Genomic DNA, 109,812 nt, shown 5'->3' on the forward strand with positions numbered 1-109,812 from the left:
CAAATATAATTACAAACTGTACTGACATTATTGCAAATAATTTTCATTAGTAACATATACAAACAACTAAAATAAGTACTAATAAAAACCATGTCAATAGTCGACCCTATTGCCGATCAACAAAATAGACATTATATATATACGCACCCCCACGCACACATTTATAATATCAGTATATTGTTTTATTTAAGTATAAATAGGTGATGGTGGTGGTTGTTGTAAGGGATGCTTTATAATTAATAATGGTAAACTTTAAATACTGAAAGGTAATGCTATAATACCTAGGAGATAAGTATATTACTTAGGTTATCCTTATTTCATAAATTTTGTCAATTGTAAGATGATGTGAACTACGAAATGACTTTAAAAAATAATAATAATAATAATTTTGCAAATCATGTGGCTTGCCAACTTTCTTAATTAGAAAGCTTGCAAACCTACAAAAGGCTTCCGCATGGTAGCCTTTTTTGTACCTTTTTTTTTTATTAGTTATTTTATTATTATTATTATTTTGTTATTATATTTATAATAATATAATATGAAAGTGGAATCACTTTTGAAAACGAGAGAATATTATAGGAATGTAAAGAAAATAGTGAAAAAAATTGTAAATTTAATTATGCGAAAGTAAAACCAATTTTTAAAAGTAAGAGAGTATTACATGAATAAAGATATATAACCTGTGTATCATGGTGCGCATTAATATAATCCAAACATTTCAAAATAAAAGAATTTTTATCCAAATAATTTTGTAAAAGGGATATTGAATATAATTGATTCCACTTTGAAACATTTAGATTTAATTAGCAAAAGTAATTACAAACTTGGCCTAGAAACATAAGACTTCCACATAACTGCTCCAACAAGAAAGAGATTAAGGTTGAGTTTTTTTTTTTTTTGGCACAAGTGTCAAATAGGCCCATCTACTACTGTGAAATGCTCAATTCCCACCACGAACTAAATTAAGTGTCAAATAGGTCCATCTACTAATTAAATTTGTTCAATTAACTTTTTTTACAGGTTACCAACAGGTTATCTATTTATTAATTATTAAAAATAAATAAATAAAATAAAATAATTAAAATTAAAAAAAAAAAAAAAAAAAAGATAATAGCCACCGGCTGTCCTCGCTGACAGCCGGTGGCTATTTTTTTTTTTTAAATTAATTATTTTATTTATTTATTTATTTATTTAATAATTAATAAATAGGTAACCTGTTGGTAACCTATAAAAAAAGTTAATTGAACAAATTTAGCGGGTAAATGGGCCTATTTGACACTTAATTTAGTTCGTGGTGGGAATTGAGCACTTCGCAGTAGTAGATGGGCCTATTTGACACTTGTGCCTTTTTTTTTTTCCTTCCAAAAAATAAGCTCCCACACCAAATTTCAGAGGTCTAAATGTCAGTACCCTACTGCAAAATGGAGGAACAGTACAAGTGTACACAGTGAATGATCTGATCTGATGTGATAATTTGTATGTAACTTAAATGCAGAGCCTTAAAAAGAAAAAGAAAAAAAAAAAGATATAACTCAAAAACTCTTTTAAAAACACAGAATTATGAAAGGGGAAGATGGTCATTTTACTTTTGTTTTGCCCCCCACCCCCTTTCCCTTCTTCACTCTTGTTTCTTCTCCAGGCATCAAAGCAAGGATATAGCGTCTACCCAATATTCCTTCCATCCAGACAGACGCAGAACCCCAGGGCTTGATCCCGAGTGCATCATTGACTCCCAATTTCACGTCTTTCTCAGTGAAGCATCGGGGACCATAACTGGACGAAACACATGACTCTCTGTGATGATTGCCAATTGAAAAAGGCTGTTGGTAAAAGTGCCCTGATAAGATGGAAATTATGCCACAACTTAGCAACAATTAGTGGATGGCAACACAACACAAAAGCTTCGAAACATGGGGACTCAACTTAGAGGACACCACAGTATAGTATCCATAAATGTCTGCCCTGTTCTAGAGGGATAAGCTCACTCACAACAGAGTTGATAGTGTTTCAAGTCCCCCCAGGCGGAAAATTATTGTGGACCATGGTTCCACACAATGCTGTGTGGACTATAACAAAAACTATATTTTTAATATACTAAAAGAACATTATTCGTGTACTAAATGTACATTATACAAAATAATGTACTTTCAGTACTCAAATAATGTACTTTCCCTGAATACAATGTGCATTTTTAATATACTAAAAGTACATTATTTGTGTACTAAATGTACATTATTTCATAGTATGGTCCACATAATAATGATTGGTAAAAGTATGATAGCACAAAAGCAGAAAATACTAACTGATGATGATTGGGCTTTACAGATACCTCAGGTTCAATAGAACATTAGAAATGATTATCCCTGGATAGATACTAAATATAGAACAAATTATGATTGTCCATTTCTGAATCAAAATTTTAAAACAAGGAAAAATAGACGAATCCAGAATTCATCATTTTATGATCCAATCATCCAACACAAATTACTAACAAGTTATTTCTTATCATTGATTTTAAAAAGGTTGGTTCGATCATTACCTGTACTTTATGCACTCTGCTGGACTTGCCGATGTAATTGCACAATCCAATCCATATAGCCATTGGAACCACCCGTTTGGTCCTCAACTAGATGCGAGAGTAGGAAAAAGCCTTCTCTGGGTGGTTCGCCTTGCCTCACGAGGTGACATAATTGATAATACGATTGGTCACTTTGATGATACTTCCTAAGCAAGCCCATTAACTTTCTCGACATTTCATTGTCTTGCTCACGAATGCAAACCTGTTCATCAGGGATTTAGAAGAATAGCCAAACCAGAGAATATTTAACAAAGTACAAAACATAACCAAACATGAAAACATAGCGGGGAATTCTACCTTTGAGAAGTCTGCAGTGAAGTCATCGCCCATTAAAGTCTTGATGATATCAGGTGAAAGCATTCGGCCAAACCATATAACAAACCGGAAGCCATCATCGTAGATATAGAGGCCCCTGTCTTCCAAACTACCTATGGTAAGTGGCAGCCTTCTCAACATGTTCCCGGACTCGTCAGCAGAAGGAGATGTCTGAAAATCATTATTGGAATATGATTAAGAATATCAGAAATAGAGTTACCACATAAAGTTATTCTAATTTGATAGGTTTGAATTTAATAGATGAATATGCAAGGATTGGATATAATTGTAATTTTAGAGAATTTGGGGATATTTGGCTCCATTAGGTATAAAATTTTACAAAAGAAAAATACTTACTTTCAGAAGATACTCATCTATACGAGTCAAGTCAGGATACAAAAGTTTCAACAACTTTGCAACGGGCAATGCCATCATAGTAAATCCAGCAGCACAGCGTTCATCGAGTTGAACGTCAGAATATCCACCTCGTAGAGGTGTTGACTTGGATAAAGCCAGCGCATACAAAGGCAATAATTTCAGTGATTCTGGATATATCATCCTCCCCGCCAAGCGATGCTGAACAGCATACAGATTTCGATATTCTCTGAGGGCTTTAACAATTCTGAGTTGAATTGAACTTCTAGCTTCTTCCAATTTAGAGGAAAGAGTTTTCTCAGTTGCTGCACATAAAAATATCATTTTAAGAATATAAGAACAAACGGTAGCCTATATTTGAATGTTAATAATAAACAAAGGCAAACAAGGATAGTGATTTCTGTACCTAGCCTACTGAACAAAGAAATGATAGCGCCAGTATCAGCAAGGCGAAACATTTCTCCTAATTCTGCAACAACAGGTGCGGCTGCTGTGTGTACCCTAATGCGCCTTTCTCCAGAAGATGATGTGAATCTTTGTATTGTTAAGGAATTCTTAATTTTAGGGAAAAATAGTACCCAATTTTAGGGGAAAATAGTAACTTTATATGTAAGGAAGGATACAGCAGAGCAACTTGGAAATATACGGTCTGGGTAGTTAGCAGAGTTTCTTCAAGTGATAACTGCATTGCATAAGCCTTATCACAATCAACAGCTGGAAGTGCTAGTAGATCAGTGGATCGCAGCATAAAGTTCCCATGATAAGTGGTGAAACGAACACCTTGAAGAACAGAAAAAAAAAAAAAAAAAAAATCGAAATTAGTTTCAGATCAAACGTGCTCACCTACAACTTTACCCCTTATGTAGTTTACTTTTGAGAAGCTGTTCAGTATTGGATCTTGCCAACACAGTCCCAACAGTTTTCATTACTGAGAAATTGAAAAATAATGATAATGATAACGATAACAACAATAAACTGACCTTTTCCACATCGTATTCGCATCACAGCCTCCCAGGCAGTCTCTCTTGTCAGATCTCTTGCCAACTCATGACTCAATTTATCTTTATGAACGGAAGCATGGAAACTTGGATAGTGATATACCTGACCACCAGTATACTTCGCCAGCGTCCCTACACAATTACAAGATATTATCTTATGAATATAACTGCCTAACAAGATATCTAAAAACTAATAAGTGCGAATGAAAGTTATACCCTTCATTTGTGTCTGTTGTTTCCGTTACTCTTTTTATATACATTATGCTATAAGAGTTGTACTATACAATATTTTGGTCAAAAATACCCCTACCGTTATCTTTTCCAACTATTGTTGCCATGCACATGCATCCACCATATATTTTCTTATCTTCTTCAATGGTACTAATATATAGACATTATATATTGGAGTACTATATAAGTTATTTCCTAAAATATAAATATCAAATTTACAAAAATGGTTTACATTATTATTATTATTATTATTACTAAGTTATAGGAGTAGGCTTGGTCTCCTGTTCCTATAAATATAGGATCTCTATGCAGTTCACTAGATAGAGAGCCAATCTATTGTAATCTATTAGTATTAATACAACCACATAATGTCTCTTTCTTGGGTTTGTCATATATTTTGTTTTTGCCTAACTGGCAGGTGGTGGTTATTTGCCTCTCAGTAGGCTTTTCAATCCCTCAATTTCATCATAAATAAATAAAAATTAAAAATTAGATCCCCAATAAATAAATGTGCGTGTGTGTATAGGAAGGTAGATTATTACCTAAAGTTGCTATATCCATATACTTGTCACTAAAGGTATACACATTGACAGCAATTTGATACTTGGTGAAATCAGCAGCCATCTGTTTATAAAAAGGATCTTCTGGTATTCTCAGCATATGTTCTTTATCAGTTCCATACAGGCGAGGATCATCTCCACGCAGCTTCAAGCGGCCAATGCCCAGTGATGGCAGTGTGTTCTGAAAGATCAATAATTTACCGCCAAGTTGACTCTGTTTGTAGGAACACGATGTTTAGTATTTAGTCCATTGAAGGAAAGTCAACAATCTAAAGAAATTTCCTCATAACTATAAGCAACAAAATCGGTGTAGAGACTTGTAGAAAGAAGTTTACACACCATAACCATGTATGCAGCTTTAAGAGCAGGACCAAAAGCCGATTCCACATTCATAGTCTCCTGAAACATTGAAGGCAAGCTATCTAGAAATGCATCTATGACAGCTCTAGATTCTGACAAGTTGACAAGAAGGTCATCTGGCAATGGAGCAAAAATGTCTTCAAGATCTGATACAACCATCATTTGTGGCTGTGTCAAAGATGACTGGCAGCAAGGAGGCAAAACTGATTAGGTAGCGGAACACTGAGAATTTTGAAACATGTCAAAGAATTAGGCATTGCAACAATCGCTTACCTTCATATTATAAAAATGTATGGTAGTGTCAAAAGTTATGAACCCAATCTGTGTTCTGGGATATCCAGGCAAATTATCCAAACAACTCTTGATAGTTTTTGCTATAACCTGTAACATATTCACAGTTCAAGTATATCATGCAACATTTATTTCACAGCAGGTATCAATTTAAAGTAAATTTTAAAACACAAACACTCACCTCAAGCATTCCACTTTTTACAGCAGATATTGATACATCAATGAGAAAAAAATACAATGGTGGCATTGGAGGTCGGACCATGTACTCAGCTGGAGCAATAAACTCCACACTACCCTTAATAAGCTCAGGCCGCTGGTCCAAATCAACCCTTCTGCCACTGGCATCTAAATGGGCAAAATAATCACCAGTAACTGCACAAATATTTTGATTTTATCAGCCTTGGAAAGGTATAAACAAACAAAAAAGTTCTGTTTCAGCTGTGCAATTTGCTAGAGCCTTGCATATACAGTTTAACAGATTACCTATTACATGGATTTATTCAATTAATGGAAAGGGGAGAGAAGGGTCTACTTCCAATCATAGAACATTAAACACTATTATGGGATTCTTTTTTTCTACTAATATATCAAATATACTTCATACCAATAGAATTTAACTCAGGAAACAATTTCTTACTTATGTTAAGAAGATACTTCAAAAGGCTTACGAAACTCAGATTAACCGCAATTATAAACAACACGAGAACTTTTATGCAACGTTTTAAAAAGGAACAAAACGCTACATCTTTAAGCTGAATTTAGCATTTCAAATACCTTCTATAACCAAACATAAAATGATTGTACTAAATGAAGATCACTATGATTTAGTTGATTAACTATTTGACTGTAGCAAGGGAGTGGCGGACACATCAGTTATTTGGTGGTAGTTAGAACAATCAGAACGAGTGCAGTTTTATTTTCAACCATGTGGAAAGAAGGAAAAAAAGAAAATATTAAGGATGACTAAAAAGATATAACAATAAGAAGCCTATCCCTTCAAAGGAGAAATCAACAACTAGCAAACAAATAAACAATTCTATCATTAACTTTTCAAGATTCATGTATAAAAAGCAATATTCCACATAATTGATATATAGAAATGTGTACTCATGGAGAAATATTTACCATCATTAAGCAATTGGCATATGTTGCATCTCCATTTCCTTCCACTATCTGTAAATGTCACATATGGGTTTATATAAGTTCGACACCTTCTGCATCGTATAATGCCAGTTGTAGCAAAATTGACTACAGGAACTTCTTCCTGGTTGAGGTCAAGGAACATTTTGCATTAGTTGTAGATGAGCAATACACAAGGAAACTAATATTAACAATAGAAAAAAAAAAAAATTAAAATTGAAAGCATCAGAATATATACAAACCCCATCAGGAGCCTCAGCAAGAGGGCACACAACTGCTCCAAGGGATAAATGCCATCTTGAAGCTAGAGACTGAGAATTTGGTATGCCACTGGTTGTCAGCCGTAGATACCTAGAACTGCAGTTCATGGGGAACATTTCAGACAAGGGGCTTTGCTGCTCATTGCCTTCAAGTGGCCTTGGTAAAGCATTAGAATCAATTCCTGTGTCATATGATCCTGGAACAGACCCAATAGAAAGTGATTTGAAGTCCTCTGCTAATCCGTGCATTTGTGGTATAGGAGGGGCAGAACCAGGATGTTGCATTTTTGAGGGTGGTACATATCCTCCTTGTTGAGAAAGAAAGGGGCTAGGTGTTGCTGAGATATAGCCTCCTTGTTGAGAAGAAAAGACATTAGATTGTGCAGTTGGAGGTTGTGTAATTGCACTAGGTTGCTGGCTGGGATACCCTGGAAAACCTGGCTGCAAGGCCGGTCTGGCAAGAGGATAAGATGAGACTGTCTGAGGTGAAGATTGCTGTAAGGTAGTAATGGGAGCAGCAAATCGTGGATCCATAGGTGACTGAGGAACAGCGACACTTGGCTGCAAAGTGCCCATGCTCTGTGGGGAGGATACCTTAGGGACTGGAGGTGATGAAATAGGGGCTGAAACAGGTCTAACTGATGGTGAGAAAGATGGCGGTCCAGCAAATGAAGAATGCGGAGGTGGCACCTGGGCAGTTGAAGAAAATTGCGGACTTGGAAAACGTTGGAAAGAGCCTGGACCTGATGTACCATGTGATGCAGACATTGGAGGTGGTGAAATCCCCGGCGCCATAGGTCTGAAACCCGAAGCCTCATATCCAACCACAGGCCCAGATGAATAGGAAGGTGGCATTGACTGGGAGGAAGCGGGAGGAGGAGGCTGAAAAGCAGATGATTGGAAAGGTGTTGCACCCCGTGGAGGCGGAGCAGAAAAAGGTGTGGAAGCAGGTCTTAAAGGCAAATTCAATTGATTAGGATTTTCAGTCCCCATGGTTTAATGACAATGCTCCTGCCAATTTTATCAACCAAAAGAACAATTTTAGCACACCAATGACATTGAAAGCATGAAAAGTAACAGCAAATTAAGCTTCAATCCCTATCTAGTTGTACTCAACAACAATCTAACACCTGCTAAAATTTCAAATTGCAAACTCAACTCAAAGACTCCAGTTTAGCATTAAATCCCAAGCAAATAACCAAACATTCATCAGAAAACAAAATTCACATCAATGAAAGTTTAATTTCAATTCTTAAAAGCCACTCACTAACAGTATAACAGTTCAATTATTTGAACAGAGATCACATATTTGCAACAAGATATAAACAATAAGCCACAACATCTTAACAGATCGAATTAATACAAATAAACTCCAGATTGCAATTCAGGCTACAAGAATGCAAAGAAGAAGAAAAAAAGTTGAATTTCAGAGAGAAACCTGGGAAAGTATGAAATTGGGTTGGTGGCGGTGTTTTGGGTAGTGGAGAATTAGAGTTGAAAGAGGTGGAGATCGGCGGTAGTTGATGTTTGAAGTGCGATTTATATGGCAGTCAAATTGCAGCGCCGAAATTGATAGAGGAATTACGCATCAGGAAAGAGATCTAGAGAGGAGGGAGGAGCATAGGAAATAGGAATACGATGAGAGAAGAGGTGGGCACAGACAGGCACGTAAATTTCTCCTCAAATTTGCCTCCGCATCGCATGTTACGAGTCTCGTGTGACGGCATGCACACAACCACACCCCTTTTCCTGCGAGACTGCTGTCCTGTTTGGGTCAGAACTTAATTTCCTTTTTGGATTTCCAATTTTAGTTCCATTTGGTTTGAAAGAGTTCCATTTTATTTCTATGCGCTTTGCACAAATAGAATAATGTCCAATAATTATTTTTAAATAAGTATTTTAAAGTATATCAATGCAATATTATATCGGAGATGTTCATGCATAGGTAAATAAATTAAATGTTGAATTTGTTTATTTAAATCGGTAATTTAAAGTATATAAATGCAAGATAATATATGAGAGATTGATTATATTGTCACTAAAATAAATATTTACATCTTTGTAATAACGTTAGTCTAAATACTTAATATAGTCTAAATAAATACTAATTTTGATTTAAATTTCTCTAATTCTACTTTTGGTTTAAATACTATTTTTGGTTTAAACGATAGTCTTTATCTTCAGTACATGTCATCTTTTTTCTTTTTTTTTTTCTTTTTTATTGGCAGTGTGTCAAGTGCAATTAAGTTACTGGTGGTATAGCATAGATAGATTCGTTGTGCAATGAGATTATAGTGTAGGAAGTTTTAGATTTGTCTTGTTGTGTATATGATGGGATCTTAGTTGTACTATTAACTCTTTTATCTTACAAACATCTAATGGTATTTGGTAGTTGTAGTTTTTTCCCTATATTTTTCATGCATTGTGAGATGTATGCCATAGGTTATCATGTGAAAATACTGAACAAAATATTAATATTTATTATATTTGTATAAAATACTTGGTAAATAAATATATGTATAATATATTTTGTATTATACCTTTGATATTTAATTACAAGATAATGTAAAAAAAGAATACACTGGACAATATAGTAATATAATAAATTAATAAATTTGAAGGTAATAAATCTTTGAATTATAGAAAATAAAGATAATATAAATAATGAAATTATATCTCTTTTAAAATTTTTTATAATGAATAATTTTTTAAATAAAGGCATTATCCTTTCAAAGAAATAAAAATAAAGGTATTATAGATATCTAATTCTAAATTAATTAAATGCATATGTATTATTTTTTGTTGTAGATACTAATTTATTTAATTTAATAAGAGTAATAAATTGGCGTACATACTTTTCATCAACAATAATGAAATCATTGATTTAAAAAAAAAAAAATTTACACCGAGACAAATTATTTTGAGAGTTTGTCAATGACAATTGTTACAATTATTGTCAATAGAGGATGATATTAAATAATTCAAAATATATAGTTACAATAGATATCTATGCCATATATAAAAACAAAATTCTAAACTTTTAATTTCCCGTCCAATTCCAAAAATTTCTATTCTTATATTGTAAAATAATGCAATACAAATCCTAATAAAATATATTGGTTTCTACTTTCCTATTCGTATTATAATTCTATGTTAAAATTCGTATTATAATATTATAAAATAACTAGTATTTGCATCTGTGCGATGCACGGAATAGATTTGTTGTAATATATTAAAAATATATGAATCGATATATAATTATTTAAATTAGAACATCAAATATTATATAATGCAATTAAAGATATGATTTGAATCGTTTATATATTTTGATGTTATCATTGCTTGAATTTGTGCAAATAATTGCTCAAATTAATAGCTAATGTCTAGATGTACGCATGCGGTCCTATAATTTTGAAGATTTTATTTATCATTATTTAGTATTTTCATAAATTAGGCAAATGTGTTCGTTCTCTAACAACTCAGTTATAGAAATGAATTCCTATCCTTATTCATTTGTATGGAAGATATATTTTTTTTTGTCTAGATATATAGCAATTTTTTCATTTAAAAATAAATAAATATCACCGATTATATTTACACATTAATGAAACCTCTTTGTAGACGACATTGATAGTGACAACACAATCTTGTTCATCTTCGTCTAGAGCTAACATCTTCTCCATCAGGACGGGTTACTTGGATGAAAATATATAATGGTAGAATATCGCTCAATTAGTTATCCTTTTATATTTTCAGTCAATTCGTAATATCATATTCATTTTCAGCCAATTATTATTTTTTTTTATTTTCAGTCAATTAGTCAATTAGAATATCAAATATAGTGATATTTTTACCTAACTTTCGTTCCATTTTTAATTGATGATGTAGATATTATTATTGAAATATTTTCGTTCCATTTTTAATTTACCTTTACTATTGTTTAAAATATGCATTTACTATTGATAATGTAGAATATTATTATTAGAATATTTTCCTCCAATTTTTAATTTTCATTCCATTTTTAATTAAAATGCAATGATCTGACCATTTTTTAGTCAATTATAGATCATTTTTTATTTGCAGTCAATTATTAATATTCATTTCCTTTTATATTTTCAGTCAATTAGTAATATTAGATTCATTTTCAGTCAATTATTCTTTTTTATTTCCAATCAATTAGTCAATTAGAATATAGATGCAGTGATATATTTTTACCTAATTTTCGTTTCATTTTAATTTGATGATGTAGAATATTATTAATGTAATATTTTCGTTCCATTTTTAATTTATCTTTACTATTTTTTAAAATATGTCTTTACTATTTGATGATGTAAAATATTTCCTTTCCATTTTTAATTTTCCTTTACTTCTAACCAAAAAAAAAAAAAAAAAAAAAAAGAAGAGACTTTGTATTTCTCAATACTTGCCTAACCTCTTTTGGGTGGGATAATTGGCTTAGAGATTTAAGGCTGCTCCATTCCCAAATCCAAGGATCGAACCCTTGACCTTTAGTTATAAGGATGGATGAGTCACTTACACTCAACCACACCCTCCTGGTTACTTGCCTACATTAATGGGCAAGCAATTATGTTTGTAAGAGGAACAACTTATATAGAGGAGCTCAAGAGCTCATCTTTCCAAACATTTTCAATGTGAGATCAAAATGATCCCACATCATTTACAAAGCGAGCTCGTGACTCCCTTTGATCTTTTTCTTATTTTTTTTTTAAATTTTAAGTTTATTTTGTATATCGTTTTGTTTTGTTTATTATTATTATTGACAAATTCACTATTTTAACAATTTATCTTTAATCAAAACACTAAAAATATATTATTTAATAACTAAGTAATTTGCTCCAAGCTGCTAAAAAGTATAATAATATTCTTCTTCCCATATATATATATATATATATATATATATATATATATATATATATATATATATATATATATATATATATATATATATATATATATATATATATTAAATATTATTAATTGTATATAATATCTATTTTTAATTGATAGATGATATTGCAGAAATGCCCCTAAATTTTGGGGAGAAAATTTGGTTAGGATGATTTTACTTTTAATTATATATAGATAGATTGATTCTATTTCATTTTTTAAGCAAAATCTTCCTTAAAGATTAATAGTAAAATAAAGCTAACTTATTAATTAATCGATTCTATTACATTTTTTTTACGCAAAATTTTTCTTAAATATTAATAGTAAAATAAGGCTAAATTATTAATAACAAATTCTATTCTATTTTCTATGCAAAATCTTTCCTAAAAGATTAATAGTAAATATCTTAATGATTCTTTTTCTTATATTGCTTATTGATTCTTTTCCATTTTTCAGAGTGTAGAAAAAATTCACATGGCTAACATTTCCTTCCATTCAATTCCATTTTTCCATATTATTATTAATTTCCTTCCCAATATTATTCTATATTGTTTTGGCGTACGGCTTTCTTCCATTCATTTCCATTTTTTCATATTATTATTAATTGTTTAGGCTGGAACTTGTAAAGGAGGATATTGTTTTTATTAATTAATATAGAATTAGATTACCAATTAAAATACATTCAAAAAAAAAAAAGATTACCAATTAAAATTAAAGTTTTTATTATAATTGAACAATAATATTACCAATTATTATTTGAAGATTTTGTAAAATAATAAGTAAAATTGTATTACGGATAGGAAAATATATGTACTTTAATTTTAATTTTAATTATTAATAATTAATTCTATTTTATTTTTTTAACAAAATCTTCCTTAAAGATTAATAGTAAAATAAAGATAAATTATTAATAATTGATTCTATTACATTTTCTTACGCAGAATTTTTTTTAAAGATTAATATAGTAAAATAAAGCTAAATTATTAATAACTGAGTCTATTACATTTTTTAGGCAGATTTTTTTTTTAAAGATTAATAGTAAAATAAGGCTAAATTATTAATAATCAATTTTATTCTATTTTTTTACGCAAAATCTTTCGTAAAAGATTAATAGTAAAATATCTTAATGATTATTTTCCTTATACTGCTTATTGATTCTTTTCCATTTTACAGAGTGTAGAAAATATTCACATGGCTAATATTTTCTTCCATTATTTTTCATATTTCCATATTATTATTAATTTTCTTCCCAATATTATTATTAATTGTTTAGGCGTACGGCTTCCTTCCATTATTTTTCATTTTTTCATATTATTATTATTTGTTTATGCGAGAACTTGTAAAGGAGGATTTGTTTTTATTAATTAATATTGAATAAAAATCAAAACTTCAGAAGTCCGATTACTTCAATAATCAACGCAAAGAACTAAGAAGAATATAATAATAGTCAATTGGTGTATTAAAGACGATTCCTGCTATATCTTGTCATGTATATTACAACAGAAACTTAACCACTACTCATTCTCCAATCACCCGTGAGTCACACATTTTATTGTGTGACACTTTAAATTCTTGACCACAATATCGCAAAAAAATGAAGAGAGAGATTAGAGGAGTCAGCACTCAGCATCCCTTTAAACGGGCAGGAGTAGGCACCACTCAAAGCGAGATTCACATGAGGCTGTCTTTCATAAATGATAATGAAACTTCAATAAAAGCAAAAAATCAATATATGAAATGGACTTGGAGTAACCGTAGAAATATTCAGAATAAATCATAATCTAGGCATATGATATGAATAGCTTTTCGTTGAAAAAAGTATTAAATTTGGACAATACAACCATGAAAAACATATTGTATCTAATCCAATCAAACTACTTGGATGTTAAACCTACCGTTAATTTCAAAATGCTGCTAAACTGAATGATCAAGTCTGAAGACCTAGTGGGAAAAAAGGGATGCAATATAAAATGAAGACTTATAATTTTTGTAGTCATCAACTCACTGTATTTATAGGTGAAAAATATGAGAATTATAAATTTGTAAAAATTTTCAAAAAGAAAGTGTATTTATTTATTTAAGGTATTACCCTAATCAATTCATTATATTGATATTCCTAATCAATTCATTATATTAATATTCCTAATTAATCTTATTCCTAATTAATTCATAATATTGATATTACTAAATTTCCATTTTTCATTTGCTTACCAAATAAGCTTTATTAAGTATTTGACCAATAAAATATAAAAGATATTTAATTAATTTGACTACAAAAGTTTGGGCGGAAAAATGGAATAGGAGGATTTTACTTTTATATATATATATATATATATATATATATATATATATATATATATATATATATATATATATATATATAATATAAATGTAATATAATTCCTAATAGAATATATCTTTTTCTACTCTGTATTATAATTCTGTTAATCTGTACTATCTATCTATCTATACTATATATATAAATAAAATCCTAAACTTTTAATTTCCCGCCCAATTCCTAAAATTTCCATTCTAATCTATATCTATATCTATATCTATATCTATATCTATATATATATAAAAGTAAAATCCTCCTAACAAATTTTCCCCCCAAAACTTTTGTAGTAAAACTTATTTGGTAAGTAAATGTCAAATGGAAATTAAATTAAATAAATAATAATAATAATAATAATTTTATTACCTTAAATAAATAAATTATTATACTTTCCTTTTGAATTAGTATTTTCTACTTATAAATACAATGGCTTCTTCAATCAAAGAATCTCAGACTCATCTCTCTGCTTTCTTTTTGTATGAATTTTTTATATTTTTCTAACTATATTCTCACGTACTTCAATATGTTTTGCAGTTTATATCGTCTGGTATGAGTTTGAAGATATTTAAGGAAGCTCTGCTTCAACAAAAGGAAATTGAGGAGGAAAAGCATTTGTAACAGAACCATATTGCTTTAGTTTTTATGGAAGATTGTAGAGATGCGATCGAGGATGATAAAGACGATAATTTTGATGATTTTGTAAGATTTTCTGAAACTTAGAGTTAGTATGTTAATTTCGAGATTTGTACATGCCATTCAAGTTTCTATGTTTTTTTTAACAAGCATAGTTCATTTTACAGCATTTTTATAATATATATATATATATATATATATATATATATATATATCCGTAGTATAATATAATATAATATAATAATAATAATAATGTTATTAACTTAAATAAATAAATAAATTATTATTCTTTCCTTTTAAATTAGTATTTTCTACCTATAAATATAAATTAGTATTTTCTACCTTAAATAAATAAATTATTTTACCTAATTTATATTATATTCTTTAAGCTACAATTTTGACATGATATCTTCGTAGCCCATTTTATTATATTGAGCCTTGGTACACAAGTCCAAATCAAATATATGTATGTACACGCATAACAATAATCCTAATCTATAAATTTTTCCCTCAAAACTTAGAGGCATTTATGTAATATCATCCATTATTTATATATAGATATTATTATATGTCATTATATTCAAATCAAATTATAGTAATTTTATATTCATCTCCATTTATATTAGATATATTTATGTAATATCATCCATTATTTATATATAGATATTATTATATGTCATTATATTCAAATCAAATTATAGTAATTTTATATTCATCTCCATTTATATTAGATATATTCCTATTTCCGTGTATTATAAGACTTCAATATATTAGGCATAATCAGACTAAAATCAAATCCAATTATAGTAATTTTATATTCATCTCCATTTACATCCTAATAGTATTCCACTATTCCTATTTTCGTGTATTATAGGACTTCAATATATTAGGCATAACTAGACATGCCTAATAACTAGACATGTTTTTAAGAATCATATATATATATATATATATATATATATATATATATATATATATATATATATATACTGTATTTTTTTTCCTGAATAATTTTAGGCTTAATTTGTTGATGTATCAGTAACATTGTTCAATCTCTGTGAATAAGGATTATTCCTTTGTTGTGTAGTACCATACAGAATTTACTATACAATCATGTAAATGAAAATTAAAAGTTTCATATTTAGTTCTTATTAATATACATGCAATTGCATATATTGAAAAAGTAGTATATAAATTTAATAAAGTATATTTTATTGGTAGTTTTATTTTTTAAAAAATGCAATATTTCACAACTATTTCAGGTAAGCACTTTAGCAAGTTGTTTGTATATTATATTTATTAATTACTTTATTTTTTTTTATTTTGTGAATATATTTCATGCATGAAAATTGAATTGTAGATGTATCATATCCAATTCTTTATCATAATATTCATTTTATTTTATTGTGATGAAGATTGTATTTATGAGTTTAGACATGGGATGGATTAACAACTATCATATTCTTTTTAATTTAATTGTGATGAAGATTATACAGATGAGTCATGAGTTTAAACATTGGACAAATTAACATGGATGTTAGTAAAGGATGTGGCAACACCTAACTTGCACAACTAATATATAGATTAATTAGTCTGGGTGTAATCAGAATTACTGATAAATGAGAATACAAATTTTCTTTTGTTGTTTACTAAAATGTTTGTAATAATTTGTTATTTTAAAACAGTGTATTAAAAGTTTATTATTTTAGTTAATTACCCATTTTAAATATCAAATCTTATTTAATTGATAGTATGTTTTTGGAAATCAATAAAATAATAGTATTTTTTTTTTCAATTGTAATATCGCAATGTTTCCTATATAGTTATTACACAACAAAACTTTAAAATGAATAAAGGTTACATATCGTATTTACACATGAAACTTATTTACAATAATAGTTGTTAGTATCATAAAATCACTTCAACATAGAAATATTAGAAAAAATTGAATTTAATAATTAACTAATTAATATGTATTTAAAAGAATCATTGACTAAGAATAAAAATGGCATGAAAAGTAGATCAATTTGAAAAAGAAATGATAATTAATACTTGATTAAAAATGACACAGAATATATTACTGGAAATAAAAATATATATAAATATGTTATTAATAATTAACTAATTAATATGTATTAAAAAATCATTGGTTGAGAATAAAAATGACATGCAATTAGACCAATTGAAAAAGAAAACGATAATTAATATTTGATTAAAAATGGCATAAAATATATAAATTCTAAATATATATCGACAATTATATTAATAATTATAGTATAAATTAATTGATATATACCAAGACTATGTGGTCTAATGATATCCGGGTTGGACTTTTATTTGAAAGGTTGTAAGTTTGAGCCTTAATGGAGGTGTTATTGGTTCTTTGTGTTTTAGTAAATTGAGAAAGTATAAAATAATTGACTGAGATTAAAAATGACACTAAATATACAAGTTATGATATATTTTTAAAAAAAGATCTCCAAATTAACAATGTCGAAAATAAAACGGATTAACAATAGTATATGTAAATTGGAAATAATAATTAATAATTTACTGGAAATAAAAAAATTATATTAATAATTATCTAATTAATATGTATTAAAAAAGAATTATTGATTGGTAATAAAAATGACATGAAAATTAGGCCAATTGGAAAAGGAAATGATAATTAATACTTAATTAAAATGGATTACAATATATTACTGGAAATAAAGAAATATGTTATTAATAAATAACTAATTAATATGCAATAAAAAAGAATCATTGATTGAAAATAAAAATGGAATCATTGTCAAAAGGCTCTTATTTAATGAAACTTATCTTAGTGGTTTGTTATTTTAGTTTTTTTTTTTAAAATTGTTTTAATTTATTAGGGGGTTTGGGAAAGATTAACCCAAAATGTATATGCATTGTTTTAGTTTTTAAGAGGTTGAAGCAAATTGCTAAGTTATTAAATAATATTTTTGGTGTTTTGATTAAATATAAAATATTAAACATGCGAATTTGTTAAAATTTTATCGAATTTGCCAAATAATCAAATTACAACCACACGACAACAACAACAACAACAATAATAATAATCCAAACAAAACTATATACAAAATAAAATTAAAATTAACAAAAAATAAATAAATAAAATAAGACAAAGGGGAGTCACATGCTCCCTTTGTAAATGATATGAGATTATTTTGATCTTACATTGAAAATGTTTGAAAAGATGTGCTCTTGAGCTCCTCTATATAAGAGGTACAAACATAATTGTTTGTCAATCAATGTTGCAAGTATTGAGAAGTCAAAAGGTTCTTATTTAAGAAACCTTAGCTTTGTCTTCTTATTTTAGTTTTTATTCATTATTTATTACTGTATTTATTATTTATTATTTATTTATTATTAGTGGGTGTTAGGTAAAATTAACACAAAATGTATGTGTTGTTTTAGTTTTTAGCAGTTTAGAGCAAATTATTGAGTTATTAAATAACATTTTTGGTGTTTTGCTTAAAGATAAATTGTTAAAATGGCGAATTTGTTAAAATTTTGGTGAATTTGTCAATCTCAATTTTTTTTTAAATCGTCAATAATCAAATAATAATAATAATAATAATAATAATAATAATAATAATAATAATAATAATAATAATAATAATAATCATCATCATCATCCAAACAAAACAATATACAAACTAAAATTAAAATTAGAAAAAAATAAGAAGAATGATGTGGGATACTTTTAATCTCACATTGAAAATGTTTGGAAAGAGGAGCTCTTGAAAATGTTTGCAAACATAATTGCTTGCCCGTTACTGTGGGCAAGTAGTGATAAGTCCAAAGTTTTTTTTTTAAAAAATTTTTTTAGAAGTAAAGAAAAATTAAAAATGGAAAGGAAATATTTCAGTAATAATATTTTACATCATCAAGTAGTAAAGACATATTTTAAAAAATAGTAAATGTAAATTAAAAATCATCAAATTAAAATGTAACGGAAATTAGGTAAAAATATCACTACATCTATATTCTAATTGACTGAAAATAAAAAAAAAATAATTGACTGAAAATGAATCTAATATTACTAATTGACTGAAAATATAAAATGAAATGAATATTAATAATTGACTGCAAATAAAAAATGATCCATAATTGACTAAAAAAAAGACAAATAAATGGTCAGATCATTGCATTTTAATTAAAAATGGAATGAAAATTAAAAATTTGAGGAAAAAATATTTCAATAATAATATTCTACATTATCAATAGTAAATGCATATTTTAAACAATAGTAAAGGTAAATTAAAAATAGAACGGAAATATTTCAATAATAATATCTACATCATCAATTAAAAATGGAACGAAAATTAGGTAAAAATATCACTGCATTTGATATTCTAATTGACTAATTGACTGAAAATAAAAAAAAAATTTGCTGAAAATGAATCTGATATCACTAATTGACTGAAAATATAAAAGGATAACTAATTGAGTAATATTCTACCATTATATATTTTAACCCAAATAACCCGTCCCGATGAATTGAAGGTGTTAGCTCTAGACGAAGATGAACCAGATTGCGTTGTCACTCCCAATGTCGTCTACAAAGAGGTTTCAATAATGTGTAAATATAATCGAGGATATTAAGTTTTTTTTTTTTAAATAAAAAAATTGTTATATATCTTGACAAAAAAATATATCTTCCATACAAATGAATAAGGATACCAATTCATTTCTATAACTGAGTTGTTAGAGAACGAGCACATTTGCCTAATTTATGAAAATACTAAATAATGATAAATAAAATCTTCAAAGTTATAGCACCATATGTGTACATCTAGACATTAGCTATTAATTTGAGTAATTATTTACACAAATTCAAACAATAATAACATCAAAATATATAAACGATGCAAACCATATCTTTAATTGCACTATATAATATTGGATGTTCTAATTTAAATAATTATACATCGATTCATGTATTCTTACTATATTACAACAAATTCATTCCGTGCATCGCACGGGTGCAAATACTAGTATTGTAAAATAATGCAATACAATTCCTAATAAAATAGTCTAATACAATTCCTAATAAAATATATTGAGTTAATACTCAAAATCGTCCTCGACTATAGTAGTTTTTCTCAATTTCGTCCTAAACGACTTTGGTGACCTAATATCGTCCCAGACTTTTGTGTTTCGCTCAATTTAGTCCTAGACTTTTGTGTTTTTACTCAATTTAGTCCCTCATTTGTTATTCTGTCCATTTGGTGTTAAATAAATAGACAATTCAGTAATTTTAATATTGACATCTCTTTACTCATAGACATGTGAACTGCGAAATCCCTTTATTTTTACGAATTACTCCCAGAATTACTCCTAAAACTGCGAATATAAAATTTGATTTGCAGGTCCGGGAGTAATTCTGGATGTAATTCGTACAAGAAAGAGGAATTTTGCACTTCACAAGTTGAAAGTAAAGAGAGATCAATATTGACATTACTGAATTGTCCTTTAATTTAACACCAATTTGACGGAATAACAAATGGAGGACTAAATTGAGCGAAACACAAAAGTTTGGGACGATATTAGGTCACCAAAGTCGTTTAGGATGAAATTGAGAAAAACCACTATAGTCGAGGACGATTTTGGGTATACTTTCCTATTCATATTATAATTCTATGTTAAAATTTGTATTCTAATATTATAAAATAATGTAATATAATTCCTAATAGAATTTATCTTTTCCTACTTTTCTATTCGTATTATAATTCTGTTAATCTATACTATATATAAAAAACAAAATTCTAAACTTTTAATTTCCTGCTCAATTCTTAAAATTTATATTATAATATTGTAAAATAATGCAATACAATTCCTAATAAAATAGTCTAATACAATTCCTAATAAAATATATTTGTTTCTACTTTCCTATTCGTATTATAATTATATGTTAATCTATACTTCTATACTATATCTATATAAACAAAATCTTAAACTTTTAATTTCCCGCCCAATTCGTAGAATTTCTATTCTAATATTGTAAAATAATGCAATACAATTTCTAATAAAATAGTCTAATACAATTTCTAATAAAATATATTTGTTTCTACTTTCCTATTCGTATTATAATTCTATGTTCATCTATACTTCTATACTATATATAAAAACAAAATCTTAAACTTTTAATTTCTCGTCCAATTTCTAAAATCTATACTTCTATACTATATATAAAAACAAAATCCTAAATTTTTAATTTCCCGCCCAATTCCTAAAATTTCTATTCTAATATTGTAACATAATGCAATACAATTCCAAATAAAATAGTCTAATACAATGCCTACTAAAATATATTGGTTTCTACTTACTATATCTATATAAACAAAATCTTAAACTTTTAATTTCCCGCCCAATTCGTAGAATTTCTATTCTAATATTGTAAAATAATGCAATACAATTTCTAATAAAATAGTCTAATACAATTTCTAATAAAATATATTTGTTTCTACTTTCCTATTCGTATTATAATTCTATGTTAATCTATACTTCTATACTATATATAAAAACAAAATCTTAAACTTTTAATTTCCCGTCCAATTTCTAAAATCTATACTTCTATACTATATATAAAAACAAAATCCTAAATTTTTAATTTCCCGCCCAATTCCTAAAATTTCTATTCTAATATTGTAACATAATGCAATACAATTCCAAATAAAATAGTCTAATACAATGCCTAATAAAATATATTGGTTTCTACTTTCCTATTCGTATTATAATTCTATGTTAAAAATAAAATCCTAAACTTTTAATTTCCCGCCCAATTCCTAAAATTTTTATTCTAATATTGTAAAATAATGCAATATAATTCCTAATAAAATAGTCTAATACAATTTCTAATAATATTCTAGCATCTTATTATAAAAACTCTAACAATAAAGCAAAAAAAAAAAAAAAAAAAAAAAAAAAAAAGAACAAATTAATAACACAGATAAATCCCAAGTTGCATAGGGTTAAGGCAGAACTATTAGTTTATCAAAGTATAACCTCCAACTATTAGGCACAAATACACAATAAATAAAACATGCAAAAAATAAGGTTAATCTATACATTTAAAGAAAGAAAAGATTAATATAGATACCTGCATTGTTAGTATCTTATGAATCATGAAGTAGTAATCGAATGATAAATTACTCCAGTAATTTTATACAAAAAGAATTTCAAATTACAATTTAATAATTCATTGTGAATTTTTTTTGGGCTTTTCCAATTTCAAGAGAAGATTAAAATCACATATAATTGCCTTATAAAACAAAACACCGTGTTTTAACAAAATATTGCAGTTGTACTACCATCTCAAATAATAGTACTATGAAGAAGCAATCAGTACTACATGTACGAGTGTCGACATGAATACTGCAGAAGGTCGAACATATTTAAGTTGTGACTCTTTGTGTAAGGCAGAATTAGATGGTGAAAATCTATCAGAAGTTCACAGTCCTGAATTCGTAAATAGTTTGAGATTGTCTGAACTTCCTAATCATTCATTGACATTAAAGGTTGGTGCACCTATTATGTTATTAGAGAATATAGACCACTCTATTGGTCTTTGTAACGATACGTGCTTCTTTGTCACAAGATTGTCCGATCACATTGTCGAAGCAAGAATAATTAATGGGACTAATGAAGAAACCAAAGTTCTTATCCCCCGAATGTCTCTCACTCCTTCTGATACAAGATTGTCCTTCAAGTTCCAGCGTAAACAATACCCCTTGATGATTGCATATGCCATGACTATCAACAAAAGTCAAGGACAACCAGTAACTCACGTTGGGTTATTGCTGAAAAATCGGTCTTTAATTACTGTTAATTGTACATAGCTTTTTCTTGAGTCACCCATCATGATGGCCTGAATGTGTTAGCTCTAGACAAAGATGGACAAGATTCTGCTGCTACTACCAATATCATCTACAAAGATGCTTTCAATATTGTGTAATTTCAACCAGTGATATTATGTTTTCTTTTTATGCGAAGATGACAAAATTGATATATATCTACACAGAAAATATATCTTCCATACAAATAAATTAGGATAGCAAATGATTTCTATAATTGAGTTGCTAGCCAACGAGCAAATTTGCCTAATTAATACAAATCCTAAACACTGATATATAAATTCTTTAAGTTTCAGCACCGGATTCGTACATATACACATTAGCTATTAATTGGGTAATTATTTGTTCAAATTCAAGCAATGATAATATCATAAAATACAATCAATCGAACTCAATTCTTCAATTGTATTATATAATATTCAATGTAATAATTTATATAATTGTATATCGATCCAAATATTCTTAAAATATTATAACAAATCCATTCCGTGTATCGCACGGGTGAAAATACTAGTTGTTATAATGATATAGTAAAAATTAACTTACAAATTTCTTTTGAAGTTTTCATACATTGATAAAATTCTGATGTGTAGATCGACTTGTTCAATTGGAGCCAGGATGTCAACATTGTCAATTTTTTAGAAAATGGTCTTACCATTTTAGAGTCCAGGTGTAATTGTATTTATGATCAACAACTTTGTACTTAGGTAGCGCATGTCTGACAATGATGTAAGAACAATTTTGTCTCATAAAAAAATAATAGTATAATATTTGTAAAGTAACGTACAATTGTACCATTATAAAAATCTATACTATATATAATAACAAAATCTTGAAATTTTAACTTCCCGCCCAATTCCTAAAAAATCTCTCTTCCTAATCAAATATATTAATTTCTACTTTCCCATTCGTACAATAATTTTGTGCTAAAATTGTATTCTAATCTATATCTATATATATATAAAAGTAAAATCCTCCAAACCAATTTTTCCCCCCAAAACTTAGGGTCATTCATGTAAATTCATATATATTCTGTTTATGAAAATAATAATTATAGATATAAAAATTTATATATATAGTCATTTATATATACGTGTGATATTATATATATTAGATGTATATATTGATAGTAAATTTATATATATAGTCATTTATATGTACGTGTGATATTATATATATATTAGATGTATATATTGATAGTAATAATATATAAATTAGGTAGTAAAAGAATAATTAAATAATTAAGTATAGTAAATATTCTGTGTGATATATATATATATATATATATATATATATATATATATATAGACATTATATACAATTAATATTTAATTTAATCTATATATACTAACAATAATAATTTTATTACCTTATTACTTACTTTACTTTCTATATTTTTAAAATAAATTATTTTAGACTTTCCTTTCGAATTACTATTTTCACCTATAAATACAAATTTTTAGACTTTGGCATTCATTCATCTTCCCCACACTACTGGTTCTTCATGATTTTCAATATATTCCTACATTTTCTTCAATCCTAGCAACACTCATTCACTTAATCTCTACTACAGGTAATTGTTTCTACTCTCCAAATTCTTTTGTTTAAATCTAAGTTTGTTGAGATTGATGATGATGATCAATGAATAATATGCTTTGCTTATTATTATTATTGGATTTATTTGATTCACATGCAGGTTTCTTATCAAGGTGGTTAGGATGCTATTAAGGTTGATAGAAAGTTTGCATTCGAGGGTAAGATTTTATATTCACCAAAATTATTATTTTCCCCGAGTACTGTATGTATTGATATTATATGTGATATTATATGATATATGTTATTCATGTGAACACAAGTACATTTATCAATAAATGGTAATATTGTGAGTGGTGATTCTCGAAATATCGAGAATGAGTTTCGATTTGTAGAACTCGTGCGTTATGTAAATACTTGGCTTGAAATTTTTGGTGTTGTATACATAGTAGTATTGTGAAATTGTATTAATACTGGATTATTGACTATAATTATATTTTGGACAAATCATGTGGAGAAAATTGTATTTCTTTTTGAAAAATGTATTTGGAGAAAATTATATATTCTGGAGAAAATTGTATTTTTGTGGAGAAAGTATTTATTTGTGGAGAAATAATGAAAATTTGAGAAAATAATATATTGTGTGGTGTCCAAGTAAGAGCGAGTACTGTTTGCTTGGACTATTTATTACTCATTGGGCTTGGAATCACATGAGAGTGTATCACATAAGTTATGATTCAGTTTCTAAATTGTTTGAGTGGTAGTAGGTATGAAAACCTAACTACTTGGATCATATATTATCCACTAGCTTGGAATCTTCTAGGGTGTGCACATAGGTTTTAGTCCAGTTTCAAAGTGGATTTCAAAAAGTTTGGTTACTTCTCCATAAATAACTATCTATTCTCCATTCAATAAAATATATAACTCCACATGTATTTTGGAAAAGTATGAAATTATATGAGTTTTGAAAATATAAAAAATTCAAACTATTGTTTTACAGGGTGAAGTGAGACTTACTTAGCTTATACTAATTTTTGTCTACATTCTGTTTTTGTGTAAAATTATTTATACAGGTGAACATGGATAGGAATTCGGGATGAACAAGTTGAGAAGGAATAAAGTTTAATTATTTGTTATTTTGAGGAAAATATTGTTGTATAGTAATTTCACTTTTAAGTACTAAGTTGATTTTGAGATATTATTTGATGTTGTAAATTTAGCATAATTACCATAAATAATGTTCAATAATTGACAAATTCTATTACGCAATAAAAATTAGCATTATAAAATCTTTTGTACTATGGATACATTATTTTGGTTTAATAATATTATATCTTATTTATAAAAAATCAAAGTAATACTTTTACTACTATTGAATATTGATTGACTAAAAATAATCTTAATTATTATTATGGCAATTAATAGGTATTTAGCTTTAAAAAGTCTTCAAATATATGAATTATACAACCATAGAATCAATTAGTAGGATAATTATATTAGGTAATCTAATTAATAATTTACTTTTTAAATTATATCCCATTTTCAATAATGAATATAAGATTTCTTCAGTGGAAATATTTATGGCAATTTTATTAAATTATAATTAATAAAATATGAAATATAATTAAGAAAATGAAATTATAAAATTAACAAAACATGAATATTTATAATTTTAAAAAAATATACATACATACATACACTTTTTTTTTTAGATAAAAATACATACATACACTTATGCACTATACTAATAATAATACAAAATTTAAATGTTACTTTTTTAAAAAAATTCTAAATGTAATTTTTAATTATAAATGGATGAGTGCATATAATAGTGTTTATTTCAGTGTGTTTTAGAGAATAAGGTTACATGCTTTATATACACAAAGAATAGCTAAATGATATAAAACTAACATAGAAATGAAAATAATGCTAACCGCTCAATAAAATCTATCAATATAAATTATAATTAATGAAATTATATTATATAATTTTCCTATATACATATTAATAAATATTATGTGTATATACAATGTGTTATACAATCATATAAGGAAATGCGTCTGATTAGAGTTTAAGTTTACTCATACAAAATTTAAAATTTAAATTTTTTTATTAATTTCTAAGTATATATAATTTTGTTAGTTATTATTCATATTTTTAGAATTAAAATATATATGAAATATAATTATGTGAATTTTTTCTATAAATTTATCTAAATATGTAATGATTAGAGATTCTATTAACCATACAAAATTTAAATTTTGTATGTTATGAAAATAGATACTTGACCAAATATGTAAAAGTCCAACTATATTATTATATTGTACAGTTTAACATCTTTTTATTTTTGTCTATTTTCAATTTTAAATTCTTAATAACAAAAATTGCCACAATATTTGTATATACAATGTATTATACAATCATATAAGGATATACGTTCGATTAGAGTTTATATTTATTCATACAAAATATAGAATTTATATTTTTATTGATTTCTAAGTACGATTCTCTTAGTTATTTGTATTTTTAGCATTATAATATATATGAAATACAATTTGGAATAAATCAACTTAATTATATGAATTTTTGCTATAAATTTATTTAAATATGTACATGATTAAAGATTATATTAACCATATAAAAGTTTTACTTTTGTAGGTTATGAAAATAGATACTTGACCAAATATATAAAAGTTCAACTATATTATTATATTGTACATTTTAACATCTTTTTATTTTTTCTATTTTAATTTTAAATTCATAATAACAAAAAAATTTAATGGGTAAAACACTATATTTTTAAAAAATACAATTGGATAAATGTCATAAATTGGTACAAAATCATTTCTGTTTATAATAATTAAAGAAAAAAATAAATAATTCAAATATGTGAACCAATGATTTCAAAATGAAATTAATATACAATTACAAATAAATATAGCATGATTAGATTTACTTTAATTAGTTTTAATTTTTTTTAATGAAATGACTTTTCTTTATCAGTTTTTGATGGGAGACTAAGGGAGTGTTCGTGTTGCTGGAAAATATTTTAAAAATAAAAATACTTACTAATAATAAATAATTTTAAAATATTTTTTTAACCCCTAATAACATGTGTAAATCTTATATTTTTTTAAAAAAATACAAATTGATAAATATCATAAATTAATTAGTACAATACCATTTCTGTTTATAATAATTAAAGAAAAAATAAATAACTCAAATATGTGAAGCAATGATTTCAAAATGAAATTAATCCATCTATACTATTAGTTTAATAATAGTAAATAATAATTTACACCAATCTATATCTATACTATTAATAAAAGTAAAATCTTTCATTAAAATGTCTCTTACTCCTTTTGATACGAGATTGTCCTTCAAGTTCTAGCATAAACAATTCCTGTTGATGCTCGCATATACCATGATTGTCAACAAAAGTCAGGGCCAAACACTAACTCACGTTGGGTTATTACTTAAAAAACCAGTCTTTAATCACGATCAATTGTACGTGACTTTTTTCCGAGTCACCCATCTTGGTGGCCTGAAGGTTTTAACTCTACACAAGGATGGATAAAATTCTGTTACTACTACCAATGTCATCTACAAAGAGATTTTCATTAATGTGTAATTCAAGCCAGTGATATTATAAGGAAATAATAATTTACATCAATCTATATCTATACTATAATTTCAGTGTAATTTTATAAGGAAATAATAATTTATTAATTATTATTTACACCACTCTATATCTATACTATTAATAAAAGTAAAATCTTCCACAAATAATGTTTAATAATTGACAAATTCTATTAGGCAATAAAAATTACTATTATAAAATCTTTTGTACTATGGACACATATTTTTAATTATTTCGGTTTAATAATATTATATCTTATTTATAAAAATTCAAAGTAATACTTTTTGTACTATTGAATATTGATTGACTAAAAATTATCTTAATTATTATTAAGGCAATTAATAGGTATTTAGCTTTAACAAGTCTTCAAATATATGAATTATACATACTAGCATTGAATCAATTAGTAGGACAATTATATTAGGTAATCTAATTAATAATTTACTTTTTAAATTATATCTCATTTTCAATAATGAATATTTTCTTAAAGCATATACGCAGACTATACTTACCAATATAGAATTAAAAATGTGCGTGTTTGTGTGTGTGTGTGTGTGTGTGTGTGTATATATATATATATATATATATATATATATATATATATATATATATATATATATATACACACACACACACTTAATGTATAATATGTATTCAAAATAATTTTAAAATATTATTTAACCCCTAAACATGAAAAAATTTTATATTTTAAAAAAAGATACAATTTGATAAATATCATAAATTAATTATTGCAATATCATTTATGTTTACAATGAGAATAATTTTAAAAAAATTCAAATATGTGAATCAAGATTTCAAAATAAAATTAATATACATTACAAATAAATATAGCATGATTAGATTTAATTTAATTAGTTTTAATTTCTTTAATAAAATCATTTTTCTTTATCAGTTTTTTATGGGAGATTAATGGCGTGTTTGGGTTGCTGAAAAATATTTTTAAAATAAAAATAATTTAAAATTTTTTCAACCCATAAACATGTGAAAATTTTATATTTTAAAAAAGATATAATTTGATAAATATTATAAATTAATTATTGCAATATCATTTATGTTTACCATGCGAATAATTAATGAAAAAATAAATAATTCAAATATACTATTAATAAAAGTAAAATCTTCATTTTCAACATTCCCGCCTAAATTAATATGAATATTAATTAAATAGTAAAAAATTAATAAAGCTTAATTGGTGACAATAATATTTCTAATTGAGTAATTGACTAATTAACTACAATGAAAAAAGAAATTGTCATGATCATTGCATTTTTATTTTTTTTTTAAAAAGGAACAAAAATTAAAAATTAGACGGAAATATTTCAATAATATTATACATCATCAATAGGAAATGCATATTTTAAAGTTTAAACAATATAAAGGTAAATTAAAAATATAACGGAAATATTTCAATAAAAATATTATACATCATTTTAAAATGGAACGGAAATTAGGTAAAAATATCACTGCATCTAATAGTCTAATTGACTAATTGACTAAAAAAAAGAATAATTGGCTGAAAATGAATCTGGTATTACTAATTGACTGAAAATATAAAAAGGATCACTAATTGACTGATATTCTACCATTATATATTTTCACCCGAGTCACCCATCATGATGGACTGAAGGTGTTAGCTCTAGACGAAGATGGACAAGATTGTGTTGCTATTACCAATGTTGTCTATAAAGATGTTTCAATAATGTGTAAATACAATCGATGATATTCTGTTTTTTTAATGGCAAATTGCTATATATCTAGACAAAAAATATATTTTTCATACAAATGAATTAGGATATCAATTCATTTTTATAACTGAGTTGCTAAAGAATGAGCACATTTGCCTAATTTATAAAAATACTGAACAATGATAAATAAAATCTCCAAAGCTACAACACCGCGTGCGTACATCTACACATTAACTATTAATTTGAGCAATTATTTGCTCAAATTCAAACAATGATAACATCAAACACAAAGGATCCAAACCATACCTTCAAGTGCACTATATAATATTTGATGTTATAATTTAAATAATTATATATCGATCCAAATATTCTTAATATATTACAACAAATTCATTCCCTGCATCGCACGGGTGAAAATACAAATAATAGTAATAATCCAAACAAAACTAAATACAAAATAAAATTAAAATTAACCAAAAAAAAAAAAAAAGGAGAAGAAGAAGAAGACAAAGGGGAGCCACGAGCTCCCTTTGTAAATGATGTGAGATCATTTTAATCCCACATTGAAAATGTTTGAAAAGAGGAGCTCTTGAGCTCTTCTATATAAGAGGTACAAACATAATTGTTTGTCCATCAATGTTGCAAGTATTGAGAAGTCAAAATGTTCATATTTAAGAAATCTTAGCGCTTTTTTTTTTCTTTTTAGTTTTTCATTATTTATTTATTTATTTATTTATTATTTATTTATTATTAGTGGGGTTTGGGAAAGATTAACTCAAAATATATGTGTTGTTTTAGTTTTTAGCAGTTTGGAGCGAGCAAATTACTGAGTTACTAAATAATATTTTGGTATTTTGATTAAAAATAAATTGTTAAAATAGCGAATTTGTTAAAATTTTGACGAAATTGTCAATAATAATAATAATAATAATAATAATAATAATAATAATAATAATAATAATAATAATAATAATAATAATAATAGTAATAATCCAAACAAAACGATATATAAAATAAAATTAAAATATATAAAAAAAATAAATAAATAAATAAAGACAAGGGAGCCCATGGCTCCCTTTGTAAATGATGTGCGATCATTTTGATCTCCAGCTCCTCTTACCAACAAGTACTGAGAAGTTCAAAGTTTTTTTTTTTGTTTTTTTTTTGTTGTTGTTTTGTTTGTTGAGAAGGAAATATTCAATAATAATATTTTTACATCATCAAATAGTAAATGTATATTTTAAAAAATAGTAAAGGTAAATTAAAAATGGAACGAAAATATTTCATTAATAATATTCTACATCATCAAATTAAAATGGAACAAAAATTAAGTAAAAACATCACTGCATCTATATTATAATTGACTAATTGATTGAAAATAAAAAAGAATAATTGATTGAAAATGAATCTAATATTACTAATTGACTGAAAATATAAAAGGAAATGAATATTAATAATTGATTGCAAATAACAAATGATTCATAATTGACTAAAATAAAAAAAGAAATGGTCAGATCATTGCATTTTAATTAAAAATTAAAGAAAAATATTTTAATAATAATATTCTACATTATCAATAGTAAATGCATATTTTAAACAATAGTAAAGGTAAATTAAAAATGAAATAGAAATATTTCAATAATAATATCAACATCATCAAATAAAAATGGAACGAAAATTAGGTAAAAATATCATTGCATTTGATATTCTAATTGACTAATTGACTGAAAATATTAAAAAAATAATTGACTAAAAATGAATATGATATTACTAATTAACTGAAAATATAAAAGGATAACTAATTAAGTGATATTCTACCATTATATATTTTCACCCAGGTAACCCGTCTTGATAGATTGAAAGTGTTAGCTCTAGATGAAGATGAACAAGATTGTGTTGTCACTCCCAATGTCGTCTACAAAGAGGTTTCAATAATGTGTAAATATAATCGGTGATATTAAGTTTTTTTTTTAAATGAAAAAAATGCTATATATCTTGACAAAAAAAAATATATCTTCCATACAAGTGAATAATGATAGCAATTCATTTCTATAACTGAGTTGTTAGATAACGAGCACATTTGCCTAATTTATGAAAATACTAAACAATGATAAATAAAATCTTCAAAATATAGCACCGCATGCGTACATCTAAATATAGCTATCAATTTGAGCAATTATTTGCACAAATTCAATCAATGATAACATCAAAATATATAAACGATCCAAATCATATCTTTAATTGTACTATATTATATTTGATATTCTAATTTAAATAATTATATATTGATTCATATATTATTAATATATTACAACAAATCCATTCCGTGCATCGCACGGGTGCAAATACTAGTATTATAAAATAGTGTAATACAATTCCTATTGTAATCAATCAATCCATCTATACTATATATAATAACAAAACCCTGAAATTTTAACTTCTCGCCCAATTCCTAAAAAATTTTTTTTTCCTAATAAAATATATTGATTTATACTTTCCCATTCGTACAATAATTCTGCGCTAAAATTCTATTCTAATATTATAAAATAGTGTAATACAATTACTATTGTAATCAATCAATCTATATTATATATAATAACAAAATCTTGAAATTTTAACTTCCCGCCCAATTCCTAAAAAATCTCTCCTCCTAATCAAATATATTCTATACTATATATAATAACAAAATCTTGAAATTTTAACTTCCCGCCCAATTCCTAAAAAATCTCTCTTCCTAATCAAATATATTCTATACTATATATAATAACAAAATCTTGAAATTTTAACTTCCCGCCCAATTCTTAAAAAATCTCTCTTCCTAATCAAATATATTGATTTCTACTTTCCCATTCCTACAATAATTCTGCGCTAAAATTATATTCTAATATTATAAAATAGTGTAATACAATTCCTATTGTAATCAATCAATCTATACTATATATAATAACAAAATCCTGAAATTTTAACTTCCCGCCCAATTCCTAAAAAATCTCTCTTCCTAATAAAATATATTGATTTATACTTTCCCATTCGTACAATAATTCTGCAAACTATTCATATTCTAATCTATATCTATACTATATATCAGTGTTGCAAAAATCGCGTTACTGGCCGCGGCGATAAAGGCCAGAATCAGCCTCTTCCGCGGCCACCTCTCCGGGTGAACCGGCGATTAATTTTTTTTTTTTTTTAAGTTGTAATGTGTAAAAACTTCGGCACGACATAAATTTTGACTCAGTTGTCCGTTTTAGACAAATGATTTTTTGAAATCCCATATTTTTTCGAGATCTATCCATCGCAAACTGCCGTAGGCGGTTTGGCCCACCAATTTCTAAAAAAAAAAATGCTTTATTAAATAGTTTCTAAGAAAAAACTATGAGAACATTATAGTTTATTAATGAATTTTTAAAATTTTTTATTAAAAAATTGTCTCGTGCATTATTTAATAATCTTTCTTTATAATTGGTCAAATTATTTAATTATGGTAAATTAGAGAATAATTAATGATGGTAATAGAAATCCTAGAAGAATATAGAATTGAAGAATATGTAATTATTGTTATATTATTATTGTGACTCACGGAATACAATACAGGAATATTTAATTATGGTTATATTATTATTGTGCCTCACAGCCATTATATACTAACAGAACTTGAGAGAAAGTAATAATAATAATATAAGTGGTAATAATAATATCTAAAAGTAATTAAGTGTTAATAATAATAGTAAGAATATTAACTTAAGAATTATAACATAGAATAAATCGTAATAATTAATAACTATAGTCTAGGATTAAATTTGAAATAGTCAGGAAAGATAAGCGACCTCTGGTAAAATTAACTCTTAAATAATTATATATCAATTTAAATATTTTTAATATATTACAACAATTCCATTCTGTGCATCGCACGGGTGAAAATACTAGTACATATAAAAAATATTAATACCATAACAACCTAAACCACTTCAATAATACACAAATAGAATTGAAATATTAAGTTTTGGTCTGATCTGAATAATCAAAAGAAGATTAATTAAACGAAAAAAAAAAAAATAAAAACTTAACCTTTTTTTTTTTTTACATGCATAAAAATCAAATGATTTTGAAAGTTCTTGATTTATAATTTTTAATGCTTAACTTTGAATGTTTATGTATTTAGTTGGACTAATTATTTGACCAAATTTTATGTTAAATTTTATATTATATATATTTTTAATACATTTTAACATATTCGTAGTATATGTTTAACAATTATTTCAACTCTAATTGTGATGGGGTTCGAACCTAAGACATTTCTTATATAAATTAATGGGTAAGTTAAAAATAATAAATAGTTAACGGAATATTTCGTTACTAATATTTATACTAACGGAATTTAGGTTATTTAAAGAAAGAAAATAATATAATAGAAGGTAATTAGGTAAATAAGGAAAATCATTAAAGAAATACTAAAATCAAACTAATATGAACCATTCATTTTAAGAAACAATAGTACTGACATTTTTTTTTACAGTTAAGGACCTTATTAAATTGACTCTTATTAGAATTGTAGATGTAGATTGTAGATGTAGATGTAGATTTGATACGATTCAGATTTCATTTAGGGTTGAGAACACGAATGGTCTCTAGTTTTCTTATGCACGTAATTATAATTATTTATTTATTTTAATTAATCATTTAAATTTCAAATTCTAAACAACAATTCAACAATATATATTTCAAAATTTTCAATCTAAATGACTGGTCTTTTCACTATATTCCTAATCGGTGAATAAGTTCGCTCATGCTTTGGTAAGGGCCGCTCGTTCTCAAACTGGTCCTCTAAATTGGTTTTCTTTTATCCCTTCTTGTATTGAACATTAGTTCTTTTACGCGCTTTGTGCGAATGAAATAATGTCCGCCCAATGATTATTTTTAAATAAGTATTTCAAAGTATATTAATACAATATTATATCGGAGATGTTCATGCATAGGTAAATAAATATTGAATTTGTTTATTTAAATCGGCATGCAATAATACTTTGAAATACTTATTTAAAAATATTACTCTTATAGAAATTAATGAGTAAATTAAAAATAGTAAATAGTTAACGGAATATTTCATTACTAAAGTTTATACTAACGAAATTTAGCTTATTTAAGGGAAGAAAATAATATAATAGATGGTAAATAAGGAAAATCATTAAAAAATACTAAAATCAAAATAATATGAACCATTCATTTTAAGAAACAATAATACCCACATTTTTTTTTGTTCCAGTTAAGGGCCTAACATTATTGACTCTTATTAGAATTTGTAGAGTAGATGTAGATAGATTTGTTTTAATTGATATTTGGTTTTTGGTTTTCAAAAAAAAAAAATGGATGGTCTACTAATTTGGCAGAATATGTATAACCCCCTTAACTGATGTTGTTTTCTTTCGGGTTTCCCCCTTCTAGTAAATTAAAAAATAAAATAAAAATTCCAAACCAACCCAACCTCTTCACATGCGTCTAGCATCCAACAACAACACTCGGTAACTCGCAAAGAAAATTTGAGAATAAATACAAATTGTGAAAATTTGGATTGAGGAATTGGGGATTTAGTGTATATATTTCAATAAAAAAATTTGTAAATATAAAAATAAGAAAAATTATAATTTATGTCCCTCCATAATATATCAATTATCAATGTTACCCCTGAATTATAAGTGGTATAAATATTGCCCCTCAATTTTCAAAACGGTATATATATTGCCTCCCGTACGATCATTTTGAAAATTGAGAGGCAACATTAAAGACATAAATTATAATTTTTCATATATAAATAAATCAATTTTTTGATTTTGTTTAATTTTTAACTGAATTGAACCAAAATCATTCGATTTATAATGATTGAAACCCCAACCACCTACTTAAAGATAACATTCTCTACTACTCAACCAAACCATCTCTTTGGTTTGAAATGGGATAATATTCATATGAATGTTGACAAAAACATTCAACAAAAGCTATTTTCAAGTTTTAACAAGTGTTACCCTGGGTAATCGAACGTGCATCCTCCAATGTTGATTAAGCTTTATAAGCGTGTGACAAACCAAAATTATTTACGGAGTATTTAACTTGATTAATTAATTTAAATGAAATATATTGTGTGATTCTATTATGAAAAGTATTCGATGGAATAATTACGGAGCGGAATAATACGGTGCGGGTCAAGTAAACTCGTGACAAAACAACCCATGTGGTGAACCGGGGTCGACCTCCTTGGGCTCGGCCACCCCAGGGGTCGGCCACCTAGTGGCAGGCTACTTGGCCGAGCTCCGTGCTCGGTCAAGGTTCGGGGTCCTCGCGTTGTCCGAGTCGTCCGGCGCTCGTTGCGGTCCAAAGCGGTTGAAGGACCCTAGTCAATCTCTCCGGATTGTGGGGCGACATAGGGTATAAAACCCTCCTTTGTACCTAACCTCCAGTTTTTTTTTTTTTTTTTTTTTTCTTTTTACTGTAAAGCATGTGTATGTATATCGTGTTATGCGTTTCTGTACATCATGTTATGCAATTTTGTACATTTTGTACGTGAAATTTATTAGTAGTTGTATAACACAAAACATAGTGTCTTATTTTACGAATTTATGTCTTGTATTGTGAAATTATGTGCCTATAAGACATAAATCAAATATGAGAAATAAGTAAAATAGAAAACATGTGTATCTATATCGCATTATCGTGTTATACGTTTCTGTACATCATGTTATGCAATTCTGTACATGAAATTGATTAGTAGTTGTATAACACAAAATATATTGTGTATCTTATTTTACGAATTTATGTCTTGTATTATGAAATTATGTGCCTATAGGACATAAATTATTTACATAACTCAAATATGAGAATAAGTAAAATAGAAAACATGTGTATGTATCTTGTAGTAAAATAGAAAACATGTGTATGTATATCATGTTATGTGTTTCTGTACACCATGTTATGCAATTCTGTACATTAAGCGTAATGATTCTGTACATGAAATTGATTAATAGTTGTATAACACAAAACATAGTGTGTGTCTTATTTTACGAATTTATGTCTTGTATTATGAAATTATGTGCCTATAGGACATAAATTATTTACATAAATCAGATTTGAAAATAAGTAAAATAGAAAACATGTGTATGTATCTCTGCGTTTCTGAACATCATGTTATGCAATTCTGTACATTAGGCATAAGGATTATGTACCTAAAATAAATTAAAATTTGTGTTGAAACATGAGAAACGAGAAGTTACAGAGTCTGTTAAAGCTTAAATATAAAACAACGTCGTTTTGATCCAAGGTCCACAATGCTATGTGGACCTTGGTCCACGATATAAATTGCCAAGATTTTTTCCTTGGGCGGGAAAACTTTTTTCTTTTTTATTTTCCAAAAGTTGTGGTTTTTTATAGGCATGGCCAGGACGCCAGGGCAACTGCACAGGGCCCCCAATTTTTAAAAAAATGAATACGGTTCAAATTGGTCACTGAACGTAACCTGAAAATGCAATTAGACCAATGAACGAAAAAAAAATGCAATTAGGCCACTGAACACTTCAAATGTATGCAATTTCACCTGATAGCATGTTACCATCAATTTTAGCAGGTTACCTACTTACATGGCAGCTGAGTTGACATTTTTAAATAATTTTAAATAAATTTAAATAATAAGTTTTTTTTAAAAAAAAAATTAAAAAAAAAAAAGACCGGCCACCCCGTCGTTTTATTTTTAATTCTTTTTAAATTATTATTAAAATTTATTAAAAATTATTTAAAATGCCAACTCAGCTGCCACATAAGGAGGTAACCTGCTAAAATTGATGGAAACCTGCTTTCCGGTGAAATTGCATACATTTGGAGTGTTCAGTGGCCTAATTGCACTTTTTTTTTTTTTTTTTCGTTCAGCGGCCTAATTGCATTTTTAGGTTACGTTCAATGCCAATTTAAACCTTATTCCTTTAAAAAAATATTATAGATATAATCTATTATTTTTTATACTTGATAATTTTATTTTATTTTTGAATTCATAAATTGGTCTTAATTGTAATTGAAAATAAAATTTTATAATGAATTTACACCGAAATTTTGTATTTAAATATGAACAAAAATGACACTTTTAAATTAACTGTTGAATTGTATTCTTACTTTGTTAAATTTTTATGCATTATATTTGGACAAAAGATTTTAATTACATTTTTATTTATGTTATAGAATACAATATATAACTTGGAGCCCAAATGGATTTGAACTCTATTACCTCAGTTATAGAGATTTTCTAGATCTTCTGGACTTCTATCTTCATTTCAGATGTTTTTGAGATTATGTTGTTTACTTTTATAAATAAAAATCTTGTCATTATAGTGAAATTTAAATATCTCTCTATTTATTGTCTTTGTCTTTGTAATTTACTTTATTATATTTTTTTTTTTTGGAAGCTACTGGCTCTATTATATTGTAGTATCTGTTCATATACTTTCTCAACCTACTGAAACACAAAGAATCAATAACGCCTACATTGAGGCTCGAATTCATAATCTTCCAAATGGAAGTCCAACCCGGGTACCATTAGACTATATAGTCCTGATTACTTTATTATATTTAGATTATATCTCTAACAAAAATAATAAAAATTTAAATTAAACTATTAGACAGGACCTATATTTTGAGTGGAACAACATGAGTAAAGGATTATGTCTACCTTTCTTTTACCTATATACAACGTGCAAGCTAAGTATTAATTGATTCACCAATCCATTATCAGCGGGTCGCACAGCAATTAATACTCATAATACTATTAGCTGACATTATGTCGATAGTATTAATTGATTCACCAATACATTTTTGAGCGGGTTGCGCAGCAATTAATACTCCTAGTACTATTAGCTGCCACTACATCGACAGATCGTGTACCATGTCATAGAGGTTGCATTAGGGCAACTCTAAAAGGGGATTGTTTAGAGATTTTCAAACAGTAAAATCCGAGTGAAGGAAGTCTTAACAAATGTGGAGAAAAGACTTTAGAGAGGTTCTTTCTTCTGCAAAAATGGAAGTTTTGTCAGAAAAAAAAAAAAAAAAAAAGGTAGATGCGTGTCTCACCTCGGACGAATTTCAATTGAGAGTGGCCGCCAGCTGGCGGCCACTCTCAATTGAAATTCATTGTATTAATTTTTTTTTAACTCATTTTATTTTATTTTTTCTTTTGCTTGTAGCTGGCCGTTGGCCAGTTGCTTTTCTTTTATTTTTGTTTATTTATTTATTATTTTTTTTAATGTTTTTTCATGTTAAATTTTATTATTAAATTATAATTTAAAAAAATTTGTAAACACTTATAATTTTACATTTATTTTAATTCTAATATGTATAATTTAAATATGATAAAAATAATGATTTTTATAATAATAATAATAAATAAATAATTAATTAAAATATAATAGTATAAAATGGTGGGTCCACAAAAAGTTGTGAAAAAATTTAGAACTAATGGGAAGAAGAGATTTTATGATTGATTGAGATAATGGATGATGAGGTGGATGTTGGGGCCCACAAAAATCTGGGAAAAAATCCTCAACTATTGAGGATGCCCTTATGAATCTTAGTTCAAAATAACATTATTTTATTGAACAAATTTTAGTTTTGGTCTTGTGACTATTAGGGTGTTGATAATTTGAGTACGTGACTTTCAAAACTCTCAATTTAGTCCTTTAATTATGTAATTGTTAACAAATTTGGTCCTGACGGCTAAATTGCCGGCCAATTTTGGCCGGAAAAATGTAATTGGGTTCAATTTTTTTTTTTTGACAAGGATAAAACGGTCATTGCAAGGAAAAATAAAAGGGCTACACCGTCGCCATCTTTGCCCGCGACTTAGGTATACAATATAATTAATCACTCCGATCTATTGAAGTTAAAATCCCTGCCTACCTACTTTAATTAAGCTTGCTTGATTTGATTTTGCGAATTGAATTGAATTGAAAATGATATAAGTGGTGCAGGTAGATTGTCGAGGTTTGCAGAGGAGATAGCCCGAGAAGAAAAGGCGCAGGTTTTCACGATCCGAATCGACTCCTTGGACTCGCAGAGCATACGGGAAGCATTCGAAGACGTTCTGTCCTTGGGATTCGTGAAAGTTCTGGTGTATAATGTGTACCACCAGCTCTCCTGGCTCGCCACCAACTTCACCGATATTCGAATCCAAAGCTTCGAGAAATCCCTCGCCGTCTCCTCCGTCGGCGGCTTCCTCTGTGCTCAACAGGTTACGTTAACTTTTATTTTAAACTTCCATGCATAACAACAAATTAATGATAATATTAATAAATGTTTGTTGCATGGGCCGAGAATTGAATTGGGATTCCAGGTGGTGTCATGCATGGTGGAAAGTGGGAGACGGACGATTCTCAGAATGCTATGACCAGAGACCCCGGAGGAATTTTCTCCCTTTTTATTTTCCCTTGCAATAATGACCATTTTACCCTCACCAAAAAAAAAATCAAACCCAATTATATTTTCCGGCCAAAATTAACCGGCAATTTGGCCGGCAGGACCAAATTTGTTAATAATTTCATAGTTAAAGGACTAAATTGAGAAATTTGAAAGTCACGTACTCAAATTATCAACACCCTAATAGTCACAGGACCAAAACTGCAATTTCTTCTTATTTTATTTTAAATGTATTATATTTAATAGCATTGTATTATTTCATAAATAATTAAATAAATAAATAAATATATATATATATATATATATATATATATATATATATATATATATATATATATATATATATATATATATATATATATATATATATATATATATAGGCACGCTCTAATGAGAACAAGCGTCCAGGAGAAAAATAAGAACCATTTACAGTTATCCACGTGTCTAAATCAACGAATAAGATGTAATTTAAAAAAAATGGTGCGGTGACATTTGCATAATAAGAATAAGACGATGACGTTTCACCACAGTAATAAGTCGAAGCGATGCGGTTTGGATCTCGATCGGAGGTTACTGCTGCTGATTCTCTTCCCAATCTCCCTCTTCCTCATCGCTTCGCTCTCTCCGTTCCCCTACGCCGCCGTGATCAGCCCCCTATGCTCGATCCTCGGCGGCTTCGCCTCGCTGCTAGTTGCTAATGCGCCGGCAAGGAGGTCGGCGGAGTTGAACCGCTCCAGGATCGCCGTTTGCTTGGTACGCGGGGCTCGGGGGTTCGAGCTCACTGGCCCCTCCATTATCTAAATGATTCTCAGAGTGTATCCAAATTCTGACCTCTTCCTATAGAGTCCTTTGGATTCTAATGTGTACAAGCTCTCCAAGGGAAGGCAACCAGTTCTGGTTGCCTTTCGTCGTATATTAAGTCGTCGCCGGTTCCTGGATTTAAAATGACATGTAATCACAGGTCATTTACCAATTCATGGGCTTCATGGACTCAATTTGATATATTTGAGCGTTTAATTGCACATTTTTAAAGTTTAGGTGCCTAATTGACGTTTGGTGTAAATTTTATGGGCCTATCTGACCCTTTTATTAAAACATATACTATGAATATATTAGAGTGTATTAAAAAATACAATATAAAATTTAACATGAGCTTTTGTCAATTAATTACAATCACGCATTGACATTGATGAAACGGTACACCTAATTTACCGTATATATTCAACACAGTTGAGGAATTATGCCTATTATCATTGTCTTTTTGAGGATGAGGATTTAGTTATGTTTTTGAAGGTGCTTTGCGTCAAGACGATAAATTTGCAGTGAAGCACACCACGGGATTAGATCAAATCAATAATTCATTTCTAACAGGAGTAGCGACAAGAGGAAGCATTGATCATGCTAATTAATATGTTTTGTGTTGCAAAAAATATGCTTGGTACTCTACAGTGAGGAGGCTTTCCTCTAAAACTGTTATTGCACTAGTTAATCCAACATTGCTGCCATAGGTCATAGTTATGCATTCTTGAAATATTTACTTCTATAAAAAATTTGATAAGCTTGTATTGATATACGTCAGGATACCAAATGATACTTTGATAAATTCTAAAACACTAATTTAAAAGTACATAGTCAGCATTATATTATTTTGGACAAATATACCCACCATTATAACTTCCGTTATCTTTTTCACTATTATTACCATGCACATGCGTTCACAATATATTTTATAATCTTCTTCTTCTTCTTCTTCTTCAATAATAATAATAATAATAATAATAATAATAATAATAATAATAATAATAATAATATATACACATTATATATTGGAATTATATGTTAGTTATTTTCTAAAATATAATTATCAAATTTATAAAAATATTTATTATTATTATTTAGAATAATATAAATATCTAAAATTTAAATAAATTTAAAATTTTAATATAAAGTACTAATATTAGACACTTATTTCTTCTGTGTATCGCGCATAAAAAAAAAATACTATTTTAGCTTTCAATATAGATAGAACATTCGGAATGCATAAACTTACGTGTTCATCATTGATTTCAAGCATTTTGATTGCAAATAAACTCAATAATGACCAATCTTTAAAAAAAAAAAAAATCTTATGACAATCCATATATAGATCAATGTCATATGCATTTCGTTGATTTGATTAACCAAAAAAAACAACGATTAAAATAGAAAGGAAGATGAAGGAATGCCTGTAACTCAAAAAAGAAAAGGAGTAGAGAGAGATATGGGGAAAATGAATAAAGGATCAAGAAATTGAAAATGAATAAAACAAAAGAACAAAGAAGATGTAAAGAAGAAGGTAAACGTATAGTACTCCGTGAAGATTGTACATTTGATTTGACAATACATAACATCTACAACACACTAATTAAATTTGGAGTATCTATGGAGAAATTTTAAAGGACAAAATGGAAAAAACAAAAATGTAATGATGTTTATTTTTAGAAAGTGGACAATATTTTAAGACGAACTAAAAAAGAAAAATAAGACAGATAAAATGAGACGGAGGGAATACTCCTTATATTCATTCTCTTTCAATTCCAATCATTGTATTCATACTTAACAAATAATGTAATTTAAAATTTCATTTTATTATTTTCTCGCAGAATTATAATTATTTTCTTTCCTAATTCTTTCCTCTCAACAAAATGCACAAGATATTTGAAAGTACATACAGCGCGCATTATTACAAGCGCTCATATACGTGAAACGAGTATAGTAGTTTAATCTTCAGGTTAATAGAATAGCAGCACGTAGTTATTATCTTATCCTTTAGACTTTTACACACCCAACTATCCGTTCATTCATCCGTCCCCATGCCGTCTTTAATTTGATCAGTATCTGCCATCTTCTTCTTCTTCTTCTTTGAGAGAGAGAGAGAGAGAGAGAGAGAGAGAGAGAGAGGGAGGGAGAATAGAAAAGATCAGAAGAGAAGAAACAGAAAAATAAGCAGCTGATGACTTTGAAAGCATCTGCTTTATTTTCTTGTATAATCTGTGAGTCCCACGTTTTTTTAAAAAATAAATTAGGATATACCCATATGTTGATTATGTTTCCCATGAAATTATTTTATTTTGTTTTGTTTTGTTTTCCTTTTTAGTTTTTAGCCTAAATTTGGTTGTTTAAAGGTGTATGATTGTAATTAGTCTGAATTGAATGTGAAATGATAGGTGGTTATTATCATGTTGTTGAAAAGGTGTGGTTATTAGTAGTTGTGTTGTTGAAAGCACCTTTAATCCCATCAATAATGCAGACTCATGATTACAAGTCAAACCATCATTATTATCCTTTAATTTTCTTGGTTTTTGCTTTGGTGTTTCTTCTTCATTAATTGACAGAGAGGAAGCAGAAGGGTGTTGTAGTTGCTGAAATGGAGTCTGATATGATGAGTGAGAAGCTATTGGAAAACTCAGAAGAAGAGGAAGTGAAGTTAGGGGAGAAGATATGGTGTGAGATGAAGAAGATGTCGGTTGTGGCTCTTCCTGCAATATTTAATAGGTTCTCAACATTTGGGATTAGTGTCATCAGCCAGGCATTCATTGGCCACATTGACCCTATAGATCTTGCTGCCTATGCTTTAGTACAAACCGTGCTGTTAAGGTTCTGCAATGGAGTTCTGGTAAGTTGTGTTTCACACTCCTTCTAAAGCTTTTAAGAAGTATTTGGATCAAACATTTGTCATTACGCCAAAAGATATATCTCTCAGTGAAGGCGCAATTTTATTTCTTCCTTATATACTGTCACAATAGTAGACTTGCCCTTCACCGGCGGTCTCTGCCCAACAATTCCCTTCCCTCCATCACTTGCCAAGTCGAACCTGTAACCTCGCACTGATATCACTTGTTAGATCAAATGCTTATCACTACACCAAAAGTTATAGCAGAAGTCTAACTTTACTTCTCGCCACCAAGTTTTTGAGAGGCAGGTGCTGGACTTGGTCTTGGCCTTTGCCCAACAATTTCCCTAATCAACAATGGATGGACTTGGCCCTTCACCGGTTTCTGTCTAACAATTTCCCTAGTCACCAATCGTTGGACTTAGTCTTTCACCAGTCTCTGTCGAACAATTCCCCTAGTCATCAATTGGTGTACTTAGCCTTTCACCGGTCTCTGGCCAATAATTCTCCTAGTCATCATTGGATTTGACCTTTTTCTGATCTCCGCCCAACAATCCCCTCCCAGTAGATCTTAAGTCCTTGATCCTAACAAGAAGAATTTAAGTTGAATTGTATGTGCAGTTGGGCATGGCAAGTGGACTGGAGACTCTACTGGGGCAAGCTTTTGGTGCAAGACAGTATCACATGATGGGCATATACCTTCAGAGAGCATGGATTATCTTGACTGCAACCACTACATTACTGTTACCTCTGTTCTTCTTCACTCCTCCAATATTTAAAGCATTGGGTCAGGAAGAAGAAATTGCGCGGGTTGCAGGGATCATTTCTAAATGGTTGATACCCGTGGTGTATGGCTTCGTTGTATCGTTTACCTGCCAAATGTACCTACAAGCGCAGAGCAAGAACATTATTATCGCGTATTTGGCCGCAGCTACACTGGCCATTCATGTATTCCTGTCCTGGCTCTTGACAATGAAGTTGGAGTTTGGACTTGCTGGAGCCATGATTTCTACTATATTGGCTTTCTGGATTCCTAATTTTGGTCAGCTTTTATTTGTTATGTGTGGAGGATGTAAAGAAACATGGACAGGTTTTTCATTCATGGCCTTCAAGGATCTCTTGCCAGTAATCAAGCTTTCCTTTTCAGCTGGTGCCATGGTCTGGTGAGCCTATATATATATATTGGCAATTACATGAAAGTTATTTGAACTGATCTTTACAGTCATGAAAATAATTGTTTGATTTGTGTGGCAGTCTTGAACTGTGGTACAATTCCATACTGATTCTTCTGACAGGAAACTTAGAAAATGCTGAGGTTCAAATTGATGCTCTTTCTATATGGTTAGTTGTTTGGTTTTGTTTAGTATTTGAATTGTGTGTTTATGAGCTTCACTTCTCCACTCAACCAAGTGTTCTTTTGCTGCAGCCTCAACATCAGTGGCTGGGAAATGATGATATCTCTTGGTTTCATGGCTGGAGCATGGTAATGCATATATATATATATATATATATATATATATATATATATATATATATATATCAGCTGGGGTTTCCTGAGTATAGCCGGTACCACTCGTGGCGGTTTAGTGCTAAACTTTTAATTTAACAACCCGTGCTTCTTCAAAACTTTTTCCTCAAAAATAAGAAAACATTTTCGTGGAAAAAATTTTCCATTACCAAACAGAGGCCTTAAATTTAAGTAAAACTTTTTCCATCCAACCAAATATTGCTCTTAGTTTAAGTAAGGGCAAAGTTAGGATCATGGTTGATTAAAATTTTGAAAGTTGAAGGACCATGATTAACATGAAAGTTTAAGGAGTAGTTTAGTGGCTAAATTTGAAAGTTGAAAGATTGACAGTTAAAATTGAAAGTTTATTACTAAACATAGTGGTGATACTATACTCAAGGACTTCAGTTGGTATTAACCCGCATAAATTAAAGTCTTTTGATTTGCTAGCTTGGCTTGTCTTGCTTTCACACTCTTGATATTGTTATGCATTGTATTTGGGGTTCTAGTGTTCGGGTTTCAAACGAGCTGGGAAAGGGGAGTGCAAAGGACGCGAGGTTCTCCATCAACGTGGTTGTGCTGACATCCTTTGCAATCGGAGTTGTGCTATTCTTGTTTTTCCTGTTCCTGCGTGGGAACCTGGCTTATCTCTTCACAGACAGTCAAGATGTGGTCGAGGCAGTTGATCAACTGTCACCTCTATTGGCATTTTCTATACTTCTGAACAGTGTTCAACCAGTTCTTTCTGGTAAGCTAAGCTCTGCTAAAATCAAATGAATATATAGCAGAGTTCCATTTCCTCGTACCAATGGTTTGTGGTTGGGTTTTGGTTAATTGCTACTAACTACAATAATACAGGTGTTGCTATTGGGGCTGGTTGGCAGAGTACAGTGGCATATGTTAACCTGGGATGCTATTACTTAATAGGAATCCCAGTTGGTGTCGTTCTTGGTTATGTCATCAAACTGCAGGTTACGGTGAGTATAAATCAGATTATTGACTTGGTAATCACAAGATTTTAATGTTCATTCCTAGTGAAATGAAGTGGTTTTTTGATCTTCTTAATTTGAGCCGATCAGTTATATGCAATCTATGCTGGTTTTTTATTGTACTTTGCTGGCTAGGGCCACAAAACGAGATTTAACCCCTCAGTCTGAAGCGTGATGAATATAATTGTGGCGCAGGGTGTGTGGATAGGAATGCTGTTTGGTACGTTTGTACAAACCATTGTTTTGCTTGTAATCACTTTCAGAACCGATTGGGACAAACAGGTAATTGCCATCACTTCCCCCTTCATTTGAGCGGAACCAAAACTTGATTGAACTTGAATTTTAATTTTTTAATCAAATGGAGTTTTGAGTTTGACTATTTGTGCTTATTAGTTGGTCTATTATAAGTTTATAACTAACCTTACTCACAGACATAATCTCATTCATATGTCACATCTGTTGCTATTCGCCTATAACAGGTTGCAGATGCTCAAAAGCGTGTCCGAAATTGGGTGGTAGAACCTGAACCTGGAGATGCAAATTAAACGCCTAGGATAGGTATAGAATGCTTAATATGTATCCAAGACTATCTGCATTTACATTAACATGTTACGTTATTGTATGGTTTTTGTTGAGTTTACACCCATAGAACAGGGTCTAAAATAACATTCATATTATGTGTCTATAGTTAATGGATTATGTCTGTAAATAAATTGAAGACACATATATAATATGTTAACTACAGAATGAATTTTGTATATGTAAATGAGGGTCGGTTTGAAAAAAGGAAATAACTTCTGGAAAATGATTCATTTTCCAGAAAATATTTTCTTTTTTTTTCCGTGTTTGACTGCACATCAGAAAATTGTCTTTGTGTATTTGGTTTATTTTTCAGAAAATAACTTGAATTGTATAATTAAATATTTTAATTATTTTTTTAATTAAAATTTAATCTCATTGCAAATTTATACATTGTCATAAAATGCTGAAAATTCTCCAATAATGCCTCAATTTCTTCTCTTTGTCGCCTTCCTCCTCTTTCTCGTCGCCTCCGCCACTGCCCATGGTGGCCACGATGACCATGATTTCGACCCCGGCGAATTCGAAAAGCCTGACTTGAGATCTCGGCCGTTGATTATGGTCAAGATATGGTGCCTGATTATCGTCTTCTTGGTTCTGGAAACGCAGTTCGGCGGCGGCGTGTTTCTGGGGACCGCTCTGGTTTCTATCGGTGCCTGATTATTGTCTTTGCCCACTGATTTTCAGCCCGACAACTTGGAAGGTGTGAGAAAAGAGGCGTGAGGAGAGGATAGAGAGAATATGCCTGAGGTGAGGGTAGAAAACTTGGAAAATGACTTCCCCAAAAAAAGGGAAGTCATTTACCGAAAAAGAGCAGCTATTTTACATTGACTACAACTTATTTTCCTTTGACTTATATTTCCCCCCACCCCACCCTAGCCAAACACTGGAAATCCGAAAAATGAAAGATACACACACACACACCACCACCACCACCAACACCATCACCAACACCACCAACACCATCATCACTACCACCACCACCACCACCACACTACTACAGAATACATTACAACGTCTCCATTTTAACCTCGATTTTTTATAAACCGATGTTAAAATTTTTTTATAAATTTTTTTTTTATTTTTTAAAAAATACATATAACGCCGGTTGTCTCAAATGACCGACGTTATATGTATTTTAATAAAAAAAAAAGAAATTAAAATCCTATACGACGTTGGCTAACAAAAGAGCCGACGTCGTATAGGAATTTATTTATTTTATTTAAATAAGTTACGACGTCGGTTATAGGTAAAATCGACGTCGTAACATCAATAAAAAAAATTCTTAAAAAAATATATTCGATATACAACGTCGGTTAAGAGTATAGTCGACGTCGTATTTTTTTAAATAACCGGCTAAAACCCTCGCAAAGACCAAAATCGTCTAACAACAAACGTACCTTGTTTCTTCACCATACACACCAATACACCAGCCGTCGCCCATTGTTGTCGTCATCACCGTTAACCCCTCGACTTCGACGTCGCCACCGCCATCGCCCCTTCGTCGTCGAACGCTAGCTGCTGTCGCCTCGTCGTCGTCAAACGCCAGCCACTGCAAGAGACGTCGCGTCTCCACCAAGCGTCGCCGGACGTCGCCTCGCCGCCACAACCCGCCGCACGTCGACGCCTCGCCGCTGCTGCTCGCTGGACGTCGCCGTAAGGTAAGGTTTATTTATTTATTTTTAAATTGTTTTTATATATATTTTGAATTATATTTTATATATTTTGAATTTTATAAATTATTATTGAGTATATTTAGAAATTTTAGGAATAGTTGTGTATATATTTTTAATTTTATGAGTTATTGGGTAAATTATGTATTGTTGTGTGTATATTTGGAATTTTATAAAATATTGTTTATATATTTTCAACTTTTAACAATTGTGTATATATATTTCAAAATTTTTGGAGTTATTGAGTAAATTATGAATTGTTGTGTGTATATTTGGAATTTTATGAAATATTGTTTATATATTTTTAATTTTTAGAAATTGTTATCTATAAATGTTGAATTTTAGAATTAATGTGTATGTTATGAAATTATTGTGTTTATATATTTCGAATTTTTTAGAATTATAATATATATTTCAAATTTTATGAATAATTGTGTATCTATTTTGATATTTTGAATTCTATAAATTATTGTGTGGATATTTCAAATTTTAGGAATTGTTATATATATATATATATATATATATATATATATATATATATATATATATATATATATATATATATATATATATATATGTTGTGTTTTAATAATTATTATATATGTTTATATTTCAAATTTTAGTAGTTATTGTAGTAGTTATTATTATAGAAATTTGTTAAAATAGTTTTAACAAAAGTTTAATTAGGGTTATTATTATTTTAGATTGGCTTGTGATGGATAAAAGTTGGATGAAAGCTAATCGACTTAGTACGGAATGCGAAGATGGAGTTAGAAAATTTTTAGACTTTGCAAAGAATAAACTTCCGAATAGTAATAAGAGGTTCGTGTCCTTGTAAGAAATGTTGTAATCAGAAAAGATTATGTGAAGATGACATATATGACGATATAATCGTTAATTGGATTAATCCATATTATACACAATGGATTTACATATATTATTAAACTAGTGATACCAAGTATTTACATATATTTTATGTCTTATATTAATAGGTGTATGGCTGCAACAAGCATGTTGAATGGAAAGAAACAAAATTGTTCACCAAAATGGACTACATGTTCGGTAAGTACTTCATTCACTTTGTAAAACATGCAAACTTATTGTTTTTATTAATTTTTATTTTATTTTATTGTAATTCAAATGTAGTGTGCTATACAAAAAGGAACTACCGAATGTGGTTATTATGTGATGAAATTCATGTTGGAAATTGTTTCCAACAACCTATGCAAAGGAATGGATAAGGCAAGTAATTTAATAATATATCTTTCTTCTTCAAATTTTTAAAAATACTTGCTTATTTATTATTTTTATTTCTTTTGAAATTTGTAGACTTTGAAAAGACAAGGAAGATGGCCCTACAACAAACAAGAGATTTATGAAGTTAGAGACAAATGGTCTAAGTTTATTATTGATGAATGAGTTAATAAAATGCTTCTTAGTTGATACTTTACGTTTAAAATTAGTTTATGTTTATTGACTTGATGTTTAGTAGTTTTGATGAATTGTGTTATTTATATTAGTTTCATGTTTAGTAGCTTGAATTAGTTTAACGAATTGTGTTCTTTATATTAGTTTCATGTTTAGTAGCTTGAATTAGTTTAATGAATTGTGTTATATATATTAATTTCAAATTAGTTGATGTTGAATGTTAAATTGCTGCACAGGTTCTGAAAATTGATGTGGATTATTGAAACTGTAAAACTGTACAGATTTTGGTAGAAATCATAAAATAATTTTAGTATTAAAAAAATAACTATATGACATCGGGTTTCAGTGAAACACCGACGTCGTAGTAATTAAAAATTGTAATAATTAATATACGACGTCGGATATTTAGTAAATATTCGACGTTGTATTATTTAAAAAAAAGTATTTAACTTAAGACGTCGGTTATTTGTATAAACCGACGTCCTTAAGTGAATTATTTTTTTTTAAAAAAAATATATACGATTTCGGCCTTATCTAAAAGGCCGACGTCATATATTAATTATTTAAAAAAAAAAAAAAACAATACGACGTCGGGTGTATACAAATAGCCGACGTCATAAGTTAATTTTTTAATTTTTAAAAAATATACGACGTCGGTTGTTTAACTGACGTCGTATTATTTATGTACTACGTCTTGAAGAAGGACGATGTTAAATGGGTCAAAAAACTGACGTTAAAGCTCTTTTCTGTAGCAGTGCCACTACCACTACCACCAGTTTCACCACAACCGGCCACCACTATCAGTCTACCACCATTATGGTTCGCTGAAAAATATTTTTCGTGAATTTGATGAAAATTGACTTTTCCTTTGTTTGGTTCATGGAAAACATTTTCCTCAAGAATGAGGAAAACATTTTCCATCCCCCCCCCCCCCCCCCCACCTCCCCTGGTACAAGTAGGACAATTATGCGCTCACTAACTTTTATTAATTACCATTATTATTGTGTAGGGGTATAATTATCTAAATACTCATTATTCCTTACAATTTCAAACTCAACCAAACAATGGAATCAATATTCCCAATAATTTATTTTTCACCAACCAAACAATTTAAATGATATTTCTGATAATTTCTTTTCCATGGAATTTCAATTCCATTTTCCCCTCAAATATTTTCTGCGAACCAAACGGGCTGTTAATGTGGTGGGAGCTGAAGGTCTTCCAAGTTGATAAGACTAGGTTGGTGACTATTTACTCTTCTTCTTATTATTATATAAGGGCATTTTAGTCATTGTTCATTCATTCCCTTTCAATTCCCAATCATTATATTCATGTTTACCAAACAATGTAATTTAAATTCTCATTTTATTCTTTCTCTCTAATTCCCACCTCCCAACCAAACGCCATGTTAGGATATTTGAAAGTACATACAACGTCGATTATAAGCGTTCATATATATATATATATATATATATATATATATATATATATATACCTATATATATATATATGTATATATATATATATGTATACATATATATATACCTATATATATATATATATGTATGTATATATATATATATATACATATATACATATATATATATATATATATATATATATATATATATATATATATATATATATATATATATATATATATAAGAGTACGTGCTCATATGTGGTCATGTCATTAGGTGTGGCAGTGTGGTCGTATCTGTGTCGTTGAATCAGTTTAATTTAACGGCAGTGGCTAGTTCTGAGGATTTTCTCGCGTTTTGGTAAGTGAGGCTGTTATGGTAATTACAGGGGCCATTTATAGCGGCCGGGTTCCAGAATACACCAACTGTGTTGACAACATGCACCAATAGTGTAATAAAGCACACCACAGTGAAACACACCAATAGTGTATTTCCGAACACTGTATGATGTATTTATTCATATCTAATGACGCATTTTTTGTGATGTGTACCTAATTTGTGTATGTTTTTTGTTGTGCATTTCATAACATGGATGTTGTATATTTATATAACAATTGGTGCGGCCGCACTGACCACACAGGAAGGCGTTGCCGCACCTGAACTTGGCACCAATGAGAATCCGCAAATACACCAAAGTAAGGCTAATAATACACCAATTACACAAATAAATCACACAACAATGTGATTTCCCTTATTCCGGTGCCCTATGACAAGTTTATCATTGCAGTTTGCTGGGTAGGAGAATGTGCGCGAAAATACTGGAAGAATCTTGATTAATGTGATTCATTGGATCTATCTAATCTAATGGCCTGTAATTGACCATATGACCACACCTAACATTTGGTCAAAAATGTCATTTAGAATTTGTATTTAAAAACTTTAAATAATTAATTAAACTTTCATTTTGAAAAATCTTTCAAATTATGTTTATCACATTTTACACCTATAAATACAATGGAAACAAATTATATATTGTAATCTTGATTTTCTCTATCTACGGATGCTCATGTAATTTGGTAAAACAAATGAAGAGGCTGCAATCTACGGATTGTAGAGTCTGCAATCTTGATCTTCTCCATCTACGGATGCTCATGTAATTCGGTAAAACAAATGAAAAGCCTGCAATCTACAGATTGCAGAGTCTGCAATCTTGATCTTCTCCATCTACGGATGCTCATGTAAATCAGTAAAACAGCCCGTGAAAGCCCAACGGCAAATCTCGCAAAATCGCAAAACATAAAAAACAAAGACCCCGTACACCATAATAGGCAAGAAACGAATTTTATGTTGATGTTTTTCAAATATCTATGTTTTTTTGTATGTATGTAATGATCAATGCACAACCCGTATACTTTAGAACTCATTTCAAATTTCCGGTGATTACTATACTTGAATAAATCCTTTGTTATTCATTCCAATTCTTCGTTTTATCATTCCAATTCATTCTTTTATTAAAAATGGTGGATTAGAAGCTAAACATGGGTCATTGTATCATTTCATATATCATTGATGGCTGATTCCAATTATTACTAATCTATGTCATTAATTGCACAATACTGTAGGTTTAGTTGAAGTCTTTCGATGCACAATTATTAGTTAAAAATGGTGATTACTATGCTTGAATAAATGAAATAATAGTCTTAAATTTTGTAGCCTCGATTTAACATCTAAATTTATTATGGTAATTAGACATAGGGAATCACTTCTTACGGCGATTATATATATATATATATATATATTTTACTTCAAATAATAGCAATTACCCGTGCACTTTCTTTAAATTACTTTTGAATAAAATCTTAAAAATTATGGCAATTAAGGAATTATTACTTTCCGTAATATAAATTTTATCTAATTAGTTAAGGAAATTGATAATACACATATTACGTCCATAATTAACGGAGGCTAAAAAAATTATGATAATTATTTCTTTTTTTTTGAAAGTTACTGGTTCTATTACATTGTAGTATCTGTTCATATACTTTCTCAACCTACTGAAACACAAAGAACCAATAACGCCTCCACTGAGGCTCGAACTCATAATCTTCCAAATGGAAGTCCAACCCGGGTACCATTAGACCACATAGTCCTGGTTATGATAATTATTTCAATTCACAGATTATTACGCTAATTCATATATTATTACGTCCATACAATTATACAAATTATTTCAATTCACAGATTATTACGCTAATTCATATATTATTACGTCCATACAATTATACAAATTATTCCACTTCACATATTATTACACATATAAAATTATGCTAATGGTTACTTTTGAATAAAATCTTAATAATTATGGTATTTAAGAAATTAATACACACACTATAGTTTTATTAAACTATTTTTTATACTTGCTGTAATATAGATTTTATCTAATCAATTAAGAAAATTAATGGTACACATATTACGAACATAATTAAAGGAAATTAAACATCCACATATTATGTCTAAAATTAAACACACACATATTATTAATTCCTTAATTACCATAATTATTCATATTACATGGACCTCATAATTAGCATACTATTAATTAAGAAAAAAAATTAAGGAAATTAATTGTACACATATTATACGAACATAATTAAAGGAAATTAAACGTCCACATATTACGTCCATATTACCAACATGTATTTAACACTTTAATCTCTTCACACATGTATTTAACACTTTAATCTTTTTTGAAGAGATTAAAGTGTTAAATACATGTTGGTAATATGGACGTAATATGTGTATGTTTAACACTTTAATCTTACTGTGGTAATTAAACATAGAGATTTCCTTGATTTGATTATACTATATTATTGTTACTTAAAATAATATCAATTAGACATGCTCTTCCTTCTATTTTGTGTTTAGACTTTTTCTAATATAATTTTGAATTAATCAATTTCAACACTAATATATGAATCTTATAATTTCAAAAAAATATACACTTTCAAATATTTTTAAAAAAAAAATCCCACGTTTCTTTTTGTTTTTTTGTTTTTTGTTTTTTTGTTTTTTGTTTTTGTTTTTTTTTTTTAATAAAATTAGGATATACCCAGATGCTGATTATGCATGTTTCCCATGAAATTATTTTATTTTGTTTTTCATTATTTGGTTGTTTAAAGGTGTATGATTGTAATTAGTCTGAATTGAATGTGAAATGATATGTGGTTATCATGAATGTTGTTAAAAAGGTGTGCTTATTAGCAGTTGTGTTGTTCATTAATTGACAGAGAGGAAGCAGAAGGGTGTTGTAGTTGCTGAAATGGAGTCTGATATGATGAGTGAGAAGCTATTGGAAAACTCAGAAGAAGAGGAAGTGAAGTTAGGGGAGAAGATATGGTGTGAGATGAAGAAAATGTCGGTTGTGGCTCTTCCTGCAATCTTTAATAGATTCTCCACATTTGGGATTAGTGTCATCAGCCAGGCATTCATTGGTCACATAGACCCTATAGATCTTGCTGCCTTTGCTTTAGTACAAACCGTGCTGGTAAGGTTCTGCAATGGAGTACTGGTAAGTTGTGTTTCACACTTCTTCTAAAGCTTTTAAGAAGTATTAGGATCAAGTACTTACCATTACGTTAAAAATTATACTTCACAGCGAAGGCGTAATTTTATTTCTTCCTTATATACTGTCACAATAGTAGACTTGACCCTTCACCGGCGTTCTCTCTGATATACTATTAGATCAAGCGCTTATCATTACGCTAAAAGCTATACCTCCCTCCCTCCCATCACTTGCCAACTCGAACCTGTGACCTCGCTCTAATATCACCTGTTAGATCTAGTGCTTACCACCAACACCAAATGTTATAGCAGAGGCATAACTTTATTTATCGCCACCATATTTTTGAGAGGCAGGTGTTGGACTTGATCTTGGCCTCCACCCAACAATTTTCCTAATTACCAATAGATGGACTTGACCCTTCACTGGTCTCCGCCCAACAATTCCCTTAGTCACCAATTACTGGACGTACTTAGCCTTTTACAGTTCTCTGCCCAACAATTCCCTAGTCACCAATTGATGGACTTAGCCTTTCACCGGTGTCAGCCCAACGATTTTCCTAGTCACCATTGGATTTGACCTTTTTTTCTGATTTCTGCCCAACAGATCCTAACAAGAAGAATTGTTGGGCTGAGACCGGTGAAGGGTCATTCTAACAAGAAGAATTTAAGTTGAATTGTATGTGCAGTTGGGCATGTCAAGTGGACTGGAGACTCTACTGGGGCAAGCTTTTGGTGCAAGACAGTATCACATGATGGGCATATACCTTCAGAGAGCATGGATTATCTTGACTGCAACCACTACATTACTGTTACCTCTGTTCTTCTTCACTCCTCCAATATTTAAAGCATTGGGTCAGGAAGAAGACATTGCGCGGGTTGCAGGGATTATTGCTAAATGGTTGATAGCCGTGGCGTATGGCTTCGTTGTATCGTTTACCTGCCAAATGTACCTACAAGCGCAGAGCAAGAACCTTATTATTGTGTATTTGTCCGCAGCTACACTGGCCATTCATATATTCCTGTCCTGGCTCTTGACAATGAAGTTGAAGTTTGGACTTGCTGGAGCCATGATTTCAACTATATTGGCTTTCTGGATTCCTAATTTTGGTCAGCTTTTATTTGTTATGTGTGGAGGGTGTAAAGAAACATGGTCAGGTTTTTCATTCTTGGCCTTCAAGGATCTCTTGCCAGTAATCAAGCTTTCCTTTTCAGCTGGTGCCATGATCTGGTGAGCCTATATATAGTATGTATATATTGGCAATTACATGAAAATTATTATCTTTACAGTCATGAAAATAATTGTTTGATTTGTGTGGCAGTCTTGAACTGTGGTACAATTCCATACTGATTCTTCTGACAGGAAACTTAGAAAATGCTGAGGTTCAAATTGATGCTCTCTCTATATGGTTAGTTGTTTGGTTTTGTTTAGGATTTGAATTGTGTTTTTATGAGCTTCACTTCTCCACTCAACAAGTGTTCTTTTGCTACAGCCTCAACATCAGTGGCTGGGAAATGATGATATCTCTTGGTTTCATGGCAGCAGCATGGTAATGCATATATATATATATATATATATATATATATATATATATATATATATAGTCTCTCGTGTATAGTGGATACTGCCACATTTAGTGCTAAACTTTCACTTAGTTTAACAAGTAAGTGCAAAGTTAAGACCGGGGTTGATTAAAATTTTTAAAGTTGAAGGACCTTGATTAATTTGAAAGTTTAAGGCGTAATTTAGTAGTTAAATTTGAAAGTTGAGACTACGAATAGTTAAATTGAAAATTTATGACTAAACTATACTCGAGGACCTCAGCTGGAATTAACTTGCATATGTAAATTCTTTTGATTTGCTAGCTTGGATTGTCTTGCTTACACACTCATTATATTGTTATGCATTGTATTTGGGGTTTTTAGTGTTCGGGTTGCAAACGAGCTGGGAAAGGGGAGTGCAAAGGAAGCGAGGTTTTCCATCAATGTGGTCGTGCTGACATCCTTTGCCATCGGAGTTGTGCTATTCTTGTTTTTCCTGTTCCTGCGTGGGAACCTGGCTTATCTCTTCACAGACAGTCACGATGTTGTCGAGGCAGTTGATCAACTGTCACTTCTATTGGCATTTACTATACTTCTAAACAGTGTTCAACCAGTTCTTTCTGGTAAGCTAAGCTCTGCTCTGCTAAAATCAAATCAATATATAGCAAAGTTCCATTTCCTCGTACCAATGGTTTGTGGTTGGGTTTTAGTTAATTGCTACTAACTACAATAATACAGGTGTTGCTATTGGGGCTGGTTGGCAGAGTACAGTGGCATATGTTAACCTGGGATGCTATTACTTAATAGGAATCCCAGTTGGTGTCGTTCTTGGTTATGTCTTCAAACTGCAGGTTAAGGTGAGTATAAACAATCATATCATTCAGTCAGATTATTGACTTGTGCCCGCACGGGTTTAGTTCAATGGTTCAGTAGGTAGTATTTGGGAGAATAGATCAAGGTTCAAACCTCGGCGGTGACAGTGTAGGAATTATGTCCAAAATGGGCAAATCCTTTGTGGGCACCGGTATTTGGCTCTATCTGCTAAGTCGTTGAGTTATTGTGATTTACATCCTCCCAAATGCTCAGTCGGGTAGGGCTGTGAGGGGCTCTTGGTTTGGGAATTTAACCTTTCGGGAGAAGAAGATTATTGACTTAGTAATGACAAGGTTTTAATGCTACCTCTAGTGAAAGTGGCTTTTTGACATTCTTGATTTGAGCGGATCAGTTATATGCAACACATGCTAGTTTATTTTATTGTACTTTGCTAATGCCTCAGTCTGAAGCGTGTTGAATATAATTGTGGTGCAGGGTGTCTGGATAGGAATGCTGTTTGGTACGTTTGTACAGACCATCGTTTTGCTTGTAATCACTTTCAAAACTGACTGGGACAAACAGGTAATTGCCATCACTTCCCCCTTCATTTGAGCGGAACCAAACTTGATTGAACTTTAATTTAAATTTTTTAATCAAATTGAGTTTTGAGTTTGACTATTAGTTCGTTTATTATAACCAGACATAATCTCATCCATATGTCACCTCTGTTGCTACAGGTTGCAGATGCTCAAAAGCGTGTCCGAAATTGGGCGGTAGAACCTGAACCTGGAGATGCAAATTAGAAGGAAAATATTATATGTGCTCTCATTCTATACTCTCAAGTTTTACTCTCACATTTAAAATTTTGATGTAAACATTTATACAGTGGCGCACATGAAGAAAATAACCTATCAACGTCCGTCATATCAGAGTATAAGATTTGAGAGTATATGTAGTGGAACTCGGTATAGAATGCTTAATATGTATCCCAGACTATTTGCATTTACATTAACATGTTATGTTTTTTTTTTTTATTTGGAAAGTACATTAACATGTTATGTTATTGTATGGTTTTTGTTGAGTTTACCCCCCCCCCCCCACCCCCCCAAAGCACTGCCAGGGGCTAATTATATCCAACTAGGGTTCACCTTTCCTAAAATGACATTAATATTATGTGTCTGTAGTTAATGAATTATATATCCGTAAATAAATTGAAAACACATATATAATATGTTAACCCCACCCCCCCCCCCTCCCCCCCACACACATAATAGATATCAAATGCGAAGGAGATGTTTTGGTAAAACATACGGTTTAATGATAGCCCTTGATCTTGTCAAAATCAATCGCTCAAAATGAACACTGATTAAAAAAAAAAGAGCGTATTTTTGAAAGCTTATGGTGTGCATTTTCAAAGCTTAAGGTGCGTCAGTTCTACACGAGAACTTAAAGTGCGTTGTTGTTGAAACTTAAGGTGCATAATTCTAAAGCTTAAGGCCATGTGCGTATTTTCACAACTTAAGGTTCGTTATTTTAACATTTAAGAAGCGTCAGTTACACTTAAGGTAAGGTGCGTTATTTTAACATTTAAGAAGCGTCAGTTATACTTAAGGTGAATAAATTTTACACTTAAGGTGCGTCATTTTAACACTTATAGTGCGTCATTTTACCACTTAAGGTTCACCATTTTTTAACACTGAAGGATCGTTCCCTTGACGTTTGGTTAAGGATGGATGAGTCCCTTCCACTCAATCACACCCCCAAGTTTCTTCACGAGATTTGGAGGGCTAGAAACTATGCTGTTTGGCAATTGTTATACAATGGACCCTGATCCACATAGTGTTGTGTGAACCATGGTTGTCAAATGAAGTTGTAGTAGAATTAAACTGATTTTTTAGTATTGTTATAATGAAACTAGTGTGTGTGGAAAATGAAACTAAAAAATAGAGCTCATTCAAAAACGTATATTGTCAAATGAAATTGTAGTATAATTAAAATGATACTTTAGTGTTGTTATAATGAAACTAGTGTGTATGAAAAATGAAACTAAAATCTAGAGTTATATAATACGAATAACATATATTGTTAAATGAATATGGAGTTTAATTAAAATAATACTTTAACATTACTATAATGAAACTAGTGTAGTGGAAAATGAAATTGAAAATGGAGCAATATTGACAAATTATTGACTTGGTGCCTGCACGGGCTTAGCTTAATGGTTCTAGGCAGTATTTGGGAGAACAGACCAAGGTTCAAACTTCGGCGGTGGCAATGTGGGGATTATGCCCAAAGTGGGTAGATCCTTTATTCGCACCGGTATTGGCTCTATTCGCTGAGTCACTGCGATTTACATCCTTCCAATTGCTCTTACGGGTCGGAATGTGAGGGACACTTGGGTTGGGAATTCAACCTTTGGGAGAAGAAGATTATTGACTTGGTAATCACAAGGTTTTAATGCTACCCCTAGTGGAAGTGGCTTTTTGACCTTCTTGATTTGAGCCGATAGGCATGAAGTGTCACAATATCACTTTCGACATCGAAGGAGAATCAGATGCATGCTACTACTGTCACAGGCTGGGTCACGTAAAAGCATACTGTTATAAGAGGCAAAATGATCTTCAATATAGGCAAAACTGCAGAGCTTGGGAATACCAGAATAAACATGTTAACAAGAAAGTATGGGTAAGAAAGGAACAAACACAAGCTGTCGCGATACCTCAGAAACAAGCCAAGAACAAAGTGTTTGGTATTTTGACAGCGGATGTTCAATACATATGACAGGAAATTCACATTATCTTGAGAACATCCAGTACAAAAATGAAGGGCATGTCACTTTTGAAGATGGAGGAAAAGGACAGATTATCGCAAGCGGTACCTTTAATGTCCATGGACTGCCCAGATTACCAAGAGTCTTTTTGGTACAAGGACTCAAAACAAACCTTATCAGTATAAGTCAACTGTGTGATGATGAACTCAAAGTAGAATTTTCCAAAGAGAATTGTAAAGTCTACAACCAAAAACATGAATGTGTTATGATGGGAAAAAGATCATCTGATTAAAGCTACACATTGGATGGCGATCTAACCTGTCATTAATCTACCATCAATCAAACACCACTGTGACATCAACTAAGGGGGAGAAAGACAGAGATCAAGGTTTTTGTCAAAAATTTGACAAAGGGGGAGAATGTTGACTCAAAGTATTTTGTCAAAGTTATGTGCAAAAAGAATTCCAGTTCTATAAAGGAATACCATATTTATTGAAGAATAATAGTTCTAAAGGGAATTGTTATTGAAGTTTTTCTAGTTGTAGTTTGATTAGGAATAGCTTTGTTATTCATGAATCTGTTAGGAGTAGCTACTATAAATAGGGGTTGTCCTTTATTGTAGAATTCAAGCATTCAACATTAATCTTGTGAGGTACGAGAGGCTATATATATATATATATATATATATATATATATATATATATATATATATATATATATATATATATATAATCGCACTCAGGTGCGAATGTTTCGCCCAGGCGCGAAATAGGAATGGATTTTATCCGTCCACGTGTCCAGATCTAATGGATGAGAAACACTGATTTTTTTAAAAAAGCGCGATGACATTTTTGTAAATAATTAAACATCGAAGTGCAAGTAAAATGTATGACAAGTGCATGTAAAATGTATTATAGGTGCAAGTAAAAATTTACACTAAGAATCAATACTAAGTGCACCTATAGTTATAAGTAGTTGCACCTATAATTCTAAGTAGTTGCACACATAGTTATAAGTAGTTACACCTAGGTGCATGAATGTTTGCGGGTGGTTTTCCGGAGTATTACTACCCGCTGAACTCAGATCAATGAATGTTAACAAGGCAAAATTACATGCACTTATAGGTGAAAGTTGGTGCACCTATAGTTATAAGTAGTTGCACCTATAGTTATAAATAGTTGCACTTATAGTTATAAATAGTTGCACCTATAGTTATAAGCACACCCAAGTGCATGAATGTTTGCGGGAAGTGAATGCTAACAAGGCGAAATTACATGCACTTATAGGTGAAAGTAGGTGTACTTGTAAGTGATTTTACTTGCACTTCGATGTTCAATTATTTACGAAAATGCCACCGCGTTTTTTTTTAAGTTATTAGATCTGGACACGTGTCGCGCACTGATTCGTTCGCATATTCCTTCCTGGGCACTTATTCGCACCTGAGTGCATCCCTATATATATATAAATATATATATATATATATATATATATATATATATATATATATATATATATATATATATATATATATATATATATATATATAATTGCACTCTGGTGCAAATATGCGAATGCCTGATATTCATCAACGAGTCAAGATCTAATGGATGAGAAACACTGATTTAAAAAAAAAATAAAATGCGGTGGCATTTTCGTAAATAATTGAACATCGAAGTGCAAGTAACATGTAAAATGTATTATAGGTGCAAGTAAAATTTACACTGGGCATCAATACTAAGTACACCTATAGTTATAAGTAGTTGCACATAGGTGCATGAATGTTTGCGGGTGGTTTCACGAGTACTACTACCCACAAGAACAAAAACGATGCCAAACAGAACGAACTCACATCAATGAATGTTAACAAGGCAAAATTACATGCACTTGCAGGCGAAAGTATGTGCACTTGTAGGTGAAAGTAGGTGCACCCGATCAACGAATGCATGCAAAAACTACATGCACTTGCAGGCGAAAGTAGGTGCACCCGATCAATGAATGCTGACACGTGGCGCGCGCTGATTGGTTCGCATTTCTCTCCTGAGCACCTATTTGCACCTGAACGCGACCATATATATATATATATATATATATATATATATATATATATATATATATATATATATATATATATATATATATATATATATATATATATATATATATATAACACACGAGTATTTTATATGCGTGATGCGCAAAAAATATATGCCCAATATTAAAATTAAATATTAAAATCTTAGTTATCTTAATTTTTTAAAAATAATTGTGTGTGTGTATATAGTATATACTAGTAATTGTCCCGTGCGATGCACGAACTATTATTAATTTAAAAAATTTACCAATTAAATTTTTGACATCCTCTGAATTAGCAAAGAAAGTAATGGTTGTGGAAACAGAAAAATGCACTTGAGTTCTTGAGCTCAGAATTTGTTCGATTAAAAATGTAAGTATAACTATACAATGTAATATTTAATATTTTTAAAAGTTTAATTATTCTATTATTATGTTGATTTTAAAGTTTATTGTTACTTGTATTATTATTTGAATTTGAATTTTGTTTTTTTTGAAAGGAATTTGAATTTGAAATAACTACTTTAATTATATAACTAACGTATTTAAATAAAGCTTGTAAATAAAATAACAGGCGATATTTGTCGAAAATCTTTACAAAAAACTTATTCATTTGAAAAAGATTATTTATGTAAGAACTATATTTATTTTATATCTAATTTCTCCTCTTTATATATGTGGAGTCAAATTAATTATAATTGAGACCATGTTTAAATGAATATGTACACAAATTATATTAAATATAAAACTTTACCAATAAATTTGAACACAATAAACTTTTTTCCATACTTCATTATGTTTTAATATACATAGAGATAGAGATAGAGATAAAGATAGAGCTATAATAATAAAATATAATTTATAAAATACAAATACACATAATAACTTCAAAAAAGTATTTATAAATACATCTACCCACACAATTAATGCATTCATACTTGCTAATCTTGTTTCTATCAAAATGCATTCACACTTTGGAGGGATAAATTACTAAATGTAACTATGGTAACATTTTAATTAAAACCTAAATGAATTCAAACTTACCATTGAAGGATGTAAGAAAAAATATTGTGTATGCATGTACATGGTAAAAATAATGTGGAAAAATAACAGAAGTTATAACGGCAGGGATATTTTTGTCCAAAAAATTACGTAGTACAACTTTTATAGCATAAGGTACAAAAAAACATTAACAGAAAAAGGGGCATAAACCAGGGGTATAACCTGGATTGAAACTTATTATGTTTTTCGATAATAACAGAAGTGTCTAGACAAGTTTTCCCGTCCAAACTCAGGGTCATTTTAGTAATATTAAATATTTGGACAAAAATGTCATTTAAAATTAGTATTTAAAAAGTTTAAATAATTAATTAAACTTTTTCCTTTTGAAAATCTTCCAAATTATGTTTATCACATTTTACACCTATAAATACAATGGAAACAAATTGTATATTGCAATCTTGATCTTCTCCATATGCTCATGTAATTCGGTAAAACAAATGAAAAGGCTGCAATCGACGGATGCTCATCTAGTCATCTACAGATTGTAGAGTTTACAATCTTGATCTTCTCCATCTCTGGATGCTCATGTAATTCGGTAAAACAAATGAAGAGTCTGCAATCTACAGATGCTCATCTACATATTGCAGAGTCTACAATCTTGATCTTCTCCATTTATGGATGCTCATGTAATTCGGTAAAACAGCCCGTGAAAGCCCAACGACAAACCTCGCAAAATTGCAAAGCATAAAAAGCAAAGATCCCGTACTCGTAATAGGCAGGAAACGAATTTTATGTTGATGTTTTTCAAATATCTATGTTTCTGTGTATGTATGTAATGATCAATGCACAACCCTTAGTACTTTAGAACTCATTTCAAATTTCCTGGTAATTACTATGCTTTAATAAATCCTCAGTTATTCATTCCAATTCTTCGTTTTATCATTCCAATTCTTTCTTTTATTAAAAATTGTGCATCGGAAGCTAAACATGGTCATTGTATCATTTCATATATCATTGATTGTTGATTCCAATTATTACTAATCTTTGTCATTAATTGCACAATACTTTAGGTTTAGTTGAAGTCTTTCGATGCACAGTTATTAGTTAAAAATGGTGATACTATACTTGAATAAAAGAAATAATAATATTAAATTTTGTAGTCTCGATTTAAAATCTATTCGATTAAGATAATAATAACAACAACAATAATAATAATAATAATAATAATATAATACTCCATAATAATAATAATAATAATAATAATAATAATAATAATAATAATAATAATAATCCAAAACTCTTAATATAATTTCCCTAATAATAATAATAATAATAATAATAATAATAATAATAATAATAATAATAATAAGAGAAAAGGGTCAAATAGGTCCCTAAATTTTACCCCAAAGGTCAATTAGCCCCCTAAACTTTACAAAAATGCAATTAAACATAGAGAAATCGTTTCTTACGATGATTTTATATATTTTTTACTTCAAATAATATCAATTACCCGTGCACTTTCGTTGACTACTTTTGAATAAAATCTTAATAATTATGACAATTAAGGAATTACTACTTTTCGTAATATAAATTTATCTAATCAGTTAAGGAAATTAATAATACACATATTACGTCCATAATTAAAGGAGATTAAAAAAATTATGATAATTATTTCAATTCACATATTATTATGCTAATTAACATATTATTACGCTCATACGATTATACAAATTATTCCAATTCATAGATTATTACAAATATAAAATTATGCTAATGGTTACTTTTGAATAAGATCTTAATAATTATGGTAATTTAGAAATTAATACACACATTATAGTTTTATTAAACTATTTTTATACTTGCCGTAATATAAATTTATCTAATCAATTAAGGAAATTAATGGTACACATATTACAAACATAATTAAAGAAAATTAAACATCCATATATTACGTCCATAATTAAACAAAATTAAACGAGTTAATACCCAAAATCGTCCTCGACTATAGTGGTTTTTCTCAATTTCGTCCTAAACGACTTTGGTGACCTAATATCATCCCAGACTTTTGTGTTTCGCTCAATTTAGTCCTCCATTTGTTATTCCGTCAAATTAGTGTTAAATAAAGGGACAATTCAGTAATGTCAATATTGATCTCTCTTTACTTTCAACTTGTGAAGTGCGAAATTCCTCTTTCTTGTACGAATTACACCCAGAATTACTCCCGGACCTGCAAATCAAATTTTATATTCGCAGTTTTAGGAGTAATTCTGGGAGTAATTCGTAAAAAAAAAAGGGATTTCGCAGTTCACATGTCTATGAGTAAAGAGATGCCAATATTAAAATTACTGAATTGTCTATTTATTTAACACCAAATGGATAGAATAACAAATGAGGGACTAAATTGAGCAAAAACACAAAAGTCTGGGACTAAATTGAGCGAAACACAAAAGTCTGGGACGATATTAGGTCACCAAAGTCGTTTAGGACGAAATTGAGAAAAATCACTATAGTCGAGGACGATTTTGGGTATTAACTCAAAATTAAACATAGACATAAATGACACTTTTCCCCCTGGGTTATATACTTATAGCACTTTTTCCCCCTCAATTATTTAGGTAAGCACATTAGTCCCCTCAATTATTCTAAAAGTTGTGGTTTTTCCCTTTAATATATTAAATTGACATTTCTACCCTTAAAATAAACATTTTATTTATTTTTCTTCTCCAACAAATTATTGCGTATACGTAGGGATGACCACGGTTCGATTCGAATTGAACCAGACACTATAGCAATCGAATTAAAAGTTTCTGGTTATGATTCAGATCGAGAACTCAATATTTGGATATCAGTTTATTAAAATTATGAATCGAAAAAACAAGATCCTGAACTGTGAACTAGCGATTCTGGATCCGGTTCGCGATTTTGAACCGTCTTTATTTTAAATTTTTATTTTTTATTTTAAAATAGTCTACATTCAACAATAAATGTATTTTATTTTGTTTAGTTCGGAACATGAACCGGCCGTCCCCGGTTCGCAATTTTAATAAACTCTAAATATTGGGTTTCGATTCTAAATTGTAATTAGAATATTTCGGTAATTGGTTGCTATAGTGTCTGTTTGGTTTGAACCAAATTGTGGTAATAATTTGTTAGAGAAGAAAAAATAAATGAAATATTTATTTTAAAGGTAAATATGTCTATTTAACATTTCAGGGGGAAAAACAACCACTTGAATAATTCAGGGAGAAAAAATAATATAAGTATATAACTCAAGGGGAAAAAGTGCCATTTTTCCATTATTTTATTAAGAATAATATATACTCCTTAATTACCATATTTATTCATATTACATGGACGTCATAATTAGCATAATATTAATTACGAAAAAAATTAAGGAAATTAATGGTACACATATTACGAACATAATTAAAGAAAATTAAACGTCCACATATTTCGTCCATAATTAAACAAAATTAAACATACACATAGTATTTTCTAAGAATAATATATACTCCTTAATTACCAAAAGTATTCATATTACATGGACATCATAATTAGCATAATGTTAATTAAGAAAAAAATTAAGAAAATTAATGGTATACATATTACAAACATAATTAAAGGAAATGTTCACATATTATGTTAAACGAAATTAAACACGCATATATTATTTTATTAAAAATAATATATACTCATTAATTACCATAATTATTCATATTACATGGACGTCATAATTAGCATAATATTAATTAAGAATAATATATACTCTATAATTATCATATAGTAATCATAATATAACGACCTCGTTTTTAATGAAATTACTGATAAATTTTCCTGCCTATATAGGAAATTAAACATACGCATATTACGGTGGACAGTTAAAGAAAAATAAACGTACGCATATTACGTCCATAATTAAAGGAAATTAAACATACATATATTACGTTTCTATTACCAACATGTATATATTTAACACTTAAATCTTACTATAGTAATTAAACATAGAGATTTTCCTTAATTTGATTATAGTATATTTTTGTTACTTAAAATAATATGAATAGACATGTTCTTCCTTCTATTTTTAGTTTAAACTTTTTCTAATATAATTTTTAAGTAATCAATTTCAACACTAATATGCTTTTTTTTTTTTTTTGAAAGGAGCCTGTGCGGCATTTATTCAAAATATGCTGAAATAGAGTGGGGCGGATCGAAGTCCGCATACATACTAGTCAGCTGATTAATCGCAGTAGACGCTAATATATGGGCTAAATAATTGTCTAATCTAGGAACATAATGAATTAAGCAGTAATCAAAAGACGATAAACTAGTTCTGCAACTATCAATGACATAGCCTAAATAAGATCGAGATGAGTGCGTCGTAGATGAAAGATATTGTTGGAGCACCAAACAATCTGTGTAGAGGTCGATAGATTTTACTTCTCGATTCCTGAGCCATGACAAAACTTCCTTGCAGGCAAAAGCCTCCGCCATTAAGGGCAAAAAACAGTGTATGATAGGAGCGGTCATAGCCGATACATAATCTCCCTGTGAATCCAAAATAATAGCCCCCATCACTGCCTTGTTCGTTCGTGGATCGTACGCCGCATCGAAATAACATTGATCCTTCCTGTTCTGCATAGTATGGTGTGACACAATCGGTGATGGCAATTGCGTAATATACAAATCTTATAATTTTAAATAAGTGTACACTTTCAAATATTAGAATTTTTTTATAATTTTATTATTACTTTTATTATTTAAATAAAAAAAATTATCCATACATTACAAGAATACGAATAATTTACTAGTATACGTGAAACGAGTAGTTCAATCTACAGGTTACTAGTATCCGTTCAATCATCCGTCCCTATGCCGTGTTTGATCAGTATATGTCATCATCATCATCTTCTTCTTCTTCTACTTCCTTACTCCTCTTTCTCCATATATGAGCCTGCGAACATTACAAAAAGCACCGTGAAGCTCATACATGCAACACAAAGACTCGGCAAATTATGCTCTGCATCCGTATGCAAAAACGACGTCATTTTATTAAAAACGCGCGTTTCCCCTTAAAAAAAAAAATCAGGTTCGATTCCCAACAACAACATATGAATTAAAATTCCAGAATCGATGAACTATAATTCCAGAATCGATGAACTATAATTCTAGAATCTATGAACTAAAATTCCAGAATCTAATCTATGAACTAAAAATTTCAGAATGAATGAACTAAAATTCCAGAATCGATGAACTAAAATTTCAGAATCGATGAACTACAATTCCAGAATCGATGAACTATAATTCCATAATCAATGAACTAAAATTCCATAATCTATGAACTAAAATTCCAGAATGAATAAACAACATAATGCTATTGCTGGGAATCGAACCTGATTTTTTTTTTTAAGGGGAAACACACGTTTTTAATAAACGACGTCATTTTTGTATCCATAGTGCATACGGATGCACAACATAACTATCCCAAAGACTCATAGAGAGAAGAGGCTAACAGAAAAATAAGCAGTGCCAGTATGGCCAGGGCCTGCACATAGGGCCCTAAATTTTGGGGGCCCCAAATGACCAAATGTATGTATGTAACATACGCAGTGAGCATAGCTTTAGTGCCCCCAAATTTTGGGGGCACTTTTATTAAAAAAAAAAAATTATTGTATTATTTGTATATTTATGTTTTATATATTAGTGTTGTCTGACTTATGTATAAAGAAATCTAAGACGGTCTAAAATTTTAAAAAGCTTACATTCCTAATTTCAAAGGACTTGATTTACATATAGAATTATAGTCTTATAACTTATAGAAATTGAGGCGAGCCAATTTAACTATTGTAAAATTATTATATATAAAGAGTAAAAAATTACTCTTATTCCTATTATAATGCATACACGCAAGATTTGTATTCACAACGCAGGAATTCGGTCTTAGTAATCATTAATTTGAAGTGCATTGTTTTTGCATTTGGCATTCTCAATGTTTTTATTCTTCAAGATAAAAGGATGAAAGTATGTAAGTTAAATATATTTCAATTCTTTAATTTTATTCATAATTTTAGAAATAATAATTCAATAATAACCCTAGCTAGGAATTTTTTTGATACGTGAATAACAATCTAATTTCTTGTATTTTGATGCTACAATTGCAAAATCAAATAGTCTTGGCTATTTCCATTATTGTTGTTTATGCATAAAGACGTTTTTTAAAGTTGAAGTTGTTGAAATCTTATGATCAAATATATGGTAAGAAGCTTCAAAAAAAAATAACAAAAAAAAATATATGGTAAGAAGCCCAGCACCTTGTGCTCAGATGGCATGTAGTGATGGGAGATCATGAGATCGAGCCTCAATGGAGGCATTGTTGACTATGTGTGATTCATTAGGTTGAAAAAGTATGTTTGAACAGATACTACAATGCAATAGAGTCAAGACAATGGATTGGTGAATGATTTTACATCTAAATATGCCCGAAGAAGAAGAATGTCACTTTTCAAGTGAAAATTTGAATGATAAATTATTTTTTTCAAGTAATTTGAATGATAAATTTTTTATAGACTATTATATATTTTAGTACAATATAATATATCTTTTATATATTCACTCTTCCAAAAGGCTGAACCCCAACCCTAAGGGGCCCATGTTAAATTTTCGGACAGGACCCCAATTTTCATAGGAATGGCACTGAAAGCAGTTGATGACTTTGAAAGCATCTGCTTTATTTTCTTGTATAATCTGTGAGTCCCACGTTTCTTTTTGTTTTTTGTAGAGGAAGTGAAGTTAGGGGAGCCGATAGGCTGGTTTATTTTATTGTACTTTGCTGACTAGGGCTACAAAGCGAGACTTAACGCCTCTATGTGAAGTGTGATGAATATAATTGTGGTGCAGGGTGTTTGGATAGGAATGCTGTTTGGTACGTTTGTACAGACCATCGTTTTGCTTGTAATCACTTTCAAAACTGACTGGGACAAACAAGTAATTGCCATCACTTTCCCCTTCATTTGAGCGGAACTAAACTTGATTAAACTTTAATTTTAATTTTTTAATTAATCAAATTGAGTTTGACTATTAGTTCGTCTATTATAATCATTAATCAGACATAAATCTCATCCATATGTCACCTCTGTTGCTACAGGTTGCAGATGCTCAAAAGCGTGTCCGAAATTGGGCGGTAGAACATGAACCTGGAGATGCAAATTAGAAGGAAAATATTATGTGCTCTCATTCATTCTCTACTCTCAATTTTTACTTTCAGATTTAAAATTTTGATGTAAATATATATTTATACAGTGACGCACATGAAGAAAATAACCTATCAGCGTCGGTCACATCAGAGTATAACATTTGAGAGTATATGTGGTGGAACTCGGTATAGAATGCTTAATATGTATCCCATACTATTTGCATTTACATTAACATGTAGTATAATTAAACTGATTTTTTAGTATTGTTATAATGAAACTACTGTGTGTGGAAAATGAAATTAAAAAATAGAGCTCATTCAAAAATGTATATTGTCAAATGAAATTGTAATATAATTAAAATGATACTTTAGTGTTGTTATAATGAAACTAGTGTGTGTGAAAAATGAAACTAATTAAATCCAGAGTTATATAATACGAATAACATATATTGTTAAATGAATATGAAGTTTAATTAAAATAATACTTTAACATTATTATAATAAAACTAGTGTATGTGGAAAATGAAACTGTAAACGGAGCAATATTGACAAATTATTGACTTGGTGCTTGCACGGGCTTAGCTTAATGGTTCTAGGCAGTATTTGGGAGAATAGACCAAGGTTCAAATCTTGGCAGTGACAATATGGGGATTATGCCCAAAGTGGGTAGATCCTTTATATGCACCGGTATTGGCTCTATCCGCTAAGTCACTGCAATTTACTTCCTTCCAATTGCTCTGACGGGCCGGGGTGTGAGGGACACTTGGGTTGGGAATTCAACCTTTTGGGAGAAGAAGCCGCTAAGGTTGCTCTGACGGGCCGGGGTGTGAGGGACACTTGGGCTGGGAATTCAACCTTTTGGGAGAAGAAGCCGCTAAGTCACTGCGATTTACTTCCTTCCAATTGCTCTGATGGGTCGGGGTGTGAGGGACACTTGGGATGGGAATTTAACCTTTTGTGAGAAGAAGCCGCTAAGTCACTGCAATTTAATACTTCCTTCCAATTGCTCTGAGCCTCTGACGGGCCGGAGTGTGAGGGACACTTGGGTTGGAAATTCAATCTTTTGGGAGAAGAAGCCGCTAAGTCACTGCGATTTACTTCCTTCCAATTGCTCTGATGGGCCGAGGTGTGAGGGACACTTGAGCTGGGAATTGATTTGAGCCGATAAGCTGGTTTATTTTATTATACTTTGCTGATTAGGGCCACAAAGCGAGACTTAACGCCTCTATGTGAAGTGTGATGAATATAATTGTGGTGCAGGGCGTCTGGATAGGAATGCTGTTTGGTACGTTTGTACAGACCATCGTTTTGCTTGTAATCACTTTCAAAACTGACTGGGACAAACAAGTAATTGCCATCACTTTCCCCTTCATTTGAGCGGAACCAAACTTGATTGAACTTTAATTTTAATTTTTTAATTAATCAAATTGAGTTTGACTATTAGTTCGTCTATTATAATCATTAATCAGACATAATCTCATCCATATGTCACCTCTGTTGCTACAGGTTGCAGATGCTCAAAAGCGTGTCCGAAATTGGGCAGTAGAACCTGAACCTGGAAATGCAAATTAGAAGGAAAATATTATGTGCTTTCATTCATTCTCTACTCTCAATTTTTACTCTCAGATTTAAAATTTTGATGTAAATATTTATACAGTGACGCACATGAAGAAAATAACCTATCAGCATCGGTCACATCAGAGTATAAGATTTGAGAATATATGTGGTGGAACTCGGTAGAGAATGCTTAATATGTATCCCACACTATTTGCATTTACATTAACATGTTATGTTTTTTTTTTTTGGAAAGTACATTAACATGTTATGTTATTGTATGGTTTTTGTTGAGTTTACACCCCCAAAGCACTGCATGCTAATTATATCCAACCAAGGTTCACCTTTCCTAAAATGACATTCATATTGTGTGTCTGTAGTTAATGGATTATATATCCGTAAATAAATTGAAAACACATATACAATATGTTAACCCCCCCTCCCCCCACACACATAGATCAAATGTGAAGGAGATGTCCGTAAGTGGAAGACTTTTTTATGGAGAGCTATATGTGACATTCTTCCCACCACAAATAATTTGATTATAAAGAGAGTGGAAGTGGATCCCGCATGCCCAATGTGTGGAATAGTTCATGAGAATGCTATGCATACACTAATTTTTTGTGATTATTCTAAAATGGTTTAGAATATTTCAGAGTTGCCTGTTACAAATGTTGTGGCACATTCATTATCGACATGGCTCATGGGGGTTTTCAATGTCTTAATAGAAGAACAATGTGGACTTGCCGTGGCTGTGTTGTATTACTTATGGAACGCCCACAATGCTGCTGTGTGGGAACGAGCCCTCCCGCGTCCTGGACAGGTGTAGCGACGTGCTGCACTAGCCCTGCAATTGTATTGGCAAGTGCACCACCGTGCTTATCATCCGGTGAATGCCGTGACTGCTACGGCAGAGGGAGATGCGAGGCCAAAATGCTACATCGACGCGGGCTACAGACGCACCACCGGGGAGGCTTCGTATGGGGCGGTACTACTCTCTCACCAAGGCTCCTTTATAGCAACAACGAGTGGCAAGCTACCAGGTGCTTTCTCACCCATTATGGCGGAGGCGCTCGCTTGCAAAGAGGCTCTATCTTGGCTCAAAGAACAGGATGTCCTAACGGTAGATCTTCTTACGGACTGCTCAGAATTGCGGAATGCATTATACTCAGACTCTACGGCTATCTTGTCCTATGTTGGGGTCCTTGTGGACCAATATAGGACAACTATATCGTTATTTACTCATTGCTCGTTAAGTTATATTTCCAGAACTCTTAACTTACATGCTCATACTTTAGCTTCGTTAGCTTTTGATTAGGAACAACTTATGTACTGGGACTTTGTCCCTCCTGACTCTATTGCTCAGTTTATTCATTAATACATCACTATTATTATTTTCAAAAAAAAAAATGAAAAAAAAAACTTAACCTAAATTTTCTGTTGTTGTTGTTGTTGTTGTTTTTTTTTTTTTTTTTTTTTTTTTTTTTTTTTTTTTTTTTTTTTAATGCATAAAAATCAAATGATTTTTAAAGTTCATGATTTATAATCTTTGAATGTTATGTATTTAGTCGGACTAATTATTTGATCAAAGTTTATGTTAAATTTTATATTATATATTTTTTAATACATTGTAACATATTCGTAGTATATGTTTAACAGTTATGCCAACTCTAATTGGGATGAGGTTCGAACCTATGACCTTTTTTATAGAAATTAATGAGTAAGTTAAATAATAAATAGTTAACGGAATATTCAGTTACTAAAGTTTATACTAACGGAATTTAAGTTATTTAAGAAAAGAAAATAATATAATATAGGGTAAATAAGGAAAATCATAAAATTACTAAAATCAAAATAATATGAACCATTCATTTTAAAAAACAAGTATACGGACATTTTTTTTTTGTTCTAGTTAAAGGGCCAAACATTATTGGCTCCTATTAGAATTGTAGATTGTAGATATATACTCCTTAATTACTATAATTATTCATATTACATGGAAGTCATATAATTAGCATAATATTAATTAAGAATAATATATACTCCTTAATTACCATATAGTAGTAATCATAATATAACGGCCTCGTTTTTAATGAAATTAATGATAAATTTTCCTGCCCATATAGAAAATTAAACATACGCATATTATGGTGACAGTTAAAAGAAAAATAAACGTAGGCATATTACGTCCATAATTAAAGGAAATTAAACATACATATATTATGTTCATATTACCAACATGTATATATTTAACACTTAAATTTTACCATGGTAATTAAACATAGAGATTTTCTTTAATTTGATTATAGTATATTTTTGTTACTTAAAATAATATGAATAGACATGCTCTTCCTTCTATTTTTAGTTTAAACTTTTTCTAATATAATTTTTAAGTAATCAATTTCAACACTAATATACAAATCTTATAATTTTAAATAAGTGTACACTTTCAAATATTAGAATTTTTTATAATTTTATTATTACTTTTATTATTTAAATAAAAAAATTATCCATATATCACACGAATACGAATAATTTACTAGTATACGTGAAACGAGTAGTTCAATCTTCAGGTTACTAGTATCCGTTCAATCATCCGTCCCTATGCCGTCTTTGATCAGTATATATATGTCATCTTCTTCTTCTTCCTTACTCCTCTTTCTCCATATGAGCCTGCGAACATTACAAAAAGCTCCGTGAAGCTCATACATGCAACACAGAGACTCATAGAGAGAAGAAGAAGAAGAGACTAACAGAAAAGCATCTGCTTTATTTTCTTGTATAATCTGTGAGTCCCACGTTTTTTTTTTTTTTTTTTTTTTTTAAATAAATTAGGATATAACCAGATGCTGATTATGTTTCCCATGCAATTATTTTATTTTGTTTTTCATTATATTTTAGCATAAATTTGGTTGTTTAAAGGTGTATGATTGTAATAATTAGTCTGAATGTGAAATTATATGCGATTATCATGCATGAATGTTGTGTTAAAAGAACCGTTAACCTCATCAATAATGCAGACTCATGATTACAAGTCAACCATCCTCATTAATTATCCTTTAATTTTCTTGGTTTTTGCTTTGGCGTTTCTTCATTAGTTGACAGCAGAGAGGAAGCAGAAGGGTGTTGAAATGGAGTCTGATATGATGAGTGAGAATCGATTGGAAAACTCAGTAGAGGAAGTGAAGTTAGGGGAGAAGATATGGTGTGAGATGAAGAAAATGTCGGTTGTGGCTCTTCCTGCAATCTTTAATAGATTCTCCACATTTGGGATTGGTGTCATCAGCCAGGCATTCATTGGTCACATTCACCCTATGGATCTTGCTGCCTTTGCTTTAGTACACACCGTGGTGTTAAGGTTCTGCAATGGAGTACTGGTAAGTTGTGTTTCACACTCCTTCTAAAGCTTTTAAGAAGTACTAGGATCACACGTTTGCCAGACTTGGCCCTTCACCGGCCTCTGCCCAACAATTCTCCCTCCCTCTCATCACTTGCCAACTCGAACCTGTGACCTCGCTCTGATATCCTGTTAAATCTAGCGCGCTCTGATATCCTGTTAAATCTAGCGCTTACCATTACGCCAAAAGTTATACTGTCACAATAGTAGACTTGCTCTTCATTGGTCTCTGCCCAACAATTCTCCCTCCCATCACTTGCCAACTCGAACCCATGACCTCGGTCTAATATCACATGTTAGATCAAGCGCTTACCACCTACACCAAAAGTTATAGCAGAGGGGGAACTTTATTTCCCACCACCATATTTTTGAGAGGCAAGTGTTGGACTTGGTCTTGGCCTCTACCCAACAATTTCCCTAATCACCATAGATGGACTTGGCCCTTCACCGTCTCCATCCAATAATTCCCCTAATCAATAATTACTGGACTTAGCCTTTCACCGGTCTCCGCCCAACAATTCTCTCCTGTTGGGAAAAATCCCACCACCTGTGACAAATAAAATCACAGGACCGACAAGAGCGCAAATACGAGATGGTGCAAAACGACCAAAATAAATATCAGACACAAGGGACACAAGATTTACGTGGAAAACTCCAAAATCACGGGGAAAAACCACGGACCACCACCAACACAATATTCCACTATAACAAATCTTGGGTACAAAGTTGCTGGCTACCACCCGAGCCAAACACCCTAAAAATCATCAAATACAACAACTAGGCCAAATACAATATATCACGTTCACAGGCCTAAAAGGGATACCAACTCGTACTCAAAAATATTCAACCACCACGAATAAGGTGAAAAGAATACAAATATTACGAGCTTACCCAAAACGATGATGCCTGGAACAAACACTGACCTCTACAAATATTTGATGAAGAAAAGTACCCCAAAGATCTTCGGCAAACCTCACGACAAATCCATCAGACGTGCGACAAAACCTGCCGACACACGCCACCGTCGTGCTACCAAAGAAGCTAGGCAAACCCACGACAAAGTAGCACAAAAAGAAGAAGAAATAGATGTTGCTCCTTCAACTGCTGCATACGGCCATGCAAAGAGAAAGAAAGAAAACCGAATTTTTCTTTCTTTTTGGCCTACTGCTTCTGCCGAAAAATACAAAAGGAATATGTGTAGCATGTAGAAGTGTCTGGTGTAGTGGTGAGGAAACAATGAATTTTCCCTCCTTTTATAGATGCAGGCAGCCACCTTGGAAATAAAGAAAGTTAATTAATTCCTCAACTTCCTCCCATAAACCTTAGGAAACCTCTTCTCATAATTCTTAGGAAACCTCTTCCCATAAGCCTTAGGAAACCTCTTCCCATAATCCTTAGGAAATCTCCTCCCATAAACCTTAGGAAACCTCTTCCCAAGTTCCCTTAGGAAATCTCTTCCCAAGTTCATCCCAAGCAAACTTCTGCCCAACAACTTCATCCCAACATCCACTCTTTAACTTCTACCCAATAACCCATTCTCCAACCCAAATAATTGTCAGCAAACTTTTCCATCAAGCTAACAAATATTGCAGTGGAATAGGCTTGGTCCCAAATGAGCTATTTACCACATAGGAGGGAAGCCCCAACCCAACAAATCTCCCCCTCCCGACTATATGGAGGATATCGCCGTCCCGGCGATACAGCAACAAACCTCAAGTGACCTTACTTCCATTGGTCCACACACATCAGAATGTATCAACTCTGATGCACATTCCTTTGTTGCCAATTCATTGAACCACCATAAATAGAGCCTTGCAAAGAGTACAAGTTAGAAAACTTGTTATCTCGTGCAACAACCAGTGAGCCTTTGGCAATTTTCCACTGTCCATCACCAAAGAAACAGCAGAAACCATCATCATCAAGATTTCCAGTAGAAATAAGATTCAGTCTGATTCCCGGTGCATGCTTTACATTTTTAAGTACCAGCTTTGTGCCATTGCTGGTCTCAAGACAAACTGTACCGGTACCAATCACCTTCACCTGACCATCATCACCCATTCTTAGCTCTCCAAAATCACCTGGAGTATATGAAGCAAAGAATTCCTTCCTTGGTGTAACATGGTAGGCTGCACCTGAATCCACAATCCAAGTTGTCTCATGGCAAGTAACATTGTTGGCATTCTCATCGCAGACGACAAGTAAATCTCCTCCAACTATTGCAACTTGGTTCCCAGTGACATCATCATCATCTTGCTCCTTGTCTCTTTTCAACTTGAAGCAATATTTCTTGATATGTCCTTCTTGCCACAATAATGACATTCAACATCTCTACCCTTCTGACCCTTTTGCCTGTTTCTCCCCATATCTTCTGTAACTAAAATCTCTGACTAAGAAATGGAGGTGTCTTGAGATTTTCTTCTTGCTTCTTCATTCAAGATACCACTCTTGACATACTCCATGGTCACAACGCCGTTGGGAGCAGAATTGGTCAAGGAAACCCGAAATGTTTCCCAAGAATCAGGCAGAGTGTTAAGCAACCAGAGACCAAGTACCTCATCCTCAAATGTGATGCCCATGCTTGACAACTGATCAAGAACACTCTGGAAATCATTAACGTGATCATTGATCAACGTACCTTCCCTGTATCTTAGATTCATCAACTGCTTCAACAAGAACAACTTGTTATTGCCTGTCTTGGAAGCATACAGGGTCTCAAGCTTATCCCACAGGCTCCTGGCATTCGTCTCATTAATAACATGGTTCAGAACATTGTCTTCGACCCATTGTCGAATATAACCACAAACTTGTTGGTTATCAATGTCCCACTCCTCGTCTGACATATTTGTTGGCTTTGCACTCGCAAACACAGGTAGATGCAATTTCTTCACAAACAGGAGATCCTTCGTCTTGGCCTTCCAAATGTGAAAATTTCTACCGTTCAACCGCACCATATTTATCGTATGTGCCTCTATGTCAAATACACCTGATCAACAACCAGGGCTCTGATACCACTTTGTTGGGAAAAATCCCACCACCTGTGACAAATAAAATCACAGGACCGACAAGAGCGCAAATACGAGATGGTGCAAAACAGCCAAAATAAATAACAGACACAAGAGACACAAAATTTACCTGGAAAACCCCAAAATCACGGGGAAAAACCACGGACCACCACCAACACAATATTCCACTATAACAAATCTTGGGTACAAAGTTGCTGGCTACCACCCGAGCCAAACACCCTAAAAATCATCAAATACAACAACTAGGCCAAATACAATATATCACGTTCACAGGCCTAAAAGGGATATCCCTAATCACCATAGATGGACTTGGCCCTTCACCGTCTCCATCCAATAATTCCCCTAATCAATAATTACTGGACTTAGCCTTTCACCGGTCTACGCCCAACAATTCTCTCCTAATCACCATTTTTTCTAATCTCCGCCCAACAATCCCCTCCTAGCTGCTTGATCCTAACAAGAAGAATTTAAGTTGAATTGTATGTGCAGTTGGGCATGTCAAGTGGATTGGAAACTCTACTGGGGCAAGCTTTTGGTGCAAGACAGTATCACATGATGGGCATATACCTTCAGAGAGCATGGATTATCTTGACTGCAACCACTACATTACTGTTACCTCTGTTCTTCTTCACTCCTCCAATATTTAAAGCATTGGGTCAGGAAGAAGACATTGCGCGGGTTGCAGGGATCATTTCTAAATGGTTGATAGCCGTGGCGTATGGCTTCGTTGTATCGTTTACCTGCCAAATGTACCTACAAGCACAGAGCAAGAACATTATTATTGTGTATTTGTCCGCAGCTACACTGGCCATTCATGTATTCCTGTCCTGGCTCTTGACAATGAAGTTGAAGTTTGGACTTGCTGGAGCCATGATTTCAACTATATTGGCTTTCTGGATTCCTAATTTTGGTCAGCTTTTATTTGTTATGTGTGGAGGATGTAAAGAAACATGGTCAGGTTTTTCATTGTTGGCCTTCAAGGATCTCTTGCCAGTAATCAAGCTTTCCTTTTCAGCTGGTGCCATGATCTGGTGAGCCTATATATAGATATGTATATATTGGCAATTACATGAAAATAATTGTTTGATTTGTGTGACAGCCTTGAACTGTGGTACAATTCCATACTGATTCTTCTGACAGGAAACTTAGAAAATGCTGAGGTTCAAATTGATGCCCTTTCTATATGGTTAGTTTGTTTGGTTTTGTTTAGGATTTGAATTGTGTTTTTATGAGCTTCACTTCTCCACTTAACAACAAAGTGTTCTTTTGCTGCAGCCTCAACATCAGTGGCTGGGAAATGATGATATCTCTTGGTTTCATGGCTGGAGCATGGTAAAATGCGCGCCCACCCATATATATATATATATATATATATATATATATATATATACACATTAGCTAGGGTTTCATGAGTATAGGGGGTACCGCCACGTCTAGCGCTAAAATTTCACTTCCAATTTAACAATTTGTGATTCTTCTACTTTCAAATTTAATTAGGTTTCCTTAAGCTCCATTTGGTTCGCGGAAAATATTTGAGAATAAATATAATTGGAATTTTATGAAAAAAAATTACCAGAAAGATTGATTCAATTGTTTAGTTTATGGAAAAGAAATTACTGAGAATATTGATTATGGTGTTTGGTTGAGGTTGGAATGGTAAAGAATAATGAATATAATGACTAAAATGGCATACACAATAATAATGATCATAAAAGTAATTAGGGAAAAAAAAATGCAGCTTGATACTTTCTTCCCAACTTCCAAAGAAAACAAAATATTACATCCTCTATTTGGAAAACTTATTCCTCAAAAACTAAGAAAAACATTTTCGTTGAAAAAGTTTGCCATTAACCAAACGGAGGAAAACTTCATTTTCTTAAAATTTAAGGAAAACTTTTTCCATCCAACCAAATATTGCTCTTAATTTAAGTAAGGGCAAAGTTAGGCCCAGGGTTAATAAAATTTTGAAAGTTGAACGAGTATGATTAACTTGAAAAGTTTAAGGCATAATTTAGTGGTTAAATTTAAAAGTTGAAAGACTACAAATAGTAAAATTGAAAGTTTATAACTAAACTATACTCGAGGACCTCAGCTGGTGTTAACTTGCATATATAAATTCTTTTGATTTGCTAGCTTGGCTTGTCTTGCTTCCACACTCTTGATATTGTTATGCATTGTATTTGGGGTTTCTAGTGTTCGGGTTGCAAACGAGCTGGGAAAGGGGAGTGCAAAGGAAGCGAGGTTCTCCATCAACGTGGTCTTGCTGACATCCTTTGCCATCGGAGTTGTGCTATTCTTGTTTTTCCTGTTCCTGCGTGGGAACCTGGCTTATCTTTTCACAGACAGTCACGATGTGGTCGAGGCAGTTGATCAACTGTCACTTCTATTGGCATTTTCTATACTTTTAAACAGTGTTCAACCAGTTCTTTCTGGTAAGCTAAGCTCTGCTAAAATCAAATCAATATATAGCAAAGTTCCATTTAATTTCCTCGTACTAATGGTTTGTGGTTGGGTTTTTGTTGCTACTAACTACAATAATACAGGTGTTGCTATTGGGGCTGGTTGGCAGAGTACTGTGGCATATGTTAACCTGGGATGCTATTACTTAATAGGAATCCCAGTTGGTGTCGTTCTTGGTTATGTCTTCAAACTGCAGGTTAGGGTGAGTATAAACAATCATATCATCTAGTCAGATTATTGACTTGGTGCTCGTAAGAGCTTAGCTTAATGGTTTAGTAGGCAGTATTTGAAAGAAGAGACCAATGGTCAAACATCGGCGGTAGTAGCATAGGGATTATGCCGAAGTGGGCAGATCCTTTGTACGCACCGATATTTGGCTCTATATGCTAAGTCATTGAGTCATTGCGATTTACATTCTCCCAAATGATCTGTTGGACCGGGGTATGAGGGGCCCTTGGATGGGAATTCAACATTTTAGGAGAAGACAATTATTGACTTGGTAATCACGAGGTTTTAATGCCACCCTTAGTGAAAGTGACTTTTTGACTTTCTTGGTTTGAGCAGATCAGTTATATACAACATAGGTTGGTTTATTTTATTGTACTTTGCTGGCTAGGACCACAAAGCGAGATTTAATGCCTCAGTCTGAAGCGTGATGAATATAATTGTGGTGCAGGGTGTCTGGATAGGAATGTTGTTTGGTACGTTTGTACAGACCATCGTTTTGCTTGTAATCACTTTCAATACTGACTGGGACAAACAGGTAATTGCCATCACTTCCCCCTTCATTTGAGCGCAACAAAACTTGATTGAACTTGAATTTTAATTTTTTAATCAAATGGAGTTTTCAGTTTGACTATTAGTTCGTCTATTATAACCAGACATAATTAATCTCGTCCATATGTCACCTCTGTTGCTACAGGTTACAGATGCTCAAAAGCGTGTCCGAAATTGGGTGGTAGAACCTGAATCTGGAGAAGCAAATTAAACGCCTAGATGCGAACATTTATGAACATATAGTGCTCTCATTCTCTACTCTTAACATTTAAAATTTTGATGTAAACATTTTTACAGTGGCGCACATAAAAATAAATAACCTATCAACATCGGTCACATTAGGAATAAGATTTGAGAGTATATGTAGTGGAACTCGGTATAGAATGCTTAATATGTATCCCAGACTATCTGCATTTACATTAACATGTTATGTTATTGTATGGTTTTTGTTGAGTTTACACCCCCAAAGCACGGGCTAATTATATCCAACCAGGGTTCACCTTTCCTTCAATCGTTATGCTCTGGACCCGTGTCCAGCATGCATGCTGAACACGGGTAATAACGCCAACGGCACTGTTATTCATTTTTTTTTTTTTTTAATTTCAGATTCGTTATAGGAGTATATGTTCATAATTTTATTACTATATGTTCATAATTGTAAGTTCATAATGTCAGACTTCTATGTTCATAATTCAATAACTGTACATTCATACTTCCATAACTGTACATTCATAATTCCGTAACTGTACATTCATAATTCCGTAACTGTACATTCATAATTCAATAACTGTAACTTCATAATTTTCGAAGCTCTATGTTCACAATTTTAGAGCTCTATGTTCATAATTTTATCACTATATGTTCATATTGTAAGTTCATAATGTCAGAGCTTTGTGTTCATAATTTCATAACTGTATATTCATAATTGCATAACTGTACATTCATAATTGCATAACTGTACATTCATAATTCTGTAACTGTACATTCATAACTCAATAACTGTAAAATCATAATTTTCGAAGCTCCATGTTCACAATTTTAGAGCTCTATGTTCATAATTTTATCACTATATGTTCATAATTGTAAGTTAGTAATGCCAGAATTCTGTGTTTATAATTTTATAACTTACATTCATAATGCCATAACTGTACATTCATAATCCCATAACTGTACATTCATAATGGCACAAACGAATAACGCCGTTAAGACAAAATCAAATTTTTTTTTAAAAAAAAACTGGAATGACGCGTTTTTCTTAAAAACGACGTCGTTTTCAGGGCATAATTTGCCCCTTTCCTTATAGATCATGTCTAAAATGACATTCATACTATGTGTCTGTAATTAATGTGATCCAAAAATATAGGACACATATACAATATGTTAACCCCACACACACACACACACACACACACACACACACACACACACACACACACACACACACACACACATATATATATATATATATATATATATATATATATATTTATTAAGGATCAAATGAGGATTCATTCTTAGGTGAGGACGTGAGGACTAATCTTGTGCGTTCATTTTTTTATTTCGATGGCTCAAATTTGATTTTCTAAGATGATATGGATTGCTCTTTTTTGTTAAAGTTGGGTAGTAGCGTCTTTCTCTCTCTCTCTCTCTCTCTCTCTCTCTCTCTCTCTCTCTATATATATATATATATATATATATATATATATATATATATATATATATATATATATATATATATATATATATATATATATATATATATATATATATAAGTGTGGACGCATGTGTTATCCTTGCCTTAATTGGTTTCCTATATTTTTGGATCACCACCGTTGCGATTTGGAGCGGCGATTTCTTCATCATTGATTGAGTGTTCGCCCATGCAATGTAATTGGTATTTTTTTATTTTTTTTTCGCTCGTTCTTTTGAATATAATATTGCCTATATTTGGATGGTCGTGTATATGTAATTATGTACAAATGCCTGGATAGTACGATTGTACATTCGTGTGTGCTGGTTGTGCAACCTAGTGTTGTAAGTTGTGCACCATAGGGTGGTGAGTTGTGCATTAATGCACATAGTTCAGTGCATCGTAGGACACTGAGATGTCCGGGACTGTAGGATTTTAGGTGGTGTTTGAATGCATAACTATAAACTTATCGATGCACAACACTCTGTATAGAAATGCACAATAATTTGTATAGTAATGCACAGATTCTAATAAGACTAATTTACCCATAAATTTATATTTTTTAATATTTTAAAGGGATTTGTTTCCTTAATCCATGTGATTTGTTCCTTTTAACCTCAACCATGCTTTATTTTGATTTAATGGTCTAAATTAGTCCTCACGTAGTCCTCATCTAAGGTTAGGTCCTCACTTGATCCTCACCCCATATATATATATATATATATACTAACCTCACTTGATCCTCACCCCATATATATATATATATATATATATATATATATATATATACACACACACACACACACACACACACACACACACACACACACTATATTCACTACATTGTCTATTATATTTTTTTGTGCACTATTTTTTTAATTAAATATCAAAGTTATAATGCAAAATAATGTTGTATATTTATTTAGCAAGTATTTCATTAATACTATTAAAAAATTTTAAAAAATATAATTAATAAAGCCAAACATATTAACTACTTGAGGGATTTGTTGACAAAGAGAGTATTCAAATCACACAACAAATTGAAGTGGGAAACTACTTCGCAATGTTCTTGTTTGACAATCAGCAGTTAGCGGTTAGTGTTAGTAGATAATATTAGCAGATTTGACCAGCGAATAATATCAACGGTAGGTAAAAATATAATAATAATAATAATAATAATAATAATAATAATAATAATAATAATAATAATAATAATAATAATAATAATAATAATAATAATAGTTTTAAAAAAATAAATAATAATAATATAATAATTTAATAAAAGAAATAAAATTAAAAAAATAAAACATATGGGAGCCAAATGTTCGACTCCTCTTAGTTTTGTCACTTTTTCCACATCGGTGGGAAAAGTGGCATGGGAGCCTTGAGACTCCAATGAAAGGAGCCTTAAGGCTCCAATTTAAAAATTAACGGATGGGCAAGCAGTGAGCCAGCGAAACTGACTCTTGTTATTTAAGGGGTCGAAATGGTTCTATAGTATTTTTTTTTTTAAATATAAAGATGTATTGGGGAAATCATTCTCAAAAACACTAAGTGAAAATTTTATAAATAGCAATGTTTGTATTTTCAGTGATTTGGAACAAATTGTTGTTTCAAATTGTTGAATAACCAAACACTTTATTTAGCATTTTGATCTTTGGGTAACATCATATTTACCAATCGTCCAATATCTTTGGGTTACATTATAATTAAAAATTTTAAATTTTTACTACATCTAAATTCCTTAAATTAGGAATTTCTTTATCCATAATAATTTATTCAACAATAATGGTTGAACTAAATGAACACTGAGAAAACACCTAAAGGACTGGTACCGTTGATTCATTCATTGATCTTGTATATATGTGCATTTATTAAATATATAAGAACCATTTGCAACAAAAAATACTTAGGTTACTATTTTAAAAAAGTTTAGTAACCATTATAATGAATCTCCTATATTACATTGTATTCATATACTATGAGTTACATATTTAAATAAACAAATTGGACATTAAATTACTTATGTATGAACTTCTCATATAAAATCTTGCATTGATATACTTTCAAATATTTATTTAATTATAAACATTGGGCATTATATTAACTCATTCGCGCAATGCGCGTGTAAACCTAACATGTCTTCCCGTGCGGTAAGTGCGGCATACACCATTAGGTATGCATAAATGCACCACAGTGTTCGAAAATACACCATTATGTGTGGTGTATTTTTTTTTTTTGTGGTGCATTTTTGACATTTCATTCTAGTGTATTCTCGAACACTGTATGGTGTATTTATGCATACAAATAATGGTGTATGTCACACTAACCGCACGGGAAGACTTGTTCTCACATGAACCAATATATATATATATATATATATATATATATATATATATATATATATATATATATATATATATATATATATATATATATATATATATATATATATATATATATATATATATATATAATAGAGATCAAATGCGAAGGAAATGTGTATGTAAAACATACGGTTTAATGATAGCCCTTAATCTTGCCAAAATCAATGACACAGAATGAACACTGATTAAAAAAATGCGGTGACATTATAATAATTTTGCGTATTGTTGAAAGTTTAAGGTGTGTATTTTTCAAAGGTTAAGGTGCGTCAATTCTACACTGAGAACATAAAGTGCGTTATTGTTGAAACTTAAGGTGCGTATTTTCACAGCTTAAGGTGTGTCATTTTACCACTGAAGGATTGAACCCTTGACCTTTGGTAATTAAGGATGGATGATTCCTTCCACTCAATCACACCCCCTAAGTTTCTTCACAAGATCTGGAGGGCTAGAAACCATGCTGTCTGGCAATTGTTATACAGTGGACCATGGTTCACAGTGTTGTGTGAACCATAGTTGTCAAATGAAATTGTAGTATAATTAAAATAATTTTTTAGTATTGTTATAATGAAACTAGTGTGTATGGAAAGTGAAACTAAAAAATAGAGCTCATTCAACAACGTATATTGTCAAATGAAACTGTATTACAGTAGTATACACTACTGGAAATTATGGAATTTCCGACCACTTGAAAGTGATCTTAAATCAATTCGAAAGTAAAAAGTGGTCGGAAATAGCAACAAAGGTTTTTCCGGATATCAAAAGTGGTCGGAACAAGGCTTTCGACTTGATTTAAGATCACTTTCAAGTGGTCGGAAATTCTATAATTTCCAGCAATGATAATTAAAATGATACTTTAGTGCTGTTATAATGAAACTAGTGTGTGTGAAAAATGAAACTAAAATCCAGAGTTATATAATAACATATATTGTTAAATGAATATGGAGTTTAATTTTCTTAAAAAAAATATGGAGTTTAATTAAAATAATACTTTAGCATTACTATTAATATTTTTTGAGCTAATATTTAAAATATTTTTTAGATATATTGATTTGAATGGCATGTATATGAATATATAATTTTTACTTTGAATTGAGTTCTAATATATATGAGATTTCAATATCCGATATCCGAACCGAACTTGTATTACGATATAACATAACATATCCGAACTAATAATCTATTGAGTTCAATCAAAATCTAAAACATTGTATAGAGTTCAATTCTTAATTTTGATAATGTAAATAATGTCTAACTTTAAAATGTAAGTAAATAAGTTATGTTTAAATAAGTAAAGTGGGTAGAAAAGATAGAAGATGGTGATAAGTAAAAGAAGATGATAATGAATGTAATCATAGTAATGTGGTTATAGTGACATATAACCAAATAGATGATACATGATTATGTTTTCCATTTAGAAAACAGTTTTTAAGAGTGTTCCAATTTTCTAGAAAACTGGAAAATGATTTTTAGTTTTCAAAATAAAAAACTGTGTTAGTAAACATATTTTCTATTTTCTATTCTCCAATTCTCCAGTATTTTAGAAAACTGGAGAAAATTTTCTGTTAGTAAACGAGCCCTAAGGTTCCTCTAGTTTTTTCTTACAAATTATTTACATAAGTAGTTGTAAAATCGTTTTGAATATTGTTGAAACCATCTAAATACATAAAAAAAATAAAAATAAAATTAAGAGCAAAAGAAGCATTTTTTTAAAAAAAAATTTATCCAAAACGGACAACCGAGTCAAAAGTTTATGTTTTATTAGTGAATTTCACAATTTTAAATTTTAATTTTTTTAAAAAAAAATAAAAAATCGGCGCCTAGGGGGCGGCTAACGTTTTTTTGCAACCTTGGTATTTTGAAATATGTGAAATGAATATTAATATATTTTATTATTATCTGTCAAATTGTGATCGGTCCCCGCACCAACAAATTTGGCTCCGCTTTGTTAGTACCTATTTCAATCGGGAGAGTTGGGGTAGTATAAAAATATTGATAAATATGCAAATGTTCATATTTCAATTGGGAGAATTTTAGAATTGCTTCACTGTACTTTGGAATACTAATGAACGTAACCTGAATATGCAATTAGGTTACTGAATGAAAAAAAAAGTGCAATAAAGTCACTGAAAACTCCAAATGTATGCAATTTCACCTGATAGCAGGCTATCATCAATTTTAGCGGGTTACCTGCTTACGTGGCAGTTGAGTTAACATTTTTAATAAATTTTAATAAAAAAAAAATTTTAAAAATTACATTTAAAAAAAAAAAACGACAGGGTGGCCAGCATTGTTTTATTTTTTTTTTCAATTTTTTAAAATTATTATTAAAATTTATTAAAAATTATTAAAAACGTCAACTCAGCTGTCACGTAAGCAGGTAACCTGTTATCCGGTGAAATTGCATACATTTGGAGTATTCAGTGGCCTAATTGCACATTTTTGGAGTACAGTGTTCAGTGACCTAATTGCATTTTTTTCATTTAGTGACCTAATTGCATTTTCAAGTTACGTTCAGTGGCCAATTTGAACATTATTTCCTGTACTTTTGTAGAAATTGTAACTTAGTTGTGTTGTTTGTTTTTGTTTTTAGATACACTATTAGTCGCAACTAAAAAGAAGCTCAAGTGTTTTGAAGCAATTCTAACCAAGGTTTGAACTAAGGAGTAAGGAGCACACTTGAAGGCAATGCACGAACATGCATGGATTGGTGCATCATTACTTTTTTAGCACCATTAGAAGGCAGTGCACGGACTTGCCTGGGCAAATTATATTATGCACCGCGGTGCATAATCGATTATGCACCGCGCGTCTTTTTTTTAAATGAAAATTAACAGTGTTTATTTTCGCTGTTTCGCACCCTTTTGCAAAAAGTAACTCTGTTATTCAGTGTCATTTTGTATACACTGTAGTTTCAGTTGAACACAACTACAGTTTCATTTCGATATACCTATAGTTTCATTCGATATTTATAGACTCAAATATGTGAAAATGTTATTTAATTTTATTTTATATACACTATAGTTTTATTAAAACACAACTACATGATCATTTTGATATAATTACAGCTTCATTGTACAATATACACTCAAATATGTGAAATGTTATTCAGTTTCAGTTTATATACACTGCAGTTTCATTTCACTATAACTCCAGTATCATTTTGATATAACTGCAGTGTCGGTTTGGATATACTGTAGTGTCAGTTGGTGTTTAATACACCAAACAAACGGACTATGTTAACTCTAACGGCGGGCCGTTTCTTTACTTAAAGAAACGGCGCCGTATATGGGCCGCGGTGCATAATCGATTATGCACCGCGGTCTATAATATAACAACTGGACTTGCCTGTGCCAGTGCACTACTATTCTAGAAACACTACTTTTTGTGCATTCTGGAAAGGAATGCACATGTGTACGTATACCGGTGTCTGGACTTGGACTTTGTTTTGAATTGATGCACGGATGATTGCACACTTGTGCTTTTGTTCGTTACTGTCTAGTGTCTACCATGGATCCGACTTATGGGTGAGCCCAGGGGCGGATCCAAAAAATTTTATGAGTGAGACGTAGTTTAAATGACTTTAAAAACAGATTACATAATATATAGTTAGGGGTGAAGTTAAAATTATACTTGGGTAGGGTTAAATTTTAAAACACTTTGAAATGCTATAAAAAATATTTATGACAAAATATGAAATATAATCGATTAGATAAAAATAGTTTAAATTGAAGAGACAATATATTTATAAATAGTTGGAAAATTGTAATTTATGTCCCTCCATAATATGCCAATTATCAATGTCACCCCTAAATTATTAGTGGTGTAAATGGTGCCCCTCAATTTTCAAAATGGTACATATATTGCTCCTCCCATATAAAATAGTTTAAATTGAAGAGATAGTATATTTATAAATAGTTGGAAAAATTGTAATTTATGTCCATCCATAATATGCCAATTATCAATGTCATCCCTAAATTATTAGTGGTGTAAATGTTGCCCCTCAATTTTCAAAACGGTACATATATTGAAAATTGAGGGGTAACATTTACACTACGGGAGTGCACTATATGTACCGTTTTGAAAATTGAGGGGCAAGATTTACACTGCTAATAATTTAGGAGTGAAATTGATAATTGACATATTATGGAAGGGCATAAATTACAATTTTCCCTAAATACTTTAATTTTACTTTTCTTTTAGTTAGATCAACTTTGTTATAAATAGATTTATGGTGGACATTAATAATTAATAATGAGGCAGCTAATCTAAAACAAGAATACATATACATCATGCACTCTTTTCTCAACTAATTTTCCCACTGGGTTTTCTAATGAGGTTTTTAACGAGGCATGAGTATGATATAGTAATGACAATGAGGAAAAGTTGCAAAATAATAATTGCTTAAATTGATAAACCCCAAAATTTTGAAGATTATGCAGATTGTACCCTGAAGGCTTATGGTTGTACTCTTTTTCCCCTAACTAAGTTTTTCCCACCAGTTTTTTTTTTTTTTTTAGTTAAGGTTTTTAATGAGGCAACCAATGCATGTTTTACCTATATCATGCACTCTTTTCTTCAATTAGGTTTTTCCCACGTGGTTTTCCTAGTGAAGTTTTTAATGAGGCATGAATATATTTAAACATACTATCTATTGTACTCTTTTCTTGTCTAGGTTTTTCCCACAGGATTTTCCTAACAAGTTTTTAACGAGGCAAGATAATGGTCAAATAATGTCCAAGGGGAGTGTTATAAATAGATTTATGGTGGACATTAATAATTAATAATAGTTTTGTAACGTCTGTAACAGATGTAATTATCCTTCATTATTGTATGTATTTATTGTATCTTGTATATATATCATTGTACTATGATGAATTATGAATGAAGAGATGATCCTCCTTTCTCTCTTGTCTATTCTGTATATTCTTTAAACAAACTTTACATTTTTGTAGATTAATTAAAAAATTTAATTTATTGAAGGATTGGAATGACTAAAATAAAGAAAAGAAATTACATATACAAAAAAGTACGTGCTGCTAGTGGGACTTAATCTCATGACACACCATAACAAATTCAAGGTTTCAACCAATTAAACTACTGAAATCTTTAGTAATTCCCATGTTTGTGTGTATATAAAAGGGTTAGGGGAGGGGGGAGTAGGAGCAGCTGCCCCCATTGTAGATCCACTAATGGGTGAGACTTAGGGTGTGTTTGGAAATCCGGAAAATGATTTCTGAAAATCATTTTTCGGATTTTCAATGTTTGGAAAGATGAAAAATTTAAAGTCAACTGAAAATAGGCTTTGGTCAATGGAAAATGTGCTTGTTTTTCCGGAAAACAACTTTCCCTTTTCTAAAGGGGAAGTCATTTTTCGGATGTTGGACTTCTTCATTTTCTTTACTTTTCCGCTGCTTCATCTTCTTCAGCTTTCGGTTTCCGGCACAGTGCTCACTGGTTTCCTGCTTTGGTTGCCGGCAGAAATCATATTTCCGCCGGAAACCAAAGGTTTTTATTTTTTATTTTTAAATAAAAATCTCATATGGTTTCCATGCGAAAACCAGACATGATTTTCGTATCGAAAACCATGTCATGATTTCCGTATCGGAAACATGTCATGGTTTCTGGAAACCAATGAATATCTTTCTTTTTTTTTTTTATTGCTTTTTTGTTTTATTTTATTTTTAATATTATAGGATTATGTTAAAAATTATTATTTTATTATTATTATAAATATTTTTATATTTTAAATAAAATAGTTAAAATATTTATTTATACAATTCTACTCATTTTCCAGTAAATGAACCAAACACACCAATGCAGTTTTTCAGAATGTAACCAAACACCGAAAAGGAAAATGTTTTCCGGAAAATGACTTACTCATTTTCCAGAAAACATTTTCCAGAAGTCATTTTCCTGCTTTCCAAACGGACCCTTAGTCATTTTCTACGTGGGTTATTAAGTTATTAGTTGATTGATTTTCCTCCATCCTTATGTTATGTTTTTTATCTAGTGCTAGTACATGTCGTGTCATAACCCCAATCCTGAAAATATTGCACCCATGCACAGGGACGGAGCCAAAGGGGGGTAGGGGGGTCAGCTGCCCCCCTCACCCCACCCCTCACCCCATATATAATATTTGTATGTATATATGTATATATAGTATAGGTTTTAGTATTAGTATAAAAAAATTAGTAAATGTTAACAAGTAAGAAGTTAGATTAGTTGGTAAGACATGTGTTTGTTAATAGGAAAGGTCTTGGGTTTAAATCTTTGTATTAACATAGTTTTACATATTTTTGAGTCCTTCCCCTATGGCTTCAACACAGTCACTTTTTAAATATTTTTATAAAGTTTCGATGTGTTTTATTTTTCGCACATATCCAACAATATTTACAACTATATTTCTTAAGTAATGAATATTAAAAAAAAATCTTAGGTAATTTATTTATTTATTTTTAAATTATCTCTTTTGTTTTAATGTTTCGCTTTTACCGGAAATTTTTTTTTTAATCCATCCTACTCCTTTGCCCCACCTCAATCCAATTTCTGGCTCCGTCCCTGCCCATGCACACACTTTATGCTATCTAATAAAAAATTCCTAACCTTTGGCGACCATGTTCTAGCTTCCAAAGCTCATTTTTGAATTTGATTTGCACTTTCACCTAAGCGAGAGAGAGAGTCTTTATGCTACACAATTCGAGCCGTTTAACCAGTGGAGGTGGGGTGGGGATACCCGGGTTAATACAAGTTGGCATGTGTAACCCGTGGGTCCATCCGCATAACCCGCCATCCCCACCTCACCCCCAAGTTTAAAAAAATATATATTTTTTAAATTTAATTGAGATTTGTATTAGTATTTAAAAACATTGTTCATAACAAGAATATTAGGATGTGTTTAGAACCAAAAAAATGACTTCTGAAAAATATTTTTTGGAAAATGAGTTATTTTCCAGAAAACATTTTTATTTTCAGTATTTGGTTGCATTCCATAAAACAGTCTTGGTGTGTTTAATTCATTTTCTGAAAAAATGAACATAATTGTATAATTAACATTTTAATTGTTTTGTTTAGAATATAATAATAATAATAATAATAATAATAATAATAATAATAATAATAATAATAATAATAATAATAATAATAATAATAATAATAAGGATCAAATAGGCCATCGAACTACACACGAAAATGCAATCAGGTCATTGAACTCAAAAAAAGTGCAATTAGGTCCCTGAACAACACAAAATATTGCAATTAAGTCAAAAATGACTTGTTTACCTGATGAGGAGGTTACAATATTAAAATAATACTTTTTAATTTTATTTTAATAATTTAAAATAACAAATCTAAATTAAAAAAATAAATAAAATAAAAAATAAAAAACGCTGCCGGAGACGAAGAACCAGTCTTTGTCTCCGGCAGCCTGGAGATGAATTCGTCTCTGACCAGGGACGAAGAGCTCTTCGTCCCTGGCCGGAGACGAAGAAGGTTCTTCGTCTCCATGCCGGAGACGAACCTCTTCGTCTCCGGCAGCCTGGAGACGAAGAACCTCCGGCTAGGGACGAAGAGCTCTTCGTCCCCGGTCGGAGACGAAGACCAGGCTGCCGGAGACGAACATTGGTTCTTCGTCTCCGGCGGCAAACCTTTTTTTTTTTTTTAAATTTAAATTATTATAATAAAATAAAAAATTTATTATTTTAAATGATAATCTCCACATTAGCAAGTTAATAAGTAAACAAGTCATTTTTGGTCGAATTGCAATATTTTGCGTTGTTCAGTGACCCAATTGCATTCTTTTTGAGTTCAGTGGCCTAATTGCATTTTCTTGTGTAGTTCGATGGCCTATTTGGCCCTTATTCGTAATAATAATAATATAAATGGTGGTGGTGGTGAAGGTGATGAAGGTAGTGGTTGTGGTATAATGGTGGTGCTGTGGTGTTATAGTGGTGTGAAAATTGAAAAATGACTTCTAATGACTTTTCAAAAAAAGACGAGAAGTCATTTTCAAGAAAAAAATAAGGATATCTTCCTTTGACCAAAGACTTATTTTCTTTTGACTCACATTTTGCACACTTTATCAAACACTAAAACTTGGAAAACCATAAATCAATTTCCAAATTTTCAAAATATCCTTAATCTAATCTTAATATAACCAATTATGCTAAGAGCACGTACTTGCTAAACTTTTTTGTAAAATTATATATTTATTTAAATCAATAACAAACATTATATATTTATATAATTTCATAACACATATTGAATAAAAAATGTGAGTATATATACTGTACTATTATTCCCCTAGTAAATATTGCATGCGGAAGAGCCAGAACTGACATTTTCTTCATCTCAGACCAAATATTCTCCCTTAACTTCACTTCCTCATTATTAATTACCACACCCTTATCGGTCTCCATCGTTTGAAATAACTTCTCACCGCGATATCTGTTGGAGAGTGTATTCACGATGCAAGATTAACAGGAACAAAAGGAAGCATTTGTGTGTTGAACATTTAGAGAGGAAAAGTGTTTACTGGAAGGAGAAAAATTGACTTGTCTTGTACAGAGATGGGAAAAGGGAATTTATACAAAAGAAAGTGCCCTAACTGCTATTAACAAACTTTGTTTAAACTGCTTCTTGATGTCAGCTCCTCTTGTTGCCACGTGTTTATTTCTGTTGCTGCCACTTGCTTATCATTCAACACCCCCCCGTAAACTGGAGCGTACACATCTTGTAAGCCCAGTTTAGACACAAAACAGTGGAACTGAGCCTGAGGTAGAGGCTTGGTGAACCCGTCTGCCACTTGGTTGAGTGAGCTAACTGACAGCAGTTTTACTATCCCTTTGTTCACCATTTCTCTTACAATGTGACAGTCTATCTCTATATGCTTTGTCCTTTCATGAAAAACATGGTTTTCTGCAATTGCCACTGCGGACTTGTTATCGCAGTATAGAGTCGCAGGTTTGCACAGATTGACTTGTAAATCGTGTAAGAGATATTGCAACCATTGAATTTCGCACACTGTGGCAGCCAAGGCTCTGTATTCAGCTTCTGACGAAGACCTAGATACTGTGGGTTGCTTTTTAGATTTCCATGATATGAGAGAATCCCCCAAGAACACACAGTATCCTGTAATGGATTTTCTGGACTCAGGACATGTTGCCCAATCGGAATCTGAGAACACTTGTAAGTGTAGAGGGGAATGTGAGGAATATGAAAGTCCTTTTCCAGGAGCTGCTTTGAGATATCGCAGGACTCTGTGTGCTGCTGCCATGTGCTTCTCTGTAGGGGCATCAACAAACTGACTTAGTTGTTGCACAACAAAGCCTATGTCAGGTCTTGTAGCTGTTAGATAAAGCAATCTCCCGGCCAATCTTCTATAACAGCTAACATCCTTCAGAATAGTCCCATCATCATGTGTTAAGTGCTGCCCTGGAACCATTGGAGTGCTAACTGGTTTGCTTTCAAGAAATCCATTCTCCTCAAGGATATCCAAGGTATACTTCTTTTGACAAAGATTCAATGTGTCACCATTCCGGAGGACTTCTATTCCCAGAAAGTATCCCAAAGACCCTAGGTCTTTGATTTTAAATGTGTTGTCTAAAAATTTCATCAAATCTGCTATTGAAGCCATATCATTGCTGGCCACCAAGATATCATCAACATAAATGAGAATAGCCACAAAACTGTTATCAGATCTAGTAAAAAGAGATGGATCAGATTTTGACTGTATAAACCCAATGGCCTGTAGAGCTGAAGTTAGTTTGGCATTCCATTGTCTACTTGCCTGTTTAAGGCCATATAATGACCTGATCAATTTGCAAACCAGATTGGACTTATTATTTTGAAAACCAGGGGGTAAAGTCATGTATACCTCTTCCTCCAAGTCACCATGCAGAAATGCATTGTTGATATCTAGCTGATGAATATGCCACCCTTTGATCATAGCAACTGCTAAAAAGGTCCTGATTGTTGTCATCCTAGCCACGGGAGAGAATGTCTCAATGTAGTCAACTCCTAACTGTTGTGTATACCCTTTGGCAACCAGTCTTGCCTTGTATCTTTCTAATGATCCATCTGCTTTCAACTTCACTTTATAGACCCACTTATAGCCTATAGGACTTTTCCCAGGTGGTAACTCAGTGAGCACCCATGTGTTGTTGTCTTGGAGGGCTTGAATTTCAGCTTGCATGGCCTGCTTCCAACATTCATGCTTAACAGCTTGATTGTAAGTTTTGGGTTCAGGAATGGAAGATACTGCTGTGGCAAAAATTTTATGTGCTGGGGATAGGAGACTGTAAGAAACCACCTTGGATACAGAGTGTGGTGAGGTCCTATTAGTTATCACATTATCACAGTAATAATCATGTAACTTTGTGGGGATGCACCTTGTTCTGACAGATCTTCTAGGCTGAACTGGAACTTCTACTGGAATATTGTCTGTTGTCCTCCCAAGTGAATCATAGTCTGCTGGTTCAGACTGATCTGATATGTCAGGAGCACTCATATGTGTTTGGTTCTCAGTTGAATTAGTGTGTGGTGGCTGATACTGAACTGAGATCTCAGGTGGATCACTGTCTGCTGCTGGCATCCATTTATCAAGATCAATATCTACTCTAGTGGTTGGGAATGTAGGTAAGGAAGGGTTGAAATCTTCTGTGATCTGCTCAACACCATTCCTAGATGTAGGGTCTGTCTTGAAGGGGAAGCAATCTTCATAGAACTTCACATCCCTGGAAATGAAAAGAGAATGGTCATTTAGATCATATAGAATATATCCTTTGATGTTTGCTGGTAGCCCAATAAAAATGCACTTTCTGCTCCTTGGTGCCATCTTGTGCCTTGCATGTGAGCTGGTAGAAGCATAACACAAACATCCCAGCACTTTGAGATTACTGAGATCAGATGGCTTGCCATATAGTCTGCTGTGAGGAGTTGACCAACCAATGATAGGTGATGGTAACCTGTTGATAAGATAAGTTGCATGCATAACAGAGTGCCCCCAAAACTTTAGAGGAAGATTAGCTTCAAAGCTCAAAGCCCTTGCCACATTCAGAATATGCTGATGCTTTCTTTCCACAACAGCATTTTGTTGTGGAGTATCCACACAGGACTTTTGATGTATGATTCCCTTTTCAGCAAAGAATTCCCTCATATCAAATTCATTTCCATTATCACTTCTAATGGTCTTTATGTTGGCACCAAACTGAGTTTGAACAACATTATAAAAGTTCTTTATCAAGGATCTCACTTCAGATTTAGCTCTCATCAAATGTAACCAAGCAAATCTGGAAAAATCATCAACTATAGTCAAGAAATAGTGTTTCCCTTCTAAGGAGCAAATAGGAAAGGGACCCCATATGTCAACATGGATTAGTTCAAAGCAAGCATTAGATGTAGATGTACTTATGGGGAAGGGAGACCTCTTATGTTTGGCATAATGGCAAGCATCACATATTAAAGGTTTGATATTAAGTTTGGGCAAACCAGATAACAAATGCATTTTATTAGAGGGAAAATGTCCCAACCGTTGATGCCAAATCTTGGCACTGACAACATTACAATGCATTACACTATTGCTACTATTTCTCAAAGGTTTCTTCACTGGGGGTTGCAGCAGTAAGTAGAGTCCCCCTTGCTCTTTAGCAAAACCAGTCATCATTCCAAGATTGTCCTGTATCAAGCATTGATTAGCCATGAAGATCAACTTATAATCAGATTGTTTGATGAGTTTGCTGGCTGAAATAATATTGAATGTAAAAGAAGGGATACACAGAACATTCTTCAGCAGTATTGTGTCATTCAATCTGATTTCCCCTATATGAGACACAATTATACTTTCACCATTGGGTAGAATGACTTGAGTGCCCTCAGCTAAGTGATGATTATCAAAAAATTCAGGGGAGCAAACAATATGATCTGTAGCTCCAGAATCAAGAATCCAAGAATTGGTAGAATAAAGAGCAGAATTTATATACTTGCCTCCTGTAGTACCTTCTGCATTGGAGCTGAAGTCTGGGATAAGCCTTGCACTGGGAGAAATAGATACAGTAGCTGCAGTAGAGGGGTGTTGGTCACCTTGAGTGTGTAATAGTGAGAGTAACTTCTGAACTTGATCAGCTGATAGGCTAGTAGGGGTTGAGTTCACAGAAACTGCAGCTGCTGATTGCCCTTGCTGGTATTGTTTCCCTTTGGATTTGTAACCTGGAACCCATCCCGGAGGATATCCATGTTTCTTGTAGCATTTGTCTACCGTGTGACCATTCATACCACAGTAGGTACATTTAGCAGTTTTTACATTCCCATTAATAGAGTTGAAACTCCTTTTTCCAGTAAAGTTGTTGACAGCAGCTACTACCTCTTCATTGGCAGAGGTATTTTGAGATCCTTGTATAGCATTAGCAGTGCTGATTTCAAGATTATTTAGCCCTAGATTGGCTAAGTTCAATTGTCTTTCCACTTTTAATGCCATGGCAAACACTTTGTGCACTTCTGGCAGTGGATCAATAACTAGGACACCTGATTTGAGTGTGCTAAACTCTTCATTCAACCCCATCAGGAAGCGAATGACCTGATCTTCCTCACGTTCTTTCCTTATTATATCAACTAAATCACATGAACACTTGCACATTGGAAGAGGCCTCATGTCACTCATTTCTTCCCAGAGTGTTCTACACTTGGTGTAGTAATCTGTGACACTCATATTTCCTTGATTTAGTTTATATATCTCATCTTGTAATTGAGAGATCCGATGTGGATCTCCCTGAGAGAATCTACGCTTTAGGTCATCCCAAATTTCTTTAGCATGTTTGAGATACATCACACTTTGTGCAATTGAAGGGCTAAGGGACTTAAGAATCCAGGAACTTACTATCAAATTGCATCTCTTCCAGCTACTGTAATTCGGTTGGTCTGAATTTGGGACTGGAATGCTTCCATCTACCAGCGCCCACTTGTTCTTGATTTCCAACGCCATTCGCATTGCAATGCTCCAGGTGTTGTAGTTTGTAGTTGACAGGGGAGGATTGACGAGAATCGCACTCGGATTCTCGTTCACGTGGAGAAACAATGGATCATCAAGACTATCTGAGCGACCGTCTGAGCTTCGAAGAATCGCCGGAATTGATGTATTCCTGTGCGGAGTTAGTGCCGGCGGTGTTCGAAGTGGAGATCGATTTGCCGGCGAGGACTGATTCCCGGCTGCGCTCATCTCTCCGGTGGCTGAAAGTGCGGCGGCGTAGCTGGTCCATCGACGCTCTGATACCATGTTGGAGAGTGTATTCACGATGCAAGATTAACAGGAACAAAAGGAAGCATTTGTGTGTTGAACATTTAGAGAGGAAAAGTGTTTACTGGAAGGAGAAAAATTGACTTGTCTTGTACAGAGATGGGAAAGGGGAATTTATACAAAAGAAAGTGCCCTAACTGCTATTAACAAACTTTGTTTAAACTGCTTCTTGATGTCAGCTCCTCTTGTTGCCACGTGTTTATTTCTGTTGCTGCCACTTGCTTATCATTCAACAATATCATATTCCATTTCAGCAACTAAAACAGCTTTCTGCTTCCTTTGTCAATTAACAAAGAAAGACCAATATAATATAATGCACCTTAATAATTGAGGGAACTAATTGTAATTGACTTGAGGTGGTCCGAATCAATTAAGTTCGCATAAATAACAAGGGTAAAATAGTAAGAGAAATAAATGTAGTAATAGTCATTTGGATTAATGTAAGAGTAGTACAAGATTAGTAATAGAATTGAACATGATTATGTGATGATAAGACAATACTAATTTATGAAAAGAGGTCTAACAAACTCTAAAAATATGGTAGGCCAAGAGACTAACCACCCGTTTGGTTCGCTGGAAAATATTTGAAGGGAAATATAAAATTGAAATTCAATGGAAAATAAATTCTAGGAAAATGGATTCCATTGTTTGGTTGGTGGAAAAGAAATTACTGAGAATATGAATTTCATTGTTTGGTTGGATTTGAAATTATAAGAAATAATGATTATAAAGACAATTATACCCCCTACACAATAATAACAACAATAATAATAATGGTAATTAAGAAAAGTTGGTGAAGGCATAATTGTCCTACTTGTTTCCATGTAAAACAAAATATGAAGGGGAGACTATGAAAAATGTTTTCCTCATTCTTGAGGAAAATGTTTTCCATGATCCAAACAAAGGAAAAATTAGTTTTTCTTAAATTCAAGGAAAACATTTTCCAGCGAACCAAACATACCCTAAGTCAAGGCCACCACAATGTTACGGAATGCACAACAACAAAAAATGCGCAAATTAGGTACGCATCACCAAAAACGCACCATTAGGTATGAATAAAAGCACTGCACAGTGTTTAGAAATGCATAATTAGGGTGGGGAGTTATGGTGCATTTTTTTTTGTGTGTTGTACATTTTTTTGGTGTATTTGTGCACTTCATTGTTGTGCATTTTCCTAACGCTATTGGTGCTTTTTTCAAGCGGTAGCACTGACCGCACAAGAAGGCGTGTCCACATTTTAGCAGAAGTGTATATATATATATATATATATATATATATATATATATATATATATATATATATATATATATATATATATATAGTTAACATATTATATATGGATCGTCAATTTATTTACATACATATAATTCATTAACTACAGACACATAATATAAATGTTATTTTAGACCATGGTCTATAACGAACGGAAAGGTGAACCCTGGTTGGATATAATTAGCCCGTGCTTTGGGGGTGTAAAACTGTAAACTCAACAAAAACCATACAATAACATAACATGTTAATGTAAATGCAGATAGTCTGGGATTAATATTAAGCATTCTATACCGAGTTCTACTACACTCAAATTTTACTCTCTCAAATTTACTTCATAATGTGATGGGCGCTAATAGGTTATTTTCTCTATGAAGGTCCCTGTAAGAGTGTCTATATCGAAATTTTAAATATAAAAGTAAAAATTGAGAGTAAAGAATGTGAGTATATATAGGATTTTCCTATGCGTTTAATTTGCATCTCCAGGTTCAGGTTTAGGTTCTACCGCCCAATTTCGAACACGCTTTTGAGCATCTGCAACCTGTAGCAACAGATATGACATATGAATGAGAGTATGTATGGGGAGCAGGGTTAGTTATAATAGACGAACTAATATAAGCACAAATAGTCAAACTCAAAACTCCATTTGATTAAAAAATTCAAATTCAAATTCAAGTTCAATCAAGTTTGGTTCTGCTCAAATGAAGGGGGGAGTGATGGCAATTACCTGTTTGTCCCAGTCGGTTTTGAAAGTGATTACAAGCAAAACGATGGTCTGTGCAAACATACCAAACAGCATTCCTATCCACACACCCTGCGCCACAATTATATTGTTAAATCTCGCTTTGTGGCCCTAGAGTCAAGTACTATACAATAAAACAAACTAGCCTATGTTTCATATAACTGATCGGCTCAAATTAAGAAGGTTAAAAAAACCACATTTCCACTAGGGGTGAACATTAAAATCTTGTGATTACCAGGTCAATAATCTGACTATGATATAATTGTTTATACTCACCCTAACCTGCAATTTGAAGACATAACCAAGAACGACACCAACTGGGATTCCAATTAAGTAATAGCATCCCAGGTTAACATATGCCACTGTACTCTGCCAACCAGCCCCAATAGCAACACCTGTATTATTGTAGTTAGTAGCAATTAACCAAAACCCAACCACAAACCATTGGTACGAGGAAATGGAGCTTAGCTTACCAGAAAGAACTGGGTGAACACTGCTTAGAAGTATAGAAAATGCCAATAGAAGTGACAGTTGATCAACTGCCTCGACCACATCGTGACTGTCTGTGAAAAGATAAGCCAGGTTCCCACGCAGGAACAGGAAAAACAAGAATAGCACAACTCCGATGGCAAAGGATGTCAGCAAGACCACGTTGATGGAGAACCTCGCTTCCTTTGCACTCCCCTTTCCCAGCTCGTTTGCAACCCGAACACTAGAAACCCCAAATACAATGCATAACAATATCAAGAGTGTGGAAGCAAGACAAGACAAGCTAGCAAATCAAAAGAATTTATATATGCAAAGTTAATACCAGCTGAGGTCGTCGAGTATAGTTTAGTCATAAACTTTCAATTTAAGTATTCCTAGTCTTTCAACTATCAAATTTAACTACTAAACTACGCCTTAAACTTTTAAGTTAATCATGGTCCTTCAACTTTCAAAATTTTAATCAACTCCGGCCCTAACTTTGCCCTTACACTAAGAGCAATATTTGGTTGGATGAAAAAAGTTTTCCTTAAATTTGAGCAAAAATGGAATTTTCCTCTATGGGTTCATGGAAAACATTTTCTTAGTTTTGAGGAAAAAGTTTTCCAAGGAGGGGATGTGGTATTTTGTTTTTTTTTTGAAAGTATCACATGATTGGACAATTTTTCCTTATTACTTTTATTATCATAATTATCGTGTAGGGGCATTTTAGTTTTTATACTCATTATTCCTTATCATTCCAATCTCAATAAAACAACATAATCAATATTCTCAGTAATTTCTTTTCTACAAACCAAACGATGGATCAATCTTTCTGATAATTTCTTTTCCGGGTGAATCAACGATTTGGTCCCTCACTTATTCGCGACTTGTCAATGTTGCCCCTGAATCACGTATTCATCAATTTAGTCCCCGAAAATAATTGTTTTTCGTCAAATAAGTCCCTCAGGCCGTTTTCCGTCATGTCTCAGGCGAGACCTCCGATTTGCCCTTGGCATTTTGGTCTTTTCACGCCTTCTTCTTCATTAACTCTGACCAAACTTCGCCGGAGAAGCTCAAGCTCGCCGAAAAACTCCATTGCCGGTTTGCTGCTTCGCCGGGAGGGATCAACTGCCAGGGGCGGAGGTCGCTGCTCCGATCTGCTGCTTCCGCCTCTTCGTGATTCCACCAGAGAGAGGGAGGGGAGATGTAGGTCCATGGACCTTGTCTCGCCGTCGGATGTTGTTGTTGCTCAGCTTTTACCGAAAAAGAAGAGATCGAGACGGAGCTAGCCGCCGCCTGTCGCCGCGATCTGCCGGGGGATCGCCGGCGCACCCCCAACGCATCGTTGGATTACAAAGCTCCAATGAATGCCGGAAATCACAATGCATAAACATCATTCTCCAGCAGCAGAGTAGAAGATATATATTCCCTTATTTAGCTTACTCTTTTCAAAATAATGCAACATAAGCATATACAAATTTAGCATCGGAGTCATATGTATTGTGAGAGAGAGAGAGAGAGAGAGAACCTCGTGAAGTTGATCCATGTCGGATTCCATTTTCTGTTTCGGCGCCTCTTCATTTCCACCCGAAGAAGACGACGGTATTGATGTGGCAGGGCTCCCATAATCTTCTTTTGCTTTCTCGTCCTTTACACTACTGTGACTAAGGTTTTGTTCCTCTTTCTTCCCTTCTGCCTCATCAGTCTCGTTAAGTTCGGTATCGCTAGCAGTCTCGTAACCATCGGAACCATATCTAGATGCCGCCGGCGCAGCCGCAGAGGACGAACCAGCGCCTGTCGATGCTTCAGCCGCCTTGACTGGTAGCGGTTTTGGCTTTGACGTTTCGTCAGAGGATGGCACGGCTTCGATCAACACCATTGCTGCGTTGCTTTTTCTCTGTTTGATTGTCTTCCCCTGGAGTAGACCGGGGCGTAAAAATGTTGTAGTGTTGCTTTGATTTGCTTGCGATTCTGGAAAGCTCTGAAATCGGAGGTGAAGCTGACGTCGGCGGAAGAGAAGAAGCTCCCTCCGGCGAGCTTGAGCTTCTCCGGCGAAGTTTGGTCAGAGTTAATGAAGAAGAAGTCGTGAAAAGACCAAAATGCCCAAGACAAATCGGAGGTCTCGCCTGAGACATGACGGAAAACGGCCTGAGGGACTTATTTTACGAAAAACAATTATTTCCGGGGACTAAATTGATGAATACGTGATTCAGGGGCAACATTGACAAGTTGCGAATAAGTGAGGGATCAAATCGTTGATTCACCCTTTCTTTTCCATACAATTTCAATTCTATTTATTTTCAAACATTTTCCAACCAAATGGAGCTAAAGGGAACCTAGTTAAATTTGAAAGTTGAAGAAGCATGGATTGTTAAATTCAAAGTGAAAGTTTAGCACTAAATGTGGCGGTACCCGCTACACTCGAGAGACCCCAGATGGTATATATATGCATTACCATGCTGCTGCCATGAAACCAAGAGATATCATAATTTCCCAGCCACTGATGTTGAGGCTGCAGCAAAAGAACACTTGGTTGAGTGGAGAAGTGAAGCTCATAAACACACAATTCAAATCCTAAACAAAATAACAGGACAGGACTAACCATATAGAAAGAGCATTAATTTGAACCTCAGCATTCTTTAAGTTTCCTGTCAGAAGAATCAGTATGGAATTGTACCATAGTTCAAGACTGCCACAGAAATCAAACAATTATATTCATGACTATAAAGATCAGTTTTTAAAATAATTTTCATGTAAATATAGGCTCACCAGATCATGGCACCAGCTGAAAAGGAAAGCTTGATTACTGGCAAGAGATCCTTGAAGGCCAAGAATGAAAAACCTGACCATGTTTCTTTACACCCTCCACACATAACAAATAAAAGCTGACCAAAATTAGGAATCCAGAAAGCCAATATAGTTGAAATCATGGCTCCAGCAAGTCCAAACTTCAACTTCATTGTCAAGAGCCAGGACAGGAATATATGAACGGCCAGTGTAGCTGCGGACAAATACACAATAATAATGTTCTTGCTCTGCGCTTGTAGGTACATTTGGCAGGTAAACGATACAATGAAGGCGTACGCCACGGGTATCAACCATTTAGAAATGATCCCTGCAACCCGGGCAATGTCTTCTTCCTGACCCAGTGCTTTAAATATTGGAGGAGTGAAGAAGAACAGAGGTAACAGTAATGTAGTGGTTGCAGTCAAGATAATCCATGCTCTCTGAAGGTGTATACCCATCATGTGATACTGTCTTGCACCAAAAGCTTGCCCCAGTAGAGTCTCCAGTCCACTTGCCATGCCCAACTGCACATACAATTCAACTTAAATTCTTCTTGTTACGATCAAGCAGCTGGGAGGGGATTGTTGGGCGGAGATTAGAAAAAGGTCAAATCTAATGGTGATTAAGAGAATTGTTGAGCGGAGACCAGTAAAAGGCTAAGTCCAGTAATTATTGGCTAGGAGTATTATTAGATGGAGAATGGTGGGCTGGTGAAAGGCCAAGTTTATCTATTGGTGATTTGGGAAATTGTTGGGCAGAGGCCAAGACCAAGTCCAACACCTGCCTCTCAAAAATATGGTGGCGGGAAATAAAGTTAAGCCTCTGTTATAATTTTTGGTGTAGGTGGTAAGCGCTTGATCTAACAGGTGATATTAGAGCCAGGTCACGGGTTCGAGTTAGCAAGTGATGGAGGGACGGAGAATTGTTGGGCAGAGGCCGGTGAAGGGCCAAGTCTATTATTGTATAGCTTTTGGCGTAATGGTAAGCACCTGATCTAACACCCGGTTCGAATTAGCAAGTGATGGAGGGATGGAGAATTGTTGGGCAGAAGTTAGTGAAGGGCCAAGTCTATTATTGTGACAGTATATAAGGAAGAAATAAAATTGCGCATTCGCTGTGAGGTATAGTTTTTGGCGTAATGGTAAGCATTTGATCTAACAGGTGATATTAGAACGAGGTCACGGGTTCGAGTTGGCAAGTGATAGTGTGATATTAGAATGATGTCAAAGGCCGGTGGAGGGCCAAGTCTACGGCCAGATAGTGGCCTAATGGTAAGCACTTTATCCTCATATAATATTTCTTAAAAGCTTTAGAACAAAGTGTGAAACACAACTTACCAGTACTCCATTGCAGAACCTTAACAGCACGGTATGTACTAAAGCAAAGGCAGCAAGATCCATAGGGTGAATGTGACCAATGAATGCCTGGCTGATGACACCAATCCCATATGTGGAGAATGTATTAAAGATTGCAGGAAGAGCCACAACCGACATTTTCTTCATCTCACACCATATCTTCTCCCATAACTTCACTTCCTCTTCTGAGTTTTCCAATCGATTCTCACTCATCATATCAGACTCCATTTCAGCAACCACAACACCCTTCTGCTTCCTCTGCTGTCAATTAATGAAGAAGAAACACCAAAGCAAAAACCAAGAAAATTAAAGGATAATGAGGAAGGTTGACTTGTAATCATGAGTCTGCATTATTGATGGGGTTAAAGGTTCTTTTAACACAACATTCATGCATGATAACCACATATCATTTCACATTCAGACTAATTACAATCATACACCTTTAAACAACCAAATTTATGCTAAAATGAAAAATACCCGGTGCTGAAAATTAGAGATTTTATATATCAGTGTTTATGATTTGTATTAAGTGGCAAATTTACTCGTTGTCTAGCAACTCAGTTATATAAATTATTTACTATCCTGATTTATTTGTATGAAAGATATCATTTCTGTGTAGATATGTGTACGTTTATTTTTTCGTTAACTGTCCACCGTAATATGCATATATTTAATTTCATATATAGGTAAAAAAATTTATCATTAATTTCAATAAAAACGAGATCGTTATATTATGTTTACTAATGGTAGGAAAATTTATCATTAATTAATTTCAACAAAAACAAGGAATCCCCCTCACTTTGTCGTTAGTGAGACTTGATCCCTGATCATTCTTCCAAACTTTCACCTTTATAACCAGTTGAACTGCCCATGCGAGTGAATATATATTATTTTTAATAAAATAATATGTGTATGTTTAATTTCGTTTAAATATGGGTGTTATATGTGGACGTTTAATTTTCTTTAATTATGTTTGTAATATGCGTACCATTAATCTCCTTAATTGATTACATAAATCTATATTACAGGAAGTATAAAAAATAGTTTAATAAAACTATAATGTCTGTATTAATTTCTTAATTATCATAATTATTAAGATTTTATTCAAAAGTAACCATTAGCATAATTTTAAGTGTAATAATCTGTGAATTGGAATAATTTGTATAATTGTATGGCCGTAATAATATGTGAATTAGCGTAATAATTTATGAATTGAAATAATTATCATAATTTTTTAAATCTCCTTTAATTATGGCGTAATATGTGTATTATCAATTTCCTTAACTGATTGATAAATTTATATGATAGAAAGTAATAATTCTTTAATTGCCATAATTTTTAAGATTTTATTCAAAAGTAATCAAAGGAAGTGCACGGGTAATTGATATTATTTGAAGTAAAAAAATATATAAAATCGTCGTAAGAAGTGATTCTCTATATTTAATTACCATAATAAATTTAGATGTTAAACACGGTTGGTAATTACCATGGATTATTTAGATGGTAAATAGTATATGGTAATTACCTATATAGATTACCATAATAAACGTATTAACATATGGATCAATGTTATAAAAAGGTAGGAAGCCGTTTAGGTAAGATATATTAGGAGAAGTATCAATTAATTAAAATATGATAGGACAATTATGTTTGAAAAAAAGTATATTAGGAAATTGATTAGCTAGTATTAATCTTGCTAATTTTTTCTAATTCTATATTTGTAATTATCGTTATAAACGGATTTTATAGGAAAATTTGTGAGTTAATTACTAAAAAGGTTCCTTGATTATAGTGAAATTATCAATTTGAACATCGACTATTTTTTTTTTGACCAATTAAGTCCTTCAACTTAAAAAATCTTAACCAATTTGGTCCTCCGTTAGTTTTGCCGTTAGACTTTCGTTAACTTGGGACCAAATTGGTAATTTTGCTATAGTCAATGGACTATTTCAGTAATTAACTTTAGATATGGGCAATTTGATTCGGTTTTCCCAAACTGAACCGTACCGAACAACCGAATGGTAATGAATTATTGTATACCGAACGATTCGGTTAAAAATCGAAAGGAAATACCGTTTGATTTTATTTAAATAATAATAATAATAATAATAATAATAATAACAACAACAACAACAACAATAACAACAACAACAACAACAACAACAACAACAACAATAATAATAATAATAATAATAATAATAATAATAATAATAATAATAATAATAAAAGAAGTAAATCCAAGTCCCTTGATGCCTCCTTTACCGTTCAGCTCATATTCTCGTATCTCTCATATAAATTCAAAGTCTAATATTTAACAAAGTCAACTGATGTTTACTATTTTATTATAAAACATTTACGAGAGATACCATGACAATATGAGCTGAACGACAGAGTAGGCAAGCAAGGGGCTTGGATTTACTTTATTATTATTATTATTATTAAAAATTCAAACGGTATTCGTTTCGTTTCAGTTTTTTGCCGAATAATTCGGTTCGATTTAGTTTTTTACCAAACCATTTGATATACAAGAATCCATTACCATTCGGTTGTTCGATTCAGTTCGGTTTGGAAAAATGAACCGAATTGCCACCCATAAATTAATTACTGAAATGGTCCTTTAACTATAGCAAAATTACCAATTTGGTCCCAAGTTAACGGAAGTCTAACGACAAAACTAACGGAGGACGAAATTGGTTAAAATTTTTAAAGTTGAGGGACTTAATTGGTCAAAAAAATAATCGAGGATCAAATTGGTAATTAACTCAAACTTTAATTAGGAACTTATATTAAGAGTTTTGGATTATTATTATTATTATATAATTATAATTATTATTATTAATATTTGGGAAGTTATATTAAGAGTTTTGGATTATTATTATTATTATTATTATTATTATTATTATTATCGAGTACTATTATTATTATTATTATTATTATTATTATTATTATTATTATTATTATTATTATTATTATTATCTTAATCGAATATATTTTAAATTGAGATTACAAAATTTAATACTATTATTTCTTTTATTCAAGTATAGTAATCACCATTTTTAATTAATAACTGTGCATCGAAAGACTTCAACTAAACTACAGTATTGTGCAATTAATGACAAAGATTAATAATAATTGGAATCAGCAATCAATGATATATGAAATGATACAATGACCCATGTTTAGCTCCGATGCACCATTTTTAATAAAAGAAAGAATTGGAATTGATAAAACGAAGAATTCGAATGAATAATTGAGGATTTATTAAAGTATAGTACTCATTTGGAAATTTGAAATGAGTTCTAAAGTATAAGAGTTGTGCATTGATCATTACATACATACATAGAAACATAGATATTTGAAAAACATCAACATAAAATTCGTTTCTTGCCTATTACGATGTACGAGGTCTTTGTTTTTTATGCTTTGCAATTTTGCGAGGTTTGTCGTTGGGCTTTCACGGGCTGTTTTACCGAATTACATGAGCATCTGTAGATGGAGAAGATCAACATTGCAGACTCTGCAATATGTAGATGAGCATCTGTAGATTGCAGGCTCTTGATTTGTTTTACCGAATTACATGAGCATCCATAGATGGAGAAGATCAAGATTGCAGACTCTACAATCTGTAGATGAGCATCCATAGATTGCAGCTTCTTCATTTGTTTTACCGAATTACATGAGCATCTGTAGATGGAGAAGATCAAGATTGCAATATACAATTTGTTTCCATTGTATTTATAGGTGTAAAATGTGATAAACATAATTTGGAAGATTTTTCAAAAGAAAAGTTTAATTAATTATTTAAAATTTTTAAATACTAATTCTAAATGACAATTTTGTCCAAATGTTTATAATATTACTAAAATGACCCTGAGTTTGGACGGGAAAACTTGTCTAGACACTTCTGTTATTATGTGTGTGTGTGTGTGTGCGCGCGCGCTCGCATCCACGTTGTATGCACTTTCAAATATCCTAACATGGCGTTTGGTTGGTAGAAGGGAATTAGAGGAAAAGAATTGTAATTCGGTGAGAAAAGAATAAATATGAGAATTTAAATTACATTGTTTGGTAAACATGAATATAATGATGGGGAATTGAAAGGGAATGAATGAATAAAAACAAAAATATCCTTATATAATTGTATATAATAATAAGAAAGAAGAGTAAAATAGTCACCGACCTAGTCTTACCAAGTTGGAAGACCTTCAACTCCCACGACATTAACCGCCTGCTTGGTTC

The 109,812-nt window shown here is 31.4% G+C and overlaps 7 protein-coding genes across 9 annotated transcripts; 4 read left to right on the plus strand and 3 right to left on the minus strand.

Annotated features, from left to right (window-relative positions):
- Positions 1-1,386: 1,386 nt before the first annotated feature.
- On the minus strand, positions 1,387-8,875 carry LOC109193117 (protein transport protein Sec24-like At3g07100). Of its 2 annotated transcripts, none has more exons than XM_019343935.1 (13): positions 7,091-8,101; positions 6,834-6,972; positions 5,890-6,080; positions 5,691-5,798; positions 5,397-5,600; positions 5,040-5,271; positions 4,249-4,398; positions 3,892-4,048; positions 3,675-3,802; positions 3,251-3,573; positions 2,876-3,064; positions 2,540-2,780; positions 1,387-1,837 (listed from the first exon to the last, which is right to left on the minus strand). In XM_019343935.1, the coding sequence occupies exons 1-12, from the start codon at positions 8,099-8,101 to the stop codon at positions 2,547-2,549; spliced, it is 3,066 nt and encodes a 1,021-aa protein (XP_019199480.1). In that variant the 3' UTR covers positions 1,387-1,837; positions 2,540-2,546. The 2 variants fall into 2 exon arrangements, with proteins under 2 accessions (XP_019199480.1, XP_019199482.1); XM_019343937.1 differs by lacking the exon at positions 1,387-1,837 and adding an exon at positions 8,547-8,875 and having other exon boundaries at positions 2,547-2,780; positions 7,091-8,119.
- A 28,111-nt stretch (positions 8,876-36,986) lies between these two features.
- On the plus strand, positions 36,987-40,157 carry LOC109192805. The gene is made up of 3 exons (XM_019343511.1): positions 36,987-37,008; positions 39,742-40,001; positions 40,104-40,157. The coding sequence occupies exons 1-3, from the start codon at positions 36,987-36,989 to the stop codon at positions 40,155-40,157; spliced, it is 336 nt and encodes a 111-aa protein (XP_019199056.1).
- A 2,952-nt stretch (positions 40,158-43,109) lies between these two features.
- LOC109193082 (protein DETOXIFICATION 21-like) lies at positions 43,110-47,052 on the plus strand. The gene is made up of 9 exons (XM_019343886.1): positions 43,110-43,218; positions 43,561-43,841; positions 44,460-45,001; positions 45,093-45,179; positions 45,265-45,321; positions 45,855-46,093; positions 46,204-46,322; positions 46,530-46,616; positions 46,814-47,052. The coding sequence occupies exons 2-9, from the start codon at positions 43,593-43,595 to the stop codon at positions 46,877-46,879; spliced, it is 1,446 nt and encodes a 481-aa protein (XP_019199431.1). The 5' UTR covers positions 43,110-43,218; positions 43,561-43,592; the 3' UTR covers positions 46,880-47,052.
- Positions 47,053-54,726: 7,674 nt separating this feature from the next.
- LOC109193084 (protein DETOXIFICATION 21-like) lies at positions 54,727-82,037 on the plus strand. The gene is made up of 10 exons (XM_019343888.1): positions 54,727-54,754; positions 75,065-75,310; positions 78,843-79,384; positions 79,453-79,539; positions 79,629-79,685; positions 80,547-80,785; positions 80,897-81,015; positions 81,490-81,576; positions 81,736-81,809; positions 81,967-82,037. The coding sequence occupies exons 2-9, from the start codon at positions 75,065-75,067 to the stop codon at positions 81,799-81,801; spliced, it is 1,443 nt and encodes a 480-aa protein (XP_019199433.1). The 5' UTR covers positions 54,727-54,754; the 3' UTR covers positions 81,802-81,809; positions 81,967-82,037.
- Positions 54,728-58,174, plus strand: LOC109193083 (protein DETOXIFICATION 21-like). The gene is made up of 8 exons (XM_019343887.1): positions 54,728-55,003; positions 55,683-56,224; positions 56,316-56,402; positions 56,487-56,543; positions 56,920-57,158; positions 57,274-57,392; positions 57,844-57,930; positions 58,086-58,174. Exons 1-8 carry the CDS (start codon positions 54,755-54,757, stop codon positions 58,149-58,151), a joined length of 1,446 nt encoding a protein of 481 aa, XP_019199432.1. The 5' UTR covers positions 54,728-54,754; the 3' UTR covers positions 58,152-58,174.
- A 15,118-nt stretch (positions 82,038-97,155) lies between the features above and the next one.
- LOC109193086 lies at positions 97,156-99,035 on the minus strand. 2 transcript variants are annotated; one of them, XM_019343891.1, is made up of 2 exons: positions 97,659-99,035; positions 97,156-97,338 (listed from the first exon to the last, which is right to left on the minus strand). In XM_019343891.1, exons 1-2 carry the CDS (start codon positions 98,929-98,931, stop codon positions 97,307-97,309), a joined length of 1,305 nt encoding a protein of 434 aa, XP_019199436.1. In that variant the 5' UTR covers positions 98,932-99,035; the 3' UTR covers positions 97,156-97,306. The 2 variants fall into 2 exon arrangements, with proteins under 2 accessions (XP_019199436.1, XP_019199435.1); XM_019343890.1 differs by having other exon boundaries at positions 97,647-99,035.
- A 1,640-nt stretch (positions 99,036-100,675) lies between these two features.
- LOC109193085 (protein DETOXIFICATION 21-like) lies at positions 100,676-105,827 on the minus strand. The gene is made up of 8 exons (XM_019343889.1): positions 105,556-105,827; positions 104,201-104,742; positions 104,034-104,120; positions 103,887-103,943; positions 101,437-101,675; positions 101,240-101,358; positions 100,949-101,035; positions 100,676-100,762 (listed from the first exon to the last, which is right to left on the minus strand). Exons 1-8 carry the CDS (start codon positions 105,799-105,801, stop codon positions 100,691-100,693), a joined length of 1,449 nt encoding a protein of 482 aa, XP_019199434.1. The 5' UTR covers positions 105,802-105,827; the 3' UTR covers positions 100,676-100,690.
- Between the last annotated feature and the right edge of the window lie 3,985 nt (positions 105,828-109,812).

The sequence above is a fragment of the Ipomoea nil genome, unplaced genomic scaffold (assembly GCF_001879475.1).
Source record: "Ipomoea nil cultivar Tokyo-kokei standard unplaced genomic scaffold, Asagao_1.1 scaffold1834, whole genome shotgun sequence".
NCBI lineage: Eukaryota > Viridiplantae > Streptophyta > Magnoliopsida > Solanales > Convolvulaceae > Ipomoea > Ipomoea nil.

Coding starts and splice junctions, on each gene's coding strand:
- LOC109193117 (XM_019343935.1), bottom strand. CDS start 8,101: ATGGGGACTGAAAATCCTAATCAATTGAATTTGCCTTTAAGACCTGCT. Junction 5,272..5,396: donor AAGCTGCATACATGGTTATG/GTGTGTAAACTT, acceptor TCCTACAAACAG/AGTCAACTTGGCGGTAAATT. Junction 2,781..2,875: donor TCACTGCAGACTTCTCAAAG/GTAGAATTCCCC, acceptor CCTGATGAACAG/GTTTGCATTCGTGAGCAAGA.
- LOC109192805 (XM_019343511.1), top strand. CDS start 36,987: ATGAGAAACGAGAAGTTACAGA. Junction 37,009..39,741: donor GAGAAACGAGAAGTTACAGA/GTCTGTTAAAGC, acceptor TAAGTGGTGCAG/GTAGATTGTCGAGGTTTGCA. Junction 40,002..40,103: donor GCTTCCTCTGTGCTCAACAG/GTTACGTTAACT, acceptor TTGGGATTCCAG/GTGGTGTCATGCATGGTGGA.
- LOC109193082 (XM_019343886.1), top strand. CDS start 43,593: ATGGAGTCTGATATGATGAGTGAGAAGCTATTGGAAAACTCAGAAGAA. Junction 45,180..45,264: donor ATTGATGCTCTTTCTATATG/GTTAGTTGTTTG, acceptor CTTTTGCTGCAG/CCTCAACATCAGTGGCTGGG. Junction 46,094..46,203: donor TGTTCAACCAGTTCTTTCTG/GTAAGCTAAGCT, acceptor ACAATAATACAG/GTGTTGCTATTGGGGCTGGT.
- LOC109193083 (XM_019343887.1), top strand. CDS start 54,755: ATGGAGTCTGATATGATGAGTGAGAAGCTATTGGAAAACTCAGAAGAA. Junction 56,225..56,315: donor TCAGCTGGTGCCATGATCTG/GTGAGCCTATAT, acceptor TTTGTGTGGCAG/TCTTGAACTGTGGTACAATT. Junction 57,393..57,843: donor TCTTCAAACTGCAGGTTAAG/GTGAGTATAAAC, acceptor ATTGTGGTGCAG/GGTGTCTGGATAGGAATGCT.
- LOC109193084 (XM_019343888.1), top strand. CDS start 75,065: ATGGAGTCTGATATGATGAGTGAGAATCGATTGGAAAACTCAGTAGAG. Junction 80,786..80,896: donor TGTTCAACCAGTTCTTTCTG/GTAAGCTAAGCT, acceptor ACAATAATACAG/GTGTTGCTATTGGGGCTGGT. Junction 81,577..81,735: donor ATACTGACTGGGACAAACAG/GTAATTGCCATC, acceptor CTGTTGCTACAG/GTTACAGATGCTCAAAAGCG.
- LOC109193086 (XM_019343890.1), bottom strand. CDS start 98,931: ATGGTATCAGAGCGTCGATGGACCAGCTACGCCGCCGCACTTTCAGCC. Junction 97,339..97,646: donor TGCAGAAGGTACTACAGGAG/GCAAGTATATAA, acceptor TGCTTGATACAG/GACAATCTTGGAATGATGAC.
- LOC109193085 (XM_019343889.1), bottom strand. CDS start 105,801: ATGGAGTCTGATATGATGAGTGAGAATCGATTGGAAAACTCAGAAGAG. Junction 101,676..103,886: donor GGTTTCATGGCAGCAGCATG/GTAATGCATATA, acceptor TGGGGTTTCTAG/TGTTCGGGTTGCAAACGAGC. Junction 100,763..100,948: donor AAACCGACTGGGACAAACAG/GTAATTGCCATC, acceptor CTGTTGCTACAG/GTTGCAGATGCTCAAAAGCG.